The sequence below is a fragment of the Pantherophis guttatus genome, chromosome 8 (assembly GCF_059756535.1).
Source record: "Pantherophis guttatus breed Tessera chromosome 8, ASM5975653v1, whole genome shotgun sequence".
Lineage (NCBI taxonomy): Eukaryota > Metazoa > Chordata > Lepidosauria > Squamata > Colubridae > Pantherophis > Pantherophis guttatus.
Window position 1 is genome coordinate 54,004,182 of NC_142070.1, and position 144,179 is coordinate 54,148,360.

Genomic DNA, 144,179 nt, shown 5'->3' on the forward strand with positions numbered 1-144,179 from the left:
CATCCTTTCAAATTTCATCCCAAATTTCAAACATTTTAATTGCATTATAATATATTTCCAATTTAAATTGTCAAATGCTTTTTGGGCATCAAGGAAAACCACTGTGGCTTGTTTTACGGAATGTGCTTCATAGAATTCCAGAGTATTCATTATAATCTTCATTTTGTTTTTTATTTGTTGTCCTGTTACAAATCTGTTTTGTTCTGGATGTATATAATTATTCAGCATTTTTTTGATTCTCTCAGCTATTATCAATGCAAAGATTTTATAATCTGTATTTAATAATGAAATTGGTCTGTAGTTTTGAATTTGTTGCTGATCAGTATCCTCCTTTGGAATAAGAATAATGATTGCTTCTGTCCACGTTACTGGTACCTTAGCCTTCTCAAGAGTCTCGTTAAATGTCTCCAGCATTATCCATTCTAATATCTCTTGCACGTTTTTATATAGCTCAACGGGGAGTCCATCTGGGCCTGGTGATTTATTGTTTTTTTGTTTTTTCAATGCATTTGTTCAAATGCATCTGTTGCATTTATTGGTCTGTTTGGCATCTCCCTTTGTTCTTCGATAATTTTACTCATATTTTTTGTCTCTATATATTGTTTAATTTTATCATCTGCTATCTCCTCTTGAAAATATAGCTTTGAAAAGAATTTTTGTATTATTTTCTTTTTTTCTTCCCTTCTATATTGTACTGTCCCACTGTCATCTTGTAGTTGGTGTATTATTCTTTTTCCTTTTTTAGTTTAAATGCTAACCATTGGCCGGTTTTATTCGCATGTTCGAAATAATTTTGTTTCACCATCTTAATTTTCTGTACTATTTCTTCTTGTGTTGTCAAATTAATTTTATGTTTTATAATGTCCCATTTTTCTTTTATCTTACTATTTTGGGGGTCCTTCTGTAATTCATATTCTGCTCTTTTAAGTTCCTCTTGAAATCTTTCTTGTTGAAATTTCCTTTCCTTATTTTTCCTCGCTTTATATGCTATTGTTAATCCATGTATATAAGCTTCTGTAGTGTCCCATAAGTTTTGTGTCAAAGTGTCTTCCTTTTTATTTACCTTAAAAAATAATGTCAATTCCTTTTCTAACATCTGTCTGTATGCTTTATCTTTACACAGGCTTTAATTCATTGTCCATCTCTTTTTCTGTTTCTGGCCTTTCCATTTTATTTTTATTGGGTTATGATCTACTCACTCATTAATTCCTATTTCTATTTCATCTATCCCATTTCGTAATTCTGATGTCATCCAGGCCTATTTTTGCATTGTCTAACAATTTACTGTATTCTTTTTTAATATGCACTTCCTGTATGCATATCACATCTGCTTCCAACTTCCGTAATTTAGCAAATGTTTGTGTTCTTTTTCTTGGTATATTTAATCCATTTATATTTACAGAAAAGAGTTTAATTGCCTCTCCCATTTCTTACTTAAGCTGCTTTTTTGTGTTACTTGTCTCTCTTAATATCTTCCTTTTGTGCCTTCTCTTTCTACTCATTCTCTTTCTTGTGTCTTTTTTGCTTCTCTTTCTCGCTCTACTTCCTCTATTTGATCTTCTTTCTGACTTCTACTCACCAACTCTTCCCTGCTTTCTTGGTCTTCTTCTTGTGCAAAATGATGTTCATAAAACTCCTGAGCTTTTCCCGGTGAGTCTACCTTAAAAAAAATTTCTTGCCAAGTTATAAGTATGCCTTCCAGCACCAGCCATTTGAACATAACCTTATATCTTGCTAATTGGGTTGTTAAAAATTGGTACTGTCTTCTCTGGTTTCGTATCCTACGTGGTATTTGTTTCAATGTTATGATTTCTTTGCCCTTGTATATTATCGGTTCTTCTCTTGTTTTTTTATATATTTCATCCATTATTGTTCATTTAGTGAACCTTACGTAAACTTCTATCACCAATCTGTGTCTTTGTGCATAATTCGTATGCACTCGGTAAATTTCATCTATATCTCTTATTTCCTGTTTATCCTTTTGCAACGTCTCAGTAAGTATCTCTGCCACTTTCTCAACCCAAATCCTCTTCTTTTTCTTCCATAATATTTTGAAATCATAAATAATAAGATGCTTTTCCATCTCAAGGAAGGCTATTGACTTGGCCAATTCTCTGTTCACTTGCTTAGACTTCTGTTCCATCATTTCCATTTTACAGTCAACCTGGTCCATTTTTGTCTCCACTTTTTTATTCTCTGCTTGTTTTCTATCATAGCTTGCTGGATAATCCCTATTTTGTCATTCATGTTTTAAATATCACCTTTCATTTCTCTGATTTCATTCTTGATTTCTTTATGATATATTTTCATTTCTTCATGGTTGTCTGCTATTGCCTCTTGCTTCCTCATCATTGTTTCTTGAATCATTTGCAGGGTGACCTGCATACTCTGAACATTCAATGCCGACTCTGGTTTTTCTTTTCCCAGCATGGTCTCTATTGTTCTTTGACTTGAAGGCAACGCTGTTATAGGTATGGGGTTTATAATTGTTTTTTTTTATATTTGTTTTCTGAGGTTTTCGCGGGTGTTTGTATGTAGGTCTTTGGTTATTCGGGTTTTCTCCTGCGTAAAATTGGAGGTTTCTTGGCAATGTTTCGACGAAGTCTCATTCGTCATCTTCAGGCTAGTGTCTTCGGCTTCCTGCTTCTAGAAGCAATGTGTGTGATCGCAGCTGTTTCTTCCTTTTAACTGCCAGTGGGGGTATGAACTGATTGGGTGGGAGCTTGGCTGTGTTCTGATTGGGTGGAGGTGTGTTCTGATTGGTTGGGGGTTTGGCTGTGCTGATTGGATGGGGGGTTGGCTGTGCTCTGACTGGATGGGTGTGTGTTCTGTTTAGGTGGGGGCTTGGTTGTGCTCAGGTTAGTCTGAGTAGCAGGGGGATTTGAGCTGGTGAGCTGCGTTGCTGTTGTTTGGCTTCATGTTCATGGTCATGCCACATCTTCATGGTGGGTGTCAGTTTGCTTCGTGTATGGATTGGAGGGGTTTAAAGTGGCTAATGATGCAGCTGTGGTCTGGCTTCTGGTTTATGGTCATGCCTCATCGGTGTGGGTTTGCTTTTTGCGTGGATGTGTGGTGGTGACATCCTGTGTGGTTTTCGTGAGTGTGGGTCTGGTGTCATTCTTTGTGTTAGGGACTCGTTTGTCAATAAGGGCGGGTTTCCAAATGGCTGGTAGGCAGGAGGTATCATCTCATTTATTCATGCTGTGTGGACGTTTTTCTATCTCGATGGCTTCTCTGATTATTCTGTTGTTAAAGTGTTCAGTTTTGGTGATAGTTCTGGTCTTTTTAAAGTCAATATCATGTCCTGTGGCTTTGAAGTGTTGGACCAGGGAAGAAGTTGGTTCCTCTTTTCTGACTGAGTTCTTGTGTTCTTCAATGCGTGCACTTATTCTTCTGTTGGTTTGTCCAATGTATGTGGTGGGGCAGGCGGTGCATGGGATTTCATATACTCCTTGATTTTCTAACTCAATTTTGTCTTTGGGGTTTCTTAGGATGGTGGATATTTTTCGGTTTGTGCAGAATGCTGTCTTGACGTTGTGTTTGTGGAGGATCTTGCTGATTCTGTCTGTGGTGCCTTTTATGTATGGGAGGAGGGCTTTGCCTTTTACTTGTTCTCTGTCTTGGATTTTAGTGGGGTTTCATTTAGTGCAAATGAAGCTGCATGCACTTGTGAGTGCACCTACCACTCACACAGGACCATGTCCTCTCCCTACCCCCCCCCCAGACTGCCAAGCTGGAAAGGTTGGGGACCACTGCTTTACGACATTTCTGTATCCAAACAGAGACAATGAGGTACTGCATTCAGGTACAACTCATTTAAAACTGCATAAAAATAGCATATATACTGATTTGCTCTCAAAATCAAATAAACAGAACAAATGAAAACAAATCTGAGTTGCAGAGGGTCCTCTAGAAGTTTGGAAGCATATTTTCCTAGATAAAATTGGCATTGGTTTGGTATAAACCCTGTTGTAATGAGCAAAACAAAGAAAGCAAGGAATAGAGGATAGCCTGCATTAGTCCCACTTATAAACCAAGAAGAATCCATAATTTCTTTTCCAACCCTCCCCCACCCCCGGCCCCATTGTTCCACTTAGCACTTTACTCCTAAGCTGGAAGAAACGGTTGTAATCGTTATTACATTACATTACATTACATTACAAGTCATTTTTTGAAGGGCCTGCAAGCATGTTGAGGGAGCAGATGTCAATCAAGCCAGCTCCATCTGCCAAGTTAGAAGGACAAATATAAACAGATCTTTGGAAGCTGCTGAAAAATGAAATATTTTAGGAAATATTAAAAAGGCAGAATATTATATTTTCCTGGATGAGAAAAGGCAAAATATACTTTTGGAAAGCACCCCCAAACCTTTGGATTTTTTTCCAAAATATTTTTTTTTCCAACATAAAACATAAAATATATCTCTTTCAAGAGCGAAGTCTCAATCCGGTCATAGATAGGTACAATCGCTTAAAAATTTTTTTTTAAAAAAAGCTCCATTCACAATTTTCCATTACATCTTTTAAATTTAAAAATCAAAACATAAGAATTTTTAAACATAAATTCTAGTATCTTGATCAGAACCATTCTATTATATCACCACCAATTTAATTTCCAAGTACAAGCTTAATTCATTGTTATGCCCATTTATAAATTCAATTATTTCTGGTTCTTTTCCAAGCTCCCTTCATTACGCCTTTTAACATCAATATCAAAACATAGACAAAAAATATTCTAACCTCTTGCTCTGATTATTTACCTTACAATTTTCACCACACATCTTAATTTCAGATTAAGTACAGCTCTGTTTTTTATTTCAATTTATAAATCAAAATTCTATCCATATTTCTTAATCTCTAGACCCCTTCATCAAATCTTTAAATGTTAAACTTTATCAGTTTACCTTTAGTTTTACATATTTCATATTACACAAATTTATCTCAAAATCTATATCCTCCTCCATATCTCCTCCTGTTGTTTGGCTGATTTCCAGCATATTATTGTTTTGGCTGATTTCCAGCATATTCTCCATACCTCCAGCTTTTGTTTGGCTGATTTCCAGCATGCTTTATTTGGGCTGATTTCCAGCATAATCACCTCCATACCTCCACCGGTTGTTGGCTGATTTCCAGCATATTGTGTTTTGGCTGATTTCCAGCATGTGTTTTTTTTTTTGGCTGATTTCCAGCATCTTCTCCTCCAAATCTCCTTCTCTTATTTGGCTGGTATTACCAGCATGCTTTCCTCCATGCCTACATCTATTATTTTGGCTGTTTTATTTTAACTAATTCACAACATATTATGTAAATTGCTTTTTCAACACATTATCGCACAATTTTTAACTCAATCTAAATTTTAACAGATATCTTCTCACATAGTTTCTCCTGGATTATAAATTTCCTTTAAAATCATCTCTCTTCATATTTATTTTAAAACTCAAAAATTCATTTAAGCATTCAAACATTTAAAAAATCATATTCTCATTCAATCATTTGTAATCTTATTTCATGATCAAATATGTGTATTTGTAAAGTCAAATTTAAAGGGAATGGAAGTAAAAAGGAGGAAAGGAAGAAAGGAAACAAAAAGGGAGAAAAGAGAGAAAATAAAAATAAAGAGCAAAGAAAATAGCAAAAGAAAGAAAAGAAAAAAGAAAAAAAAACAAAGGGAAAAAAATACCTCATATCAATCCAACTATTAAATCTATGGATAACCCTTGTTGAAATTCAAAATTTCATTTAAGCATTAAGACATTTAAGAAATCAAATTTTCATTCAATCATTTGTAGTCTTATTTCATAACCAAATTAATTTATGTGTATTTATATAGTCAAATTTAAAAGGAATGAAAATAAAAAGACTCCTATCAGTATTCAAATTTCAAATAGGTATTAAACATTGCATTTCCATTTTAATCAGAGTGTATTATTTTTATTATCTTGCTACCCATTATATTCCATTTCTTCTTTTTCCAATCTGTCCAAAGAAAAGCTCCTTTTCAATTTCCCTATTATCAGAGTTAAAAATTCTATAAAGTTTATTTCTTTTGTAGTATCAGTTCCTTGTATAATATCATCATCTCTTCTTTTGTTACCATGCCCTTCTTTTGTTGCTGCGCCTATTAATTCAGTTTTAAATTGTTCCATTTTATTTCTTTTTCTTTTCATCAATAAAGTCTCCAATAGACAGATTGGATATTATTATTATTATTATTATTATTATTATTATTATTATTATTATTATTATTATTATTAATTGAATTTGTATACTGCCCTACTCCCGAAGGACTCAAGGCGGTGAACAGCCAAATAAAATACGTATCATACAAATGTTAAAAAACCATTAAAATACAATTAAATAATTGGCCCAGAAAACAAAATTTAAAACACCCCAATTCATAAGACAAATTTTAAATTTTAAATTTTAAAAATTTAAAAAAACAGTTTTAAAAGAGAGGTTAGGCCAGGCTGGCCTGCTGGAAATGAAATGTTTTGATGGCATGGCGGAAAGTGCGCAGGCCCAAGAGAGGGTATAAATATATCTCTCTCTCCACCAGGACCATGTGCTTAATGGTTCTGCTCCATTAAACCATTCTTCCAAGCAGCCTCCATGTTTCCAGTGTCTTTCTCCCCACTTGGAACTGAACCCAGATGGACATTTCTTCCAATACTGCTAACACCGCCCTGAGTCCTTTGGGAGAAGGGCGGTATAGAAATAAAATTATTATTATTATTATTATTATTATTATTATTATTATTATTATTATTATTATTATTATTAATATTATTATTATTATTATTATTATTTATTAATTAATTAAGAGATTCTATGTATTAAATCTGACTGTGAGGCAATAACAGCGGAGGCTTGACTGCGAGAACGAACAACTTTATTGAATAACAGAGGAACTTGCACTACTCGAACGTCAGACAACAAGCAAAAAACAATTCCATCTGACAGCTCCTTAAATAGGAGCCTGTCATGCAGGACGAGCCAATACGCGAGCAGGAATCTCCCGCGAATTCCCTGCTCGCGTGTTAGCCAATCTGCGCTGGCTAGTAACAATTCTGCAAGGGCGGAACCGCGACTACGCGGACTCAACACCCCTCTCCATCTGGATAGCGCATGCGTAATCTGCCAGATACGCCGGACGTCGTCGGCTCCGCCCTGATCGTCTCAGAATGGGAAAGGACTGCGTCGAAGGAGGAGCTGGAACGGCGGTGGGTGGAACTGTTGGAGATCGGGCAGGATCTGCGTTGGTTGGACTCGGCAGCATCACAGCAACAGGGAACTCAGGTAAATCTGCCGACGAGAACGCATCGGTTGGAGCTTGGTCTTGGTCTGGTGGGTCAGGTGCAACAGTAGGACTATTTGTAGGAACACTGGCAGTCGCATTAGGCTGGCTCTGGTCTAACAGACGGTCGATCCTCCACCTAAGTTGGTTTATATGTCGTCGCCATGTGCGCCCGTCGGCAAGCTGGACTCTATAAGAATAGGGTCCTGTTAGTTGAATGACATGCCCGGGGACCCACCTTTCATTGGATCCGAAATTCAGGGCATAGATGGAATCCCCGACCCGGAACGCCCTGGTGGGTTGTTGTGTCTCGTGGAAGGGGTCTGAGACGTAGTCTGGATGTAACCAGTCGAGGGTGGTCCGGAGGCGCCGGCCCATTAGTAATTCCGCCAGGCTGTGTTTGGTAGTGGCACAAGGAGTGGTATGCTGGGCCAATAGGTACCAGCAGATGTCATGGTGCCAATTTGTGGGACCCAAACGGCGCAGGGTGTCCTTGGCGGATCTGACGGTCCTTTCCGCCAAACCATTAGCGGCCGGATTAAAAGGAGCGGTTTGGGCATGGCGAATACCCAATCTAGCTAGAAACGTCTGAAAGGGTGCCGAGGTGAATAGTGGCCCATTGTCGGTCACTAAGACGTCTGGCAGCCTGTGGGATGCGAACCACCCTTCGAGTACCCTGACTACGGAATCCGTGGTAGTGGATGACAAAAGTGCCAACTCGACCCACTTCGAGAAGGCATCGACTGCAATAATAAAGGTCTTGCCACAGAACGGGCTGGCGAGGTCCACATGGACTCGAGCCCACGGAGTTCTGGGGGATTCCCACTCCCTTACGGGAGTGGCAGGTGCAATAGGCCTATTTAATTGGCAATGCTGACAATTAGTCACCCAATCCTCTATTTCCCTGTCCATCTGTGGCCACCAGACATAACTACGCCCAAGGGCCTTCATCCTTACGATGCCCGGATGGGCATCGTGAAGGTGTGCCAGGACTTGGGGCCTGAGTATGGGGGGTACGACCACCCTGTTTCCCCAAAGCAGGCACCCCCTAAGGATAGACAGCTCATGCTGTCTGCGGTGGAATGGTAAAAACTCTCCGGTAGCCGGTTGCTGCGGCCACCCCCTGCGGACCTAGTCCAAGACTTTAGAGAGAGTGGGGTCAGCAGCAGAAAGGGCCTGAATGTCCGTAGCGGTAATAGGCGAGTGAAGCTCGTCAATTAGGAGAACAGGAACCGCTGGGGCAGGTCTTGGACGGTCTTTGGGAGAGGGCAACGGCTTAAAGCGTCAGCATGGGCGATCGATTTGCCCGGCCTATACAGAAGCTGATAGGAATAAGCTGCCAGAAACTCTGCCCATGCGCGGAGAGAGGATTTGAGGCATTTGGCGGTTGCCAGCCAGTAAGCCTAGTAAAGGCTTATGGTCGGTGACGAGGTGGAAAAAACGACCATAGATGTAGTCATGGAATCATTTGATTCCAGCTACTGCCGCCAATGCCTCCCTATAGAGTTGACTATAATTCCTCTCTGCGGCTGATAGGGTCCTAGAGTAATACGCGATGGGGGCCTCCGAGCCGTTGGGCAGGACATGGCTAAGGACGGCCCCCACCCCGTACGGAGAGGCGTCGCACGTCAGGGAGAGCGGAAGGCTGGCATCATATTGGATTAAAACAGCATCCGAGGTGAGGGCGTCTTTGACAGCCCTGAACGCTGCTGCCTCCTTGTGGCCCCAATGCCATGGCGTTTTAGCGTCTAAGAGCCGATGCAACGGCTCTGCCAGAGACACTTTATGTGGCAAGAACACTGCGTAGAAATTAAGAAGACCAAGGAAAGCCTGCAACTCGGCCTTTGTGGACGGGGTGGGGGCGTTCTTTATGGCCTCCACCTTCGCAGGAGCCGGATGGATACCCTGTGAGTCTATTAAAAACCCCAAGAATTCAACCTGTGGCACACCCACCCAGCATTTGTCCCTTTTGAGCCGAAGCCCCGCCTGCCTGAAACGCGAAAGGACAGCCCTTAATTTGACGATGAGGTCATCCTGATTGGCGGCCACGATCAGGATGTCGTCAAAATAAGGCACCACCCCATTAAGTCCATGGAGCAGCCGCTCCATGAGACACTGAAAGATTCCCGGGGCCACGCTCACCCCAAATTGTAGTCGGTTACATTTGAAAGCTCCATGGTGGGTGACTATCGTTTGGGCTAATGCAGTGGCCTCGTCCACCAGGAGCTGCTGGTAGGCTTGCGCCAAATCCAGCTTCGCGAACACGCGCCCCTGGCCTAAGGAATGAAGTAGGTGTTGCACTACAGGCACGGGATAGGGGTTTGCCTGCAACGCCCGGTTTAATGTGCACTTAAAATCACCGCAAATTCTAATTGAGCCGTCTTTTTTAAGGGGAATAACAATTGGTGTCTCCCACTTTGAGTGGTCCACCAGCTCAAGCACTCCCTGTTCAATAAGTTTATCTATTTCTTGGTCGACTTTGGGCCGGAGGGCGAGGGGCACCCTTCGAGGTTTCAGCCGGATGGGCACTACCTGGGGGTCCAGATTAAAGGAAATGGGGCTGCCGGTGTATTTACCCAGGCTGGTATCAAAAACATCAGCGAATTCGTGGAATAGAAGGGATGGCACATCAGGGCTGGTAGCGTGGACGCCGGACACGCCGAGGCGCAGGGCAGCAAACCAATCAGGGCCTATTAGACTGGGAAGCTTGTCACGAACAACAATCAGAGGCAGGCGGCCGGAGAAATCGCCATGGGAAATGAGAAATGTTCCGCACCCCACGGTAGGAATGGGAGTCCCTTGGTAATCTTTCAGCCTGACGGAACAAGGTTGCAGCTGCTGTAACGTGAGCTTAGGCAATAACCCCTTGAGGGTATTCCAGGCCATCAAGGATTTTGGGGACCCTGTATCGATCTCCATTCTACATGGTTTGCCCTCCAACTGAACAGTGAGGTAGATCTTGTTCGCCGGGGTCCAGATGGAGGCATGGTTTATGGCCACAAGTGGAGAATTAAGATCGTGTTCAATTGCGAAACAACCATCTCGGCAGCCAGATGACTTTCGCCGCTTATTTTCAGGCTCAGCGGTTCCAGCGGCGGCTGGGCACGCAGCTCTGCAAACTCTGGAGAGATGGCCCCGTTTACCGCAGCGGCGGCAAATAGCAGATTTAAAATGGCAGTCGGCTCTATTGTGGGATCCGCTGCAACCCAAACAGCTGTTTGTAGCTTTAGTGGATGGCGGAGGCCGTTTTTTCTTCTTCACAGCCTTGAGACGGCTCACCTCCTCGTCCTCCTCAGACGAGTCAGTCAGCTCCATTCCCTCATGATGGACAGAAAGGGGCTTGCTGAGAGGGGCCATCGCCGGCAAACCGCGCCGAATGTCGGCGGATGACTTATCCGACATTTCGGATGCCCTGGCTTCGTCCATGGCCACTGCCAGAGTCAGTTCAGAGCGAGCTAGTAATCGTCTCTGGAGCTTCAAATCTCTGACTCCACACACGAGTTGGTCAAGCAGCACATCATCTAGCGTGGGGAACTCACAATGGCGCGCCGCCGTGCGCAGGGAAGCCATATATTTGTTAATATTTTCTCCCTCAGCCTGCGATCTTTGGTAGAAAGCGTGTCGCCTCGCGATTCGGGAGGGAGCTGGAGCGTAGTGGTTGTTGAGCTTCTGAATCAGAACCTCCCATGGCACCGTAAAGACAGGCTGAGGGGCTGCGAGAGCCCTCGCAGTGGCAAAAACCTCCCTTCCGCATGAGCTGAGGAAATATCCCCGCTTCCTGGCGCTAGGCAAATCTGAGAGATAGTTTGCTTGCAGAAAACATTCGAATCTCTCAAGATAATCGTCCCACATCTCGGTGGCTGGATCATACGATGTGAAATTTGGAAGCGGGGTGGCCATTGTTACTATGAATGTATCCGCAATCTAACAGGGTGTCTCAGCAGCCATCACCTAGGCGCATCCCATCCTTGTCGCCAGTATTAAATCTGACTGTGAGGCAATAACAGCGGATGCTTGACTGCGAGAATGAACAACTTTATTGAATAACAGAGGAACTTGCACTACTCGAACGTCAGACAACAAGCAAAAAACAATTCCATCTGACAGCTCCTTAAATAGGAGCCTGTCATGCAGGACGAGCCAATACGTGAGCAGGAATCTCCCGCGAATTCCCTGCTCGCGTGTTAGCCAATCTGCGCTGGCTAGTAACAATTCTGCAAGGGCGGAACCGCGACTGCGCGGACTCAACACTAAGTACTCTGGGTACCAGCTCCTGACTGACTATTTATCTTCTCTGTAAATAAAGGCGAGGTCAGAAGACAGAAGTCTGGGCATGTGGCACTCAAGTGCTAGGTTCTGTTGCTTTACAAGCCTGTGATCAGTGAATGGGGGAAATGATCAAAGCCCAATGGGCAGAGGTTGAATAGTGATTAAGCAACTCGAGCAAAGTAAAAAAATATCCAGAATATAAATGTGAAATAAGGAAATTCTCAGGCAGCTGCATTTGAGCAGTTTCATGAATAGAATAAATAGCAATAGCAATAGCACTTAGACTTAGACCTTAGCAAAGTTTTGGACTGCTTGGTGCATCCAAAAATTAAGTCCTAACTTGAGGTGGTTGAAAAAAATAACAGTTTGCTGCTTCCCCCCATGTCATTAATGGTAAAGCTGCCAGGTAAGAACTATTTCCTTTAGAAACAGCATTTGCTGCTATCTTATAGCAGCATTTGCTGCTATCAGCAGGGGTGGGCGAATCGTAGCAGTGGTGGCGGGAGGCTCTGCCCACCTGCCCAGATGTCATCAAAAACACTCTGCGCATGCTTTAAAGCTGACAAGAGTGGAGAAATGTTGGAAATGTGTTGTGATTTGATTGAAGATTGGGTTCTAATAATAAAATTGTGTTTTATCGAACTACTTTTTCAGTTCTACCGGGTCTCAGTTAAGGTGGGTATGTCAGGATATGAAAAGGTGGGGTAAGCAGAGTTTTGGTCACATAGATACAGGTAGTCCTCAACTTATGATCACAATTGAGCCCAAAATTTCTGTTGTTAAGTGAGACATACATTTGTTAAGTGAATTTTGCCCCATTTTATTACTTTTCTTCCCTCAGTTGTTAAGCGAAACACTGCAGTTGATAAGTTAATAACCCTGTTGTTCAGTGAATCTGGCTTCCCCATTGACTTTGCTTGTCAGAAGGTCACAAAAGGTGGTCACATGATATCTTGGGACACTGCAACCGTCATAAATATGAACCAGTTTCCACGCGTCTGAATTTTAATCACATGAACATGTGGATGCTGCAAAGGTCATAACTGTGAAAAATGGTTATAAGTCACTTATTGTTATGCTGTTGTAACTTTGAACGGTCACTAAATGAACTGTTATAAGTCGAGGACTACCTGTATTGAGATTCCTTTGCCTTTATCAAATTAGAGGTCAAATGCTGGATAACATTTTTACATCCAAATTTGACTCTATCACAACCACAGTGTTTTATCATTCAATAGGGCCACAGATTTATAGAGGGATGATTTATAAGTTTACAGGTTTACAGGTTTGGGGGAAGATGGAGAATGAAGGTGGGCAGAAGAGGTAAGTTTCTGTGCTTTGGTAGTTTATACTAAAGAAAGGGCATTTTGTTAGAAAGTTGTTGGTGGCAAAAAATGAATGTTTGTTGATAAACATCATGGCTGTGTATGAGAAAGAACTTCTGCCCATTTTGCTATAGGCAAGTGAGAATTGGGAGGCATATCAGCAGAAAAATAAATACCTACTTGGGATAGGTGTGATTGAGTTTATAAGCATTTTTGAGACTCCTCTGCTAGGGGCCTCCTACATGGAAAAGCCATTCTAATCTAGGTTTTTATAACTATTTGGAATATGAGACCAACTGTTTCTTACATGGATTATATTAATCAAAATAATTGTAATAAACAGAGCAGTAATTCTTGGATGTATCAGCCATCAGTAGATATTCATAGTAATCATGGCTTGATGGTTCTTGGCAAGAAACTCACATGGAAAAAACGCTTAAATTAATTCCTTACTTTTTTGTGCCTATTCCAAAGGAAGTCCCACTCTGACATTAATGCTCAATAAAGTGGGTGTAGAACTGAACCTACTTTTTCTGAATCTGAAACTGGCATCATTTTGCAACCATTTCACACTTTCTGATGCAGCTGATTCACAGAGGTTCTCTAGCAGGAGAGACCAAGACGTCTCGGTTCATTTTTTAAAATTGTGTACATATTGTTGAATATGTAAATAGGGAGTGAAGCCAGGAAGGTAGGCTTCACTCAGGTCCGGGTTTAGCCGGACATTAGCATACCTGCCGCTGATTGGTGGATTCAAGCGGTGGGAAAAGTAAAGCGATGTCAGTGGCTGAACAGGCGAACAGCTCCCTTTAAAAGGGGAGAGCTGCTGGCTTTAGATTGCAGAAGTCAACTAACTTGAAATAAAGAGCTGAAGTTACTTGCTATCGTCCTGCAATTCCCACACTTAACACATATTTTTGTACAGACATCAACACAAGAATGCTCTAAAATAGTTACTAAGGTAACAAGAAACTATGGTAACTATGTAAGACAGAAAACATTTTTTTCCTTATTCCAGAGATGGCAAGAAAATATTACTTTGAACTGAATAGCCTTTAAGTAGGCTTTAATTACGTAGCCTTTAATTTAAATAGCCTTTAACCTATTTAACTGATCATTTATTCATTAGATTTTTATCCCACCTTTATTTTTTATCAACTCAAGGTAGGGTACCATATTTTTTGAATTATAAGACGCACCTGACTATAAGACGCATCTAAATTTAGAAGAGGAAGTCAACAAAAAAAAAGTTTTGGCCTCCACATGCCCCATTTTTGGGCTTTTTTCCAGGCCTTTTCCAGCCTTTTTTTTGGCCCGTTTTGGAGGCTTTTTTCAGCCCATTTTTGAACCTTTTTTGGCCCATTTTCAAGGTTTTTTTCAGCCCATTTTCAAGGGTTTTTTTGACCTATTTTGGAGGATTTTTTTGGCCCATTTTGGAGGATTTTTGCAGGCCATTTTTTCTGAAAAAAGTGGCCAAAGAAGCCTAGAAAAGCCCCCAAAGCCTTGAAAACGGGCCAAAAAAAGTCTCAAAAAGGGACAAAAAGCCTCAAAAAGGGGCTGGAAAAACCCTGAAAAAAAGGCCCAAAAATGGAGTGTGCAGAGGCAAAAAAACAGCCAGCGGGTGGGTGGGGCTTTGGCAATTTTCGGTCTATAAGACGCACAGACATTTTCACCCACTTTTGGGAGACAAAAAAGTGTGTCTTATAGTCCGAAAAATACAGTAAATACCTAATGCTCCTACCTTCTATTTTTCTCACAACAAACACCCCATGAAGCCGCAAGTGTAAGCCAGCGAGCTTCTAGCCTAGTGACCTTACATTACCCAAACTATCTCTCATTTTCAGCTAATCTGGGCTGCCAAGCTCTATCTCACTATTAGATGGCAGCAAAGAGTCAGCTTTCTGCCTGTCTTTGTTTCTCCTCTAAGTGGTGTCTGGAGTTTTGTGGAACAAATCTGGCAGTACTACTACAGAAGGCTGAATATAGGACCTGTTACTGAAAAAAAGTTCCATCAAGAAGTTGCATGTTCAGCATTGTTCAAGGCCATGCTTGACTTTTGCTTTGCTGTGTGCTGCGGTTCCTATGTGCCCAGGTGGTCATCTCACTGCCATGGTAGAGTTTCAGACCAAGCAGTTAACTCTTCTTTCCTTCTCTACATTATAACTTGTTCTAAGGTTACCATTTCTTTAGAGTGTGGTGTGGAGAAATCTGCTGTTGGTATGTGGGTTATGTTCATCTTGAGAAAAGAGGACCCTGTCATCACTCATATATCCCTCCACATGATCAACATCTATCTGTGCCTAATATCCTCCTTAATTCACAGAACCCTAATGTTAAGACAGCAAGTGGTCGAAGGTGAGGGCCTTGTTGTCATCACCATCTTTGCCTGAGAAAGTTCTGGAGTCCTCACAGAAATCACTGAGAGGAAAAGCTCTCTGCAGACACACACACAGAGAGAGACAGCATTATCAGAAGCTGTGAAAAGGCACTGAAATAGAGATGATCCAGTTCTCATTGTATATCTGGACTTTCCTAAAGCTATTGACAGAGTTCTTTATCAAAGTCTCATGGCAAAAATTCCAGAGCCTGGCTGGACAGCTGATGCACTGGCCCCAGGAGATGCTGATCAAGTATTTCTAAGACGGATTGAACCACGAAATGCTCTACACGGGGGTCACCAAAGATCCTCTGCAGTGGTATGTACTGGCAGGTGAGGTGAAAATTGACCTGGTGGCATTCCACAAATCCACCAGCTGGGAATCATGACCCCCTGCAGCCCAGAGAAGAGAGAGCCTCAAAGATTGGCAAGGAGGGGCTCCAGTTCCGGGCAATACTTGATGGGAGGCTACCATTGTGGCAAGGATGGCCACTGTTCAGCTGACTGTCCCCCCCCCTCGCAATCAGTGCCAGTTATACCATGGGGACTCCCAAAGAGGGGCAAAGCAGACCCCAAGCCTAAGGAAGGATTATGCAAGGGGATTGAGGCTGTAGAGTTCGCCCCATCATTCAGCAATGGTGAGAAACTTTGATCAAAACCCTGGTGCCAACCCTGGAAGGTGACAGTGGAGGAGATGACAACCTGCAGGAAAGTGGCCCTGTAATACTGATGGTAGCCCAGGTAGAATTGTTGGTGGGTTCCTCAGGGCACAAGGGCACAATGACAACTCTGTTGGACTCTGGATGTACCAGATGCCTAGTTAGTCCCAGCATAGTGGAGAAACTTGGGATGTGCCTCAGGACCCCAATAGCATTCTTCCAACTAGATGGCACCCAAGTGGGGGCAGCCTCCACAACTTTTGTAACAGAACCAATAACAGAACAGTAACAGAACAGAACCAGAGCAGATGAAAATAGGGCCTCATGAGGAGACCATCATGCTGGGTGTTGCTTGGCTATAAAAGTGTAATCCTTCTATTAACTGGAAGAAATATTTTTTTGAGAATCTGCCAGAAAAGCCCAGAGGACAGAGCCGCAGTGAAAGCAGAACTGGGCTACCACCCACTGCTTGTTAACAATGTGAAAGGAGAGGATGCGGCATCAGCCAGGGAACATGAGGAAGTAGCTAACATTAAACCAAATGAATACTGGGGCTAGAAGTGGCAGACATATTCCTCCCACCCCCAACTGTTTTACAGATTGTGCTATCGAAATATTGCCTGGAGCCAAATTGCCAAAAACTAGACTTTACTCCACGACACCAAGAAAGCTAAAGGAACTCAGAGCCTTCATTGATGAAAATCCAGCCCGGGGTTTCATCCAACTGGCAAAATTCCGCATGGCAGCCCCCATGTTATTCTAAGAGAAGAAGGATGGTTCTCTAAGATTGTGTGTGAATTACCATGGGTTAAACATCATTTGTGTAGAAAACATGTACCCCTTGCCACTGATAAAAGACATGTTGAGCCATTGGGCAAAAAGAAAAATCTTCACTAAGTTCGATTTAAGCTTATTAGCAGGTACAAATCAGTGAGGGAGATGAATGGAAAACTGCTTTCAACTGTCCACTGGGCTGCTTCCAGTTCCAGTTCCAAGTCCTCCTGTTTGGCTTACAAAGAGCACTGTCTATGTTTATGCAGTTAATAAATGAAGTGCTGTATGAATACTTGTATAAAGGTGTTCTGATTTACCTGCTTGACATTCTAATCTACACCAAGACATGGAAGAGCATGTAAAACTTGTGAGAACAGTCCTTGAAAAACTCTAAGCAGTGCAGTTGTATGTGAAGCTCTCAAAATTGAATTTCACAAAACTAAATTGGACTACTTAGGATACTTCATGTAAGGACTTGCCTCTCCTCTCGCCTCAAGAAAGCAGAACTCTTGAAACAAGTAACATTTCATAAGGAAACTTTTATTGGGAAATAGCGATAGCAAGAAGAGGAAGGCAGGATCTGAAATTCCTGCAGAATCAGTAGATTAAATGTTGCAGAAACCCCTCCCCTATGTCCAGTCTGAGGTGAGCCAATCTACAGGTGCAAAGTTGTTGTGAGAACTCAAGCTGAGAAGGTGATAAGAAGTTATTCTCAGGCACTGCTTTGCCTGTGCCTTTGGAGCTGAGACAAAACAGATGGCCCCAGGCCTATCCCACCCCCTCCCTATCCCAAGAAGGTACATTAGAGTGGCAGAAAGACCAGAAACAGGAAAAGGTTGTAAAGGAGCAGAATGGCATCATCCCAATAGGGATCTATGGGGACCTGACACGGCATTTCTCACAAAGGGGTGGAGAAAAAGTTTGGACTATGCACGAGAAAACAGATATAAAGTTTCCTTGGCCTTGCAAACTTTTACCGGCAGTTTATTCTGGCATTCATGCAAATTACTCCATCTATCACCAAGTTGCTTAAGACCAAAGGGGTGGTGGGGGGACAACCCTGACCAGACCAACTGCTTAAATGGTCCATGGAGTGTCAGGCAGCCTTTGAAAAGCTCAAACGACTGTTCGCTGCTAAAACAATCCTTAAGCACCCTGATCTGGATGAGACTTTTTTCATCCAAGCAGATGCCAACAACATTGCAGTAGGCACCATTATCCTTCAAAAGAATTTGTAAGGTTTCCTACACCCATGTGCCTACACCTCCAGAAAACTCCCAAAAGCCAAGTGCAGGTGAACAGTGTGGGAAAAGGAAGCCTACACAGTGCTCCTCAACCAGAGACATTTCCTGGAAGGCAATAAAACTCCTTTTGAGGTGTGGACAGACCATAAAAATTCGGAGGCACAAAAGCTATCACCCAAGCAGGTGAGATGAGCATGGTAATTCAATTACTTCAATTTCACCCTCCGATATCTGCCTGGGTGAAAGAACTTCCTAGTAGATGTACTCTCCAGGCTACCTCAGTATAATACCAACTGGAAGGAGATTGTCAACGCCATCATCTTATTCATACAGATAGCAATTCTCGTCATCACCAGGGCACAGAGCAGGGGTGGGTTCTACTTACCTTTACTACGAGTTCGCAACAGGATCATGCATGCGCAAAGCTTCTGCACATGCGCAAAGCTTCTGCGCACGTGCAAAGCTTCTGCGCATGTGCAGATTGCCTATGACAACATCCGGGGCAGTGGGCAGAGCCTCCCACCAGTTTTACTACCAGTTCTTGTGAACCGGTCCGAACTGGGGGTAACCCACCACTGGCACAGAGTAAAGCAGATCCCAAGGTGGGTGATGACCTCACACAAGTGCTTTGAGCGGCTCTGGTAGAGGATGACTGGTTTGTCTACCACAAGTCCAACCTCACACTACATGACAGCCTCGCTTGGGTTTGGACTAAACTATATTACCAGCAAGTCAAGGGGAATTGATTCTGCAATACAGTCATGACTCCAAAATGGCAAGGCACTTTGGATTTCTCAAAAGTGTCAGGATAATGATTTAAGAGCTGACCACCTGCTACAATGAGGTAATGCTTGGGATGAGTCAGTAAGGTTTTTGGGCTGATATCACTTTAAGAGCCTGTAATAAGAAGAGGCCGTTAGGGCGTATCTCTCTCTCCGTGTGTGCTTTCGTGTTGTAATTGCTGATTTCTGTTTGCTTGAGGTCTGACTAAAGTATGTGTATGTATATATTCTTTGTAGATAAAACCACTATTTACATACAAACCTCTGTTTACTGTATTAGATCCTGGGTTGTCTCACATAGTCATACTGTGTGCACTCTGACAAAAAGTTTACACCTGGTGAGATGCCAGTTCTGGTGGCCAAGTTTGAAGAAGGATATAGAGAGCTATGTAGTGAGCTGCCTCATATGTGTTTCAGGGAAGGGATGCCCAGGAAAGCCCCAGGCTTGCTACAGCTGGTGGCCAACCCCACTGCTCCTTGGGAGGAGATTTCAGTGGATTTTATTGTAGATCTACCTAACAGCTCGGGAAACACTGTGATTTGGTTCATCAGTGATCTCTTCTTCAAACAAGTTCATTTCGTGGCTTGTCCCAAGATTCTCTTAGCATGGACTCTAGAAAATCTCTTTGTGCAACAGATTTATCGGCTCCATGGAATTCCAACCAGAATCATCTCAGACAGAGGAGTGCAGTTCACTTCTCACTTTTGGCAAAAAAATTTAAAGCTCCTGGGGACCTCACAAGGACTCAGCTCCTCTCACTACCCCGAGACAGATAGAGCTTGTGAACATATGAATGGTGTACTCAAACAATACTTTCATTGCTACATCAATTATCAGCAGGATAATTGGTCCGAGCTTTTTCCCTTTGTAGAGGTGACATACAATGCCATACACAGAAGTACTGGATTCATGCCATTCCAAGTGGCTACCAGTCAAGATTTCATTACCATGCCAGAACTACCCCAAACAACACCCTAATGCACAACCCTGGCTGAATGGATTAAGTCACTACAACACACTTGGCCAATTGTTCACAAAGCATTGGAAGATGCAAGAGAATTTCATAAGAAATACATCAACAAAAAGAGATTGCCCTAAAGGGAATTCAAATTTGGAGAGGAGGTGTTCCTCCCCACCAAGTACCTGCAGTCCAGACAACCTTCAAAGAAATTGGGATCAAAATATGTCAGCCCTTTCCCCATCACCAAGGTCATCAATCCAGTAACACTTAAATTAAAGTTGCCCCAAAACGTCAGGTGCATTCATCCTGTTTTCCATTGTAGCCTTTTAAAGCCCACAGTTGTGTCATGCTTGCACCCTGCAATAATGCCACGACTGGCCCTTTGAAAGGAACAACACTTTGGTCCACTGGCACTGACTCCAGTACCTGATCCTCTGGAAAGATTTTCCGCCCTTTGAGTCTGAGTGGGTCAATGCCCAACAGGTGCGATCCCCATGCCTACTTCACAAATTCCACAACCAATACTCTGATAAACCTCACTGAATCTCTAATACTCTCTTCTGTTTTTCCTTAGGACTAGCCCTTTTTCAAGTGGGGGGGGGCAAATGTCAGAACTGCCATCCCTCACACCAACCCTACTTCACTAGTAGATGCCCTACTAGATGGCCATCTGCCATAAACTATGGGGTGGGGCGAGGGAGCAGGGGAATGGGGAATGGGGAAATCAAAATTAAGTTTAATGCTGTCCCAAGATTATTCTGAGATGCTGGCACTATATTGACTCCCACTCCTGAACTTTTTTTAACCAACTGGGCCTCTTATTCTTTTCCCGTACCCATTATTTATTGGTTCTGAAAGAGAAGCCTACTCCAAAATGGAAGGTGTCACATCAAAGCTGTTTATTTCTGTTTGCAGCTGAATCATAGCGTTCCAGATGCATCTTTGAAAGGACATTACAAAGATTCATTTCCTAAGCTAAAATTCATTGAGACTAAATGTTTGTATACCTGATATGGGCTACTGTGTGCTGTTTTTTTATGTAAGAAAAAATCTAAATCTTCTCCCTTTTAAGTGCAAATTTTAAATTTTAGTGTGTTTTAAAATATGGGTATTTTAAATTAAGGGTATTTTAAATTCAGCCAAATTTATTTAATTCATTTAATTCGATTTTAAATTTTTTGTATGTATGTGTTTTATTTCGTGGCTGTTCACCGCCCTGAGTCCTTCGGGAGTAGGGCGGTATAGAAATTTAATAAATAAATAAATAAATAAAAATAAGAAGTAAGAACTTAGGCTGGTGAATTGACAATGGATGACTAATGAAAACCAACCTTAGCAAGGAAAAGTTGTTTTAGCAAAATGTGGTATGGGATCTTGGTGATATTTATTTTGGGCCACTGTTCCTTGTGGTTTAACAAATATATCTATAAAAACTGAGGTTAAGAAACTCTAGAGCAGGGGTGTCAAATTGGATTTCTTCATGGGCCAGGTCAGCATTGTAGTTCTCCGTGGGCCAGCAGGGGGGAGTGGGGGGGGGAGATGGGACAGATGCCCCTATGTGTCTTGTTTTCAGCCTCCATGGTCTCCAGCAGCATTCTGCCAGGCAAAAACAGGCTGCACAGAGGCCACGTGAGCCCTTCGCGCAGCCAATTTTTGGCTGCTCGAGGCCAAGGCCAAAAATGGGCCACGGGGGCTGCACGCAGTCCCCCATGGCCCATTTTGACTGGCGGAGGCACATGGACCAGTCCTTTGATATTTCCAGGCTGGCCCTATGGGCCAGATTTAGGGTTGCCAGATGTCCACTATTTGAGCGGACAGTCCACTTTTTTCATATTATGTTCACTATTTTTTTTCACAAAATAGTGGACATTTTTTTTATTCAAAAGCTTTATGATGAAATGGTACGTAATCTAAAACTGTACAGTCTAAGAGAATAAGGATAGGAGAATCGTGTTTTGTCTTTTTTTTCATAAGTTAGAATGAGACAAAGATCGAATGCTCATTGCAATAATCACATTTTACACAACAGCGCAAAAAATGCATTAAAGCAGTTATCTTTTGATATCGAAAATGTAGTGCTGAAGGTTTTTGCTGAATTTTTGAATTCTGCGAAGAAACGAGAAGAGTTGAAATCATTTTTTGAGTTTTGCGAGTCAGAATTCCATGAAGTTTTGCGCCATGTTCCAACACGTTGGTTAAGTTTGTTTAAAATGGTCGAAAGACTTCTTTTAAACTGGATACCTCTAAAATCGTATTTTATTTCTCTTGGATCTGATGAGTGCCATAAGGTTATCTGGAACCTTATTTCGGATCAGGAAAATGAACTCGCAAAGGACGGTGAACCAACAATTTCAGAATTGTATTTATATTTCATGCACTTCTTCATGTCAATAATGCAAGACACCCTACTGAAGCTGGAAAGCAAGAAAATTCTTGCATATGATCTTCACATTATCATGTGTAAGCTGCGTGATTCTTTCCAAAAAAATTCGATGAGCAGTTTTTTGGAATGAAAGTTTTATTTGCCTTACGTAAAAAACATTTGCCTGAGAATGCCGTGCAAAAGTTCAAGAAAGAAGCCATCAACGTGTATCAAAGAGCCATTGCGTACCTAGAAAAGTGGTATAATTTCACCGATTCAGTATATGAGACGCTAAGTTGTTTCAATCTAATTGATCGCAATAATCCTCCAACTTTAAAAGAAATGACGAACATCTGGTTATTATCACCATGGCGAGAAGAACTTCCACCCAACACTCTCTTAGATGAAATTTCTGCCTTAGAAGAAGTTTATGTTCATCTGCAGGGTGATTCATCCCTTGATAAGTGGACATACTTTTTCAAGAAAGAGCCAGCTCCGAGTTTACTGAAACTGTTCCAGTATTGTGCATCAATTCCGGTATCAAATGCAAACGAATTTTCAGCGTCATGGGAAATTTGTGGACTGACGAATGTAACCGACTGCTTGTATCAGTTTGAAGTGAACTTTGTATATTTTTTAATATTTCTCAACATTGTACTGAAATTAAAGAATTATTCCTTAAACACAAAGAATTGATCAAAGCTGCGCAGTCAAATAAAAAATACACATGACAGCAAAGTAAAATGTAATTTAATATTTTACATATTATTATAATATATTTAATGTTTTGAATTTTAAGTAAAGTTTTGAAGTGATTATTTTAATACATGTTAAAATGTTTGTAAGAAAATATATAATTTAATTGTAAATTTTTTTTTATTTTTTTACTACTTAAACACACACACACACCCCGCTTGTCCGCTATTTTTTGGAAGCAGACCTGGCAACCCTAGCAGATTTAAACACCTTGTAGGCTGGATCCTGCCCACAGGCCTTGAGTTTTACATCCCTGCCCTAGAGCAGTTGGAAGGGAAGGCTAGTTCTATGCTTACTCTTCTTTCAGGACATATCTGGCTGGGGACTGTAGTGACCTGGGACTGTTCGGGATTAAATCTAACCTCTTTAACTAAGTTTACCAATGCTTAGCCCTCTTCTTCTCTACTTAATCCATATTTTTACCTGTAAATCACAGAAGTGTCACTCCAATAGTGAGATGGGCAGTATATAAATTTGATTAATAAAGTGTTGTTAGATGAACATTACAGTTTGTCATCTATAGAAAAAAGCCTATGTCATCTATACCTGATTCTCTGTGTGTCCATTCCTTTTACTTTTCTCCCACCACAACAACCACTATGTCAAATACACATTTTAAAGACAGTAATCTGATGAAGTGAGCTACACTCTAGGAAAGAACATAACATGGCTACTTTTCTGGAAATTAATATAGATTGATAGTGATTCCAGGATGATAACTTTCAACTACTTGGAGTTTGAAGAAACCTTGATTGTACATATAACAATTTTGAGCCATTGTAATCTTTAGGATTTGCAGTAGCATTCGAGCAGTGGAATATAATCAATATACATGAGCAGAGAAAGAATTTACTCTGATGGATTCATGATAATATCTACTGCTCAGTGCACTGTAAATACAGTTATGATCTCTCTCTCTCTTTCTTTCTCTCCCTCTCCCTCTTTCCCTCTCCCTCCCTTTCTCTCAAGCTAAATTGCATTTTGCCATTTTTGCACAACATGCATCCATTTTACATCCCACAAAAATATAATTAGAGGCCAATTTGGGCAATGGGTTGATAAAGAGCATCTTTTTGAACTAGTTGTGTTTAGTCTAAATATAAAATATAAAAATAGACTGCTAGTATTTTTACACTTTCTGGTCCATTTTAGGAGCAAAAACAGATCAGTTGTTTAATCTGTGCTTTCTGTAAATTAAGCATCCTTTTATTCATACATGTTCTATTAAGAATGTGGCATTTCAATGCAAATTTAATACTAATGGTGGTTATCAAATTTCACCTGTATCACAGCACCATAAACCCTATGCAGGGTATACACAACTGTTTTACATGGCTTTTTCTCAGAATAAATTGCTGTCTCAAGCTCAGTGAGGATTTCCAATCAATTTATTAAAGCTGAAACTGATTTGATCCCAACTGATTGCAACATCATTCATAGCTTTTAATTATTGGACTAAAGTGATGTCATTTCTAATTTCCTAAGTCCTAATATTTGTGTAATAAAGCAAATGGAAGCCTTTTCTCCCAATTTTCTTTTTGTTACAAATTTACATTTCTTATGGGCTTTCAATAGAATATTCCCAGTTGCTAACATGTTTGGCAATGAAAAATTCAGCCAGAGCAAGCAAGATGCCATTTATCTATCTATCTATCTATCTATCTATCTATCTATCTATCTATCTATCTATCTATCTATCTATCTATCTATCTATCTAATTATTTAATTATTTAATGTATTTATATGCCGCCTTTCTCCCAAAGGACTCAGGGCGGCGAACACAAGTTAAAAAGCATGTAACAATAAAATCCTCTTAAAACCAAATAAGTAATACATAATAAAATATTAAAACCCAGAATCATAGTCAGCCCATTTGTTTGAACAGCCAAGTCTTCAGGTCATGATGGAAGGAGCGGAGATCAGGAGCCATAAGGAGCTCGGTAGGTAACTTTTACGTTGTTCCTTGTTTTTTTGTAGCACATTCAGATTTTTTGAGATCACTTTTTGAGATCAAAACTTCATTGCTGTTGTAAAATGGCATTTTAATGGCCATATTACAGTATTGCACAAATACTCATTATTGATGAATAGTGTGAATTTTGTATGAGATGCAGCTGAAAAACAAGTCAATTTTCATAAGAAATAGTGTGCATTTTTAACAGTTTGGGTTAATTAGGTAAGTGTTAGGTAAGTGTTTAATACATGATTTTATAATTCAGTTCTTGAAATTCATGTTAAACAAGGTATTTATCAAAATATAATTATTTTTGCTATGTATTGTTCATGATCAATGTTGAAACAAAGTATGCAGATGGGTGTGTTGTGCTTTTAAATATTTCTTGAGAGAGGCAAGAAATTGAACTTTTCTTATAGACACTATCTAAAATTAATAAATTTATAAATTAGTAATAGGATTGAGCATGCAAAAGAAGCTCTGGGAAAAAAATGCAGAAAAGAAATTTGGAGGAAGAAAAATAAAAATTTCTCTGTTTTCCTTGGGTGTGGCAAGATTCTGCTTAACCCATGTGTTCTTCTACAGTACCTCTTTGACTATAAATGAAATGGTTCTCTAGAGCCTCCCATGGCATTAGAGTCCTTAGGACAGATTTGATGAACAGACCCCCACTTATTCTTCTACATAAGATGTACCTCAGTGTACTGTGGAGTATTGATACAGTCTACTGATTCCAGTTTCATTTTTTTGCCCTGTTATTGATATCACACAATCAGACGTTGGGGGGGCCTCATCACACAACAACAACTAGACTAGCAATGGCATCTTTATTTCTTGAAGAACCTCAGAAAATTTCAGTTTCTCTGATTCTGGGCAGATTGAGTCCTTTGTAGACAAAACTGCCTGCATTTCTTCTAGATAGGATGGATTCTCAATTGTGAGTCAGATGATTTATCAATTCATTGATCATGCAATAGACTGCATCAAAGTTTAATATGCTGAAATTACCCTGTTTTCACAACAGTTTCTCTAATTAATAGAGCAGACATCTGTGTGGGACAAGATTAGGCCTCTTCCAAAGAAAAATTTAACATTTTAAGTTTAACAAAAAAAAGAATAATGGGCTTCCGGTGATGTCATCGCAATGGATGGCTGGACAGAGTGAAAGCTCTGTACCCAGCTTTCAGTTTTCTACAAATGGCGGCTTTATTTAGCCATTGCAAGTTGCAGAGAGGTGTTTTTTTTAAAAAAAAATTTGATTTATATGCCGCCCTTCTCCGGAGACTCAGGGCGGCTTACAATGCATTAAGCAATAGCCTTCATACTTTTGTATATTTATACAAAGTCAGCTTATTGCCCCCACAAACTGGGTCCTCATTTAACCTACCTTAGAAAGGATGGAAGGCTGAGTCAACCTTGAGCCTAGCAAGATCTGAACCTGCAGTAATTGCAGGCAGCTGTGTTAATAACAGGGTGCTTTAAACCACTGTACTACCAAGGCTCTGGTAGGTTTGCGAAGGAGAGGGGATACCGAGGCATGTGTGGAGGTGGCATCTTCCACATGCTGAAGAACCCCCCCCCCAAGGGTGCCTTTGTAGGAAGAGGGCAGCAAATGGTCACTCCAAAGCAGTGACTGTTCTTTTTGGAAAGAGAAGCCAATCTGTCACGGTGTAAACTATTGGACTGAGATTGCTGTGCTGAGTGAGTGGGAGTGAAGAGAACGATATTAGCCTCTTTGAACTGTTTTGGCCAAGTGAAAGTGAGTGGCTGGAGTGGAGACTGGCCATTTCTGACTTTTGTGGTGTGGAGCCAGCTGTTTTTTTTTTTCTTTTCTTTTGGAACAGCGGCGGTGGAGTGATTGGAGTTAGCCGTGGATATTTCCTTTTGGTTTTTATTTGGGTTTCTGGAAACATTCTCTTTGTGTGTTAAAGATTGGAGACGTTTGGTGATCATTTGGCTGCTTCCTATCTGAGACTCACTTGAGATTTCTCTGTTTAGAACTCCTGGTGCGAGCCAGACTGAGGGATACTGTATATAGTGACTTGACATTTTTCCCTTTCGCTTTCTGACCATTATTGTTGGAGCTGTCTACAACTGGAAGTGCTCTTTCTCCACCTTGTGACTGAAGCTGGTACAGCAGGGAAGAGAAAAAATTGAATCTGAAATTCTGAATCACTGAGAAAGTGAATTAACTGGCTTGTGAAATCTGAATATTGCTGTCCTTGTTATCAATTAGGAATTGGGTATTATAGTGTTATACTGTAATTGTGTATTATTAATACTATTGTATTAGTGTTATCAATTACTTAAGATTAGGAATTACTGAATGAATGATCAATTACTTATTTCCCATTAGATAATTAATAATTAATTTTGCTGTCGTTGATAATAGGTGATTATTGAGGTAAAGGAGAAATAGTTTTTAAGGGTTATAGCCTATGCTGATTTGGAAGAAATTCTGGTGTGACTCAGAAATGTCCACAACGTCCACAGTTACTAAAGTGAATAAGGAGATCCTATCCTTCTCTGCATCTGCATCTCCAAGCTTATCTCCATTAGCTTCAACAAGATTTGTTGAAGAAATGTCATTGGTTGGAAAGTCTCCCTCTATGCAGGCTCTTCAGGCTATGCTCCAGACCATCCAAGATTCCATGACCAAGAATCAGGAAATGATGTTTAGGAATTTTGAAGACTTGAGAACGGATGTTAAGTGTGAGATGGGAGGAGTCAGAGAAGAGGTTAAACAAATGGGTGAGAAGCTTGGAGAACTGCAACAGGCAATAATTAAACAGGAGGAAAGGATGCAGGAGGTGGAGACAAGGACAGAACAATGGATAGATGGATGGGAAAAAAACAAGTGATGGCATCTTTCTAGAGATGGAAAGATCCTCCTTTTTCCTTAGGCTCCAGAATGTCGCAGAAGATAAGGGAGAGAGACTGGATGAGATCGTGGGGGAGATGGTAGCAGGAGCCCTGGAAGTAGACAGAGCCTCAGTACAATGTGATATTGATGAAGTATTCAGGGTTTTCACTAGTTACGCGAAGAGGCACAATCTCCCCCATGAAGTTCATGTGCATTTTAATAAGAAGGCCTTATGCGAGGAACTTTTCCGACGCACGAGATACCAGACTATTACTTACAGGGGCCATCATGTGACAATCCTAAAGCAAATTCCGAGACAAGTTAGAGAGCAGAGAAAGAGGTACCAATTTCTCACTTTATATCTGAGGAAGAATGCAATCCCCTACCGTTGGCTCCTACCGGAAGGACTGCTGGTGATTTGGCGAGATAGACGAATTAGAATAAGGAACCTGAAGGATGCGAAAGAGTTTTTTGAACAACAACTTAATATGGCGGATTTGGATATGGAGGAGGAGGAAGAAAGTAGAAGTTTGGAGGAGTCTCAGGAAGAGGATAATATGAGAACGGGTGAAGGCAAAAGCGACAGAAAGAACGGAAAGGAGGACCGAGGAAGAGGAGGAACAGGATAATGGAAAAGAAAAAGGATAATGGCACTCAAAATAAAGGCTTCTAAGCAAAATTTCTTTGAAAATGCAAACAAGCCAGGAAGATGGTTGGCATATAAAATGAAAAAGGAGAGAGAAAAAAAGTTAATTAAACAACTAACCGATGAGGAGGGAACTGTATGTTATCGAAATAAAGAAAGAAGAAAACAATAGTACAGAACTATTATGAGAAATTCTATTAACAAGAGACAATATCAGAAGAAAAGATAAAACAATACTTTGAAACTACCTAAAATACCGGGAGATTATAAAAAGGCATTAGAGGAAAGAATAATGATGATGGAACTAACAGAGGGGATTAAAAAACAAAAGAATGGTAAAACGCCAGGCCCAGATGGATTGCCAGCAGAGTAATATAAAACATTACAAGATGGAGGCGTGTCCAGTGCCACTGCGGTACGACGGGTCCTTTGAGGTCTCTTAAAGACCCGTCAATGTCTTTGCTTTCCGGGAGTCCCAAGTGACCTAAGTCCTCCTGTAGGGATGACAAACAAGAGGAGCACGGGCTGATCAGCACAGGGGAATCGCAAACTCCCTGGCTGAACCAGAAGCTCCTCAAACCAGATAGCAGTGAAAGCGACCATAGAAGTCGCTAGGAAGCTGGGGCGGCCACAATGAAAGAGGAAGAAAGGAGACAATGTGTGACATTGAGATGAGAGAGACTTTGATTTTTTACAAAAAAAGTTTTCCCTTCAAATCCACCTGGAAAATAAATAAGGAGAAAAAGACTGGCTGAGAGCGAGGAGTGAGAATGGGTGTGATTCGCTCTCATATCCGGTAACTTGGCGGCGAGAGAAAGTAAAAGCCTTTTCTTTACTTTTTTTTTAATTGAGAAAAGAAAAGTTGGGGAATCCTTTAAAAAATAAGAAATTGGGACTAACAAATTAATGAAACTATGAAGATCAAATCTCATTCTGTTGAAATGTTGAAATGGTGGTAATTGACAAGAGGAAACTTTGAATATTTTACTAAAGAGTTCAAAGGATTGAAAGTCCTGTGCTTTATTGAAAGCTAGTCTGCAGTGCCATCTAATGGCAGAAGAAAAAAAGATTTTGACTTGGAAGAAATTTTGACTATAGCTGACCTTGACATTCTGGCTGAGTGATAAATAAAACAGATGTGCAAGAGAAAAGACTGGATTTTGAACTCTTTTTTGGGGGCTTTTAATCTTTTATTATTATTATCCTTTTTGGGGGGTGATTAGCCTTTTTATTTACCTACTTGTGAATGCTTTGAAGTACTTTGTTTTGAGCTTTCCCTATTCGGCAGGAACATTGCCAGTACCTGAGGTTTTGTTACGCGGGAAGGCACTACCAGTATCTCGCCCTGCCGTTCGGGTTGGCTTCGGCTCCCCGAACGTTTACCAAAATCGTCTCTGTCCTGCCGGCATACCTCAGGTCCCTACCCATCAGGATTCAGTGTTACCTGGACGACCTGCTCATTCAGGCGTCTTCTCAACGGCTAGCGGAATGGGACTTGGCTACTACAATAGGTGCACTGAGGGATCAGGGATTTTCTGTAAATTTAGAGAAGTGTCACCTTCTTCCCTCAACGAGGCTAGTGCATCTAGGGGCCCTGATAGACACCCGGGTGGGTCAGGTGTTCTTGTCCTGTGAATGACAGGAGAGCATAAGGGCATTGGTACAGCTGATTCATCTAGAACGGAGGGTGCCTGTGGCCCAGTTGTCCCAACTGTTAGGGAAAATGATCTCCTGTCTGTCCATAGTCCCGTGGGCACGGTATCATGCAAGACCACTACAGTGGTTCTTGCTCCCATTCCAGCGGGCGGGCACCAGCTCATCAGGACCCGGGTGCGGGTGCCTCCGCGGGTACTTCGCTCCTTAGCTTGGTGGACATCAGAGGCCATCCACAAGGGTTGCTACTTCAGGGAGCCTCAAAGGGTGTTAGTGACTTCAGATGCCAGCCTGTTTGGCTGGGGGAGTCATTGCGGGTCTCAGGTAGCCCAGGGACGCTGGTCTCAGCTGGAACTTTCTCAGCAGATCAATTGGCTAGAACTGCGGGCTGCCCGTCTGACCCTTCAGACATTTCTACCACTGGTGAGGGGGCAGCATGTGCTCCTCCTCACAGACAACACAACTACAAAAGCCCATATAAACAGGCAAGGGGGGACTCGTTCACGGTCTCTGATGCTAGGGGCGGAGACCCTTTGCCAATGGGCAGAGACTCACCTTTTGTCCCTGACAGCAGACCACATCACTGGGACAGCTAATGTCCAGGCCGACTGGCTGAGTCGGGCCACTGTGGATCCATCAGGGTGGAGGCTACATCCCAGCCTGTTTGCGGACATAGTCGACCGGTTCAGTCACCCGGTTATGGACCTCTTTGCCTCCCCAACGAACACCCACCTTCCCCGTTTCCTGTCCTGGTTTCCTGTCCTGGGAGCAAAGGGGGTGGACGCTCTGAGGACGCCATGGCCCAGGAGCCTCTTATATGCCTTTCCTCCCCTACCCCTCATCCCAGCTGTCATCCGGAAGGTGTTGTTGGAGGGAGCAGAGATTGTGTTGGTGGCCCCTCACTGGCCCAGGAGGCCATGGTTCACCGACCTGGTCGATCTGTCAGTTGCCAAGCCCTGGCAGATTCCCCCGGACAGAGTCTCCCTCAGCCAGGGGCCGGTACTACACCCCGACCCACAAAGACTACAGTTAGCCATTTGGAGGTTGAGCAGGGGTTCTTGAGGTGGGAGAACTTCCCGGCCAGGATCATCTGGATGATGCAGATGGCCAGGCAGCCTTCCACCACGCACATATACATGGCCACGTGGAACAAGTTTGCCGGTTGGTGTATTACAAGACAATTGGACCCTACTTCAGCATCTGTGGTGGAGGTGCTGGAGTTTTTACAGGAGGGCTTGGATATGGGGCTTTCCCCTAATACTCTAAGACAACAGATGGCTGTGCTGGGCTCCATATTGGCATGTAAAGAGTGGGGCTCCCTTGCTAACCATCCAAGGGTGAGAACATTTCTACATGGAGCGACTAATTTAAAACCACCTACGCTTCATCGTTATCCCACTTGGGACCTAACCAAGATTTTACGGGCTTTGAACAAGGCACCTTTTGAACCATTGAGGGAGGCTAGCCTTCGTCTACTCTCGTGTAAGGTTGCTTTCCTTGTGGCCATCACGTCTGCCCGACGGATCTCAGAGTTGTCGGCCTTATCGGTGCGGAACAACCTGTGCATTTTTCACTCCAACAGGGTGGTCCTGCGGCTGGACCCTACCTTCCTTCCAAAGGTCAACTCCTTGTTTCACCGAGCGCAGGAGTTGGTCCTGCCAGACTTCTGCCCAAGGCCTCGGCACGCCTTGGAGCAGACCTGGCATACATTGGACATTAGGAGAGCCCTCCGTATTTATATATCTCGGACCGCTTCTTTCCGGAAGATGGAGGCACTCTTTGTCTCCTTCCAGCCGTCAACTCTTGGTCACAGGGTGACTCCTTCCATGGTGGGGCGTTGGCTTCGGACATGTATAGCATCTGCGTACGAGCTTCAGGCTCTCCCAGTGCCTCAGGGGATAACGGCCCATTCTACCCGCAGCGCAGCCACAATGACAGCCTGGGCTACTTAGGCTTCCGTCTAAGACATCTGTAAGGTGGCTGCTTGGACTTCTCCCTCTCCCTTTATACGCCACTACAAACTTGATTCCTATGCATCAGCGGAGGCGGCATTTGGGAGAAGAGTGTTGCAGCGGGTCCACGAGGAGCCAGGGTCATCGGCCCTCGACAGTTCCCACCCGTAGTGCTGGACGAACTTTGGTATATCCCAGCCTGGCACCTCCCATTTCTACACTATGGAGAAGGGACCTTGGTCTTACCGTGATACGTTCCTTCTCGTAGTGTAAAATGGGAGGTGCCAGCCCCACCCTGGCTCTGTCTGTCGGGGCCGACTCTCTTGGTGGGGCGTGTCTGTTTCTGTCTTTCAGAGGGCTTTCCATTTGTTTCGGCTTTGTTGTCAAAACTGAAGGAATGTCACCAGGGAGGCGGATCTTCAGAAGTTTTCAACTCAGAGCATAGAGCTAGAGCAGTGATGGCTAACCTTTTTGCCATCGTGTGCCAAAAGCGGGGTGAGCACGGTGGGGTCACATGCACGCGAGCCCACATCCAAAATTCTATGTGCCCCGCCCCACTTTTGGCATGTGATGGTACGGTGGGCCCGGTAGGCCCGTTTTTTGCTCTCCCCAGGCTCCAGAGCCTTTCTAGGAGCTTGGGGAGGGCAAAAACGGCCTTCCCCACCCTCCCAGAGGCCCTCCGGAGGCCAGAAACAGTGTGTTTCCTGACTTCTGGTGAGCCCAGAAGGCCCGAAAATCAGCTGGCTGGCACACACATGCGTGCCGGAGCTGAGCTCACGTGCCCACCGATATGACTCCGTGTGCCACCTGTGGCACCCGTGCCATAGGTTCGCCATCATGGAGCTAGAGCATAGAACAACCCAGCCTGGCACCTCCCATTTTACACTACGAGAAGGAACGTATCACCGTAAGACCAATGTCCCTTCACTGTCTATTATAACTTTAATCTATGGAGGGTTTGACACAGGGGTGAAATCTAAAATTTTTTGCTACCGGTTCTGTGCTACCGGTTCTGTGTGGGCATGGCTTAATTAGTGGGCGGCGCTTGGTGGTAAGGTGACTGGGAGGGCATGGCTTGTTGGTCAGGTGGGCGTGGCCAAGTCAATGTCACTTCTTTGCCCTTTTTTAACCTACAAAACACAACATAACACAACTGGCTCACCCACAATATAAAAGCAGCTGTGCTAGACCCAAAATGGCCCCTGCAAGAAGCAGGAACCTTACACAGCCACAAAAAGCCCCAAAAAACAAGTTTCACACTTTACACACACACAACACAACTGGCTCACCCACAATATAAAAGCAGCTGTGCTAGACCCAAAATGGCCCCTGCAACAAGCAGGAACCTCACACAGCCACAAAAACCCCCCAAAAACAACTTTCACACTTTACACACACACACAACACAACTGGCTCACACACAATGTAAAAGCAGCTGTGTTAGACCCAAAATGGCCCCTGCAACAAGCAGGAACCTCACACAGCCACAAAAAGCCCAAAAAACCAACTTTCACACTTTACACACACAAAATTCCACATACAGCTTTGTGAGATTTTGTGTGTTTGTGTAGTTAGAGTGAAACACTACAGAAACACACTAAATCTCAGAAAGCTGCACAAATATTATTTTATTTTATTTTTATTTTTATATAAAAGCAGCTAAATTTAAAACTTCCTAAGGGGGCGGGGCTGGCATCGCAATGAGACGGTAGGAAGTTTTCGGGGCTCCGGAACTACCGCCGATATCTCCACCATGGGATGATCCAAATTGGATCCTGTTGAGCGAGTGATAGAGGAGGGCACATTCTGTTGATCCCAGGGACATCGCAAAGTCCCTGGTTGATCCAGGAGAACCTCTTTTTTCCGGCACTGAAGAGGCAGCCATTAAGCTGCTGAAGTTGGGACAGCCCCGAACGGAAGAGAATGAGTGAAAGTGTTACGATCTGGTGAGAGTTTTTTCTAATTTGATTTTAAAAACACCCTGAAGAGCAAATGCAATTAGGATTCAATATAGAAGTAACTCAGCGGCGGAATTGAGCCTGAATTTAAGTTAATTTTCCTAAAATATAAACTATTCCTATGTGTGGATATCAGTGGAAAGTTTTACCTTAAACTTGACTGGACTGGACTGGAAAGGAGACTTACTTTTTTATCTGCTTAAATATTAAATTTTTGATGTTGACTGAGATTATTAATTTTGGAATTAGATTTGTTATTTTTGTTTTTGGCAGACTTTTATTTTTTAACATTCTTTCTGCTATATTGCTAATTGAAAGGAGAAGTGAAAGTGGAAGAAATAAGAGATATTGCCATCTAGTGGATTGAAACATTGTATTTTCCTTTTGTTGTTTTTTAACTGAGGGGAAAGGGGAAAAAAGTAGCAACTGTGTTATTTTCCAAGGTCAATTGGCTAACTTACAGATAAAATTTAAAAAGGACATCAAAGAGTGTCTACAAGTCTGTTTATACAGGTGTCTTGCTGAGAAAAGCATTGTTGAAAGGCGATTAAAACTGGAAAGAAGAAAATAACAGCGGCTTTGGAAAAGAGAGCTGTTAGATTAAGTGTGCACAAGAAAGAGATTCTGAATGTTACACAGTTGTGGACTTTTATATTAGATGGAAATTCTTTCCCTTTCTAGTTTTTTTTTTTTTTTTTAATTTGATTTATATGCCACCCTTCTCCGGAGACTCAGGGCGGCTTACAATGCGTTAAACAATAGTCTTCATACTTTTGTATATTTGTATAAATATACAAATATAAAAGTCAGTTTATTGCCCCCACAAACTGGGTCCTCAATTCACCTACCTTAGAAAGGATGGAAGGCTGAGTCAACCTTGAGCCTTGGAGAGATTCGAACCAGCAGTAATTGCAGGCAGTTGTGTTAATAACAGGGTGCTTAGACCACTGTACTATCAAGTTCTATCTTTCCACTTCACTAATATTTTAATTTTTAAAACATTGGAACAGATATATACATATTTTTTCCCCTTTTTTTCTTTTTCTTTTATTCTTTTATTCCTTCACAATAAGTGTTTACTTAATTGGATTAAGGCACATAAGATCTTTTTAATTTACTGATTGGAGATTGTTATTTGAATTTGTTTTTGGCTACTTTACACAATTGGATTAAGACATACAAGAGTCTGAAGAAACTTTTCGTTTTTCTCTTTTGGCCCTTTTTCTTTTCTTTTTCTTTTCTTTTTTTACTTGCTGATTGGAGATTCTTACCTGAATTTGTTTTTGGCTATCCCAGATGATTGGATTAGGGCACACAAGAGCCTGAAGAGTGTTGGGGTTTGGGGGGTATTTCTTTTTCTTTTCTTTGCTTCTTTTTCCTTTCTTCCCTTTTTTGGTCTCTTTTCTGTTTTTTCTTTTTATCCTTTTGTAATCTCCTGTCATCTACAAAACAGATTAGGGTTGAGAAGAACCTGAAGATATATTATCTTACTGTGTCGAGTTGGATTACTTATGGAAATGAGCAAAAAAGCAGCAGTTATTAGCTCTGCTAGATCGACCCCCTCTTCATCATCAGTGGGAGGACAACGATCAATACAGACAATGATTCAGCAGGAAAAAGAGAAAGAACGTGGGAAAGAAAAGGATGTGACAATGCAGATGATTTTGCAAGGAATACATGATATAAAATCAAAAATAGAGAAAACAGATTGAAAAAGTGGAGAATATACAACAGACGATGAAGAAATATATTTTATTTTATATTTTTTATATTTATTTAAATTTCTATACCACCCTACTCCCGAAGGACTCAGGGCGGTGAACAGCCACAGGATAAAACACATAAATACAAAAATTTAAAATAGAATAAAAACGAATTAAATAATTTGGCTGAATTTAAAATACCCCATAATTTAAAAACAAATTAAAATTTACATTTAAAAAGGGGAGAAGTTTTAGGCCAGGCCAGCTTGATGAAATAAAAAAGTCTTAAGCGCGCGACGGAAGGTGCGCAGATCCGGGATCCTCCGGATCTCTGGGGGGAGCTAGTTCCAGATCGTAGGTGCCTCCACAAAGAAGGCTCTCCCCTGAGGGGCCGCAGGTCGACATTGTTTGGCCAACGGCATCCGGAGGAGCCCCTCTCTATGGGAGCGTACTGGCCGGTGGGAGGCTATTGGTGGTAGCAGGCAGTCACGTAGATAACCAGGTCCTAAGCCATGGAGCGCTTTAAAGGTGATAACCAGAACCTTGAAGCACACTCAGAAGACCACCAGGAGCCAGTGCAGCTCGCGCAGGAAAGGTGATGAAGAAGAGGTGATATGAAGACAGACTTGAAAAAATTGAAGAAAAAGAGGAACAAAGAGATAAAAAAATCAGAGATATGGATAATAGATTAGAAGAAGTTGAACGTGATAGAAGCGGCTTAGGATGGGAGATGGATAAATCAGAATTTTACTTAAGATTCCAAAATGTGGAGGAAGAAAAGGGAGAAAATTTGGCGGAAAAAATGATAGAAATTCTTGCAGGAGCTCTAGAAATTTCTAAAGAAAAAATGTTTGATGGTGTTGACGAAATATACCGAGTATATACTAGATATGCAATGAGAAATAATCTACCAAAACAAGTCCACATAAGATTTACCAAAAAATCAATTAAAACACAAATATTGCAGATAGCAAAAGAGAAGGCGTTGCAATACAAGGGCAAGGAAATTATGGTGCTGAAGCAAATACCGAGAAGAGTAAGAGAGCTGAGAAGAGAGTATCAATTTTTGACAAAAATACTGCTCCAGAAAGGAGTGAACTACAGATGGCTGATACCAGAAGGATTGGTGTTTACATGGCAAATGCAAAGATTTAAAATAGATTCAATTGACAAAGCTAAAGCATTCCTTGTGGAATATATAAGAGAAAAAGATGCTGAGCCAAGAAGGGAAGAGACACTGCTCCAACTATAAGAAGAGGATTTCCTGATGATGGGAAAGTAGGAGAGTGCATTAGAAGGCGTAGTAGGAGGTGCTATAGAATACAAAGAACAACGTGAATTGAGACCTAATAGATCAACAAAACCAACACACAAAGTATAAACACAGAGGAGAAAAAGTTAATTACAATAAATATAAATGGACTTAATATAGCAACTAAAAGAAGAAAAATATTTCACAAATTGGAGAAATTGAAAATGGATATAATCTGTTTACAAGAAGTGCATATTAAAAAGCAGCATGAATTACTTTTGGTACAGCCTAAACTAGGGAAATTATTTGCTTCACTGCCACAATGTAAGAAAAGATGAGTGGTTTTGTATATCAAAGATACAATATTAGCGGAAAAAATTTATGAAGATGGAGAAGGATGAATTTTGATGGTGGAAATGACAGACAACAACAGGAAAATATTGCTAACAGCGATATATGTTCCTAGTGACAATCAAGAAAACTTTTATAGAAAATTACATTTGAAATTAATAGAGCTGGACTATGACAACATCTGTATGATGGGAGATTTCAATGGAATAGTAGATGAGAAAATAGACTCTAATACACAAAAGACAACAAAACAAATAGGAAAACTTTGCCGAAATCTTTTTTTAAGATGATAGAGGAAATAAATTTAAAAGATATATGGAGAGAAAGAAATGCAAAAAATAGACAATATACTTTTTATTCCAATAGACATTTATCATGGTCCAGAATAGATATGATATGGTTGACAATGGACTTGACCTCGAACACAGAAGAAATAGCCATAGAGGCTAATACTTGGGCAGATCATAATCCAATGATGATGAGATGGAAAGGACAAAGGAGAAGGTCTAGATGGACTTTAAACACTACAATATTAAAAGAAAAGGATTTCCTACAGAACATGGAGAAAGAATTAGCTTTTTTTTTCAAAGAAAATAGAAAAGAGGATACATCACTGCTGTCGAGAGCCCCTCGACACCTTACCGAGTAGCAACAATCCTGGCCTCAACTTCCTGGAATACGCAGCCGGGGCTCGCTAAATGTCAGCGGCAAAGAACGGGGGGGCTGGGCGGCGATGCAAATGCACACTGGTGAAGGGGGGTGTTGACGACCAGCACTAGGTGGCCGGTCACGCTGCAGCCGGGATAGGGACTGAACTCTGACGCCCTCCGCCCCTGCGGAGCCATGGCGCATGCGCTGTGGCCGCCCTACCCGGAAGGGCGTGTGATTCAGCGGCATGAGTATTTAAAAGGCGTTGGGAGGCAGCCGCTCCCAACGCTGACTTTGTGAATAGCGCACTAATCGCACTAATGTCACTTACCGATACCATTGTGGTCTGGATGGATTAAACACTTAAACACTTCATGCACCCAGGAGCTGGCATTCGAGTTATTCTTCCATCTCGGGCGTTGCAACATACGGGGGTTTGACAGGAAAGTCGGCATTCTCTCATTAATCCGGTACGAGCGGCTGGGGCGTGCTGAGCATGGCGGAAGGCATGACAGTCGGTTCACCGGAAGTGCAACAGAAGATGCTACGGCAGGGCCTGTGACAGACACCCAGGAGGACGAGGTAGAGCTGCCGGCGGTTCGTCCTAAGGAAAAACCACAACAGATACATCACGCAAGTTCTCCGTTACTGAAAGACGCTGGGTGATCTGGGAGAAGGAGGCATTTGTGGTACGGTGGGCCTTACTTACGTGGCGACACTTGTTAGAAGGCAGTGGTATCACGTTTGAGGTATGGACGGACCATAAGAATTTAGAGGCTTTACAAAATCCCAGACGGTTGTCCCCGAAACAGGTTCGGTGGGCACAATACTTCCAACGCTTTGACTTCCAGTTGCGGTATGTTCTGGGAGGACGGAACTTTCTAGCAGACGCACTGTCCCGTTTACCGCAATTTGACAGTAAAAGGGAAGAAGTGGTACAGGCGATGGTGCCAGGGAAGCAACGGGCATGCCAGACGTTCCATACTGGGCTAGACTCTACGTGGAAAGAGGAGCTACAGTGGCAACTAGCCGCTGATGCCTGGCTTACGGAACACAAACAATCGATAACCCAATGAGATGGTTTTGCCTGGGTGGGGGATAAGCTATATATTCCCGAGGCCTTGCGACAATCTGTTTTACACAGGTGTCATGATACTAAAGCGGCTGGGCACTTTGGCTTTCAAAAAACTTTGCATCTAGTGCGCCAATTCTGGTGGCCACGCCTAAGAAAAGACGTTGAGCAATATGTGAAGGGTTGTAGGATATGTGCTGTGGCAAAACCCTGGACGGGAAAACCCCTCGGCCTTTTGCAACCCGTAGCAGAACCCACACGACCCTGGGATGAGATCGCCATGGACTTCATCGTAGATCTCCCGGAGAGTAGTGGTAACACAGTGATATGGACTGTGGTGGACCTCTTTTCGAAACAGGCCCATTTTATCCCATGCCCTGGACTACCGTCAGCTCGCAAATTAGCCAAGTTGTTTATATGGCACATCTACCGGTTACATGGAGCTCCTCAGCGTATTATATCGGATAGAGGCGTTCAATTCACCTCGAGGTTTTGGCGTATGTTCATAAAATTGATAGGGTCATCGCAGGGGTTGAGTTCAGGGTTCCATCCATGCACCAATGGAGCAGCCGAAAGAGCGAATGCACTGGTAGAGCGATACCTACGCTGTTACGTGTCGTATCAGCAGTCTGATTGGTCTGAATTACTCCCATTTGCTGAAGAGCCTTGGTACTACAGTGGTTTAAAGCACCCTGTTATTAACACAGCTGCCTGCAATTTACTGCTGGTTCGAATCTCTCCAAGGCTCAAGGTTGACTCAGCCTTCCATCCTTTCCAAGGTAGGTTAAATGAGGACCCAGTTTGTGGGGGCAATAAGCTGACTTTGTATAAATATACAAAAGTATGAAGGCTATTGCTTAACGCACTGTAAGCCGCCCTGAGTCTCCGGAGAAGGGCGGCATATAAATCAAAATTAAAAAAAAAAATAGCTTACAATAATGCTGTCCACGGTAGTACTGGATATACCCCTTTCCAGATCGTGTCGGGTAAAGAGCTTCCCGCGATACCCGAATTAGACCTACAGAAACAGAAGCAGCTATCACCTGATAAATGGGCTACTCACATATGGGAACAGTGGCCACACATAAGAACAGCGTTAGACAAAGCAACAGAGACATACAAGCACCAGGCGGATAAAAAAAGAGCTGACTACAAGCCGTTCGTAGTGGGAGATCAGGTTTATTTATCTACAAAGTATCTAAGGATGCGTACCCCTAGTTAAAAGTTGGGACCAAAGTACCTGGGCCCCTTTCCCATAGTACGAGTTATTAACCCAGTGACCGTGGAACTAAAACTACCACCTTTATTGGGTAAGGTTCACCCTGTGTTCCATAGCAGCCTCCTGAAACCACTTGAAGCTATCTGAGACACCTTAACCAGGCCTGGGCCAGTGGAGGGGGATCATTATGAAATAGAAGAACTCTTAGATTCACGACATAGGAGAGGCAAGACACAATACCTGGTTAAGTGGAAAGGGTACCCATTCGAGGATGCCTCGTGGGTTAGTGCTGATAATGTGAGTGTCAGGGCATTTATTAATCCCATGTTTGGGACTAATTACCCTGGTTTAGAGGAGATGGATCGTGGCTTATTCCAAGTTGCAATATTCTGAAAAGAAACGCGAGGAAAAGTTTCTAATAAAACTCATTTATTTGTTATAAAGAAAATAAAACACCTCACTAACTAAGAAAAGTTAATTGCTACATTTTTTAAAGTAATTCGGGCCGGCTATCTTAGCCGGACCTTGCTGGAAAGAGAACAAAGGAAAGAGGTGTGTGAAGCAAGTGAAGGAATGGAATGTGGGTGGATACGGAAACACGTAGCTTACTGATAAAAAGTTGGCAAGCTACGGAGAGTCTGACAGTCCAGAAATGATGAGTTCAGCTGGCAAATAAAATAACGCAGTGACATTCCCCTTCTTTGCCAGTTGAGCGAATATCAGTACATCATCAAATAAGGCACATCTTCATACGCAGATACTCATGTTGAGCTGCTGGAAGTGGTTTGTTGAGCATATCAGCAATTTGATCATGTGTAGATACATATTGCATTTTGACAAAACCTTTTTTCACTAAATGTTTTATATTTTGATAACGAATGTCAATGTGTCTAGACCTAGAACCTGTGAAGTGAGATTCAGAAATATAAAGCACCGATTCATTGTCTTCCATCACGGTGATCGGTCGGATCGGGTGTGTCCAGATATCTGTGACTAAAGCATCAAACCAAGTTAGAGAATTACATGCATCTGAAACACAAGTATATTCAGCTTCAGTAGATGAACAAGAAACAAAATTCTGTTTACGTACTTGCCAATAAACAGGACATCCATTTAAGATCATCATATAACCTGAAGTACTTTTGCGTGATTTCTTATCACTTGCCCAATCAGAATCTGCATAACAACATAATTCTGCATAATCAGTATGTGTTGGTTCTAACAATAACTTCATGTGTTTAGTGTATTTTAGGTATCTCAATAATTTCTTAATACATGTCCAATGAAACTGTTTTGCCTTACCTACGTGTCGTGATAAGAGATTAACACTAAGTGCAATGTCGGGTCTGGTCCAACTAGTAATGTACAATAGCGACCCAATGACTGAACGATAAAGTGTTTGATCCTCGAACTCAGGACTTGCTTCTTGTGTCAAGTTGTGAAAATCTATTTGCATGGGTGTCTTTGTTGTGTTAGCATCTTTCATGTTGCAATGATGCAAAACTTGTTCAATTTTATCTTCTTGTGAAAGACTAAACCCCTTCTGTGTTTTTTCAATCTGAACACCTAAATAAGTGCTAATGTGACCTAATGATTTCAATGTGAAGAATCTCTGCAAAGCTTTGGCAAAAATTTCACTCATTTGCTTATTTGGACCAATATAAACAATATCATCAACATAAACAAGAACTATCTCATATGCATTGTTAGATCTTTTTGTGAACACGCACTCATCAGTTTCGGACTTAATAAAGCCCATTGAATTTAGTTTGTCAGTAAGACATAAGTACCACATTAAACCAGATTGTTTCAGACCATAAAGACTTTTATTTAGGAACCAGGTATCCCCTTCTTGCTGTCGGAATCCTGGAGGACTTCTCACGTAGATCTCTTCGTCTAGGTCTGCATGTAGATAAGCCGTGTCAACATCAAACTGGAAAACTTCTAAACCAAGGATAGTTGCAGTTGCTAAAGCAATTTTTACACTCTCAGTTCTGACTGTCGGTGAGTAGGTATTTGTGTAGTCCTCAGGATAACGTTGAGCGAAACCCTGAGCTACAAGTCTGGCCTTGTACAGTGACTCACCATTTGGTTTCTTTTTGATTCTGTAGACCCATCGAGTGCCAATGACCTTTTTGTTTGCTGGAGGTTTTGCAGGTGTAAATACTTTAAGTTTCTTTAGACTGTTCATTTCATCCTGCATTGCTTCATACCATTTGTCTTGCTCTGAATCAGGGAGCTGCTTGATTTGTGTGAAATTATCAGGTGGAAGTGTAACATTGCAAATCAAAGGCAAGGGTGCTTTTGTCAGTTGCCAAGAATATCGTTGTGGAGGGATCCCTTTTGTGACCCTCTTGGAACGTCTTGGAACAACTGTCCAGTCTTCTTCTTCTTCGTCCTCGTCCTCACTTTCGTCGCTAGCGTCAGCATCCGCGGCTTGCAAAGACAGAACATCGGGTTGAGAAGAACCAGTAGAATCTTGATCATCAATCTGCGTAGCATCAGCAGTATCATCTCTGGGAAAATAAACTCCAGGATCATTGGAATGAATCCTGGACCAGTCAATATCTTCTTCAAAATTAGCAGATTGGGAAATCACAATTGCATGTTTAGAGTCAATAAATTTGCTCCACTTTGAGTTATCATCAATACCCATAAATCTCAGTCTCTTTGCTGCTGGACTTCCTTTTCTTCTTTGAGCTAAGGGAATGTTCACCATAGCATATGAACCAAAAATATGGATGTTTTTAAGATCGGGCTTGTAGCCATACAACATGAAGAAAGGAGTCTGATTTGTTACACTGCTCCAAGTACGGTTGACAATGTAATTTGCATACTTGATAGCTTCACCCCAGTATATCTTACCAAGGTTGGCGTCTTCTAGGAGACAACGCATCATGGTTTGCAGTACCCCTTGTCTTCGTTCTGCGACTCCATTATGAGCCGGTGTGTAAGGGGCCGAAGTCTGATGAATAATTCCATTCTTACGCATCCAGTCCTGGAAACGCTGAGACATGAATTCGGCACCACGATCACTCTGGATTCTGGCGATGCGAACTTGGTGTTGGGTAGAAACAAGGGTTGCAAAGTCTTTAAAGATCTAAAAAGTCTCTGATTTTTCTTTCATAGGATACACATATCCATATCTAGAGTAATTATCAACAATTGTTAGAAAATATTTTCTACCACCAAATGATGGCGGGAAAGGACCAACTATGTCAATGTGAAGCAAATCAAAAATGCGTGTTGACAGGCGTGTAGCGTGTTTGGGAATGGCTGCTGCTTTGGATTTGGCCTTTTTGCATACAGCACAATCCAAAAACACCTTACACCCCTTTAGATCCAAACCTTTTGTGAACTCCGGCATCTTCCTAAGAACATGGAAACTGGCATGCCCCAATCTTCTATGCCATTTGTGGATACACCTGGAATGCAAAGGTTTACCAGTTAGTGAATTCTCAACATTAACATTTTTATGCGGAACCTCAGGCTTGCTCTGAGCAACCTGTTTACCAATTCTCTTTTTGTTGGCTTTAGGAGCCTTAGGAATAGCAACAGGATCTCTCTCTGGAGCATCTCTATCTGGGCCTGTGCCTTCCCTTTTTGGAGTTTGCATACTTGCCTGTGTTTGTGTTTTAGGCTTTGGCTTTAAGTAATAAACACCACCAATTAATATGGTTTCAGCAACAATATCTCCATCTTTAACTATGTAACTTGCTTTTTCAAGGTGGTGAACCTGGAACTTTAACATTCTAGACAAGTGACACTGACTAAGCAAATTACTGGTTGCTGTTGGTATGTAATAAACATCAGGAATGAATGTATCGAGCTCTTCAACATAAACAGTTCCTTTTCCTTTGACCTGACAAGGATGATTGGAAAAAGAATAAAGTTCACGTAGTTCTGGTTCAGGCTCGTGCATTTCAGTGAAAAGTTCCTTTCTGTAGGTAACATGCAATGCTGCACCACTGTCCAAAGTCCACAGGAGTCGTCTGTCGTACTCTGGTTGAGGTTGTGGATCATTGGTTAAAGCCAACGTGGCGAGTGGAGTTTGTGGATCACGCCTGGGACCACGACGACCTTGTCTTCTGCCTCTGCCTCTGGAGTCTGTTCCTCTGGGCTGGTATGTGACGGGAGCTGGAACTCGTTGGGGACAATCCCGGGTGGCATGTCCCACACGATTGCAGGTGTAGCATCTTGGCATCCTTGGAGTGTAGGTCCTTCCTCGGAAGGGGCACCTAGCTGGAGCTCTTGATGCGGGTGGTCCTCTCAAGTGTGGCGTGGCTAACATGAATGCCTCTTCTTCAATTAAAAGTCTACAGACATTGTCCACTGTGCGTTGAGCAATTGGGACTTGGTTAATTTTTGTAACAGCATCTTTCCATTCATAATTCAAAGAGTTAATAATGATGCTGATCATTTGAATATCTTCAATGTTATGGCCTCTTTCTCTCAATTCTGTTCTCAGTCCTTTCAATTTGGTCAAATGTCCTCTAATTTGTTCACCAGGTTTCAATCTCGAACCGTGGAGTTCAGACATTTTTAGTTTTGACTCACCAGTTAGTGGAGAGACAGAAAATGCCTGGTGAGGAGCCTGCATTTGGTATGCTGGCTGTGCTGGCAGAAATGCCTGTGGTATTTGCTGTGCCTGTTGTGGACCTAAAAATGGTCTTGGTTGTGCCATTGGAGGTGGGCCAGGAGGTGGCCCCATTTGCACTTGTGGCTGTGGCACATATGCAGGCATTTGTAGCTGCTGTGGCTGATGCACTGGAATTTGCTGTATTCCAGTTGCCATTTGTGCTTGATCTGCAATATTGGCATGACCTGCTGGAGATGCAGTCATTTGCCTTTGCTGCATAAAGCATGGCTGTGTTCCATCTAAAAGGACACCAACACCGCCAGGGGGTGTTTGAGTTTGGGCCTGTGGAAACACTTGTGGCATTTCAGCTTCCTGTAGTAAATTACTTTTGCCAGCAGATGGTGCTGCACCTTTAACTTCGGACAGCAATGATTGTGTGGCAGGTTTATGTGTAACTTGATCAGGGAGACTTTCATGTGACGTATGCAGTGCCCTCTGTCTTAATTGGCCTGACACAGAATCCACAGGGGGAGTGTCTTTGGCTCCGAGGAAGAAGACAATATGGCGCTTTTTGAAAAATTTAAGTCACGGGATTCTTCCTTATCATGCTCAAGCATAAACAAATCTCTCTTAAATCGAGACAGTTCATTTTCATAATATTTTACATGCTCACGATAGGATTTGATGGCCATCTCACGCTGGGTGAGCTCAGGGCTTTGAGAAGAATAATGAATTACTTCTCTCTCTGCGTGGGGGTGAAAAAGCTTTGCCGTTTGTGGAAACTTTCTTGGCCTGGCACCAAGCACATCGTAATCTGTGGGCTCTGGTAGAATAGATTCATAGCATGCAAATTGAGAAGAAAAAGCTACCGACCTCAGTCGCAGTTCATTATCTTCAAAAGCAGCTGTTCTGATATCTGTCCTTTGATGTGTTTCCGAAAGCATTTTCAGATCTTCTTCACCCATGGCACCTTCTTGTTCCAATTGCGTAACCGTAGCAAGAGGCTGGAATCTTGAGGGCGTTACTATCTCCTGTTCTTCTTCCAAAGAGGATAAAGCTCTGTGCTTCATTTTTCCTTTTTTCTTCTGTTTCGGCATCTTAGCAAAATAATTAGCGTACCTCAGTAGCTAAAAACTAATTGCCTAGGCGCTCTTATCAGAAGTAACAAAACAAGGAAAAAGCCATAAATCAAACCGTCCGGGTGCTACCAGATGTCAGGGCATTTATTAATCCCATGTTTGGCTCTGGGACTAATTACCCTGGTTTAGAGGAGATGGATCGTGGCTTATTCCAAGTTGCAATATTCTGAAAAGAAACGCGAGGAAAAGTTTCTAATAAAACTCATTTATTTGTTATAAAGAAAATAAAACACCTCACTAACTAAGAAAAGTTAACTGCTACATTTTTGAAAGTAATTTGGGCCGGCTATCTTAGCCGGACCTTGCTGGAAAGAGAACAAAGGAAAGAGGTGTGTGAAGCAAGTGAAGGAATGGAATGTGGGTGGATACGGAAACACGTAGCTTACTGATAAAAAGTTGGCAGGCTACGGAGAGTCTGACAGTCCAGAAATGATGAGTTCAGCTGGCAAATAAAATAACACAGTGACAGTGAGAGCCAACCAGTTGATTAGGCACTTCCATACTCACCATCCACATAAACCCGGACCGCAAGGGGGGGTGTCTATTACTTAAAACTGCTGTTGACACTTCCGTTTCTGTCTTCCAGGAGCAGCCCTGATAGGGGGAGCCGCCTGTCGAGAGCCCCTCGACACCTTACCGAGTAGCAACAATCCTGGCCTCAACTTCCTGGAATATGCAGCCGGGGCTCGCTAAATGTCAGCGGCAAAGAACGGGGGGGGGGCTGGGCGGCGATGCAAATGCACACTGGTGAAGGCGGGTGTTGACGACCAGCACTAGGCGGCCGGTCACGCTGCGGCCGGGATAGGGACTGAACTCTGACGCCCTCCGCCCCTGCGGAGCCATGGCGCATGCGCTGTGGCCGCCCTACCCGGAAGGGCGTGTGATTCAGCGGTGTGAGTATTTAAAAGGCGTTGGGAGGCAGCCGCTCCCAACGCCGACTTTGTGTATATCACACTAATGTCACTTACCGATACCGTTGTGGTCTGGATGGATTAAACACTTCATGCACCCAGGAGCTGGCATTCAAGTTATTCTTCCATCTCGGGCGTTGCAACATACGGGGGTTTGACAACTGCAGAATTGATGGAATACCATGAAAGCTTATGCCAGAGGCCTGATTATTGACTATACAAGGAAAAGAAATATTAAGAAAAGGCAAGCATATAAAATTCTAGATGATGATTATAAGACATTGGAAAAAGAACTGCAGAAGTTCCCACAAAAAAAAGACATTAAAATGAAAATGGACACGATTAAACATAAAATGGGATTATTAGAGAAAGAAGAGCTAGCACAAAAAATCAGGAACGCTAAACAGAAATATTTTGAAGATGCTAATAAACCAGGCAGATGGCTAGCATATAAACTGAAATAAGAAAGGAACTCAAGGAAAATAGCACAGTTAATAGATGATCAAGGACAAATTAGATTTGGAAATGAGGAGAAGAAGAACATTGTACAAGACTATTATAAAAAGCTATATGAAAAAGAAAAGATAGAAGAGGAAAATATTAAACAATATTTACATAAGGCGAATTTACCTCAGATTCCAAAAGATGTTGAGATGATGTTAGAAGGGAATATAACAATGATGGAGTTGACAGAAGCAATTAAAAAACAAAAAAGTGGGAAAGCATCAGGTCCAGATGGATTACCGGCAGAATATTATAAGACTTTGCAGGAAACACTGAGTCTCCCATTACTAGAAATTATGAATGAAGTAATGTTACAGAAGGAAATACCCAACTCATGGTTAGAAGCATATATTACACTTATTCCAAAAGAAGATACCGACCTACAACAAGTCAAAAACTATAGGCCAATATCCTTGCTAAACTCAGACTATAAAATCTTCGCTACAATACTAGCAGAAAGACTTAAAAGATATTTAAATAATTTTATACACCCGGACCAAAATGGATTTCTGCCAAAAAGGCAGATTAGAGACAATTTGAGGATAATTTTGGATACATTGGAATATTATGATGCGCACCCAGAAAAGCAAATGGCTTTGATGTTTTAGATGCACAGAAAGCCTTTGACAATGTGAACTGGCGATTTATGATACTACAATTGAAACAGATGGGCTTTGGAGAGAAATTTGTCCAAGCTATAGAAGCTATATATTATAAACAAACAGCAAAAATAATGATGAATGGAGAGCTGACAGAATTTATTGAAATACAAAAAGGAACAAGACAAGGTTGTCCACTGTCACCATTGTTGTTTGTGTTAACATTAGAAGTACTAAACAGAAATATCAGAAAAGAAAAAGGAATAAAAGGAATGAAAATTCAAAATCAAGAATATAAATTGTAAGCATTTGCTGATGACCTGGTGTTTAACTTGGAAGAACCACTTCAATCTGTAAATAAATTGATAGACAAAATAGGAGATTTTGGGAAAGTGGCTGGTTTGAAAATAAATAAAGACAAAACGAAGATGTTGACAAAAAATATGTTAAAAAAACAGAAAGAAGAATTGGCGGAAGTATCAAAGAAGCAGGTCACGAATAAGGTTAAATATTTGGGAATACATTTGACAGCAAGATGTGGTACTCTTAAGGAGAATAATTATGATAAGCTTAAACAACAGATAGCGACAGATCTAACAAAATGGGAGAATTTGCAGCTATCATTGATAGGGAGAATATCAACTATTAAAATGAATATACTGCCCAGACTTTTATACTTATTTCAGACAATTCCAATTAAGTTGAGGAAAAAATATTTTGAAGATTTAAATAAAATGGTGTTAAAATATATATGGCAGGGCAAAAAGGCAAGGATAAAACTAAAATTGATGCAAGATGTTAGATCAAGAGGAGGTTTTGGTTTGCCGGATTGGGAATTGTATTATCAATCTTGTAACTTGATGTGGATTAAAGAATGGATAATGCTAAGGAATTATTAGATTGTTGACTTTAGAAGGACATGATTTACTGTTGGGTTGGCACGCTTTTATGTGGTATAAAAGTACAAAAGTACAGGGTTATTTCAGAAGACATATGATACGAGAGTCTTTGTTATTAAACTGGGAAAATATCAAACAATGTTACTATTTAAAAATTCCAGTCTGGTTATCACCTATTGAAGCAGTCTCACACGCAATAACATTTAGGAAGGAACAAATTGTTAGATATGGTGAATTATTAAATGAAAGGGGTGAACTTAAGTCGAAGCAAGAACTAGAAGAACAAGAGCTTGAAATGGATTGGTTTTCATATATATGCAAATACAGTCTAGATATGATGAAGATTCTAAAAAGGAGGGTTTTTATAGTAACTTGACAAACTTAGATAAAATCTTAACAGGTTCTGATGACCATGTAATTAAAAAATTGTACAGTCATTTATTAGAAGTAAAATTAGCAGAAGAACAAGTTAAAGAAACAATGATTGCATGGGGGAAAAATGTGGGTCATGGGATTGACTTAGAGAAATGGGAAAAATTATGGTTGCAGAATTATAAAATGACAATGTCAACAGCATATAACGAAAATTTGTATAAGGTTTTACAGGTGGCATTTACCCCCGGCGAGAATAGCTAGAATGTACAAGAATAAATCGGAGAAATGCTGGAAGTGTCATCAGACTCCGGGCTCATATTACCATATGTGGTGGACATGTGCAGAAGCTAAAAGATATTGGACTAAAATCCACAAATGGTTGGAAAAAATGACAAAGAAACACATTGACTTTAAACCAGAGATATTTTTATTGGGGATTTTACCAGAAATATACAATAGAGAAATGAGATATTTAATTGTGAATGTTTTAACTGCGGCTAGAATTGTATTTGCTAGAAACTGGAAAGGTGAGAAGATACCCACGGATGACGACATTATCAAGAAAATTTTGGAGTGTGCTGAAATGAGTAAATTGACATTTGAAATTAGGGAACAAGAAGATAAACAATATTATTTGATATGGGATTTATTTTATCAATGGTTAGACAAGAAAGAATGGAAATGAAATATGAAATGGATAAGATAATAAAACATATAAAGGGTTTTTTTTATTTTCCCTTATAGAGGACAATTTACTGTTAAATAATTGGTAAATGAGAATAATAATGTAATAAACTGTTAAATAAGAAAATGTTGGATAGAGGATTAAGCACAAAAGATTTGTAACCGATCAATACACTTTCTGTAATTGTAATGGATGATAATTGTTTTATGTTTTAAGTTTTGTTTAAAAATAAAAAAAAATTCCAAAAAAAAAAAAAAAACCTTCCTAAACTTTAAATGGCTAGGTCTAAAAAAAGAACAACTAAAAGAAACCCCAATTAACTATTTTTTTAAAGCTCCCAAAGGGGAAAAAACTTACCCAATAGAACAGGGGTATCCAACCTTGGCAACTTTAAGACTTGTAGACTTCAACTCCCAGAATTCCTCAGCCAGCTTTGCTTTGCTGGCTGAGGAATTCTGGGAGTTGAAGTCCACAACTTCCTGCCTGCTTGATTGCAGGCAGGGAGATTCAGTTGCTTGCTGATGCAATGGATTTGCAATGGGATTACAGCAAGGCATTGTGACCAGCAGCCAAGGTAAGCAAACTGAGGGTGGGAGGGGGAGGGATTTTTGCTCTGAGCCATTTAAAAGGAAAAAAGTTTTTTTCTTTTACATGGCTCTGTCGATCCAAGCTGGGATCCTCAGAGCTTGGCTGGTCAGAGCCATTTAAAAGAAAAAAAAAGGCTCTGATGATCGCATGGCTCAGCTGGGCATGGGGGGCGGGGGGAGGGATTTTTGCTACCGGTTCTCCGAACTGCCCGCACCATCACTACCTACTCGCCTGAGCCGGTCCGAATCGGGAGCATTTCACCCCTGGTTTGACATAATTTTATTTTTAGTAAAATAAAGAGTGTGTACACTGTCAGCAGAATTAGAGCGTCAGTGCAGTCAAAACTCAGTTTACCCAAAGCATACTCATGCCATTCTATGGAAACATGGTTCGCTAGAGAAATCTTTGCAACCCAACATTCACACCTCTCCAACTTGGAAAACATAATATATACCACTGTGCCCTTAAGGTGTATCTCAAGTTAAATTACATCTCAAAGTTAAGTTAAATAGTTTGTTGGCCAATATAACTCTCATTTTAGCTCTAAATCTCTGTTTTTCTAATGATATATGTACAGGGTAGTCCTCAACTTCCCTTTCATGGATCACTGCCTTGTCATGGCGAAGGGGCTTGTGCAGCACAATGAAGCTATGAGCTATGCCGTGCAGGGCCACCCAAGATGGACAGGTCATAGCAAAGAGCTCTGACAAAATGTGTTCCACTGGAAAAGGAAATGGCCATGAATCTTTGCCATGAAAACCCCATGGACAGTACCAAAAGGCAAAAAAAAAAAAATGATGCTGGAAGATGAACCCCTCAGGTTAGAAGGTGTCCAATATGCTACTCGGGAAGAGCAGAGGGCTAGTACTAGTAGTGCCAGAAAAAGTGAAGCAACTAGGTCAAAGCTGAAAGGATGCTCAGCTGTGGATGTATCTGGTGGTGAAAGGAAAGTCCGATGCTGTAAAGATCTATACTCTATAGGAACCTGGAGGCAAGCTGGACATGGTCAAACAAGAGATGACAAGACTGAACATCAACATTTTAAGAATAAGCGAACTAAAATAGACAGAAATGGGTGAATTTAATTCAGATGAACATTAGGTGTACTACTACAGGCAAGAATCTCTCAGAAGAAATGGAGTAGCCTTCATAGTCAATAAAAGGAGAGGAAAAGCAGTACTGGGATACAATCTCCAAAATGACAAATGATCTCAGTTTGAATGCAAGGCAAACTATTCAACATCACAGTAGTCCAAGTCTATGCCCCAACCACTAGTGCTGAAGAGGCTGAAGTTGACCCGGTTCTATGAAGACCTACAACATCTTTTATAATTAACACCAAAAAATGATGTCCTTATCATCATGGGGGATTGGAATGCTAAAGTAGGAATTCAAAGGTTAACGAGAATAACAGGCAAATTTGGTCTTGGAGTACAAATGAAGCAGGGCATAGGCTGGTAGAATTTTGTCAAGAGAATACAATGGTCATAGCAAACTTTTTTCCAAGAACCCAAGAGACGTCTCTACACATGGACATCATCAGACGGTCAACACAGAAATCAGATTGACTATGTGCTTTGCAGCCAAAGATGGAGTAGCTCTATACAGTCAGTAAAAACAAGACAAGGAGCTGACTGTGGCTCAGATCATGAGCTTCTTGTTGCAAAATTTAGGCTTAAATTGAAGAAAGTAGGGAAAAGCACTAGGCCCGTGATGGCGAACCTATGGCACGGGTGCCACAGGTGGCACGCGGAGCCATATCTGTGGGCACACGAGCGTTGGCCTACTCTGCTCCAGCATGCATATGCGTGCCAGCCAGCTTATTTTCGGGCCTTCTGGGCCGACCTGAAGTCGGGAAATGGGCTGTTTCCGGCCTCCGGAGGGCCTCCCGGGTGGGGGATGGAAGGCCGTTTTTGTCCTCCCCAGGCTCCAAGAAAGCCTCTGGAGCCTGGGGAGGGTGGAAAACGGACCTACCGTGTCCACCGTGCCATCATGTGCCAAAAGTGGGGATAGCGAGGGGGGGTCACACACACGTGTGGGGGGGTGGGGCACATTGAATTATGGGTATGGACACACGCATGCGTGACCCCCCCCCACATGATCCCCACTTTTGGCACGCGACAGCAAAAAGGTTAGCCATCACTGCACTAGGCCATTCAGGTATGAACTAAATCATATCCCTGATGAATATACAGTAGAGGTGACAAATAGATTTAAGGAATTGGATCTGACAGAGTGCCTGAAGAACTATGGGCGGAGGTTCGCAACATTGTACAAGAGATAGCAACTAAAACCATCCCAAAGAAAAAGAAAGGCAAGAAAGCAAAATGGCTGTCTGAGGAAGCCTTACAAATAGCTGAGGAAAGAAGGGAAGCAAAAGGCAAGGGAGAAAGAGAAAGATGCACCCAATTAAATGGAGAATTCCAGAGAATAGCTAGAAGAGATAAGAATGCCTTCTTAAATGAACAGTGCAAAGAAACAGAAGAAAACAATAGAATAGGAAGAACCAGAGATCTCTTCAACAAAATTGGAGTTATGAAGGGAAGATTTCATGCAAAGATGGGCATGATAAAGGGCCAAAATGGCAGGGACCTAACACAGGCAGAAGAAATTAAGAAGAGGTGGCAAAATTACACACAAAAACTATACAAGAACGAGCTTAACATCCCTGATAACCACAACCTCAAACCAGACATCCTGGAATGTGAAGTCAAATGGGCCTTAGGAACAAAGCTAGTGGAGGTGACAGTATTCCAGCTGAGCTATTCAAAATCTTAAAAGACGATGCAGTAAAAGTGCTACACTCAATATGCCAGCAAATTTGGAAAACTCAGCAGTGGCCACAGGATTGGAAAAGATCAGTTTACATTCCAATTCCAAAGAAGGGAAATGCCAAACTACTGCACCATTGCACTCATTTCACATGCTAGCAAAGTTATAATCAAAATCTTACAAGCTAGGTTCCAGCAGTATGTGGACTGAGAAGTACCAGACGTGCAGGCAGGATTTCGAAGAGCAGAGGAACTAGAGATCAAATTGCCAACATATGCTGGATCATGGAGAAAGCTAGGGAGTTCCAGAAAAACATCTACTTCTGCTTCATTGACTATGCTAAAGCCTTTGATTGTGTGGATCACAACAAATTATGGCAAGTTCTCAAAAAGATAGTAGTACCAGACCATCTAAGTAATAATTTTAATTAGCAATTTTATGATGTTTGTGTGTCTATATTTTTCTTGACTGTACACCGCCTTGAGTCCTACGGGAGAAAGGCGGTATAGAAATATAATAAATAAATAAATAAATAAATAAATAAATAAATAAATAAATAAATAAATAAAATCTTATTTGTCTCTTGAGAAATCTATATGCGGGTCAAGAAGCAACAGTGAGAACTGGACACGGAACCACTGATTGGTTCAAAATTGAGAAAGGAGTTAGGCAAGGCTGTATACTGTCTGTCGCCCTGACTATTTAACTTATATGCAGAGCACATCATGAGAAATGCAGGGTTAGATGAATCACAAGTTGGAATTAAGATTGCTGGGAGAAATATCAATAACCTCAGATATGCAGATGATACCACTCAGAAAGAGAACAGGAGCCTTCTGATGCGGGTGAAGGAGGAGAGTGCAAAAGTTAGCTTGAAACTCAACATTAAGAAAACTAAGATCATGATTCCCGGCCCCCTCAATTCCTGGCAAATAGATGGGGAAGAAATGGAGGTAGTGACAGATTTTATTTTCCTGGGCTCCAAGATCACAGCACATGGGGACTACAGCCAAGAAATTAAAAGATGCTTGCTCCTGCGGAGGAAAGCTATGGCAAATCTAGACAGCATACTAAAAAGCAGAGACATCACCCTACCAACAAAAGTGCGTATAGTCAAGGCTATGGTTTTCCCAGTTGCAATGTATGGCTATGAAAGTTGGACCATAAGGAAGGCTGAGCGTCAAAGAACTGAGGTCTTTGAACTATGGTGCTGGAGAAGGCTCCTTTGAATCCCTTGGATTGCAAGGTGATCAAACCAGTCAGTCCTAGAGGAGATCAACTCTTTAAAAGGCCAGATCCTGAAGATGAAACTGAAATACTTTGGCCACTTAATGAGAAGGAAGGACTCACTGAAGAAGAGCCTAATGCTGGGAACGATTGAGGGCAAAAGAAGAAGGGGACGGCAGCAAATGAGGTGCTGGATGGAGTCATTGAAGCACTTGGCATGCGCTTAAATGGTCTCCGGGCAGTGGTGGGTTGCCCCTGGTTCGCACCGGTTCTATAGAACCAGTAGTAAAACTGGTGGGAGGCCCCGCCCACCGACCCCGATGTCATCAAAATGCTTCTGCGCATGCGCAAGCAAAGTGAGCACGCACGCGGCCCTGTTGTGAACCAGTAGTAAAGGTAAGTAGAACGCACCCTTGTCTCCGGGGGATGGTAGAGGACAGGAAGGCCTGGAGAAAAGTTGTCCACGGGGTCGCAATGGGTCAGACACGACTTCGCAACTAATAAATCCTCAACCTACAGCAGTTCATTTAGTGACCATTTGAAGTTAAAGCATCACTGAAAAAGTTACTTATGACCGTTTTTCTCACCTACAACCGTTACAGCATTCCTTGTGGTCACATGATCAAAATTCAGATGCTTGGCAGCTGAGTCATTTATATGATGATTGCAGTGTCCCAGGGTCATGTGATCACCTTTTGCAACCTTCTGACAAGCAAAGTTAATGGGGATTTGCTTAACAATCATGTTACTAATTTAACAAGTGCAGTGATTCACTTAACAACTATGGCAAGAAAAATCGTAAAAGGTGTGTTGGTCCTACCTGAGATGCTCCTTCTTGTTGTGTGGAGACAGCAGCCAGTGTGGGTAGCACTCGCCCAATCAGCTGAAGGACTGAGTCAGCCAATAACATTAAAGCCCGCCCCTGTTGCTGGGCAGGTCCAGCTTTTGGCGATGGACTATAATGGCAGACTCGGCGTGTGGGTAGGCAAGAAGGAAAGGCTCAAGAGGAAACCAATAACAGGACCAGACAGGCAAAGGGAGGGTCTGGCTGCTGTCTCCACACAAAGAGAAGGAGCGTCTCAGGTAGGACCAACGCCCCTTCTCCATTGTTGGTGGAGACAGCAGCCAGTGTGGGACATACCCCAGTTCACTGTCCCAAGTTCTGGGAGGGGCCAGACTGGTCCGAAACAACTTCCCCGGCCACAACCCACTGTAACACCTGACGTCCAAAAGCAGCCTCAGCAGAAGCGAACTTGTCCAGTTTATAATGCTGGATAAACGGCGCTGGTGAGGTCCAGGTAGCCGCTCGGCAAATCTCCCACAAGGGAGCCTGAGTAGCCCAGGCTGCCGACGTGGCCGCGCTGCATGTGGAATGAGCCGTCACCCGGGAAGGGCGTGGCAGGGAACGAAAGTCATAAACTGAAGCGATGGTCTGTCGAATCCAGCGGCCTATTGTAGAAGACGACACTTTGAGACCCAAGGAAACAGGAAGGAATGAGACAAACAAAGCTTCCGACCTGCGGATGACTTCCGGTTTCCTTGTCTTCGGCGACGGCGGCGCTCTTTGAAGCTCCGCCAGCCCCGCCGCCTGTAGAGCCGCTTCGTGATCGAGAAGCGGCTCGAAAACTTCAAAATCCTGAGGATTGTTGGAGGAGAGATAGCAGGGCACAGGTCGAGCCCCTGTAACCCCCCAGGGAATCGTTTCTGGGGAGGAAACAGGCGCGGCTCCCTTCCAACCTGCTGAGACTCCGGGCGGCGTGGGACGATTCTGCTCCTGCAGAACAAGCCGGCTGCAGGAAACTTAAAGCGAAAGAACCAGCTTTAATAAACAGCGAAACTACCTGAATCCTGAAATTTGGAAACGCAAGTATTAGCACTTTGTTGACTTTTCAATCTGAGACAATGCGAATGAGTGAAAGTGCTTTGAAAAAACATGGCGCCTAGCTTCAGAGTTAACGAGCCAGCGAGTGTGGATTGGTGAAGTTATTTTGTTTTGCTACAAAGTTTCCAAGTTGCTACTAAGCTGCCTTGCTTGTTATAAGAGAAATAACTGGGAAATTTTTTTCCCTTTTCAATATTGGACTCTGCTTTATTTTAACCCTTGTTTGATCAAATCTGGGGGACTTTTTTAGAAGTCTTTGTGCAGGAGGGAAAGGAAAAGGAACTTCCCTCTTTAGAAAAACTAGATCACGAGCCAGGATGGCTTCAAAGAAGCAGGAAGGGAAGGCATTAGGGGGGGGATTCCCCACACACAAACAGCAAACGCAACTTCCCCCTGCTCAACAGCTACAAACTCAGAAAAAAGAATTTGATGTGGGAGATTTAAAAGAATTTATTTCTAAAACTCTGGATGACAAATTTCAAAAATGTCAACAGGAGATAGATGATAAATTTCAAAAATCACATCAGGAACTTATGCAGGAAATTAATGAAGTCAAAGACATGGTGAAACAGAATCAAAATAAGGTGACCAAAAAAATATCAGAAGTGGCGTCTGGCCTGGCAGAATTTATTGGGAAAGTTGATTATAAAGTTGAAGAATTCAAATCAGAAGTTAATGTCAAGATGAAAGACAATGATTATAAAATTGATGAAGTTGATAATAAAATGCAGAGAATTGATGATGAGATTGTTATGATACAATTCCGGGCGATGGAATTCGCCATACGGCTTCGGGGAATTCGAGAGGAGGAGAGACAGGATTTGAGACAAGTTTGTTCTGAAGCCTTGGCCAAGATTCTACAAGTTAATCCTGATGTGGTATTTCACAAAATAGATAAAACCTATAGAGTGAACTCTTGGGTGGCCAGACAAAGACAACTGCCTAGAGATGTGGTCATATACTTTACAGAAAGAGGAATTAGAAATGATATCCTGCAAAAATCTTTTTATACTTCTGTACAAGTGGGGGGTTCACGACTTCAAATCTTTAAAGAATTACCTCCTAAAATGCTGAAAGCCAGAAAAGAATTTGGTTTTCTTGTTAAGGAACTGAGAAATTTACAGATACCCTTCGGGTGGGACGCACCAGCTGGGTTAATTTTTAGATACAAGGGAGAAGGGTATCGGTTGAATACCGTGGAGAAGGCACAACACTTTTACACTACTATTCTTAAGGAAAGAACACCATCTCCACGTACATCCACAGTTTTGGAGATTAAAGAGAGTGAAGAGAGGCAATTGCAAGAACAGTCCAAGCAGGAATTAGAAGTAGTGCAAGGTGCAGAAGGAGGTTTTCTGAGTGAGCCCTTGTTGGATTCTTCTCCAATTTTGGATTTGATTCAGTTGACAGAAGTTAAAGATCAACGTATAACTAGAGCCCAATCCAAGCTACTTAAACAAAAGCAACAACAACAACAGGAAAGACAAGACAAGAAGGCAGTTAAGAGTATCGTACAAGAGAGTGGAGCTATGGGAGGAGTGAGATCGAAGCTCTCGGATGAACTTCAAATATTTTGCTCTGTGCTCCAGAAAGAGGCTGATGACCTTTAAGTGTCTATCTTGGAATGTCAATGGGTTGAATTCAGCACAGAAAAGGAAGAAATTATTTACATATTTGAAACAATTTAATAATGATATAATATGTTTACAAGAAACGCATATCACAACTCAAGATCAAAAATATTTGATAAATTCAAAACTAGGAGCACATTATATATCTTCAACTTCGCAGAAAAAGAATGGTGTGGTTATTTATGTAAATAAAAAATTAACAGCGAAAGTTATAGAAGCAGATCAAGATGGTAGGTTTGTAGCAATTGAATTGCTCACAGCAAATGGTCAAATTCTTTTGATTGGAATTTATGCTCCCAACCAACAACAGGATTATTTTTACAAGATGTTACATACTAAAATATTGCAATGGGACTATAGATCTATTTTAATTATGGGAGACTGGAATGGAGTAATTGATTCTAAACTAGATAAAAAGAGCTTGGCAAAGTCTAGAATTAGATTACCACAGACTTTTTTTGATATGAAAGAAGATATGGAATTAAAAGATGTTTGGAGAATACATAATCCAAATGAATTGGACTATACTTTTTTTTCGGATAGACATAGATCTTTTTCTAGGATTGATTTTATCCTGTTGTCAAATGATCTACTTGTTAAGACAAAAAGAACAAAGATTTTTCCAAGAACTCTGACTGACCATAGCCCTGTATGGATAGAAATTGAGATGGATAAGGTTGAGAGACGTTCTTGGAGATTAAATGAGAACTTGTTTAGATATGAAAAAAATACAATAGAACTTAAAAAGCACTTGAAAGAATTTTTTGAAATAAATTTGAATAAAGGTACCCCAATTGAAATTGTTTGGGATGCAAGTAAAGCTTATATGAGAGGGGTACTCATCTACATGAACTCTAAACATAGACTGCTCCGACAAAAGAAAAGATCTGAGTTGGAAATGGAAATAAAGAATAAAGAACAGTTACTTATTAAAAATCCAACAGATGAAAGAATACGAAGTGCTATAAAACTTTTGAAAGACCAATTTCAAATGCTTATGGCGGAACAAGTTGCAACAAGTTTACAATATGCGAAGCATAATACATTTTGCAACGCTAACAAACCGGGCAGATGGTTGGCTTACACATTGAGGAAAAAACAAAGTATACGGACTATTGATAGTATTGATATTGGAGGGAAAGAAATCTTTCAACAAAAACTAATTAAAGAAGCTTTTGTGGATTATTATACTAAACTATATGCCAAAGAAGAGGTGCAGAATGGACTTATAGAAAAATATTTAAAGGATAAGAGAGTTACAAAAATTACTGATCAACAAAAGGAAAGAATGAATTATCCTATAACAGAGGAGGAGATAACAGCAGCAATTAAACAGCTAAAAACAGCCAAAGCTCCTGGCACAGATGGTTTGACTGCAGTGTATTACAAAACTTTACAAGCTGAAATGGTGGGACAACTTAGAGATTTATTTTGCAATATTCAACAAGGGGGTAAAATACCCCCATCCTGGACAACTGCTTATATATCTTTGATACCAAAAGAACAAGTTGGTCCTAAAAAACCAGAGAACTACAGACCAATATCTCTTTTGAACACAGACTATAAAATTTATGCGAAGGTATTAGCCAACAGGTTGATGCCAGTAATCCAAAAGGTGATTCATGCGGACCAAGCGGGATTTATTGAGGGCAGATATATGAAGGACAATGTAAGGCAAGTAATAGACTTATTGGAATATCTTGATAAGAATAAACAGATTTCTGCAGTGCTGGTTTTTTGGGATGCGGAGAAGGCCTTTGATAGAGTGGATTGGAATTTTCTACTAAAGACTTTAAAAAAGATGGGCTTTGGGGACCAATTTATACAGGCGATCTCAGCAATTTATCAAGAGCAAAAAGCACAGATTATTATTAATGGAAGTTTGACGACAGAGTTTAAAATTGAAAAAGGAACAAGACAGGGATGTCCGTTGTCCCCACTTTTATTTATTTTAACATTGGAAGTCTTGCTAAATATAATACGGGACTCAAAAATTTTGAAAGGCATAATGATAAGGCAAGAGGATTATAGAATAAAGGCATTTGCAGATGATCTGGTGGTTACCCTATCACAACCAATGGAATCAATAATCTTGATGAACGACATTATACAAGACTATGGTAGAGTTTCAGGTTTTAGAGTGAACTCAAAAAAGACTAAAATGATAGTCAAAAATATGACACAAGATCGTAAACATGAGTTTGAAAGGAGGGCAGGTTTTGAAATTGTACCTAAGGTAAAATATCTTGGAGTTCAGGTTGCAGAATCAAACATGAAATTGTTTCAAAATAACTATGAGGTGTTGTGGCGAGAGGTTCAGAAAGACATGGAGACTTGGAAAAAGCTGCAACTGTTTTTACTTGGAAGAATAGCAGCAGTTAAGATGAACATTTTGCCAAGATTTCTGTTTTTGTTTCAAATGATTCCGGTGCTTAAAAGTGATAAACAACTGAAAGTTTGGCAAACTGGACTTAATAAGTTTGTCTGGAACGAGAAAAAGCCGAGAGTGAAATTGAAAATTATGCAAGATGTTCCAGAAAGAGGAGGCCTTAAACTTCCAAACCTACAGTTATATTATGATGCAGCAGCTTTAACTTTAACAAGTGATTGGTTTGGAAGTAAAAAGGCTGGAATATTGAATGCAGAAAGTTTTGATCTTGAATTTGGATGGCATGCTTATCTATTTTATGATGATAAAGTTGATAAAGTATTTAAAAGTCATATACTTAGAGACTCTTTGATGAGAGTTTGGAAGAAGCACCGACTCAAATGGGATTATAAAATACCGCTATGGCTGGGTCTTGGTCATACCTTGTGGAATACAAATATAATGTCACTCGGGGGGGTTTTATACAAAGAGGTTCTTTTTACAGATGCGGGCAGATGGCAGTTGAAGACATTGCAGACACTGTTGGACGAAGGGATTAATTTAACCTGGTTACAATATAATCAATTACAATTGAGATGGAAAGAGGACCAAAAAACTGGTATTATGTTGCATGAGGAAGAATTGGTTAGACATATAAGAGAGAAAGGTCCAATGCATATTAAAAGGCTTTACAATGTTTTGCTAGAAAGGGATTCAGAAACGGAATTAGTTAAAGATTGTATGATTAAGTGGGCACAAAATTTTGAAGAACCAGTGATGTTGGAAACATGGGAAAAAATTTGGGTTCAGAATGTTAAATTTACACAGTCGCAGAATTTGAGGGAAAATTTTTATAAAATGTTTTATAGATGGCATCTAGATCCTAAAAAGTTGTCATGTATGTACCCTAATGTTCAGCCAAAATGTTGGAGATGTGAATGTTTGGATGCTACGTATTATCATGTTTGGTGGACCTGTAGGAAAGTTAAGGCTTTTTGGATAAAAATATGGTGGGTCATGCAGAATGTTTTGAAGAAAAAAATTCAATTTTCTCCACAATTGTTTTTATTGGGTATAGTTAAGGGTTTTACACGGGGTGAAATAAAATTAATATTGTATATGATAACAGCAGCAAGATTGTTGATAGGTAAATATTGGAAGAATGAAGCTTTGCCTACTATCGAGGAATGGACTTTGAAGATGGCCAGTTTTGCAGAGATGGCGAAGATTTCAGCATATTTAAAAGATTGTTCACAAGAGACTTATGAATGGGAATGGAAAAGGTGGATAGAATATGTTCAGAACAAATACCAAACTAGAAAGTACCAAATAGCTTTTATTTGAAAACAATGTATTAGAAATATTTTAATGTAAAGAGATAAAGAGGGAAAATTATATAGGGGGAGGGATGGGTTCAGGTATATATATCAGTATTATTAGTTATGAGTATATAATAGGGAAGTCTGGGGGGGAGGGTTAGGGAGGGCTAGGGAGGACGGGAAGTTTGGGGAGGGAGGTGGGGGGGTGAAAAAAAAAGGGGTGAAAATGTAATTGTAAAACTTTTGCAATAAAAAAAAAAAAGCTTCCGACCTGCGAATGTTGGCAGTACGCTTGATGTAAATCCGCAACGCTCGCCTGACGTCTAAGGTGTGCCAACGGCGTTCACGGGGACGAGACGGTCGTGGGCAGAAGTTTGGTAGGATAAGTTCTTGTGAACGATGGAAGTTGACCTTCGGTACGAACGTAGGATCCAAGCATAGAACAACGCGGTCCGCGTGAAACACGCAGAGGTCGGTTCGGGTGGATAAGGCCGCCACCTCTGAAATACGATGAGCCGAGGTCACGGCCATCAGAAAGGCGACTTTACAAGAAAGCAACTGAAGAGACGTCGATCGCAGCGGTTCATAAGGAGGACCCATGAGGGATTCGAGAACCAACGGAAGGTCCCAGGTAGGGTATCGATGCAGGACCAGAGGCGACAGGTTCGTGGCACCCCGAAGAAAGCGTCTAATCAGAGGATGTTGAGCCAGCGATGACAGCGAACCGCAGGTAAGTGCCAAAGACATGGCAGCAACCTGTCGACTCAAGGTGTTTGGGGATAGACCGTTGGAGAGACCTCGCTGTAGAAACACAAGAATGTCCACAATAGACATTGGAGGACATTCACACTGGCTCGGTCACACCATGAACAAAAGGCCCGCCAGGTCGAAGAATAGATACGGTCCGTGGAGGGGTGCCTAGATGCCTGGATCGTCCGAATAACATCACCCGGAACCCGAGCATCTGTCAAAGAGAGCCGCTCAACCTCCAGGCGGTCAGACTGAGCCAAGGAAGGTCTGGATGGCTCAATGACCCTTGTGTCAGAGTGTCCGTCTTGAGAGGAATGCGCCAGGAGGGAGCGACAGAAAGGGAGACCAAGTCCGCAAACCATACTCTGCGTGGCCAGTGGGGAGCCAAGAGGATCACCTCCACTGTTCAACCAGAATCCTGCGGATGACCCTGGGAAGCAAGGAGGTCGGAGGGAAGGCGTACAAAAGTCCCTCTGGCCATGGGGCCCGAAGTGCGTCGATGGCCTCCGCCAGAGTTTCCGGAAACTGGGCAAAGAATCGGGGCAGCTGAGCATTGGAATGTGTCGCAAAAAGATCCACAATTGGAGCTCTGAACCGATTAACCAGGTCCTGAAATATCCTGGGATGAAGACACCATTCTGCATTGTCCACTGCTTGACGGCTCAGCCAATCTGTTTGAGCATTGGCGACCCCGGAAATGTGCTCCGCCCGGAGTGATTCGAGATGATGTTCTGCCCAGAGACCCAGTTTCATGGCCAGAGACAAGAGGGACTTGGACCTGGTGCCCCCTAACTTGTTCAAATGTGCCTTGGCTGTCACATTGTCTGTCAGCACAAGGACATGAGACCCAGAGACCAGATGGCGGAAGGCTCTGAGAGCTAGGAAGACAGCTTGCAACTCCAACCAGTTGATCGGACGACGGGCCTCCAAGTCGCTCCACGTCCCTTGGGCCAGTTGACCTTGGCAATGGGCACCCCATCCCCGGAGACTGGCATCAGAGTCACCACCACCCGTTGGGGTTCTAGGAAGAGACAGCCCACTGATATTGCTGGGGACCACCACCACCGGAGGGATTTGAGGACTGAGGAGGGAACAGGGACCAGCCTGGTTGAAGTGCTTCTGCCCGACTTCTGTAAAGGTAAGAGAAACCATTGAAGCTCCTGGGCGTGGAGCTGAGCCCAGGGAACAATGGCAATGGCCGAAATCATCTTCCCCAAGAGCTGAGAAAGAATATAAGGTGAACTGGACTGACATCTCTCAATCCGAGACACCAAGTCCCGCAGACTATTTTGGCGGTCAGGGGAGAGAAACACCCTACCCTGAACAGAATCAATTAGGGCTCCTAAATGAACTAGAGAGGTGGAGGGAACAAAGTTGCTCTTTTCCAGATTCACAGAAAACCCATGGGAAGCCAACGTCTCTAGAGTAAGTCTAACATCTAGGATAGCTTGGTGAGTGGAAGAGGACAACACCAGGATGTCGTCCAAGTAACAAAGGAGTCTAATCGACTGAACCCTGAGGGAAGCAGCCAAAGCCGCCAACACCTTAGTAAATGTACGAGGGGCAGACGAAAGCCCAAAGGGCAAGGCCCTGTACTGATAGTGAACTCCCCCGTAACAAAACCTCAGGTACCTTCTATGGGAAGGGAGGATAGGGATATGCAAGTAAGCCTCAGTTAGGTCGATAGAAGAAAGGAGATCGCCCCTCCTAACACTGTCAAGGATAGATTTCAATGACTGCATCTTAAATTTACGGTATACGACATACCGATTTAACCGTTTTAGGTCCAGAATGGGTCTCCACCCCCCCTCCGAGGATTTAGGGACTAGAAAAACCCGGGAATAGAAACCCGACCCGATTTGCTTGGGCGGAACAGGTTGGATAGCCCTGATGGAAAGGAGATGCTGTACCGCAGCGTCCATACGCGCCCTCTTTTCAGGATTGCGAGAAAGTGGACAGCAAACAAAGGTGCTCGGGGGAGGAGAAAGAAATTCTATGGCCAACCCTGATCTTAAGGTAGCCAGGACCCACTTATCGGAAGTAGAGTTCTCCCAAGCGGCGACAAAGAGAGCTAATCTGCCGCTGATGGGAGGATTCAAGATGCACTCAGCACCGGTGCCGGTAGGAATGACCTCCTCCCCCTCAAAAGAGTCGCCTAGACATAAAGGGCTTTCCCCGGGAGGTCCTATCTTGAGATCCCCGCTGCCTGTTAAAATTACTATAAGGTCTAGGGGAAGAGAAGGGAGCCAACCCCATGCCATCAGCACCTCGGAAACTAGAGCGAGGGGTATAAGGGGCAAATCTTGAATCTCCCCATCGAAATACCGGAGCCAAGACCCTCTTCTTATCCCTGGTTTCAGTGAGGAATGGTTCCAAGGCATCACCAAATAGGTGGGACCCCCCAAAGGGAACTGAGGCCAAACGCCACTTATGGCGGGCGTCGGCCTGCCAGTGGCGGAGCCAGACAAGGCGCCGGGCAGTGACTGAGGAGGCCAATGCTTTGGAAGCGAAGCGAGCAGCGTTTAGTGTGGAGTCTGCCAAAAACTGCAAGGCTGCTACAATCTTATTCAAGTCCTGCCTAACTCGAGCGTCCTCCAGAGGCAGTTTCTCCTGAAGCTGGCGCAGTCAAAGCAAGGTAGAACGGTTAAAAAACGATGCCATAGTGGCTACCCTAATAGTCCAGGTGGAATTCTGATGTGCACGCTGGAGAACCAAATCCGAGCGACGTTCATCCGGTTGAAGACCCTCATCAGGATCACCCGGAACGTTGGCGTTGGGTAAAAGGGCGGCAATAGGAGCGTCCACCGATGGCACCTGAAGAAGAGAATCTAGTTCGATAGCGACGTGAAAGTTCTTGCGATCATTGGACGAGGGCGAAGGAGCTGCACCTGGTGACGCCCACTGCCGTTTCACCACATCTACAAATAGAGGAGGTATTGGAATGGAAGTAATAGGCCTGGCAGGTTCTGTGAACATGGGATCCAATGCCTCAGAAGCCGGAACAGGGTCTGCCACGGGTGAAGACAAGCGAGCGGTGTTAACGGCCTTAAATAGTAAGGACTTAAATAAAGCCTGTGGAAAAAGTCCAGTAAAAGCCAGTTGTTCTTAAGGCAAGTTCTCATCATCTGACAGGGCGAAGTCATCATAGTCCACCTCTGTCAAGACTGACGGTTGACTGGAGTGAGAACAAGTAGGTGAATCAGGAGCCTGGGTCTGGGGTTCCTCGCTAGCCCGTCGCTCAGGAGAAATAGAAGAAACCGACCGTACCGATTCAGGGTGGCTATGTGATTGTTCTCACGCGGCTAAAGACTTCTGCACAGCCTGTTCTATAAGAAGTTGAAGTTGCTCAGGCAACAATTGACAAGGGACAGCTGCTGTAGGAGATGAAGTCGTAGGTGCAGAGGCGACCGGCTGTGTAATTTCCGGAACAGAAGCAGCCGGTGGAGGAGGATCAGAAGAGCCCCACAAGGCAGAAATTGAAATGGTCACAGGCAATCCAATAGGGATAACTGATCCGGGTTATCGGGCCTAGGTGCAGATCCAGGAGTCGGATTATCAGCAATAGGTGCGGTCACAGCACTCTTTGCAGCCATATCAGCGCTCACGTTTTCGCAGAGCTTTGTCAAGACCTTGTCCCTTTGCCTCTCAGATTTAGAAGATGCCCCATGCTTGTGGCCTTTTTGGTGAGGCCGTGCTGGGTCAGACGATGGTACCGACTCCCTGGATGACACAGAGTTATGAGGCCTGTCATGAGAGGCAGAAGTCGACTGGGCAAGTGCAACAGTACTGGCCGAACGGCCATGTTTAGATTTTGCCAGGGCTTTCGGCATAGCTGTAATCAAGGTCTTGATTGGGCACAATTGAGCTCCACCAGAAGTTACTGATGGTTATGCAAGTGAAACAATGGGGGCATAAAAGCTCCACAAACAACACGCTGGAATATAAGGTGGGAGCGCAAAAACTCCACTAATCAGTAACCAGCTGCACCAGCGTTCCGTTAATCAACCAAGGGGGCACCAAGCTCCACAAATCAGTACTGGATGACAAGTGAGGGAGCATAAAAAACTCCACAATCTAGCCCTTGATCAGTTTGGGGGAGCGTAGAAACTCCTAAGTCCTTCTCAGTCAATCAAAATGGCTGCTGCAAAGACAGACTGGGCACAAATGGAGGATAGCCGAAAAGTCAATGCACGAAGACTCCGGTCAGGCGAGGAGGGCAGATAAACCAGTACCAGCAGAAGGAACAATCTCAGCTGACAGGCGATGGGGGGGGAGCGCAAGGCTGCGCGTCATCAAGCAGAGTCTGCTGCCAATAAATGAGGCGGTCAGATGAAGCAGATAGGAGCCAAAAGGCAGAAACACACCCAGCTGTCAGGAGGGCAATCGCAAGGCTCCACGCCGATGAAATGAGAACCTCCCGGCAGTCAAAGGCCTTGCAGAGCGGCGAAAAAGTCACAGAGGCTAGAGCAGGCAGCTGCCGAAGCGAGGGTACAAAACGGCGCCAAAAAAACGGGGCGGTTTGACAGCCGAAACAAAATGGCTGCCGCAAACACTGAGGGAATTTGCCGTTGTTTGCAACTATAGCTGCCGAGGCAGGGAAGCGGCTCCAATCAGCCTCCCAATGGGACGACGAAACATCCCCCCCCCCCCGGAGGGGAGGAAGCTGGACAAACGAAGATCCCAGTACTCACAGGAGACAGTCAAAAGGCAGAAACAACTCACTACGTCGAAATGAACCAGTCCAGAGTCAGTCAAGTTACGAGGGAGGCAGAAAAAAACGTAGTCAAGCAGTCTAAAGTCCAAATAACCAGCACAGTAGAACGCAAACGAAGTCAAGCAATCCAAAGTCAAAGCCAGCAAAGAAAACACGATGTATAGCAATAGGAGAAGGGTATAGGAGACAGAGCCAAAGACCCACACACCCGTCCAACTGAAAGGACTGAGTCAAAAGCTGGACCTGCCCAGCAACAAGGGCGGGCTTTAATGTTATTGGCTGACTCAGTCCTTCAGCTGATTGGGCGAGTGCTACCCACACTGGCTGCTGTCTCCACCAACAATGGAGAATGGGGCAAAACTCACTTAACAAATGTGTAATAGAAATGTTGGGTTCAGAAGAACTTCTGGTTAACATCGCAGTGATACAGACACAGAGGAACCAGCTCTGCATTCCCAGTGCTTAATTCTTCATGTTTGTGGGTTTTGGAGGGACCCTAAACTGCCCTGTAGGGGAGGTGAAGCAAAGAGGGGCACACTGTGAGGTCAGGGAGAGTCACAGCTCTACTGTCCGGGGTCTTTTTTCCCTCTCAGCCATGGCAAGAAGAAGGAGCAGCCTAAAGATGGCCACTACAAAGCTGAGACAACCAAAGAATAACAGCTAAGACTGGTGCAGGAGAGAAGAAGGTGAGCCGTTGTGGAACTGGGGGAGAGGATTTTTCTTTTGTTTTAAATTTAACCCCAAGAAATAATTCAGGACCATTTCCCATAACTATTTGTTAAAGCGGCACCTAAGCATTTTGGGGTGCCCTAACTGGAAATAAAAGGTGCAGGAGAATAAATACCAGACTTTGAAATAAACAGAAAATTGACTCCAAAACTGGGAAGAAACGGTACCGCGAAGGCATTTTAAAATTATTATCTATATACAAAACTTATTCTGCTTTTACATAGGATGATGGACTAGTAAACTGAAATTTAAGTGGTGAGTGTCACCTGCTGACAAAAAGGGAAACTACAAGGAAGTAATTCGGCCAGAGACATTTGAATATTATATTAGAGGACTGAATTTGCAAAGAGGACATAAAGGGGCTTTTGATAACCTCTGGGACTACTCACATGGAACTGAGTGTTAACCTATGAGACATAAAGAACTGGGACTAATGTACTTCTTGAAGCGTAATTCAAAGACCAAATAAATAGTTCTTGGACTGTTGGATAAAAATCAACTTTCTTTAAAAAACAAAATAAGATACTTAAGGAGAAATGAGTGGAATTGTGCAGGAGATGGATTTACTCTTTCAAAATAAAAAAGACATTATGGATAAAGGATTTAAGGACATTATGGAAAAAAATGGAAAATACTATACAAGGGATGATGAGTACAGACCAAGACGCCCAGAAAAGGGAGGAGTCAAAAGAAGAGATGAAGAAGGAAGAAGACAAAGAGGAGATAACAATGTAAATAATAGTGATTGATGAATTAAACCAGGGGGAAAACATATTAAGAATGTTGGAAGATAATTATTATCTTAATTCTTATTATGATAATAATTGAATAACTTAAATCAATAAACATTTTGTTTACTTTTAAGGTATATTTTCTGTTAAAATGAATGTGTGCCCAGGAATATGTAGTTATAATTTCCATTTTCTTCTTGTAAGTGTCAGCCTCTCATGAGTTTTCTAAATAACAAGGATCCCTCTTAGTCAGTTGGCATTTTCTTGTGTTTTAATTGCCTGCTGTGATATAATTATTGTGACATTTGAGGATGTTTTTAACATCCTGAATTAAATATTCTGACATCCCGCAGAGCACTTCATGAAAACAGCCAAATTGTATTTCAGTCATTAGTAATCTACAGATGTCCTTTAGAAGTTTAACTATTTTTGACACAAAAGCACAGATGAAATGTGAAATGTTTACAAATTCTATTATAGGTCAAATTGTACCTCTAAAATACCTGGGTTTTTTGAAGTGGATTATCATTCTTCATTTTCATATTATTTGTTGTTACTGGTCTTTGACTGTAATAAATATTTATTTATTTATTTGATTATTTGTTGTTATTATTGAATCTATCTTAATGTATTTTGCAAAGTGAAAAGACAAATACTTAAGGAAGAATTAGAAAACTAAACAATAACAAATAAAAAGGAACTAAAATAAATTTTTAAAAGAAAAATCTCTCTGTGTGCATGTGTGTAGGAATTTAAAGGCAATTTTAAGAAGAAATGCAAATAAATAGCTATCTTAAATATTTGTGTCCAATATTATTTATTGTATAATTGTCAGAACAAGAATATCAGATACTTGTACAATTACCACAGGGTCCCCACAAGGCTGTGTGCTCTCTCCACTTCTCTTCTCTCTCTATACCAATGACTGCATCTCAAACAATCCATCTGTTAAACTACTATGACACAACAGTGATTGGTCTCATTTAAGACAATGATGAATCCGCATATAGATGGGAGGTTGAACAACTAGCCTTGTGGTGTGACCGGAACAATCTGGAACAGAACACACTCAAACCGTAGAAATGGTGATGGGCTTTAGGAGAAACCCTCCCATATTACCACCTCTTACAATACTAGACAACACACTATCAACAGTAGAGACCTTCAAATTTCTAGGTTCTACCATATCTCATGACCTAAAATGGACAGCCAACATCAAAAACGTTATCCAAAAAATACAACAAAAAATGTTCTTTCTGTGCCAACTCAGAAAGCTCAAACTGCTCAAGGAGCTGCTGATACAGTTCTACAGTGGAACTATTGAGTCTGTCATCTGCACCTCTGTAACGGTCTGGTTTGGTTCTGCAACCCAACAAGACAGACACAGACTTCAGAGGATAATTAGAACTGCAGAAAAAACAATTACTACCAACCTGCCTTCCATTGAGGACCTGTATACTGCACAAGTCAAAAAGAGGGCTGTGAAAATATTTACAGACACACACACACACCCCATCATGGTCATAAACTTTTTCAACTCCTACCCTCAAAACGACACTATAGAGTACTGCACACCAGAACAACTAGACACAAGAACAGTTTTTCCCTGAACACCATCACTCTGCTAAACAAATAATTCCCTCAACACTGTCAAACTAGTTATTAAGTCTGCATTACTATTAATCTTCTCATCATTCCTATCACCCATCTCCTACCACTTATGACTGTATGACTGTAACCTTGTTGCCGGTATCCTTATGATTTATATTGACTGTTTCCTAATATGATATATTTGCTTATTTGTTCCCTATGACTATCATTAAGTGCTGTACTTTATAATTCTTGACAAATGTATCTTTTCTTTTATGTACACTGAGAGCGTATTCACCAAGATAAATTCCTTGTGTGTCCAATCATACTTGGCCAATAAAGAATTATTCTATTCTATTCTATTCTGTTCTGTTCTGTTCTGTTCTGTTCTGTTCTGTTCTATTCTATTCTATTCTATTCTATTTGTTACTGTTGCCACACTTTCTTGAATAGTGGTATACTTTTCTTTTTTTCAAAAGAAGTGCCCTTGTTTTTTCATGGCTCCAAGTCTCCTTTACTTCTCAAACCATCTTCTTGTGGCTTAGAAGAAAGACTGGTTATCTCCATATTATGCAACGGATAAGAAGGATGGTGTTTATTCTTCGGTAGGTATGTTTCTTAAATAGTAATGTCTATTATAAGTTTTTCCTTGGCTTATCTACAAAAATTCTTCCTTTTTCTCCTCCTCCTCAACATCATCACCACTGCCACTCATTATAAGTCAGATCTCTCAAGCATTTCTCTTTCTCTGTTCTGGAGCTTTCTGCAAGTTTATTGTAAAAGAAAAGAAAAATCAAAAAGAAATCAACTTCACCATCAAGTCTTAATTTTGCAGAGAGGAATTTAATAATCCCAAAATGGAATGGAAACAGTTTAGAATGAGAGAAATCTAAATTAATTTGTTTCTCAGGCAAGGCAAGATGAGATTGACCCTTATGCAAAATGAAGTAGCCAGAAGAGGCAGTGAATTAAAATCAAGCTCCATCATGATTGTAATTAATATTTCTAAAGCACTGCCCAGCTTGGTAATTTCATTGCATTTATGCAATATTTTCTGGCTTGGCTACCTATCACACACATTCTTCATCATTCTGAAGCTCCAGGGCTCAAAGAACAAGAGTGCCGGCTATAGATTCGTGGGATAATAAATTCTGTTTCTACTGGATAAATGTTGTTGTGGCAGAAGAGCAAACAGAAACAAATAAGATTCAAACACGACCAAATTATTGGCAACAACATGAAACACAGCATTAAACTTATCATTTCTTCCTTATATTTACAAACCCTCTAGATCAGAGATGTCAAACTCAATTTCATTGAGGGCCACATCAGGGTTGTGTTTGACCTCAGAAGGCCGGGAGGAGGGTGGGCGTGGGCATGACTATGGTGGGCCTAACATGGGATTTGTGTCGGGGGCAACTGTGGTGGACAAGTGCTAAGGCAGGGCTTCCCTGAGACCCTCACTCAGTCTCATTATAATCTCCTTCCTTCCTTCCTTCCTTCCTTCCTTCCTTCCTTCCTTCCTTCCTTCCTTCCTTCCTTCCTTCTTCTTTTTCCTTCCCTCTTCATTCTTCTTCCCTCTTCATTCTCCTTTCTTCTTCCTTCCCCTTTCCTTATTTTTCCTTCCTTGCTCTCTTCCCATCTTCCCATTTTTTTCTTTGTCTTTTCTCTTTCCCTTTCTTCTTTCTGTCCCTTCTTGCATGCTCAAATGCAAAAGGGGAAATATTTTTCCTTTTGTTTTATTTTTAGTTTGTTTTGATAGTCCTCTGCCAGTGAAAATGGAGATCAGGGGGGCTGTGTGCAGCCCTCTGTGCCCTGTTTTTGGCCTGAATGGTCTCCTACAGCCCTTTGCCAGTGAAAAAAGAGCCCAGGGGGCTCATGCGCGGTCCCCTACACTCCATGTTTGGCTTGGTCGGCCTCCTGAAGCCTTCTGCCAGCAAAAACTGAGCCTGGGGGCCCACATATGCCCCCCCCCAAGCTCCATTATTGCTAGCAGAGGCACCGAGAGCCAGTCCTTTGCTGTTTCCAGGCCAGCCCCACGGGCCAGATCCAAGCACCCCACAGGCCGGATGCAGCCCACTGGCCTTGAGTTTGACACCCATGCTCTAGATCTTTGGAAAAAGAGAGACAAACAATTCAGTTGGAAATGGTCCAGTGCATATTCTAACAAAGTCCAACTCCAAAATCCACTGGTATCATTTTAATATAATCACCAGCTTGGCTTATATGCAAAGAGTACCATAGCCTGGAACGTTGGATCCCCACATTTCTACTGCGCACACAAACCAAACTCTTTTTTTCAGCTCAACTAGCCAATATGTCAAATCAGAAAAGAAGCGAGCACAGATATCCACAGTGGGATGTATCAAAATTTGCAAGAGGGAGAGTATGGTGTTGAGATCAAAGTCTCACCATTTTTGTATGTACCATGTGTACAAAAGAGGTGGGGCTTGGCTGAAACACCATATCTATCATCTTGCAAACTCCACAGACACTACCTAAAGTTAAAGTTTTGGACAGTTTGGTGAGGACCCCCTAGATTGTTGGTGCTCCCTTTTCTCCACTCCTGACAACCTGCCTAAGCTTCCCCCCCTCCCCAGTTTCCTCATGGTTGAGAACTAAACTCAGCAGAAATAATATATATTTTATTTGATTGCCTCATTAAAAATGATACAGCGGGAACTTCAAGGCTAGGCTTTAGGATCAAGGAGACATCCGGGTGTGGAAAAGAGTGGTTGTGAAAAAGTACTCAAAACAAGCATTTATGGGGGAACAATCTACTTTTATAGGAATACTGTACTCTGAAAGGTTCAGAGTTTTCCACTGTGTCACAACTATTGTAACAACTGTTCTGTCCTGGGTCCTCAGGACTCTGGCCCAGCTAACTAGGGTTGGACATGACTTACCATCAAACCATGTTATTTTGGTTTCTTCTCTCCCCCCGCCCTTCTCTTTCTCCTGTTTTTGTTCCACCCAGATCTTCTGCCAACTGTTTCATCAGTTGTCCTCTTTTAATTCAGCTTCCCTTCTAAAAAGTAAATAGATGACAAAACTGGGTCTGCTGTTAACATAAACTGGTTCTTAGAACTGCTACATACTTAGCACACTATCTGCCCATAAGACCTAATGGTTACAACACATGCTTTATTTTTCTGGGATTGCCTCATAAAAGTTATTGGCGGAAAATGCTAAGATTTTTAAGAGGTCATTGTCAAATCCTTCTACAATTCTCCCAACTGATCAATGTTTGATTTTGTGTCCTTATGGCTAAAAAAACCCCAGAATATTTTGGCTAGGTGAATTGTTTTCAACTACATCCCTTGATGGGTAGTTTTGCAATAAACTCTGAGTTTGTTGCTTTATGCAAATACACTCTTTTTCTCTCTCTCTCTCTCTACTATTGAACAACCAGAAGTGCATTCAAATTTCTTCACACATTATCTCAGCTATTCCTACCTCTGCTTTGTAAGTTTGGAAAACATTAATTTGCCAATGGTTTACCTTGACATATTGGGTTGGTTTATGAGAATTTAAAATCTAAATTCAGGCCTCAGGTAAATTGTTTATGTTAAAGTTCTCCAGGGCAAAGTCACTTCTTCAGTGGGTAACATAAACTGCATCTTAAACTGCCGTATATGTATGTGTGAAAGTGTGCGCACGCATTTGCATATACACACACATGCAAGTCAGTGGTGGGTTGCTACCGGTTCGCCCCGGTTTGGGAGAACCGGTAGCAGTGGTAGGAGGCTCCGCCCACCAGCCCGGATGCTTCTGCACATGCACAAAAGTGTAGCATGCGCATGTGAGAGCACGAGCGAACCGGTAGCAAACTAAATTGAAACCCTCTACTGATGCAAGTGTGTTTTGATCATATGAGGCAACCCAACCAAAGTGTTTTGCTCCATTTTCTTGAATGATATGTTGAAGATTGACCTCTGCCTATTTAAGCCACCTTGGGGTCTCTGAGAAAAGCTGGGAGGAATATCAATGCAATACATAAATATATTAATATCTCTGCAAAAGAAATTAATGAGTCAGTAAAAAACACTGGAGCTCATTATTTGTACTTGTTGGATCAAACATGGTGTGAAAGCCACAAATATGTCCATATTACATAAAAATATTTTATTTAATTATTTTATTTTTATATTATTATTTTATTTAGGCAAGACTTTGAGAAAGTTGGATCAAAACCTTTTTAAACTATTGCTAACCAAAGCATATAGTAACACAGATAACAGATAGGGCAGGATTTTGGCAAGGGGGTGATTTAAAGGCATCAGCCATATCTGTGGTGCACATCCCAGAACCCCCAAATCAAATCATTTGGGAAAAAATATGTAAATTGTCAGATTCTTATGAGAATCTTATAAAGTTTTGACTCAAAAATTGGCAAGATTGTGCAGGTAACATTACCAAAATTTCACACAGTTTGGAGATCTCATAAGATTTCAGTTATTTAATTTTTTTTTCATTTTCTTCAACAGATGAGTTTTTATAATAACATGTCTGATTCTGCTGCACCTTCTCCTGCCTTTTATACTCCAGTGAATTAGGGTTTCTGCACATCTCCTTCAAGATCATCGTCTTAATGCACTACATATGTCAAGTGTCTAGGAAGATTTTGTGGACTTTGAGGTTCAGAGTCTGAGAATCTGGTTGGTTTGCTTTGCATTAGAGGCTTTGAAGTCCAGTAGCAAAGAAAAACATCTAGCAACCACAGAAAGGAGAGAGAACATATACTGTGCTATGCCCATGATGGAATTCAGCCGGTTCGCACCTATTTGGGAGAACCATTTGTTAACTTTCTGAGCACTTCGGAGAACTGGTTGTTGGAAGAAATCTCCTTCCAACAGCCTTTTGTTTTTTTTTTCTACTTTACATGGCTAATCCTGTCAGGAAAGCAGGAAAGAAACATTCTGGTATGCCTCTGTGTTGTTTCTAGCCTAATCCTTATCTTTATTGCCCTGCTTATAGAAACTGCCTCTCTGGTTAAGCTTTGTTACATTTTAACAGCTAATGGTTCTTGGCAGTATGCCCAGACTTTCTGTTTCTCTGGAGGGGCTTGACTTTCTTAAAGGGGAAGGGTTGTTTTAAGCTTTTTACATTGCTTTAGTGGTTCCTGGCACTGTCCTTTTGGGCTGTACTTCCAAGAGGCAGGATGCAAGCTTGGCACTGATTTTTTTTACGGTCTTTCTGGGGGCATGTGATCTTTCCTTAAATCTGGATTATTTCTGTAGGATATCTTGTGAGGTGAGTGAGACCATCTTTAAATGGTGCAAATGGATCTAAGGATTGCTTCTCCTGGGTGGAAAAGATGCGTTGTCAGTTCACTGAGCACAGGAGTCTCTTGTCTATGGGGATTCTTCAGTCATCCTGGTCATGGTTGTCCCAAAGATGCTTTTTTTCAAGAGGCAACTGGACTTTCTTGGTTTCCAGAAAGTCCAATTGCCTCTTGAAAAAGCACCTTTCGGACAGGAGTCTCTTGCATTGCTTGGAGTGGCCAAGGCACATGATTGCTCACTGATAGTAAGATTTAAAAAAAAAAAAGAGGTAGGGGTGTGGATCCTCCAATTTGCTTTAGTTTTCTCTCATGATAATAAGGCTTGAAGCCAGGCTTGAAGTTTATTTAGATGTCTGTGGCATGTACTAATTTTATTGTGATCCTGACTAGTTTGGGAGGCTTGAACCTGGGTCCCCTATATACTTTGTTAATTTGTCTCTTTAGCTTGGCATTTTGTAGCCCAAGTGTGCCCACCCACTTTCTGGAGAGTTTAAATAACCTCTCTGCTAAAGGGTTTCACTTTATGAGCAAGAGTTGGCTGCTGATAGTTATCATTGCATTTAAACTATTTTAATTCCTCAATGTGTTCTGGCACCCTACCTGATTTGTAACTCTGGGTTTCAGGTATTGCTGATGAAAAGGATGGTATTTGGACAGAATGCTTTAGGTTTCATGATGGCTGTGGCTATCATTGATCTTCAATGTGTATTCCCCCATTTCTAATCTAATGATTGGTATTTAGGGAAGCTTTTTGCAAGCAAAGCAGCTTTTTGTATTTTTTTACAGGTAATCCTTGATTTACAACAGTTCATTTAGTGACCATTCAAAGTTAAAATGGCACTGAAAGAAGTGACTTATGACCATTTTTCACACTTACGACCATTGCAGCATCCCTACGGTCATGAGAGGCCTAGCAAGGTAAAGCACCCCTCGATGTGAGTGGTGCCGAGTTGGCCACGCCCACCCAGTCACATGACCATCTAGTCACACCTACCCAGCTGGTCATTGGGGCAGAGAACTGGTTGTTAAATTATTTGAATCCCACCACTGGCTATGCCCCCTCTTCTTCTATAGTTGTTGACCCATGGAGGACCTCAATGTTCTATACAAAGCCCTTTAAAGCTGCCATGGAGAGTGTATATAAAGGCTTCTGGAGAGCGAGAGGAAAACATGGTCTTTCAATGGATAACCAACATTGGACCAACTTGTTTATATGCTGATAATTTGTAAAATCTTATAATTTCTCTAATTTTCCTCTGATAATTTCTACCTCAATTCAAAAGAGTCAAGAAGATGTTGACAATGGTTTGATCAAGCCTCCAGTTGTTTTTTATGTGTGTCACATCTTGACTATTTTGACTATACCCTTTAGATTGATTGGACAGAATTGCTAGAGGATTGCAAGAAATCAAAAAGGGACCTATCTATAATTCAGGGTCATGTGTTTGAAAGACAGAGAAACTGCATTAATAAGCAAACATATATATATACAAAAAATATGTAAAACATACATATGAATGGCCTATAAATTTTGGGTTTTTTTAAGAATAGCAAACCTCTCTCTCCCTCCCTCCCTCCCTCCCTCCCTCCCTCCCTCCCTCCCTCCCTCCCTCCCTCTCTCTCTCAAAAAACCCAAAAAAGGACAAAAAAAAAAAAGCAAAATAATCAAGACATTTTTTAAAAAGTGCATCAAAAAACCCCAACACATATACACATATTATCCCCCCTAATTGAATACATTACTGCGATACTGGTTCCCACTCTTTGCAAAATATGTTTCTCCCCTCCTCCAATTCTGCCACCCCCAATTTCTCATAGCTACTGGGTCCCTTTGTTGGATGTGTTGCTCCAGGCTCTTTGTCCTCCACCAGACGGGCTGCTGGGAAGGGCTGCCGAGATAGCAGGAGGTGAGGGGGGCTGCTGATCTCACTGGGGAGGGAATATTGATCAAGTCCTCCACCTGGGACAGGACACTGGAGAGGCTGACAGGATGGAAGTTCACAGGGGGAGGTCTGTGGTACTCAGGCTGCCTCAAATTTGCTAGGCCCCAGAGCCTGCGATGCCTGGCTTCTCCCTTGAGCCGGGCTGTCTAGATACATCTAGATTTGAGTATGAGTATAGGCAATTACTGAATATACTGTGACCTACTGGTTCGCTGCCTCTAACAGCCTCCCTTCTTATCCACTGTTCAGCCACTGGTTCACTGCTCTCAGTTGCCTCTTTTGCAGTGTTGGGCTGTAACACCCCAGAAGACAAGCTAAGGATCCAAAAAGATCTTGACGAACTTGAACAATGGACCCTATCCAACAAAATGAATTTTAATGTGGAGAAAAGCAAAATTTTACATTTAGGCAGGAAAAATCAAAGGTATAAGTACAGATTAAGCAAGACCAGGCTCAAAAACAGTAACTGTGAGAGGGACCTTTGAGTCCTAGTGGATGATCACTTGAATATGAGAGAATAGTGTTTGGCAGCAGCCAAAAGGCTAATACAATCCTGGATGGTATAAACAGAAGCATAGACTCAAGAACACATGAAATATTGGTTTCGCTTTATAAAACCCTAGTAAGACCACACCTGGAAAACTGCAATCAATTTTGGCCACCATACTACAAAAAAGATGTTGAGACTTTGGAAAAAGTTCAAAAGAAGAGCAACTAAGATGATCAAAGGACTGGAGACTAAACCATATGAAGAACGGCTGCAGGTTTTGTGTAAAGAAAAGAAAATTAGGGGTGACACAATAGCAGTATTCCAGTATTTGAGGGGCTGCCACAAAGAAGAGGGGGTCAAGTTATTCTCCAAAGCACTGGAGGGCAAGACAAGAAACAATGATTGGAAACAAATCAAAGAAAAAAGCAACCTGGAATTAAGGAGAAATTTACTAACAGTGAGGACAATTAACCGTGGAACAGCTTGCCTCCAGAAATCGTTGGTGCTCCATCATTGGAGGTCTCATAGAAGACGCTAGACTGTCACTTATCTGAAATGGTATAGTGAGGCGGCTGGACTAGAAGACCTCCAAGGTCCCTTCCAGCTCTGTTCTGTTCTGTTTTGTTTTGTTTTGTTTTGTTCTGTTCTATCTGTCTAACAAGATTAAAGTCAGCTTTTTAAAATATTGATATTGTTAAAGGGTTATAAAAATGCCTTCAAGAATCTACTAGACTTCATTATAGCCCAGAAAATTCATATATGTATGGTAATTATTACATCAAGATGGCTCCAATTAAAGAAACATAATTATGCCCATACCATATGAAAGATTAAAATTACCAACGTCAAGGCAACAGCTTTATTACTGGCAAAATAGCCACTGTAGACAATGTCTACAGCATATAAGGAGAATTTGTATAAGATGTTTTACAGGCATCTACCCCCGACAAGAATAGCCAGAATGTTCAAGAACAAATTGGAGAAATGTTGGAAATGTCATCAGACCCCAGGATCATATTACCATATGTGGTGGAGATGTGCAGAAGCTAAAAGATATTGGACTAAAATCCACATATGGTTGGAAAAAATGACAAAGAAACACATTGACTTTAAACCTGAGATATTTTTATTAGGGATTTTACCAGAAATGTATAATAGAGAACTGAGATATCTTATTGTGAATGTTTTAACAGCGGCTAGAATTGTATTTGCTAAAAATTGGAAAAAAGAGAAAATACCTAATGAAGATGAAGTCATTAAGAATGGAATGTGCTGAAATGAGTAAATTGACGTTTGAAATTAGAGAACAGGAAGACAAACAATATTATTTGATATGGGATTTGTTTTATCAATGACTAGATAATAAGGCATGGAAATGAAATATGAAATGTGAAATTAATGTAATGATAAAATATATGAAGTGGTTTTTTTTTATGGGAGTCAAACCTTTGTTAAATAATTGTTAAATGAGAATAATAACATAAAGAAATATATAAAATTGTTAAATAAGAGAAATTAAATAATTTGTAAATTGTGGATATGGGATTAAGCACAAAAGAATTTTAACCAATCAACACACTTTCTGTGATTGTTATGGATGATGTTTTATGTTTTGTTATGTTTAAAATAAAAAAAAATTAAAAAAAGGACTAGACTAATTCCAATTCTTTATATTTCATAGGTTAACACTCAGTTCCATTTGAGTATACCCAGAGGTTATCAAAAACCACTTATGTCCTCTTTGCAAATTCAATCCTCTGATATAATGTTCAAATGTCTCTTTAATTGAATCACTTCCTTGTAGTTTCCCTTTTTGTCAGCAGGTGTGGACATTGAATCCACAAATTTTAAAAGAGAAAGAATATATTCAAAAGATTCTGAAAGAATTGGAATTATTTTTCAGAGACAATAAAAAACACCACACCTCATTAAAAAATCTTTGGGACACTACAAAAGCTTATTTAAGGGGGATTACAATAGCATATAGTGCAAAAAGAAAAAAAGATAAGTGGAGAGAACATAACATGTTGTCAGGGGAAATTAAGAAATTAGAAGATCAACTATAAACAGATCCGGAGGATGAACAAATTAAAAGCAAAATGACCCTAGCTAAGCATAAATTGAATATCTTGGACCAAACAGAAATGGCAAGAAACTTAAAACTTGCAAAACAAAATTATTTTGAACATGCAAATAAACCAGGGAGGTAGCTGGTTTATCAATTAAAAAAGGAGAGAGAAAAAAGAATAATACACCAACTACAGGATGAAAATGGAATTGTGGAAAGTGATATGGAGAAGAAAAAAGAAATCACACAAGAATTCTTTGAGAGGCTCTATAGACAGGAAGAAATAGAACAGGAAAGAATAAGTGATTATTTGAAGGAAGGGACTGGGTTTTCACTGGAAGAAGAAAGGAAAAAAGCCTTGATAGTACAGTGGTCTACGCATCCTGTTATTAACACAGCTGCCTGCAATTTACTGCTGGTTCGAATCTCTCCAAGGCTCAAGGTTGACTCAGCCTTCCATCCTTTCTAAGGTAGGTGAAATGAGGACCCAGTTTGTGGGGGCAATAAGCTGACTTTGTATAAATATACAAAAGTATGAAGGCTATTGCTTAACGCATTGTAAGCCGCCCTGCGTCTCCGGAGAAGGGCGGCATATAAATCAAATTAAAAAAAAAAAATATTGAATAGGGGTGTTGGTCCTACCTGATACGTTCCTTCTTGTTGAGTGGAGACAGCAGCCAGTGTGGGTAATGCTAGTCCAATCAGCATGAAGGACTGAGTCTGCCAATCATTGTTAGTTCCGCCCTTGTTGCCGGGCAGGCCAGCTTTTGGCGAAGAATCAAAGACAGACTCGGCGTGTGGGATAAGAAGAAATACCAGAAGACAGAGAAGACAGCAAATACGCAAGGTCCAGCCAAGAAAGGGAGGGTTTGGCTGCTGTCTCCACTCAACGAGAAGGAACGTATCAGGTAGAACCAACACTCCTTCTCCATTGAGAGTGGAGACAGCAGCCAGTGTGGGACATACCCAAGTTCACTGTTCCGGAGCCAGGGGGGGATCCTGCTGGACCGCAGCACCCTCCCCGGCAACGACCCTTTGAAGGACCCAGCGGCCAAACGAGGCCTCTGCTGATGCAAACTTGTCCAATTTGTAGTGCCGTATGAAAGGACTAGGCAAAGTCCACATAGCCGCCCTACAAATCTCGAGTAAAGGAGCCTGGGTAGCCCACGCTGCTGTTGTAGCCGTGCTGCGGGTGGAATGAGCTGTCAATCTCGAGGGGCACGGAAGTGACCGAAGGTCGTAGGCCGAGGCAATAGTCTGTCTAATCCAGCGACCGATGGTAGACAAGGAGACTTTACATCCTTGGGAGGTAGGTAAGAAGGAGACAAAGAGAGATTCTGAACGGCAAAAGGGAGCCGTCATCTTCAGGTAGATTCGTAACGCCCGCCTGACATCCAGGGCGTGCCAGCGTCGCTCCTGTGGGTGAGCAGGACGGGGGCAGAAATTAGGCAGTATAAATTCCTGTGAACGGTGAAACACAGAGTTGACCTTTGGCACGAAGGTAGGGTCCAAGCGGAGGACAACACGGTCCGTGTGGAAAATACAAAGATCCGAACGCGTGGATAAAGCTGCAATTTGAGCCTTGATAGTACAGTGGTTTAGTGCACCCTGTTATTAACACAGCTGCCTGCAATTTCTGCTGGTTCGAATCTCTCCAAGGCTCAAGGTTGACTCAGCCTTCCATCCTTTCTAAGGTAGGTGAAATGAGGACCCAGTTTGTGGGGGCAATAAACTGACTTTGTATAAATATACAAAAGTATGAAGACTATTGCTTAACGCATTGTAAGCCGCCCTGAGTCTCCAGAGAAGGACGGCATATAAATCAAATTTAAAAAAAATAAAAAATTCTGAGATGCGGCGGGCCGAAGTTATGGCCACCAAGAAGGCAACCTTGCAGGAGAGAAGCCTGAGACTAGTAGTCTGTAGAGGCTCATATGGAGGACCCGTAAGTGACTCCAAGACCAGGGGAAGATCCCAAGTAGGGTATCGATGCAGCACGGGAGGGCACAAGTTCTTGGCACCACAGAGAAAACGGCGGATCAAAGGGTGCTGGGCCAAGGACGACAAGGAACCGCAGGTAAGCACAGAGGATAACGCGGCTACCTGCCGCCGTAGAGTGTTAGGAGACAGACACTGGGACAGGCCCTCCTGCAAAAACATCAGAATGTGTACAATGGATGGTTGTAGAGACGGAACGTCGTTTCGGTTACACCAGCTGCAGAAGGCCCGCCAGGTGGCAGAATAAATATGGTCTGTGGAGGGACATTGGGAGGTCTGTAATGTCCGAATAACATCCGCCGGAATGTCCGCCGCCCTCAACATGCTCCGCTCAACCTCCAAGCGGTCAGGTTGAGCCAGGCTAGGTCCGGGTGACTCAAAGCGCCCTGAGAGAGTGTGTCATTCTCGAGAGGAATGCGCCACGATGGGGTCACCGATAGGGACACGAGGTCGGCAAACCAGGGTCTCAGGGGCCAATGAGGAGCCACAAGGATCACTTCTGCCCTCTCGAATAAAATTTTGCGGATGACCCTGGGAAGGAGGGACGTCGGGGGGAAGGCATACAGGAGGCCCGATGGCCATGGAATCCGTAGAGCATTAACTCCGGCCGCACGAGGATCCGGATACCAGGAGAACTGCGGAAGCTGAGCATTCTCGTGAGTCGCGAAAAGATTGACTATTGGAGTGCTGAATCAAAGTGACAGGTCCCGGAAAATGCGAGGGTGGAGGCGCCACTCCGCACTGTCTATCCGACGGCGACTCAGCCAATCTGCTTGAATGTTCTGCACTCCGGAAATGTGTTCCACCCGGAGGGAACAGAGGTGGCGCTCTGACCAGAGTCCCAATTTCATTGCCACCGCGAGGAGAGAATTCGACCTGGTGCCCCCAATCTGTTCAGGTGCGCCTTGGTGGCGACGTTGTCCGTCAGGATGAGGACGTGAGCTCCGGAAACCAGATGACGGAATGCCTTCAGGGCAAGGAAGACCGCTTGTAGTTCCAGCCAATTGATTGGGCGACGTGATTCTGAGGAAGTTCATGTCCCCTGAGCCAGGTGGCCCTGACAGTGGGCTCCCTAGCCCAGGAGGCTGGCATCTGTTGTCACTACCACCCTTGGCGGTTCAGGGAAGAAGCAACCCGCAGCGAGAGCAGGGGAACGCCACCACCGGAGAGACCGGCGCACCCCAGGAGGGACCGGAATCGGCCTCGACGATGTGCCTCTGCCCGCCTTCTGCAACGGCAAGAGAAACCATTGGAGTTCCCTGGCGTGCAGCTGTGCCCAGGGAACTATGGCTATAGCAGATATCATTTTCCCTAAGAGTTGCGACAAGACGTAAGGAGAAACAACCCGACACCCTTCAACCTGGGAGACTAACTTCCACAGGCTGTTCTGCCTATCGGGAGAGAGAAACACCTTGCCCTGAAGAGTGTCAATCAAGGCGCCCAAATGTACTAGACTAGTGGAGGGTGAGAGGTGAAAGGGCCATTTAGAAACAAAGAGCTTGCCCCTGAAGGATCTATCCTGATAAACCTGTTGCCTGTTAACTTGATGGAATGGCCTAGGGGAAGAAAGGGAGGAACACCCTCTGGAGTCAGAACCTTGGAATTGTGATCGAGACGGATACGGAGCGAAATGTGAGTCCCCTCTATGGTACACCACAGCAAGCACTTTCTTTTTGTCCTTGGTCTCAGAAAGGAAGGGCTCTAACGCATCACTGAAGAGGCGGGACCCTCCAAAGGGAACCGATGCGAGATGCCATTTATGACGGGCGTCAGCCTGCCAGTGGCGGAGCCAGACCAAACAACAAGCTGCGATGGAAGAAGCCAGAGCCTTGGAAGCGAAGCGAGCGGCATTTAAGGTAGAGTCCGCCGAAAACTGTAATGCGGCCATGATCTTGTTTAAGTCCTGTCTGGCATGGGAGTCCCCAGGAGGTAACTTGTCCTGCAGTTGGCACAACCACAAAAGAGTTGTATGATTGAAGAAGGACACCGTGGTGGCCGCCTGAATAGCCCAAGCCGAACTCTGGTGAGCTCTCTGGAGAACCAGATCTGATCGTCGTTCTTCCGGTCGAAGACCTTCCTCCGGATCCCCTGGAACACCGGCGTTAGGCAGCAGAGTGGTGACAGGGGGGTCCACAGAGGGGAGCCGCAGAAGAGAGTCCAACTCCTTGGCCACCTGAAAGTTCTTACGGTCATTGGAAGACAGCAGCGGAGCAGATCCCGGAGAAGACCACTGTCGTCTCACCACGTCCAGAAAGAGAGGAGGAGTAGGAATCGAAGTCACTGGCCTCGAGGGCTCCGCAAACATGGGGTCCAAGGATGCAGAAGCCGATGTGGAAGAGGTAGGCGCTGGATCAGCATGAGGCGAAGACAAGCGGGCGGTATTAACGGCCTTGAAAAGCAAGGATTTAAACAAGGACTGTGGAAAGATCTGGAGGGATGATCCGGAGGGAGATTATCATCCTCCGAGAGACCAGAATCACTATAATTGTCCTCTGTCAGGACCGAGCGACGGCTCGAGTGAGAGCAAGAAGGAGAGTCAGGTGCTAGGTCCAACTGTGCTTGATCTGACTTTCCCGCTCCGGTGAAACAGAAACAACCGAGCGAGCGGAGCCAAGCCCGCCAGAAGGGTGATGCGCTGCCACCAAGGATCTTTGCACTGCTGCCTCAATAAGTTGTTGAATTTGCTCTGGGAGAAGTTGGCAAGTCACCGCCACAGGTTGAGGCGAGGCAATGGAAGCATGGGCTTCCGCTGAAAGCGACGGATCAGGCTGAGGCGCTGACTCAGGCGGATGATCAGGCTGAGAAGCAGGATACGGTGGAGGGGAACCTGAGCCCCACAGGTTGGTTGTTGAAATGGTCACGGGGCAATCCTGAAGTGACAGCTGGTCAGGAGTAACAGGGTGTGGAACAGCTACAGGGGCCTCAGTGGACACGGACACCGGAGCAGGAGACACCGCAGAAAGGTTAGCGCTAGCCTTGGTGCACAATTTTGTCAGGACCTTGTCACGTCGCTTCTCGGCCTTGGAAGAAGAAACACGGTGGTCGTGAGACTTGTGATGGGAACGAGCCAAGTGCAAGGCCGAGGATGGTTCCTTGGAGGCCTCCCGGGCAAGAGGGGGGATAGCAGACAAATTGTCTGATTTACCCTGGTCAGTAGCACTGGCCCTCCGGCCGTGCTTAGATTTCGCCACGGCTTTTGGCATCACGGCGGCTAACAGACCTCTTAACAGGCAAGTCCAGTGAGGGGAGGTCAGGCAAACGCTGGGGCATAGAAGAATGTAAACTAGGCCCGAAATGGGAGCGCTATCACTCCACAAAATGGCTGCCGATGCACAAAGTCCAGTCCACAAAATGGCGGCCGATAGCAAACACAGAAGGAAATATAGTTCAATGTGCTGCTAATTGAGAACAGGGGGGCGCAAAGCTCCACTATTGATAAGGGGCTGTTACAGGTAATAAGCTGAAAAAAGTCCAGAAAGGCCCCAATGGCCGCCACCAGTCACAAACGGGAGCGTTAAACTCCACTAGCAGGCGAAGCAGTAATTAAGAATACAGAGGCGTAGATCAGTTACAGGCAGCGAGGCAGAAGCGCAGAGGGAGAACTGTGAATGATTGTTCCAGGGATATCCAATGAGGCTGGGCAGCAAGCGAAGGCAGGATTGATAGGAAGGATCAGAGGAGACACCAATAGAACAAAGTCCAAAAGGCTTCCTGGCGAGTAAAGCTAGCAGAGATCTGCAGCGGTTTGAAAAAGGCGCCCAAAATGGCGGCTGCCACAGCCACGGTGCGAAAAAACGCCTCCGAAGCGATCCGGCAGTCAGATGAGCGAAACGAGGGCTCCTGGACTAGGGAAATGCTAACGAGCCCTCCAACAACAAAAAAACCAGGGGTCAGCAGCTAAAAGCTGCCCTCCACGAAGGAGGAAGGCAGGGAAAGCAGTTCAATTGCCAGAGGCAGCCAGGCAAAACAGCAGACAAATTTTAAAACGCAAAACTCACAACTAAGTCAGACAGTCCAAGGTCAGTCAATACACCATCGCAGAGAGAGAAGAGAGTAGTCAGGGAAAATCCAAGTTAAATACCAAATTTCCAACCGTAGAGAAGATAATATTAATTAAAAGAGACAGCTAAGACCCACACGCCTGTCCACTGAAGGACTGAGTCAAAAGCTGGCCTGCCCGGCAACAAGGGCGGAACTAACAATGATTGGCAGACACAGTCCTTCATGCTGATTGGACTAGCACTACCCACACTGGCTGCTGTCTCCACTCTCAATGGAGAAAGGAGATAACATTATTGGAAATTAAAGAAGCAATTCGAAAACAAAAAAATAATAAGACCCCAGGACCAGATGGGTTGCCAGGGGAAATTTATAAACACTTAGGAGATTCGGTAGAATTATTATTATTGGAAGTATGTAATGAAGCCCTAAGGGAAGCAAAGTCACCAGAATCATGGAAGGAGGCATATATTACTTTGATTTATTTTATTTATTTATATTTATATTTATTTATTTATTTATTTATTTATTTATTTATTTATTTATTTATTTGTTTATTTATTTATTTTTATTAGATTTATATGCCACCCTTCTCCGGAGACTCAGGGCGCTTACAATACGTTAAGCAATAGCCTTCATATTTTTGTATATTTTATACAAAGTCAGCTTATTGCCCCCACAACTGGGTCCTCAATTTACCTACCTTAGAAAGGATGGAAGGCTGAGACAACCTTGAGCCTGGGGAGATTCGAACATGCAATAATTGCAGACAGCTGAATGTTAATAACAGGCTTTTAGTCCGTTGAGCTATCCAGGCTCCTAAAGAAGGCACAGAATTATAGACCTATCTCACTCTTAAATTCAGATTACAAAATATTTATGAACATTATGGTGGAACGGTTAAAAAAAATACTAAATGATAAGATACACATAGATCAAAATGGATTTCTTCCTAAGAGACAAATTAGAAACAATACCAGAATAGTGATTAATATAATGGAATATTACGAAGCATATCCAGAGAGACAAGTTGCCCTTGTCTTTCTGGATGCACAAAAAGCCTTCAATAATGTAAATTGGGAATTTATGAATCAACAAATTAAAGCCATGAAATTCGGAGATAAATATGAAAAGCCTTGGTAGAGCATTGGTAGAATAGTGGTCTAAAACACCCTGTTATTAAGACCAGCTGCCTGCAATTACTGCAGGTTCGAATCTCCCCAGGCTCAAGGTTGACTCAGCCTTCCATCCTTTCTAACGTAAGTAAATTGAGGACCCAGTTGTGAGGGCAATAAGCTGACTTTGTATAAATATACAAAAGGATGAAGGCTATTGCTTAGCGCATTGTAAGCCGCCCTGAGTCTCCGGAGAAGGGCGGCATATAAATCAAATTAAAAAAAAAAAAGATGACTGAATTGATCTATTCCAAGCAAAAGGCAAGGGTAATAATAAACGGGGAGATTACAAATTCATTTAAGATAACAAAAGGAGTTAGACAGGATTGTCCTATGTCGCCTCTGCTTTTTATCCTGACCCTTGAGATATTATTACAGAGAATTAGACAGAAAACGGAAATAAAAGGAACCAAAATTAAACAGGAAGAATTTAAAGTCTGCAGGCATTTGCAGATGATATGGTATTTGTTATAGAAGACCCATTGGAATCTGGACCAATTCTATGCAAGAGATAGAGAAATATGGGGAGGTCGCAGGCCTTAAAATTAATAAAGGAAAAACTAAAATGGTAGTTAAGAATTTAACGGAAAAACAAAAAGAAGAACTTGAGGAAAGAATGGGATTTCAAATCATTAAAAAAGTGAAATATTTAGGTATTTGGTCAAGAGCAAGATGTTCAGCATTAAAAAAGAATAATTATATGAAATTAATACAACAAATAGGGAAAGACTTAGAAAGATGGGGGAAATTACAGTTATCACTATTAGGGAAAATCGCAACAATTAAAACGAATATTTTACCAAAACTACTCTATTTATTCCAAATGATTCCTATAAAATTAGATAAAAAGTTTTTTAAAGAGTTAAATAAAATGATTATGAAGTTTGTATGGGCAGGAAAAAAGGCGAGGATAAAAATAATCTCACTTCAGGATAGAAGAAGCAGAGGTGGCTTGGACTCCCTGCGTGGGAAACCTATTACAAAGCAGCGAATTTGGTCTGGGTTAGGGAATGGATTAATTTAAAGAATAGGAGAATTTTAAAATTGGAAGGACATGATCTTCAGACGGGGTGGCATGCCTCCATATGGAACATCGGCAGTGGTGGGTTCCTCCCAGTTCGGTCCGGTTTGGCTGAGCCGGTAGCGGTGACGATATGACATCACCGAACCGGTTCTCCCCCCCGCCCTCCTCCCCACCCACCCCCGTTATTCTTACCTTTTATTTGGTCCCACCCCCAATCTATTGCTGCCTCCTGAATCCCAGCTGATGACTAGAGGGAAAAAAACTGTTTAAACTCTTGCTGCGGGGCTTCAAAGGGCCGTCCTACAGCTGATCAGTGTTAAAAGCAGCTCACACAACAATCAACCAACAACTATTAAAATCAACAAATATACAACAAAAAAATAAAAGTTTTTAAAAAAAATTTAAAAATTTAAAATATACTACCCCATCAGTCCAGGCTGAGGGACATAAATAGCCAGGTTTTCAATTCACGGCGGAAGATGCGAAGGTCAGGAGCCAACCGGAGCCCCAAGGGAAGTTGATTCCAAAGGCTGGGGGCGCTCACAGAGAAAGCTCTACTCCTGGGAGTCGCCAGCTGACATTGTCTAGCCGATGGCACCCTGAGTAGGCCCTCTCTGTGAGAGTGCACTGGGCGATGGGAAGTTGACACTGGTTGCAGGTGGTCCGACAAATAGCCTGGGCCTAAGCCATATTACGGATGTATTTTTGTTATAGAGGTATTTTAACTTGTATTTTTGGATTTTAAGTGTTAATAAAGGTTTTCAAAAAAAAAAAAAGAATTTTAACCGATTGACACACTTTCTGTGATTGTAATGGATGATGGTTGTTTTATGTTTTGTTATGTTTAAAATAAAATAAAAATTCAAAAAAAAAGGACTAGACTAATTCCAATTCTTTATATTTCATAGGTTAACACTCAGTTCCATTTGAGTATACCCAGAGGTTATCAAAAATCACTTATGTCCTCTCTGCAAATTCAATCCTCTGATATAATGTTCAAATGTCTCTTTAATTGAATCACGTCGTTGTAGTTTCCCTTTTTGTCAGCAGGTGACACTCTCCACTTAAATTTCAGTTTACTAGTCCATCATCGTTTGTAAAAGCAGAATAAGTTTTGTATATAGATAATTGTATATAGATAATTCCAATATTTAAAAATGCCTTCCCAGTACCGCTTCTTTCCAGTTTAGGAGTCAATTTTCTGTTATTTCAAGTCTATTATTTATTCTCCTGCACCTTTCATTTCTGGTTAGGTATTTCTTTAGGGCACCCCAAAAAGCTTAGGCGCCTCTTTAACACATAGTTCTGGGCAAATAGTTCTGAATTATTTCTTGGGGTAATTTAAAACAAAGAAAAATTCTCTCCCCCAGTTCCACCACGGCTCACCTTCTTCTCTCCTGCACCAGTCTTAGCTGTTATTCTTCATTGTCCCAGCTTTGTAACGGCCATCCTTAGGCTTCTTCTTCTTGCCATGGCTGAGAGGGAAAAAAGACTCTGAGTCAGACAGGAGAGCTGCGACTCTCCCTGACCTCACAGGATGCCCCTCTTTTTTTCACTGCCTCTGCAGGGCGGCTTAGGCTCCCTCTTGGGCACACAAACATGAAGAATTCAGCACAGGGAACATGGAGACCCATTCTTCTGTGTTTGTATTGCTGCAACGTCAACTGGAAGTTCCTAAAATACATAACCTTGAGAGAATGTGAGATTGAAGATAAGATCTGACTATCAGAAAAACAATTCTTGTGCTTTAAGCTGTTTAGACTGAATAACTAAGATAGAGAGTGAAATACTGAAATTTGTTATTTTTAAACAGTGTAACTCTTGGAACTCAAATGGAAATATAAACAGTAAAATACTTCCCTTTCTTTTATTTATTTTTTCTGCTCTATGAACTCTCTATTTGTGGATACAAAACAATTGGTGATTGAATTTTAGGGCTTGGTGGGCCAATGTGGATTATAATTTATTAATTTATTATCCCTTGTTTTTGGATAACAAAGGATTAGGGTTTGAAGAACCTGAAGAAAATAACAAGAAGGATGGGGTTAAAATACTGATAACCTTTGGATTATAATCTATATTTTTCTTTGCTTTTTTTTTCTTTTTTCTTTACTCTTGGATTACAACTGATAACTTTACCCTTTACTTTTTGTGGAATACAAATACCAAAATATTTTTTTTAATAAAATTTGTAATTTTATTATAACACATATATGACATTCACATAACATACAACATATACATAGATTATCATTTTAAAGCATTGTTTCTTTGTGTCTTCTTTCTGTTATTTTATCTTTCTTCCCCTATGTCTTCATTTCTTTCTTCTTCTTTCCCCCCGCATTGTCCTCCCCCCCAAAAAAACCCGTTTTTTAGCTTTAACAAGCTTAATTTCTTCAGGCTGGTGTTCTCGGCTTCGTGCTTCCAGGAGCAATGTGAGATCGCAGCTGTCTCTTCCTTTTAACTGCTAGTGGGGGTGTGAGCTGATTGGATGGGAACTTGGCTGTGTTCTGATTGGGTGGAGGTGTGTTCTGATTGGTTAGGGGCTTGGCTGTGCTCTGATTGGATGGGGGGTTGGTTGTGCTCTGATTGGCTGGGGGTGTGTTCTGTTTGGGTGGGGGCTTGGTTGTGCTCAGCTTAGTCTGAGTTGCAGGGGGATTTGAGCTGGTGAGCTGCGTTGTTGTTGTTTGGCTTCGTGTTTGTGGCCATGCGAGCTCTTCATGGTGGGTGTCAGTCTGCTTCATGTATGGATTGGAGGGGTTTAAAGTGGCTAATGATGCAGCTGCGGTCTGGCTTCTGGTCCTTGGTCGTGGCTCATTATCAGTGTGGGTTTGAGTCTGCTTTCTGCGTGGATGTGTGGTGGTGACATCCTGTGTGGCTCTCGTGAGTGTGGGTCTGGTATCATTCGTCGTGTTAGGGATTCGTTTGTCAATAAGGGCGGGTTTCCAAATGGCTGGTAGGCGGGAGGTATCGTCTCGTTTGTTCATGCTGTGTGGGCGTTTTTCTATCTCAATGGCTTCTCTGATTATTCTGTTGTTAAAGTGTTCAGTTTTGGCGATAGTTCTGGTCTTTTTAAATTAAATCTTGTTTAAATATATTTAAACAAATATATATATTTGTTTTCTCAGGTTTTCGCGGGTGTTTGTATGTAGGTCTTTGGTTATTCGGGTCTTCTCCCACGTAAAATTGGAAGTGTCTTGGCGACGTTTCGACGAAGTCTCATTCGTCATCTTCAGGCTGGTGTTCTCGGCTTCGTGCTTCCAGGAGCAAAGAAGACAAGACTTCCCTAGATATTTTATTTTCTTAGTTGTTTGAATTTGTATAATGTTTTCCAACTCTTTTTCCTGTTCCTTTGTGAGATTTTTTGTTATTAATTTTGATTTATTTTATTAATCTTTAGTCCCGCCACTTCTCCGAATTCTTCCAATTTCTTAAACAGTTTTGGTGCTGACTCAAGTGGTCTTCTACTATAAACACGAGATCGTCAGCAAAGGCCTGAACCTTGTATTCTTCTTTCCTTATCCTTAACCCTTTAATTTCTTGGTCTTCCCTGACCTTTTTTAAAAGGATCTCCAACTTTAAAATATACAATAGTGGAGAGAGTGGACATCCCTGTCTAACCCCTTTTGTTATGCCAAATTGGTCTGTAGTGCCATTGTTCATAATTACTCTTGCCATTTGTTTTGTATAGATTTCTCCTATGATTTTTTCAAATTTTGTCCCGAATTGCATAAATTTTAGTTGCCCCATTAAAAATTTCCAATTTAGATTATCGAATGCTTTTTGGGCATCAAGGAAAACCAGTGAAGCTTGTTTTTCTGGGTGTGATTCATAAAATTCTAATGTATTTATTATTATTCTCATGTTATTCTTGATTTGTCGGCCTGGCAGAAATCCATTTTGGTCTGAGTGTATATGGTTATTTAATACTTTTTTAATTCTTTCAGCTATAATTACTACAAATACCTTGTAATCTGTATTTAGCAAGGAGATTGGTCTATAATTTTGTATTAACTGGTGGTCCATATCTTCTTTGGGTATAATAATAATTATTGCCTCTGTCCAGGTTGTCGGGATTTTTGCCTTTTCCAACGCCTCATTATATAATTCTAACATGGTTTCTCCCAATATTTCCTGTAGGCTTTTATATAGTTCAACCGGTAGCCCATCTGGCCCTTGTGTTTTGTTGTTTTGTTGTTTTTTCAGTGCCAATTCAAATTCAAGTTTAGTTATCGGTCCATTTAATATTTCTCTTTGTTCTTTTGTGATTCTTGCCACTTCTGATCTTTCTATATACTGTTTTACTTTTTCCTCCTCTATTTCTTCTTTTTGTATAAGTTTGAAAATAATGTCTGAATAATTTCCTTTTTAGCTTCTCTACTATATTGAATTACCCCTTTTTTGTCTCTGAGTTGGTATATCATTCTTTTATCTTTTTCTTTTTTCATATGCCAACCATCTGCCTGTTTTGTTCGCAAATTCAAAATAGTTTTGTTTTGCCATCTTTATTTTCTGGGCTATTTCTTTTTGATTTATCAGATTTATTTTAAGTTTGATTATATTCCATTCCTCTCTTACTTTTTTGTTTTGGGGATCTTTTTGTAATTTGTATTCAGAGTTTTTTAATTCTTCATATAGTTTATCTTGCTGTTGTCTCCTTTCTTTATTTTTCTTCCCTATATATTCAATCGTCAATCCTCGTATATATGCTTTTGTTGTATCCCAAGTGTTTTGTAAAGAAGTATCGTCTCTTTTGTTTATCTTAAAAAACGATTCTAATTTCTTTTCCAGCATTTGTTTAAACCCTTTTTCTTTACATATATTTTGGTTCATTGTCCATCTCTTAAATCTTTTTTCCCCCTTCCAATTTATAAGTATTGGGTTGTGATCTGCCCATTCATTTACTCCTATCTCTATTGTTTCTACACCTGTGCTGATATCCGCAGTCATCCAGGCCATATCAATTCTAGACCAGGATTGGTGTGGATGGGAGTAAAATATATTTTGATTCTCATCTTCATGCGTCTCCCTCCAAACATCTCTCAGGTTTATTTCCGCGGTCATATTAAAAAATTCTTTTAGTAGTATTTCTTTCTCTTTTTTATTTTTCTTACCACTTTTATAATCTTTTTTGGCATCTACTATAGTGTTATAATCTCCAACTAGACAGATATTTTCATATTCTAATTCTAATATTTTATTATGTATTCCTTTAAAAAATTCATGTTGATTTTGGTTAGGGGGATATATTACTATTAATAGTGATTTTTTTCCTTTCTATTTCTAATTCAACCATCACAGTTCTTCCTTCCTTGTCTGCATATATTAGTTTCAATTTTATCCTTTCTTTTACATAGACAGCTACTCCTCTTTTTTTTTTTTTTTTTGGTATCAAAGATGTATATAGTTTTCCTAATTTTGGGTTTTCTAATAGTTTTTGTTATCCTCTTTTGATATGTACCTCTTGAAGGTACATCACATCTGTTTCCAATTTTTCGTAATTTTGTGAATGTTTGCATTCTTTTCTTCGGTGCATTTAATCCATTTATGTTTACTGAGAGAAGTTTAATTGCCTCTTCCATTGCCTAGTGTAATTGTTTTTTGGTGTGTCTTGTCTCCACCCCCCTTTGTGCTTTCGCACCTTCTCTTTCCTCTCATTCTTTTTCTTGACTCTTTCTTACTTCTCTTTCTTGCTCCAATTCTTCTATTTGCTCTTCTTCCTGGCTTTTACGCTCTGTTTCTCCTTTGCTTTCCTGTTCCTCTTCCTGTGTACAATGTAAGCTATAGAATTATCTTGTTTTCTCTACTGTGTCTACTTTATACTTTTTGTCTTGCCATGTGATTAGAATCCCATCTATTTTATATCTAATCAATTGGGTTGTTAAGAACTGGTATTGTTGGCGTTGGTGTCTAATACTTTGTGGTATTTGTTTTAGAATTATAATTTCTTTACCCTTATATGTCAAAGTTTCTTCTCTTGATTTTTTATATACTTCATATCTAATCATTCGTTTTGAAAATCTGACATTTGAAGACCTCGCCAATCGATGTCTTCTTATGTAATTAGTGTGTACCCGGTAGATTTCGTCCATCTGTCTTTTATTTCTGACTTGTCTTTCTGTATTATTTCTGACACTATCTCTGCCATTTTTTCTCCCAGGTCTTCATCTTTTTCTTCTATTATATTTTGAAAGCGCAAGAAATACATTTTCCATTTCCAGCATCGCTATTGAGTCAGACAATTCCTTGTTTAGTTGGAAAGATTTTTGCTCCATTGTCTCCACTTTTATCTCTACTTGGTCCATTTTTGCTTCAATTTTTAAAATTCTTTGTTCATTTTCTGTTATTGATTGTTGGATATTCCCAATTTTATCATTCATATTTTTGATGTCCTCTTTTACTTCTCCTATTTCGTTTTTAATTTCTGCATGAAACATTTTCATTTCTTCATGATTATCCGCCATTTTTTCTTGTGTTTTTAATAGAGTTTCTTGAATCATCTGAAACATGTTTTGCAAAGCATTTCCGGCTTTTCTTTTTCTTTTCCTATCATATTGTCTATTGTTCTTTGCTGTAGTGGTGATGCCACTGTTATTGTAGGATTTGTAGTTGGTTTTTTTTCCTGTTTTCGCTATAGTGGTTATAGTTGACATTTTTAAAGCTCGTGTGAAGTTTTCCCACACTAACATATAAATATTGATCTTTAATTCTTGTTTTCTCTCTCCCCCTCTTTTTTTTTTTTTTTGGATATACTTATACTTATTTCTGTACCTTTTGTTTATTCAAAAACAGTTTTAGATACACACACCTTTACTTATATCTTATATACGTTTCAACTTACTCTAAATTTATCTATTATGTAAATATACACTATAATATAACACTATAATACTATAACAATATAATCAATTGTTACTTTGCAAATTATCAATTATTACTTTACAATATTTTTAATCAGTGTAGTTGTATTTAATTTACTTTTTTGTTTTTATATTCCGTAATTTATTTATTATTTATTATTTATTATTATTTATTTATTAATCAAATTTCTATACCGCCCTACTCCCGAAGGACTCAGGGCGGTGAACAGCCAAGATAAAATACAGATAATACAAATATTAAAAAATCCCTTAAAATTATTAAATATTTCGGCCAAAACACAGATTAAAACACCCAATTTGTAAAATCACGAATTAAAAAATTTAAAAATTTAAAAGATGGGAGTTAGGCCAGGCCAGCTTGCTGAAATTTAACCATACAATCATTAATTATAGAATTAATAGATATCATTTCTTACTTTACTGCTTAGTATATTACTGTATCTCACTTAATATCTTATTCGTTCATTAATTCCTTATAATCTATAACATTCCACTCTTTCAAACTCTATAAATTAACAATGCAATAATTAATTATAACTGTAATATGATCTTTTCCCCCTTACTTTACTGTTTGTATATATATATTTGTATATAAGAATATATATTTTCTTCTTCTTTTGTTGTTCTTTGTGGCTCCTTCCCTTCTCTAGTTTTGCTTCTGGTTGTAATTGTAATTGTTTTCTGTTGTGCTATTGCATCAGTCCTCTTTCAAGTCTTAGTCTTTCCCCTTAGCTCTGTCTATAAATTCTCGTCTTTCCTTTTTTTTAGTTTTTAGTTTTATATCTTCCTTTTACAATCACCAGTCACAATTTAAGTCCCACAAATTTTTCAAGATTAAGTTCCTTAATTTCTTCTTTACCTCTTAGAGTTGTTTAGTTTCTCTGATTTTTCGCCTTCTCCAGTTCTCTCCGTCTCCGGGTCTTAACTCTGTCGCTGTTCCTCCTCCGGTTCTGCTGTCTCCCTCTTTGGGATCCTCCTTCACTCACACTGGTCTCTTTTTCTGTCCCTGCTACACTTCCCTTTTAGTCCACCGCTGCTTGTTTGTCTGTCTCTTTTGCGCTCTCCTCACTCCATGCTTCTCCATGTTTTCCGATTTCCTTCTTCTGGGTCTATTTCGTCTGCCACTCGAAACTGCTTTCTTCACTCTGCTTCCTTCTATACAGCTGCCATCACTCCTATCTGCCTTGCAGGCCGACTTCCTCTCCACCAGTTTTAAAGGGGTTTGTCGATAGCGTGTCACCCAGGGGTTTCGGAACTTCCCCTTTTATTTCCCAATCTCTACGGGATCGAGAGTGCCCTAAAAGGGCTTCTGATACAGAGTTTCAGGACTTCCAGTGGTGATGTCATCGTGAAGAGAGGAGGAAATGGGGCGTCATTTCCGAAACCCAAAAAGTGAAAATATTTTAAAATGAGGAAAACACCATTTACACCATCTTCAGCATCATCATCAGCAACTTCTAGCCCATTGAGGCAGAGGACTTTGGATGTATGTTACAGCAAGAGAAGGTGAATGTGAAGCAGGTAGATTTAAAAGGGATGATACAAACCCTGCATGGTGACTTCAAGGAAAGAATAGGGAAAGTAGAATATAAATTAGAGAATGTTCAACAAATAATGGCAAATAGTGAACAACGCATGCAGAAAGTAGAAGAGAAAGTTGAACAAATGGAAAAAAGAGTGGATGAAGTTGATAACAGACTTATGTTAGGAGACAAAAATAAAGAAAAAACAATAATATCATTAGGGATGGATAGGGCTGATAGTTCCAGAATATTGAGGAAGAAAGGGGAGAAAATTTAGTGAGACACTGGCAGAGCTGCTGGCGGATGCCTTAGAGGTGACCAAAGAAAAAATTCTTGCAGAGATTGATGAAGTATTTAGAGTTAATACTAGATATGTGGCAAGAAACAGACTTCCCAGAGAGGTACATGTGAGATTTACAAAAAAAGCAATGAAAGCAGAGATTCTACAAAGAGCGAGATATGATCTTTTAAAATACAAAGGGAAAGAAATAGTAGTCTTAAAACAGATTCTGAGAAGAGTTAGAGAAATAAGGAAGGGATACCAATTACTGACAAAACAACTAATTAAAAATGGAGTGAATTTCAGACTTCTGGTCTGGTGCCGCGGCACTACAGTTGGGGAAATAGCGGGCTCTAATGAGCCCGCGAAAACCCCGACTGACAAACCACTGTCTGGTCGGTCTTTTGCAGGGATGTGTCGTTGGGTGATTTTATGAAGAAAGAAGGAACAGTTTGGACCTTTTACAATGGAAACTAACAAGCCTAGCAAAAAAAAAAAAGGTGTGGCATAGGAACAAAAGAGAGGAAGTTGATGCATTATAGGCATTATGAAAGCATTAAAATGACATACAGAATTTTTTAATTCAAACAGATGGATTTTAGTGGAACATTTATGGACAGATAGGAAAAGAAAGAAAGAAAGCAGATAAAATTAAATGTAATTAAATTAAAATGTAATGTAATGTTTAAAAGCCTAAAAGTATAAATGATTTTTGGATAAAAACAGGAGGGTTTTTGGAATAATAAAGATAGAAAATAAGAGATGGTAATTAAAATAGAGGATTGATGTATAGGTGGTTAAGAATAATAAAGAAGAGTATATACTAATGTGAGACAACTTTAAGAAAAATTATTGCTTGATGTAATATGTCTTAATTTTAATTTGTAAACAAATGTTAGATTGGTGAATATGATTGATTAACCATAATGAATGAAACCATAAGATACACAGACTTTAGCAACAAACTGTGATTTAATTTAATATATGCTGGAAATGATGATTATTATAAAATACATTGAGAATCAATTTGAAAGAGTATGTTGGGAAACTGACATGAAATAGATAATTATATTGCAAGGGAAAGTTAAAATAAGAGGTGATGGGCACCAACTAGATAAGAGTTTGAGACTTGGAGGAAATAAGTTGGAAACTAGTTAAAATGCTGGAAATTAGCCAAACAATTGCAGGAGAGTTGGCGGAGATTATGCTGGAAATCAGACAAACAAGAGTGGGAGCTTTGGAGGAGATTATCCTGGAAATCAGCCAAATATAAGAAGCTGGAAATCAGCCAAGTAATAGGAGGAAAGTTGGAGGAGATTATGCTGGAAATCAGCCTAACATAATATGCTGGAAATCAGCCAATAATGGTGGGAGGTTCGAAGGTGATTATGCTGTAAATCAGCCAAAAATAGTGTGTGCTCTGGAGGAGATTATGCTGGGAATCAGCCAAACATAATACGCTGGAAAACAGGCAAATTATAGAGGGAGGTATGGAGGAGATTATGCTGGAAATTAGTCTAAATAAAGCATGTTTTTGTGATAAACCTGTGTAACATGAAATGTGTAATAGATGATAAGCAGGACAAAATCAAAGACAAATTGATAAAGTTTAAGATATTAAGATTTGAGGAAAAGGGTCAAGAGACTAAGAAATATAGATAGAATTTTGCTTTATAAAGTGTAATAAAAATGGAGTTGTATTGAATTTGAAATTAAGATTTGTGGTGATAAAACTGTAAGGTAAATAATTAGAATAGGAGCTTAGAATATTGTTAAAAATCATTTTGACACTGATGGTAAAAGATATAATAAAGACAATGTGGAGAAGAACCAGATATAATCAGGATTGATACATAGATATAAAAATGAGCTAAATTTAAAACTAAAATTGTATTGATATAATGGACTTGTTTAGATGAAGATGCTAGAATCTATGTTAAAATTTGTTCTTTTTATGTTTTGAATTTTTACTTTTAAAAGATGTAATGGGAAATTGTGAATGGAGCTTGTTAAAGGAATGTAAGCATGGTAACCATCTATGACCCAATCGAGACTCTGTTCTTGAAAGTTATATTTTATGTTTATGTTTGAAAAAAATAAAAAAAAATATTTACAAAAAAAAATGGAGTGAATTTCAGATGGCTGATACTGGAGGGAATATTGGTGACTTGGATGGAGCAAAGACATAGATTGGATTCCATAGAAAAAGCAGAACAATTTTATGAGCACTACTTTGGACCACAAGAGGAAACAAGAATAAGAGGAAAAGAAGAGGACAAGCGACGAGAGGAAGCTACAGGAGAGAGGAATATGCAACAAAAAGAAGATGAAAGAGATTTGAAGAAAATAGCAAAAAGAGAAGAGGCAAAGTCAAAGAACCGAGAGAGATAAGAGCGACTAGAACGACAAAACCCATCGATAAATAAATTATGGAAGAAGAAATAAAATTAATGTCAATAAATAAATGGACTGAATTTGGCAATAAAAAGGAAATGATTTTCAATAAATTAGAAAAATTTAAATTAGACATAATCTGCTTGCAAGAAGTTCACATTAAAAAACAACATAATAAAATATTGGAATATCCCAAAATTGGGAAGTTATAAACTTCTCTATCACAACAAAAGAAGAGGGGAACGGATGTTGTCTTACCTGAACGTCCTTTCTTGGAGCGTTGCTGGAGAATCCAAATCTTGGGAGTTCCTCAGCTTGATTGCTAGATTGGGTGAATGTTTCTTTAAGAAACGTCTTTGGCCACTCCTCCCTTGCTTGGTTAAGCTCCAGTTCATTCACGAGGTCAAACAGAAGATGGTGCTGTCAACAACAAAACAATAAGAAAACACAACAGTCCTGGCCAGAAAAGCAGCCGAAGTGATGGGTTGGATTCTCCAGCAGCGCGCTGAGAAAGGATGTTCAGGTAAGACAACGTCCGTTCTCCAGCGCACTGCTTGGAGAATCCAAATCTTGGGATATACCCTGTCACTGTGTTTTTTTATTTACCAGCTGAGCTCTCATTTCTGGACAATCAGACTTTCCGTAGCTTGCCAAGAATCCTTATCAGTAAGCTAAACTGTGCATGTCCACCCCACATTTCTTCTTCACACTTTCTTTTTGTTCTCTTGCCAGAAAGGTCCGGCTGCTGAGAAGCAGCTGGCACGAACTTTATTTCAAAATGTAACCAATTAGATCAGTTAGTTGTTTTATTTTTTTTATAATAAATAAATGAGTTTTCTTAGAAAATATCTTCGGGTTTTGTTTTCTTAAAGTATACTTGCAAGGAAAAGTGTCGATCCACCCCTCGTAATCAAGGTACAATTATCCCAAAGGCAGAATGGGATTAATCAGCGCCCTGACATCTGGTAGCCAGAGGATGGTCGAAATTATGGCTTTTTTCCTTGCTCGTTACTTTGATAAGACCTCTAGGCTAATTAGACAGATATTTATTTTGCGACAGAGGAATGCTAACTAATTATCTGCTAAGATGCCGAAACAGAAGAAAAAAGAAAAAATGAAACTCAGAGCATTCCCTATTAATGATTTCAACCTCTCCTACGAAGAAGAGGCAGAAAGGAGGATTTCAAACTTCCAGCCCCTTGCTACAACCACATGCCTGGAACTAGAAGCCATGGAAGCCGTGGGAGAAGAAACAGACCAAATGCTCTTAAAAAGGCATCAGGAGAGAGATAAGAGAGAAACTGCTTTTGAAGATAACGTGCTACAACTGAGGTCAGTAGCGTCTCCTTCTGAATATGCATGCTCTCAAACAGTCCTCCCAGAGCCTTCTGATTTTGTAACGCTTGGTGCAAGGCCAAAGCATTCACAAACAGCCGAGCATTTTCACCCCCATGCAGAGAGAGAAATAATTCATTATTCTCCTCGAAGCTCTCAGCTCGCCCTGGATGAGCAAACTATAAAAGCCTATCATAACTATATAAAGTTTTATGAACATGAGCTATCCCAGGCAAAAATGGCTTTATCTATGCTTGAGCAAGATAAGGGAGAATCTCGTGACTTCAAAATCTCTAAAAGCTCCATTTTGGCTCCTTCTTCGGAGCCAAAGACACTCCCCCTGGTGGATTTTGTGTCAGGCCAATCAGAACAGACAGCAGTGCACACGTCACATGTCTTACATAATCACTCCTACTGTAAAGTTCCAAGTGCCACATATGCAGAGAGATTATCTGAGCTGCTCGAAACAAAAGGTACAGCACCATCTGCTGGTGAAAGTAATTTATTAGAGAAAGTTGAAAGGCATCGCAGCCTACATGAACATTTTGAATTATTACAGCAGACTCTGGCAAACCTGTCTCTAACTTACTCAGAGATTCAGGCTGCAATTCCACAAGTGTCTCCACAGGCTCAATCTCCAGCACTCCCTGGTGGCACTGGTGTCCTTTTAGATGGAACACAACAAAGCTTAATGCAGCAAAGGCAAATGACTGGGTCTCCAGCAGGCCATGTCAATATTGCAGCTCAAATGCCACAGCAGCCACAGATGCATGCACATGTGCCTCCAGCTGTACAACCAGGGCCAGCTCCTGGTCCACCTCCAGCGCAACAAGTGCCTTTACTTCCACAGCCAGCACCTCAAATGCACATTCCTCAACAGGCATTTTCTGTTGCTCCACTGGCTGGTGAGTCAAAATTAAAGATGTCAGGATAGAATTATAAGGCCTGGGTCAGTGAGATTGGATTGTTACTCCGCAGAGAAGGCACTCACTGTATGATTTTTAATCCGCCTGCTCAGCCATGGTCTCCTGCAATAAGAGATTTAGAAATTAAAGCTTGCACAACATTATTGATGTCCATGGATACTGAACTGCAGGTTACATTTTCGCCTGATGCAACAGCCCAACAAATTTAGGCCCAATTGGAAAATTGCTACAGGCCTGTTTCAATTGAGTCTTCATGTTTGCTCATGTCTCAATTCCATGGTTCAAGATTGAAACCAGGTGAACAAATTGGAGGACATTTGACCAAACTGAAAGGACTGAGAAGAGAATTGAGAGAAAGAGGCTATAACATTGATGATATTCAAATGATCAGCATTATCATTAATTCTTTGAATTATGAATGGAAAGATGCCATTACAAAGATTAACCAAGTCCCTATTGCTCAATGCACAGTGGACAATGTATGCAGACTTTTAATTGAAGAAGAAGCACTCATGTTAGCCATGCCACACTTGAGAGGACCACCCACATCAAGAGGTCCAGCTAGGCGCCCCTTCCAAGGAAGGACCTATGCTCCAAGGATGCCAAGATGCTACATCTGTGATCATGTGGGACATGCGACCCAAAATTGTCCCCAACGAGTTCCAGCTCCCGTCACGTACCAGCCCAGAGGAACAGACTCTAGAGGCAGAGGCGGAGGCAGAGGCGGAAGACAAGGTCGTCGTGGTCCCCGGCGTGATCCACAAGCTCCACTCACCACATTGGCTTTAACCAATGATCCACAACCTCAACCAGAGTACGACAGACGACTCCTGTGGACTTTGGACAGTGGTGCAGCTTTGCATGTTACCTACAGAAAGGAACTTTTTACAGAGATGCACGAGCCTGAACCTAAACTACGTGAACTTTATTCTTTTTCCAATCATCCTTGTCAGGTCAAAGGAAAAGGAACTGTTTATGTTGAAGAGCTCGATGCATTCATTCCTGATGTTTATTACATACCAACAGCAACCAGTAATTTGCTTAGCCAGAGTCACTTGTCTAGAATGTTAAAATTCCAGGTTCACCACCTTGAAAATGCAAGTTACATAGTTAAAGATGGAGATATTGTTGCTGGAACCATATTAATTGGTGGTGTTTATTACTTAAAGCCAAAGCCTAAAGCACAAACACAGGCAAGTATACAAACTCCAAAAAGGGAGAGCACAGGCCCAGAGAGAGATGCTCCAGTGAGAGATCCTGTTGCTACTCCAAAGGCTCCTAAAGCCAACAAAAAGAAAATTAGGAAACAGGTTGCTCAGAGCAAGCCTGAGGTTCCTCATAAAACTGTTAACGTTGAGAATTCACTAATTGGTAAACCTTTGCATTCTAGGTGTATCCATAAATGGCATAGAAGATTGGGGCATGCCAGTTTCTGTGTTCTTAGGAAGATGCCGGAGTTCGCAAAAGGTTTGGATCTAAAGGGGTGTAGGGTGTTTTTGAATTGTGCTGTCTGCAAAAAGGCCAAATCCAAAGCAGCAGCCATTCCCAAACGTGCTACACGCCTGTCAACATGCATTTTTTATTTGGTTCACACTGACATATTTGGTCCTTTTCCGCCATCATTTGGTGGTAGAAAATATTTTCTAACAATTGTTGATAATTACTCTAGATATGGATATGTGTATCCTATGAAAGAAAAATCAGAGACTTTGCAGATCTTTAAAGACTTTGCAGCCCTTGTTTCTACCCAACACCAAGTTCGCATCGCCAGAATCCAGAGTGATTGTGGTGCTGAATTCATGTCTCAGCGTTTCCAGGACTGGATGCGTAAGAATGGAATTCTTCATCAGATGTCGGCTCCTTACACACCGGCTCACAATGGTGGGATACTGCAAACCATGATGCGTTGTCTCCTAGAAGACACCAACCTTGATATGATATACTGGGGTGAAGCTATAAAATATGCGAATTACATTGTCAACCGTACTTGGAGCAGTGTAATAAATGAGACTCCTTTCTTCATGTTGTATGGCTACAAGCCCGATCTTAAAAACATCCATATTTTTGGTTCATACACTATGGTGAACATTCCCCTAGCTCAAAGAAGAAAAGGAGGTCCAGCAGCAAAGAGACTGAGATTTATGGGTATTGATGATAACTCAAAATGGAGCAAATTTATTGACTCTAAACATGTAATTGTGATTTCCCAATCTGCTAATTTTGAGGAAGATGTTGACTGGTCCAGGATTCATTCCAATGATCCTGGAGTTTATTTTCCTAGAGATGATACTGCTGATGTCACACAGATTGATGATCAAGATTCCACTAGTTCTTCTCAACCCGATGTTCCGTCTTCACAAGCCGTGGATGCTGACGCTAGCGACGAATGTGAGGACGAGGACGAAGAAGACCGGACAGTTGTTCCGAGACAGTCGAAGAGGGCCACAAAAGGAATCCCTCCACAACGATATTCTTGGCAACTGACAAAAGCACCCTTGCCTTTGATTTGCAATGTTACACTTCCACCTGATAATTTCACACAAATCAAGCAGCTTCCTGATTCAGAGCAAGACAAATGGTATGAAGCAATGCAGGTTGAAATGGACAGTCTAAAGAAACTTAAAGTGTTTACACCTGCAAAATCTCCAGCAAACAAAAAGGTCATTGGCACTCGACGGATCTACAGAATCAAAAAGAAGCCAAATGGTGAGTCATTGTACAAGGCCAGACTTGTAGCTCAGGGTTTCGCTCAACGTTATCCTGAGGACTACACAAATACTTATTCACCGACAGTTCGAACTGAGAGTGTAAAAATTGCTTTAGCAACTGCAACTATTCTTGGCTTAGAAGTTTTCCAGTTCGATGTTGACACGGCTTATCTACATGCAGACCTAGACGAAGAGATCTACGTGAGAAGTCCTCCAGGATTCCGACAGCAAGAAGGGGATACCTGGTTTCTAAAAAAAAAGTCTTTATGGTCTGAAACAGTCTGGTTTAATGTGGTATTTTTTGTCTTACTGACAAACTAAATTCAATGGGCTTTATTAAGTCCGAAACTGATGAGTGCGTGTTCAGAAAAAGATCTAACAATGCATATGAGATAGTTCTTGCTTATGTTGATGATATTGTTTATATTGGTCCAAATAAGCAAATGAGTGAAATTTTTGCCAAAGCTTTGCAGAGATACTTCACATTGAAATCATTAGGTCATATTAGCACTTATTTAGGTGTTCAGATTGAAAAAACACAGAAGGGGTTTAGTCTTTCACAAGAAGATAAAATTGAACGGGTAGAGTGAGGGAGGATCCTCCCCGGCAGAGGAGTCCATCTGGTGTGATACGCCGTCACGATGCAGGCCTTGATCCAATGACCAATCGTGGATGAGGAGACTTTCATGCCCAATGTAGATGGATTGAAGGACAGGAACAAAGCCTCAGACTTACGGAACGATGCTATCCGCTTGATATACCAACAGAGAGCCCTCTTAACGTCCAAGGTGTGCCATTGGTGTTCAAGATGATGACTCAGAGCCGGACAAAAGTCAGGTAGAATCAATTCTTGGGCTCCGTGGTACAGAGAGTTTACCTTGGGCAGAAAAGAAGGATCTGTACGGAGCACTACTTTATTGGGATGGAAAACACAAAGGTCGGGTCACACAGACAGAGCCACCAGTTCAGAAACCTGTCTTGCCGAGGTAATCGCCACTAGGAAGGCAACCTTGAGAGTCAGACATCGAAGAGATATAGATGCCAGGGGCTCAAAGGGAGGTGACATGAGAGCAGTAAGTACTAATGGCAAGTCCCAATTTGGGTATCGATGGACAGTAGGAGGACGGAGATTGGATGTCCCCCGTAAGAATGTCCGTATACAGGGATGCTGGGTCAAAGGCCGATCGTCGACAGAAGATAAAACCATGCTAAGGGCCGCTACTTGACGCCTCAGGGTATTAGGAGCGAGGCCATGGTCCAAACCCTCCTGCAGGAACACGAGAATATCAGAGGGAGACGTTGTTGTAGGGTCCCGATGGTTCTTGGAACACCAGGTGCAAAAGGAGCGCCAGGTGGCGTTGTAGATACGGTTTGTTGAAGCACCCCTGGTGGACTGCATAGTGTGACCATTGAAGAGGACGACTGTGAAGACGGGCCCACGGGACAATCGCGATGCACAAAATTAATTTGCCGAGCAGCTGGGACAAGGTGATCAAGTGAACGTATCTGACCGACAACACCTGAGTCACCAAGGATCGAATGCTCCGAATCCTGTTGGGAGACAGAAAAACATGACAGCTGACCGAATCTATGACAGCTCCAAGATGGAGAATGCGAGTGGTGGGCAGAAGCTGACTTTTGTCGAGGTTCAGCGAGAACCCGTGCTGTTGTAAAAGACGAGAGACTGTCCTGAGATCGGTCACAGCTTGATCCCGAGTGGCAGATAGAATAATGATGTCGTCCAGACAGCACATCACCCTGATCAGGACCTGTTGCAGAGAAGCAGCCAAGGTTGCCAGCAGCTTCGTGAAGGTACAAGGGGCGGACGAGAGGCCAAACAGCATGGCCCGATATTGGAAGTGTCGATTGGAGAAGGCAAACCGAAGGAAACGTCGATGTGAAGGATGGCTCGGGACATGCAGGTAAGCCTCCTTGAGGTCGATTGATGTCATAAAGTCACCTCATCGGATGCCCTGCAGAATCAACTTGAGCGACTGCATTTTGAAGTGGTGATATCTGACGAACTTGTTCAGTGCCTTCAGGTCTAAAATCCCTCTCCAGTCCCCGGAAGACTTTGGCACGAGAAAGAGGCGCGAGTAGAAAGCGGATCCCTGTTGTTCCACCGTCACAGTTTCGATGGCGTAGATGTCGATCAGATATTGTATCTCTGTGTCCATCAACGCTCTCTTCTCCGGGTTGCCAGGTACAGGGCATCGGAGGAAGCGGTTCGGAGGGCTGGAGAGGAAGTCCAATGTGAGGCCGAGCCTCACAGTCTGGAGAACCCAAGTGTCTGTCGTGGAGGAGACCCATTGGGCAAGAAATGGAGAAGGCGACCACCAATGGGAAGCTCTGTGGGATAGTCACTTGCCCCTCCTGAATGGCCGGGTAGTAGCCCCACGGAATTGTCATTTGGTGTTAGATTGACCTCTGCCCCGATCCCGGTAGGCAGATCGTTCAGTGGGCCGATTGACTCTCTGGGAATAATGTCTGGAGAAGTAGGACCCACTGGGCCCGGACTCAGTCCAAAAGGGCTGTCTCTGGTTATAAGGAGTAAATCTCCTATCATGGCGTCTGAAAGAGGAAGGCATAACTTTCCGTTTATCCTTATCCTCCACCAGTATAGGGTCTAAAGCTTCTCCAAAGAGAAGAGAACCCTTGTAGGGAGCAGATGCCAGCTTCCACTTTGACTTAAGATCTGCTCTCCAGTGGCGGAGCCAAAGGAGGCGCCGAGAAGTAACATTGGAGACAAGGGCCCGTGAGGAGAATTTAGCAGCATTCAAAGATGCATCTGCACAGTACTCCGTGGCTGCCACAATTTTATTTATGTCATGGTGGAGCCTGCTGTCATCTGGTGGTAACCGCTCCTGTAATTGGCGCAACCAAATAAGAGATGCGCGAGCAAAGAATGAAGTAGACGTAGCTGACCTGATGGCCCAGGCAGCCGATTGATGCATCTTACGGAGAGACAATTCAGCCTTCCTGTCCTCGGTCCTGAGACCGTCGAGTACATGGTTAGAAATAACAGCAGAGGATGTCAGCTGGGCCACAGGAGCGTCCACGGAAGGCAATTGGATCAGATCCTGTAATGAAGGATCTGAGCAATACAATCTCTTATCCAGTCCGGTAGGAGCAGAAATGTAGGCAGGTTGGGACCAAGACCTTTGGACCACGTCTGTGAATAACTCCGGACATGGAATAAGGTCCTGATCAGGCTTTTGCAAGTGGAACAAGTCGTCATGAGAATTAAGATCTGACTGTTGTGATGTCTGAGTGGTAGACAGACCCATATTTGTGGTAATTTTGGCCTTGTGGAGCAAGGACTTAAACATGGAAGGATGGAAGAGGCCCGTGAAAGAGGGCCGTTCAGGAGCGAGGTCCTCGTCTTCCGACAACTCCATCTCATCAGGCTCCTCCTCTTCCCAGAGTGAATCTTCAGCCAGAAGGGATTCAGAACGATGGGAATAGCCACGATGCGGGTTGTCGTACAGTTGAGTCAATGGTGGATGAGAAGGCGCCATGGAAAGGGCTTGAGGCCTCTGGGGAGGAGCTGAAGTCAGGATGTGAGAAATAGTCTGAGACACGAGATCCTGAATGTCCCAAGATAGAGCAGGTTGAAGGCCCTCTGAAGAACGGAGCCCAGCGGACGTAGGTGTAAAAGTTGCCTCAGGTACCGGCCGACCAGAAGGATGAGTAGCTGGAACACTGGGTCCGGGGACAACAGATGGAAAGGCAGCCTCCCTAAGGTGTTGAACATCAGAAACGCATTGAGCAGCCACAGAATGATCTTGTGTCACCTGAGTAGGCCTGTCAGGTGACATCTGGCGATTAGAAGATTGAGCCCTCTGCTGAGCAAGAAGGTATTGTTTCTCAAAGGCTTTGTGCTTCCTCTCCTCAGCCCTATCAGAAGCAGCAGAGCGAGTGGTTGGATGAGGGCTGGCAGATCTTGCCCGGACATCTCGTTGTTTAGAAGCCTTGGAAGGGGCCTTTGAACGTTTTCTGGCCTCTGTAGGACTATAGGCCTGCTCAAGTTCAGAGGAAACATCAGACTCCGCCATGTGAACAATTCAGTCAAGGTAAGTCAATGAAGAATAATGGCAAAATTTGATTGATTAAAGAATTAATTAATTAATTGTTTTCCTTCTTTTTTTTTTCTTTTTTTTTTAAAAAACAGGAATGAAGGTAAGTCAAACGGTGAAATAATAGCCAACAAATTATGAACACAAAGTCAGAGATGGCCAAGAAGGTGTCAGAACACCCCAACCGCCGCTTCGCATCCACTCACAACCGCAGTATAAAAGGCAGGCAAAGAATCTTCTCAAGCCACAATTCACAGTCCTTTATATCTCCTTTGTTTCTTTGAAGAAAATGGCGGGCGGCTTTGATCCAGTTCAAAATAGCGCACGGCTCGAATCTAGCCACCCAGCGCCGTTGCGGTGTGAGGAAACTGACAGAAGGCAAACAAAATGGCGTGCGGCTTGAGTTTTAGCTGCCCGGCGCCTCAGCCAAATGAAGAAACCGAAAAACAGCGTGTTGAACTAAGCTGTTTAATCGGCGCAGAGAAGCTTAGTAAAATAGGGGTTTGCCGGTGAAATGCAGGGACCCCTGGCTGCCAACTACAGATGGAGCGGTGTGGACGGCGGCTGTAGGACTTTCCGGAGGTCCGAACCCAACGCAACCGCCGGTGGCAAATCTTATGTCTCGGAGATGCCTCAAAAGGTATTGCTCCGAGGAAATTAAAGCAGAAGCGAGTAGGGGGGGAGCCCCTTGGTAGAGCCCCAGGGCTAACTCACCCACTGCGGCAATTCCAGAGCCAGGAAGCCCGATGAACAGCTGATGCGAAGATAAACAAATCCACACCTCTCAGAAATTGAAGAATTTTAGCTAAGTTTAACTTGGAAATTCCAAATATGAAGAGTTCTTCAGCCAAATTGCCAGAGCCAAGGGAAAAAAAACAGTCTCTTGCTTGACTGAGTGAATGAACTGGAGCTTAGCCAAGCAAGGGAGGAGTGGCCAAGGACGTTTCTTAAAGAAACATTCACCCAGTCTAGCAATCAAGCTGAGGAACTCCCAAGATTTGGATTCTCCAAGCAGCGCGCTGGAGAATAGTCCTTTACGTAAAAGAGACAATAAATGTTAAACACATTTTTATGGATGAGGAAGGGAGGATTTTGATGGTGGAGATAACAATGAACAATAAACAGATACTCTTAGTAGTAATATACGTACCAAATACTAATCAGGAAGACTTTTATGGTAAACTTCATAAGAAAATAATAGAATTGAAGTATGAAAACATATGTATACTCGGAGACTTTAATGCAATTGTGGATGTGGAATTGGATTACAAAACTAGAAAGGGAAATAAAAAAACCAAGAAGACACTTCCTAAGGCTTTCTTTAAAATGGCAGAAGATGCAGCCAAGATGCATGGTGAGAGATACATCCCAAGGAAAACTAATATTCATTTTACTCAAATAGGCATATATCTTGGTCAAGAATAGACATGATATAGATGCCAGCAGAGTTAAAATCTAATATACAAGAAATAAATATAGAAACAAGTAACTAGGTGGATCATAATCCGATAAAAGTTATATGGAAGGGACAAAAAAGGAAATTAAGATGGACATTGAATCAAGCAATGCTAAAAGGAATTTATTCAATTTATGGAAAGAGATCTAGACTTTTTCTTTAAAGAGAATAGAAAAGAAGAAACGTCATTACAAAACGTATTGGACACAGCTAAGGCATATATTAGAGGATTAACTATAACATATATGGGAAAGAAAAACAAAAAGAAGAGACAAAGTCAAAAGATACTAGAAGAAGAATACCAGAGACTAGAGGTAGAACTACAAAAGGATCCACAAAAAAAGAATGTAAAAAACCAAATGGAATTAACGAAACATAACCTGAACCTAATAGATAAAGAAGAACTAGCACAAAAAAATAGAAGTGCTAAACAAAATTTATTTGAAAACGCAAATAAACCAGGAAGATGGCTGGCATATAAATTGAAAAAGGAGAAAGAAAACAAATTGATACACCAACTAGTGGACAATGAAGAACTCTTCACCATCAAAATGACAATAAAAAGAAAGCGATTCAAAACTACTATGGTAAACTATATAATCAAGAGTTAATCCCAGAAGATAAAATAAAACAATATTTAGAAAAAGCGGAACTATCTAAAATACCTGAAACAGTGAAAGCAATACTAGATTACTGTATATCAATGATGGAATTAACAGACGAAATCAAGAGGCAAAAAGAATGGTAAAACACCAGGTCCGGATGGATTGCCAGCAGAATTATATAAAGACTTACAAGGTACTTTAAGTATCCCAATGTTGGAAGTATTCAACGAACTTTTGTTAGAAGCAAAAGTATCAAATTCATGGATGGAAGCATATATTATTCTCAACGGATAAAAAACTATAGACCAATATCTTTACTGAATGCTGGTTATAAAATATTTGCTTCAATAATTGCAGAAACACTAAAAAGATTTTTAAATCAATTTATACATCCAGATCAAAATGGTTTTTTACCTAAGAGACAAATTAAAGACAATATGAGAATAATTTTAAATACATTGGAGCATTATGAAGCGCATCCGAAGAAGCAGATGGCGTTGATCTTCCTAGATGCCCAGAAAGCGTTTGATAATGTGAACTGGCAATTCATGCTAGCACAACTAAAAGATATCGACTTGGGGAGAGACTTATTAATATGATTAAGGCAATATATTATAAGCAAACTGCAAAGGTGATGGTAAATGGAGACATGAATGAGAAGGTTAGCATTTTGAAAGGTACAAGACAAGGATGCCCCTTGTCTCCTCTATTATTTGTATTGACATTGGAAGTATTAAATAGAAATATTAGACAAGATACAGAAATAAAAGGCATGGAAATAAAAAAGGAAAAGTACAAACTACAGGCATTTGCAGACAATTTAGTTTTTATCTTGGAAGTTCCACAAGAAACAGGGGTTAAACTAATAAAAAAAAAAGAGAAGAATATGGTGAAGTGGCAGGTCTGAAAATAAATAAAGAGAAAATTAAGATTTTAATGAAAAATCTTACAGATAAACAGAAAAAAGAGTTAATGAAGAGAATAGATATTCAGATTACTAAGAAAGTAAAATACTTAGGGATTCAGCTGACACTAAGATGTGTAATGATTAAGGAAGATAATTATTATAAATTGTTGCAACAAATTAAACAGCTGGAAAAATGGAAAACTTTGCAATTGATAGGAAGAATAGCTACACTCAAAATGAATATATTGCCGAGATTATTGTACTTATTTCAAACAATTCCGATAAAGTTGGGGAAAAAATACTTTGAGGAACTTAACAATATTGAAATATATTTGGCAAGGGAAAAAAGCAGGAATTAGCTTTAAAATGTTGCAGGATTCATGAAGTAGAGGAGCTTTTGAATTACCAAATTGGGAATTGTATTACCAGGCTGCAGTATTAACATGGATGAAAGAATGGATTGTATTGAGGCATACAAGATTATTGACTTTGGAAGGACATAACTTGCAACTGGGTTGGCATGCTTTCTTGTGGTATGGGAAAAATAAGATACATGGTTACTTTCAAAGACATTATATAAGAAATTGCATTAATGTTAGTATGGGAGAAAACATGTGGCAAACTCTTAAAAATATCACCGGTTACGGCAAACCTCCTTCCCAGGCTGAAGGAAATCAACAACTGGCAGATGACCTGAACGTGTTTTACTGCAGGTTTGAAAGTGTGAAAAACAGGAAAACCCCATTACCGTTTTAAGGAGGATACAGAGACTAAAATAATCCTGGGTCAGAGGTTTTTATTCACTTTGCAAAGGGCCTTTCTCTTCTGGAGGAGAGGAAAGACGAAAATAAAACAAATTACACAGATTTTATAGTCTTCAGGATACATCAGAATACACGTCAATAAAGTCCCTTGGGAATCAGTTTCAGATCTTATATAACATATGTAGTACATGATCCACCCTGGAAATTCCCCAATTCCCAACAGAAATACTCCTCAAAAACATCAATTGCGTACTTCCCTTTTCCTAGAACAGACAAACCTCAAAACAATCTCATTTCAGTACTTTTCCCAGAACATCAGCTTCCGTCAAAACAACTGCATGATACATATTTCCTTCAAGGTAATCATTTCAGAAAATCCTTATTATGTACTTTTTGTCTAGTTATATAATCAGGTTATACAAGGTAAAATAAGGCACTTAAAATGGCGTAACTCAGGTTATGCTTTTACAGGAATAATTCTTATATTTCTCACAGAAAGGAAACTACAGCCACCTATCTCCACAACCCCCATCCCAGATATACCAACAACAGCCAAACCTCCTGCAACTGACCCCATCTCAGACACACCAACAACAGCCAAACCTCCTACAACTGACCCCCTCCCATTGGGTTCACAACCCCTGGTGATCACAGAAAAGGAAGTGCAAGATTTATTACACAGACAAAAGCCAGGAAAAGCACCAGGCCCAGACATGATAACTCCTTCTTGCTTAAAAGTCTGTGCTGACCAATTGGCCCCCATCTTCACCCGAATCTTCAATAAATCACTAGAGATGTGCCATGTTCCTTCTTGCTTCAAATGCTCTACTATCATCCCAGTGGTGAAGAAGCCCTCCATCAAGGAACTGAATGACTACAGACCAGTTGCTCTAACATCTGTAATTATGAAAACCTTTGAAAGGCTAGTGATGTCCCACCTGAAAACCATCACGGATCCACTGTTAGACTCCCTGCAATTTGCATACCGAGCAAATAGATCAACAGATGATGCTGTTAATATGGCTCTGCACTACATTTTACAACTCATGCTCTCGTTATCTCCCGTCTGGACTACTGCAAAGCATGGGACTGCCCTTGTGGTGCATTCGGAGGCTCCAGCTGGTCCAGAATGCGGCCACGCAGGTTGTTACGGGAGCCTCCCGTTACTCCCATGTTACACCTCTCCTGTGCGAGCTGCACTGGCTACCGGTGGTCCTTCGGATCTGCTTCAAGGTGCTGGTACTTACCTATAAAGCCCTTCATGGCATGGGCCCGGGGTACTTGCAGGACCACCTCCTACTGGCCTCCCACCACCCAGCGCACTCACATAGGACTGCCCTCCTCCAGGTGCCATCGGCCAGACAATGTCAGATGAGGGCGTTCTCTGTGGGCGCACTGACCCTCTGGAATGAATTAGCCACTGGACTCCAGACGGCCCCCGACCTCCGCTCTTTCCGGGGTGACCTGAAGACATGGCTTTTCCAACAAATCTCCTGATCTGCTGGGAGTTGTTAGTTTTAACCTGTTGGGATTTTAATTGGATTATTTTAGTGCTAATTTTTATTGTTCTGTTGTTTTATTGTTGTGAGCCACCCTGAGTCCTTCGGGAGAAGGGCGGCATATAAGTATGAATAAACTAAACTAAACTACAACATCTTGAATCTCCAAAGACCTACGCAAGGGTCCTCTTTGTAGACTTTAGTTCAGCATTCAATACCATCATACCGGACATTCTTCTAACTAAACTAAATCAGCTAGCGCAGGGGTGGGCAATTCTGGAATCCCAGGGGTGGGCAATTCTGGAATCCCAGAATTCCTGAGACAGCCAAGCTGTCTCAGGAATTCTGGGAGTTGAAGTCCACAGGTTGTAAAAGAGCCACAATTGCCCACCCCTGAGCTAGTGGTACCTGAACACACTTGTAAGTGGATCACAAGCTTTCTAACAGACAGGAAGCAGCAGATGAAGCTAAACAAAATTACATCAGATACCTGTACAATTAGCACAGCCCCCCCCAAAGGATGTGTGCTTTCTCCACTTCTCTCTATATACCAATGACTGCATCTCAAATGATCCATCTGTTAAACTATTGAAGTTTGCAGATGATACAACATTGATTGGTCTCATTCAAGACAACAATGAATCCGCATATAGACGGGAGGTTGAACAACTAGCCTCGTGGTGCAACTGGAACAATCTGAAATTGAACACACTCAAAACCGTAGAAATGGTGGTAGACTTTAGGAGAAACCCTCCCATACTACCACCTCTTACAATACTAGACAACACAGTTGTTGTGGTCCGCCAGCAGCCTGCAGAGCTGGCAGCAGAGTCGGACAGTGAGGAGGCTGGGGAGGAACATGGGCCAGTCCTGGAGTCTAGGGAAGGCTCGGACGAGGACTCTGCATTGGAGGCAGAGAAAGGTTCATCTAGGAGGTACGTGCTGCCTCCGGAGCCTCCAGAGTCGGACCTCAGCGAAGCAGAGGAACAGGGGGAGCTTGTTCCCAATGCGCACATGTGTAGAGCTGCCAGAAGGCAAGAACAGTTAAAACAAAAGAGACGACTTGGGAGTAGGGCTTGGAGATGATTGGCCCCTTCCATAAGACTTAAAAGAGGAGCAAAGGCATGTGGGCTTTTGCAGGAAGCAATGTTGTTAATTCTCTGCAGTTTAAAATCTGAAATTCTGTTTGATTCTGGACTCCATGTGGCTTTGCCAATTAGGTCTTTGGCAGAGTGTCAAGGGAGATGAAGGTGGGTGATTATCAGCCTTATCCCGAAGGACTCTTTACAACTATTTGGGACTCATCTGTGAATGAACAGAATTCACAGCTGTTAAAATAAAACAGATTTTTGGGACTACTCGTGTGTTTTACTGACTCAGGAAGCCTAGGTCAGAACAACAGTATCAACAGTAAAGATCTTCAAATTTCTAGGTTCTATCATATCTCAAGACCTAAAATGGACACCTAACATCAAAAACGTCATCAAAAAAGCACAACAAAGAATGTTCTTTCTGCGCCAACTCAGGAAGCTAAAACTGCCCAAGGAGCTGCTGATACAGTTCTACAGAGGAACTATTGAGTCTGTGAACTGCACCTCTATAACTATCTGGTTTGGTTCTGCAACCCAACAAGACAGACACAGACTTCAGAGGATAATTAGAACTGAAGAAAAAACAATTGCTACCAATCTGCCTTCCATTGAGGATCTGTATACTGCACAAGTCAAAAAGAGGGCTGTGAAAATATTTACAGACCCCTCGCATCCTGGACATAAATTGTTTCAACTCTTACCCTCAAAATGACGCTATAGAGCACTATACACCAAGACAACTAGATACAAGAACAGTTTTTTCCCGAACGCCATCACTCTGCTAAACAAATAATTCCCTCAAACTGTCAAACTATTCACTAAGGCTGCATTACTATTGCTATTGGTCTTCTCATAGTTCCTGTTGCCCATCTCCTCCCACCTGTGACTGCATGACTGCAACTTGTTGCTTATATCCTTGAGATTTATATTTATTGTTTCTTAGTATGATTTGATTGCTTATTGTACAATATGACTGTCTCTGGGTGTTGTGCCTTGTGATTCTTAACAAGTGTATCTTGTCTTTTTATGTACACTGAGAGCATATGCACCAAAGACAAATTCCTTGTATGTCCAATCACACTTGGCCAATAAAGAATTCTATTCTATTCTATTCTATTCTATTCTATTCTATTCTATTCTATTCTATTCTATTCTATTCTATTCTATTCTATTCTATGAAATGCATTAATGTTAGTATGGGAGAAAATTAAAGAGCAACATTATTTGAGGATACCAGTTTGGCTTTCAACAATGGAAGCACTGATTCACCCAAATGTTATTAACATGGGAAATATCGTTAGATATAAGATATTTTGAATGAAAAGGGGGAATTCAAAACTAAACAAGAACTGAGTGATCAAGGGTTTGATATGGCATGGTATTCACAAGTGCAGATACATTCTAAATATGAGAAAGATGCTAAATTATATGGTTTCTATAAAGAACTAACAGAATTAGATAAGATATTAACAGGAACAGGAGAAAGATTGATAAACAAATTGTACAGCTACTTATTGGGCATAAAATTGGAAGATGAACAAGTGAAGGAGACAATGATAGCATGGAAAAAAAAGTTTGGTCATACAATAAAATTAGATAAATGGCAGAAACTGTGGGACAGGAATTACAAATTAACTATGTCAACTGCATATAAAGAAAATCTGTATAAGATGTTTTATAGATTGCACTTTGCACCGGTGAGGTTGGCAAAGATGTTTAAAGATAAGTCAGCCAAATATTGGAAATGCCACCAGATACCTGGGTCTATCATATGTGGCGGACATGTGTAGAAGCAAAAAAAATACTGGATAAAATACATACATGGCTGGAAAGATGATAAAAGAGCACATTGATTTAAAACCAGAAATATTTTTGTTGGGGATTTTACCCAAAATTTATAGTAAAGAGAACACATATCTAATTATTCATATATTAACCACAGCTAGAATTGTATTTGCACAAAATTGGAAAAGTGAAGAGATTCCTACTGATGAGAATGTGATTAGGAAAATATTAGAATGTGCAGAAATGAATAGATTAATGCTTGCTATTAAGGAGAAGAACAAACTGAATATTATATGATATGGGAATTATTTTATTAATGGTTAGAGAATAAAAATGGAAGTTGGAAATAAAAGGAGATTGAAGAAGAGTAGAAAATATGTTAAGATAGAGATGTAAACAATATGATAATTATTATGATGATTATTATGCTTAATATTATTATTATACTTATTAGAAGATACGTTAAGAGGGAAAAATGAATACCATATTTTTTAGACTATAAGACACACTTTTTTGTCTCCCAAAAGGGGGTGAAAATGTCTGTGCATCTTATAGACTGAATATTGCCGAAGCCCTGCCCACCCGCTGGCCATTTTTTGGGCTCCGCACACTCGGGCCTTTTTTCAGCCCTTTTTTGAGGCTTTTTTAGCTTGTTTTTGAAGCTTTTTTTGGCCCATTTTTTTTCAGAAAATGGGGGGGAAGGATGGGGTGGGGGGTGGGCTGCTTGGATGAAAGTGAAATGGGGCCAGCATGCGAGGCCATGCTGGCAAGTGAGTCATATAGGTGGCAGAGGCACTGGTGGTGGGTAGTGTGCTGCTGCTTGCCCCGTACTAATCTACAACAACTTCGTGGCGGCCTCCCAGGCCGGAACATGGTTGGCCTTAGATCTCACTGCTCCCTGGGCTGGGATGCTCCAGGGCCAAGGCAGCGGGGCACAGCCCCTCATTGTCTCCAGGGCGGCCCTGTGGGCCAGATCTAACCACATCATAGACTGGGTCTGGCCTTGTGTTTGACATGTCTGGCCTAGGTGGTCCATAGGCATTGAAAAGAATGCTGACTGGGAATGGAGGACAAAGCGAGTCACCCCTACCTGAGGGAGTTGCCAGCAGAGATGGAAAGAGCTGGAGGTGCTGGTGGACAAGGAGGAAGGGGACAAGACTGACCATGTCGACCTCCTCATGAAACAAGCCATACGATAAATGATGGATGCTTTACAGAATCTGAAAATGTGAGCAGCTTTGGCTCAGATGTCAGGAGACAACATCCAAAGGGTCTGACCAGAGGATAGGGATGGGAAAGTCTCATCCATGGACACCACAGTGGTGGTAGCTGCAACTCTGGCAGGGGAGGTGGCGGCTCTGGGGACCTCTCAGAGGGCTGCATGGGAAGTGAATGTCCTGAGAATGGGGGATGGCACAGCTCCCCGAAAATGGAAGGCTCCCCACCTTGGCATTAAGTTTGATGAAGACCCTCAACAGCTGTGTTTTTTCCTGGCCCACATTCTCACCTACATGCAAGAGTATGGCCACAAAATCCCTACCAAAGGAGCCAAGGTTAGAGTTGTCATGCTGGCGCTAGCATGGGCTGCAGTCAGGTGGATGATGACCCTCCATAATGCAAGTGCCCCATAGCTGAGAAATTTCAACTGATTTATGACAGCAATTCGAAAACCCCCCAAGCTGATTGCAAAGCCTGAGACCATACAAAAACTGTGAGGCAGGGGCGCTGGCAGGTAGCAGAGTACACCAAGCAGTTTCAAGACTTAGCCTGCCACCTTGACTGGCTGAAAGACATCCTGGTGAGCTGTTTTAAAGATGGGGTAAACTATGACCTGTACATCACTTGCATAGTGAAAAGGGCCCCAATTTGTCTCCATGACTTGTGCATGCTGGCCGAAGAAGTAGAGATCAACCAAGCCCAAAACAAGTACTGCACCAGCAAAGCATGGAAAAGGTCACCTCTGGAGAGAGAGAGATCACTAAAGCCCAAGCCCAGCCAATGCGTTCCACCGCCTACTTCAAATGCGGCAAAGAGGGACACCAAGCAGCAGAGTGCTGACCTAACTGCCCAGCCAAGAAAGGGGACCAGACGCTGGGAGGAAAATCCATGAGACAGCAATCCCACGTGAAGGAGATGGCCCTGAAGAGCTTGGAGATCATAGAGTTCACCCCCTCATCTAAATGAGGGAGAGAGACCAAGGGTAAACCGATACCAACTTTGATGACAACTCTATGGTAAGTGGCCTGAACACCTGTTACCATGCCCATAGAGTTACACCTCTCGGGCACTCGATAGAGGGCATCCCTAAAAGCTCTCTTGGATTCGGGATGCACCAGATGCTTAGTGAGCCCAGCCCTGGGAGAGAAGTTGGGAATATATCTGAGAAGGGTAAAGAATTAGAGAGGGAGATGAATGGAAAACCACTTTTAACTGCACACAGCTGTTTCTAGTTTAAAGTCTTCCCCTTTGGGCTGCAAGAGGCATCACAGTATTCATACAGCTGATTAACGAGGTGCTGCATGAACACCTGTACAAAGGGGTGGTATATTTAGATGACATTTTGATCTACATGGAAACAAAAGCCAAGCATGTGAAACTGGTGAGAGTTGTTCTACAGAAGCTCTATACTGCTAAATTATATGTCAAGCTATCTAAGTGTGAATTCCACCAAGACAAGATTGATTATTTGGGCTATCAAATTTCCCATGAGGGGGTTGAAATGGACCCAGAAAAGGTGCAAGCAGTGCTAGAATGGGCACCCCATGTACTAGGAAGCAGCTGCAAAGCTTCTTAGGGTTTGTCAACTTTTACAGACAATTCATTCCCTCCTTCACTCAAATAGCCCTCTCCATCATACTGTAAATCTGCTGAAAATGAAGGGCGGGGACAAGCCAAAACCCAGCCAACCACTAAAATTGACTATGGAATGTCAGGTGGGATTCAAAAAGCTCAAGTGACTTTTCATTGCTGAATCAGTACTAAAGCAACCCAATCCCAAGAAACCTTTTGTCATCCAAGCTGATGCCAGAGATGTAGTGGTGGGGGCCATTCTGATGCAGGAAAATGAGCAAGGACAGTTGCATCCATGTGTTTGCACTAACTGAAACTGAACAACGATGGGCTGTGTAAGAGAAGGAAGCGTATCAGTGGTGAAATTCAAAATTTTTCGCTACCGGTTCTGTGGGCATGGCTGGCTGGGGTGGTGGTGGTGGTCATGTGACTGGGTGAGCATGGCTAACTTGACATCATTCACGTCAAGGGGCATCCCACCCAGCCACTCCCCTCCCAGCCACTCTTTGTTGTGAATGGCAGGAAAATGGGGAGGGAATTTTCCTGCCTACCATCCTTCCCTTAGTCTGTGCTGAGCTTCAGGAATGGATGACAGGCAGGAAAATCCCCTTCCCCATTTTCCTGCCTTTCATGAAAACAGCTCCATTCTGAGCCTTCAGCATTGCAATCCTGGGATATGCTGAATACTCAGAATGCCTCTGCTTCAGCGCAGAATGGCTTTGGCACCAGCAGAAAGTGGAGGCAGAGGCATGGGGGAGGCAAAGGCAATCCCAATGCACCAGCCCCTTCGTCCCACTGTCTCTTGGCTTGCCTGCAGCTGCACCGAAGAAGCACCAGCACGGGGCATCTGGATTGCCTGCCTGCCCCATGCTGGTGGCACTGCGCAAGCCTCCTGCGAGCCTCCCAAAAAGAGGGGAAAAGCAAAGCAGCTGGCCACCGAGCTGCTGGCTTTGGGGAAGTGGCCCAACAAGCAGAAGTGCTGCATCCAGAAAGAGAAGGGCAAAAGTGGTATTTGCGCTGCCCCAAGGGGCCAGTGGGCTGCAGAGGCAAAGGCAAGCTCTGGGGTGGCAGCGGTGGTGCTCCAGGAAGGAGGGTGGATGTCCCGGGGCTGCACATGCACATGTGCAGCCCTGGGACATTGACCTGCCCTTTCAGAGCGCCACTGCTGCCACCCCTCTCAGCCCCAGCGCAGCGGCTGCATCTCCCCCAAGGGCCAGCTACCCACCTGCTGCTCAGCCCAGCCTGGAACTGGTGTGTCTCCTGTCACAGGCTGGATGTGGGACCGGACCTCGGAAGGCAAGTGGGCATGGGGGACTGCTGGGAAGGCCGCATGGAAGGCAGGCAAGCATGACAGGGCCATGGGGAAGGGAGTAGGCTGCTAGCTCCCCTCCCCGCAGCCAGGTGGCCCCGACATGCTTTCTTGTCTGCCTTCCATGCAGCCTTCCCAGTGGTCCCCATGGCCAGCTTGTAAAGGCAGGCAAGTGCCCAGGTGAGCGGGCGGGGGCAAGGCCAACCAGGGGTGGTTTTTACTGGTTCAGCAAACCATTTAAAATCACTGCTACCGATACGCGCAATCCAGTCTGATCTGGTCGAATTCCACCCCTGAAGCGTATGCTGTTAGATAGGAACTCCTCTCCTGCAGGCATTTCTTAGAAGGGAGCAAAATCCCATTCCAGGTATGGACTGATCACAAAAACTTGGAAGCTTTAAAAACTCCTTGAAAGCTATCCCATAAGCAAGTGCGATGTGCCCAGTTTTACTCTACACTACTTACCAGGAGAAACAAACTTCCTGGCTGACATTTTGCCAAGGAGTAAGTGTAGCCCCCGGACTATTCCAGAGCTTAATGGAGCGGCTACAACAAGGGATAAAAGGAGTCGTCCCGTACTTTGACGATGTCCTAATCACTGCGAAAGACCTTACACAATTAAAAGAGCGAGTGAGAGCAGTGCTAACCTGTTTCGAAGAGGTGGGACTTAAAGTAAAAAAGGATAAGTGCTAATTAGCAGAAACGCAGATAGAATTCCTAGGCTACCTGATAGATGGCAACGGAATACGTCCCACCCCGGGCAAACTGAAGGCGATTAGGGAAGCACCCATCCCCACTAACAAGACGGAACTGCAAGCCTTTTTGGGACTCTTGAACATTTATAACATCTTCCTACCACAGAAGGCTTCAATTGCTGAACCGCTGCACCGGCTCCTGGACAGAGCGACGGAGTGGAAATGGGGACGACCGGAAGAAACCGCATTCAACAAAGTAAAGGACACGCTGACATCCGACAGAGTCTTAGTCCAATACAATGGGACTCTACCAGTCAGATTAACCTGCGATGCATCCCTGTTTGGAGTTGGGGCGGTTCTGAGCCATTGCATGCCGGACGGAAGGGAAGCCCCCATCGCCTTTTACTCACGAACTTTGTCCAAACTGGAAAGAAACTACAGCTAGTTAGACAAGGAAGCGCTGGCTGCAGTTGCGGGAATAAAACGCTTCCATGAATATCTGTACGGTCGCCGATTTCAGCTCATCACCGACCACAAACCACTATTAGGACTGATCGCGGGGGACAAATCCACACCCCCATCCTATCACCACGCATGCTCCAGGGGTTAAAATTTCTAGCTGCATACGATTACCAGTTAGTCTACAGTCCCGGGAAAACCATCTCCCACGCCGACGCCCTCAGCCGGTGCCCGTTGCCGGATGGCGTAGAAGACCCAGCACCCGCTACCTATACACTGCTAATCGAGACCATGGAAAATGCGCAGATATTGGCAAGAGACATCGCAAGGGCTACCGCGAAAGATGGAACACTGGCACGCGTTTTGAACTGGATTTGGAGGAGATGGCCGGATGGAAGTCCCAGCAAAGAATTTCAGCCATTTAAGATGAGGCAAACAGAACTTTCGGGGTTACGGGGATGCGTGCTGTGGGGAGACAGGGTAGTTATTCCCGAATCTCTAAGACGAGGCATTTTACACACATTACACGAGGGCCACCCAGGGATAGTAAGAATGAAAGCACTGGCCAGGAGCTACGTGTGGTGGCCAGGAATGGACAAAGAGATAGAGAACTGGGTGGGGACATGCGAACCATGCCAAGAAACCCGACCAGCACCACACTCCGCCCCCACATACGATTGGGAAAATCCGGGGATGCCGTGGTCCCGCATACACATAGATTTCGCGGGCCCGTGCCAAGGGAACATGTTCCTCATCATTGTAGATGCCTACTCGAAGTGGCTGGAGGTCAGCCTGATGCCATCAACCACGGCAGAGGCAGTCATCAGAGTCCTCAGGAGACTATTTGCAACCCATGGACTGCCCGACCTACTAGTCTCGGATAACGGACCCCAGTTCACGGTTAACGTCTTCGAGATGTTCCTCGCCAACCAGGGCATACAACATGCGCTGTCAGCACCGGGAAAACCATCGATCAACGGATTGGCTGAACGGATGGTGAGATCAACGAAGGAAGCGTTGACCAGACTGGGCCCAGGGGACGTACAAGCCAAAATCGATAAAATCCTGAGCATCCAGCACATTACACCCAGCGCGACCATGCACCGGAGCCCAGCCGAATTATTGATGGGGAGGAAACTGAGATCCACACTAGACAGGCTACACTCACAGTTTAGCACAGAAAAGCCCGTCGACTCTACAAGTAAAATTAGGCAATTCCAGGTGGGGGATAAGGTCTACACAAAAAACTTCAGCGGAAACCCCCTCTGGATTCCGGCAGAGATCACACAGATCACCGGGCCTCTATCATACAGGCTATCCACGACAGACGGCAGACAGTGGAAAAGGCATATAGACCAACTGAGGGGGTGGATCACAAGAACAGATGCCGAACCAACAGAAAGAACCATCGAACACAAGGAGAATCGACCCCCAGACGAACACAACCCCACACCAGAGCCAAGCATACGAGACCAGACAAACGGCCATAGACGCTTACCTGAGAATCGGAGAGAAGAACCGAGGGTCCAGGACAGCGGTCCAGCACAGGCCAACAGCCCAGTCCAGGCCGGGGAGGAAGGAGTCAACATCCAGGAAAAAGAAACTGTGGAAACGTCACCAGCGACTTCCGAGATCGAGGGAGTTCCAGAGGCAGGACCGGAGCAGCAACAGAACTCGACCTGACACTCGGAGAACCCTGGACAGATTGATCTGCGCAGGTCCAGCCGCGCCCAAAGACGACCCGTCTACTTGCGGGACTACGTACTTTAACAGCCGAGGATTGGTCACACCAACTAAAGGGGAAGGGTGTTGTATATTGAGTGACCAATTCAAATGGACCAATCAGGAGACGAGACTCAGGAGCGGGAAAGTTTAAGCAAGCGTCAGTGGCTGAAGCCGCGAACAATTCCGGGCTATAAAAGGGGCTGCCGCGGCTGAGATTGTATTGCAGTTACGGAGCTTGAATAGTTTATTCACACGTTGTGTCCAGTCCTTCTATTGCACCCATACTTAACAGATAATAAACTTGAAAAAAGGTGAACAACATTTTTACAGAACTATAGATACGTTGAGGCTGGGTGTGACAAGGAATGGCTGGGAGGGGAGGGGCCAGGCAAGGCAGCCCTTGATGTGAGTGACATTGAGTTGGCCATGCCCACCCAGTCATATGACCACCAAGCCATGCCCACAAAGCCACACCCACAGAACCGGTAGGGAAAATTTTTAGATTTCACCACTGCTCAGAATATATAAAATCCTACAATAGAAGAAATGAGTTCAGTGTCTGGAATTACAGTAGTTGTCACTTTAACTACTGCAAAGAACTAGTAAACCCTTTTTTGGCCATGCCCCACCTAAGCATCTCTAAAATCCTGATCTCCCCCCACATATAATTCTTGCTATTCAAAAAGTGAACTTCTACTCACATGGAGGAAGCCTAAAAGGCCATTAACTTGGTTAATGAAAGAGAAAAATAAAAGAATGAAAGACAGCAGAAGTATTGAGGAACTTAAAAAAGAATAGTATGAAGGGATATGAAAAAACAGTAAATAAAGTTTCAAATCATATAATAGAGAACTGAAATGCATAAATATAAAATAATTTTAATGAAAGATAAGAGCCCTGGTAGTGCAGCAGACTAAAGCACTGTTATTAACATCAGCTGCCTGCAATTACTGCAAGTTCAAATCTCACCAGGCTCAAGGTTGACTCAGCCTTCCATCCTTTCTAAGGTAGGTAAAATGAGGACCCAGATTGTGGGGGCAATAAGCTGACTTTGTATAAAATATACAAAAGTATGAAGGCTTAACGCATTGTAGGCCGCCCTGAGTCTCCGGAGAAGGGCAGCATATAAATCAAATTTTAAAAAAAAGCTTTTTATGTAATACTTTGATCATATTAATTACTATACATATTAAAATAAAGGTACCTAACAAATTCAAAATTTGAGCTCACCTCAAGATCATATTTACAATGCAATCCTATGAATGTCTACTCAGAAATAACTACCATTGTCTTCAATGGGGCTTACTCCCAGGAAAATGTTCTAGGATTGCAGCTTTAGTCTACTTAAATTAGAGATCCTTGTGCTTGATGCCTGTTGCAGAGAGATTTTATATTAGGCTCCAATTTAGTCAGCTTCATTCTCAAGTCTCCTCGTTCAGTGATATCCACTCAATTTTTTTTCTTCGGTAGCACATCATTTACAGCACTAAAGCCACATTCAGCTAAATATAAAGATGGGAACGGTAACAGCAGTTTTCTTGCAAAGTAGGTTGAATTTGGATATTTAGTTTCTGTCTCATCACAAAGCCATGCCATCACTCCTTTTATATTGAATAAAATTTTAAATGACTCATTATTTTGCATTTCTGAGAGTTCTTCTTGGTACTGCATTGAAACATCAGATAGATCCACCAGCACTGGCTGCACTACTCATGTTGGAAAATCAATTTGTTTTAATTCAGAAAACCTTTCTTTCAAATCAGAGGCCAATATTTTCAAATGATCCACAATGTCAAGTACAGCAGCATCAGCACCTCACATTTTTTTAGCCAATGAAACATGTCAAAATTTTTGTCAGAAATATATTATTGACATCTAAGTAATTTTTTATCTTATTATATATATCAGTAGCGGTTGTGGTGGTCTCTAATGATTTGCAGAATAAAATTTCTTCAGCAAATCCACCTTTATCAATATATCTTGCATAGGTTAGCAATACGGCCTCATTGACTCTCAGAGTTGATTCTTAGTGGGGAAATTCTTTGGTAGTTCAGTAAGTGGAGATGAATCACACAGCCCTGGCAAGGCCTATACATGCGTGGCCCAGCCCCAGATTGCTCTGAGAGGAAAACTCTTGTAAAACATAGCATGGGAAAACACAAACTAAAAACAACTGTAAATCTAACAATTTCTTACTTAAACTTGGGTCCTGGTTCTGTATCCTCATTGCTGGGCTTCCCCCAGCAGCCATCCACTCTGTCTCCCCACAGAGCCGGTCTTCCTGCAAACCACCTAGCAGCAAAGCACACAGGAGACTCTGCTGTCCCATGATCCTTAGTGGGAACACATCTGATTGGCTGACAGTTGCTCCCCCCCCCCCAGGTTGGGATATCCTTTTCAGGCCTTAGGAAATAGGTAACAATAGGTAAATGAAACACAGTTGTTTCATCACAAATATATAAAAACAATTAGCGGGCTTTCAAAAATTCAGTTAATAGCTCATTTTCTAATTGCCCCCATTAAAAATCAAATTGCCCCCCTATGGGGCATGGGCATTGGGAACCACTGGTCTAAACAAATGTCATTTGGGTTAGGAATACTGGATGTGAATATTTAATATTTGTATCTTTCTTTACCTATTCCCAAATGATTTCCCCCCTTTTGGTTTTTGTGTAGTATCTGATTACTGGGTTTATTTGTTATTAGTATTTGTTTTAAAAAAATCTCTGTTTTTTTTTATAATATACTTTATTGATTTTAAAATTATAAAAAACATCAAATCTCTGTTAATATCTGAGGTGTCGTGTATTTACATATTTACATTATATACATATCAAGTACATTCGAATCTACCATTATTGAAGATAAACATAACCTTACAATCTCATTCTATTATTCCACCATTTGTACCACCTTTCCCATACTGCATTGAATTTTGAATTCACATCATTATTAAGATCACTTGTTAATTTTGCCATTTCTGCACATTCTAAAATTTTGTTTATTAGTATTACCTCTGGGGGAGTTGATTTGTCCTTCCAATACTTTGCAAAAATTAACCTGGCCGCTGTTGTAACATGTATTATAAGATGTATCTTATCTTTAGAAAATCCATCTCCGATCATTCCTAATAAAAAGATTTCAGGGGATAATTCTATTTCTTCTTCCACTATTTCTCGTAACCAGTTTCGTATTTTTGTCCAAAACTTTTTTGTCTCGGGGCAGGACCACCACATATGATAGAAAGTGCCAACCTCCTTTCCACACTTCCAACATGTTGCTGAAGCACTGGGAAATATTTTTGCTAATCTAGCTGGCGCTAGATACCATCTATGGAAAATTTTGTAATGGTTCTCCCTATAGGTTACTGATTTAGTCAGATTGTAATTTCTGTTCCAGGCCTCCTCCCAGTCATTGAAATTTAACCTATAACCAATGTTTTTTTCCCCAAATATTTAATTGATTTCTGGCTATTCCTTCTGCCCTGTCCTCGCCTAGTAGAAAGTTGTAGAATTTCGCTAACATTTTCTTTTCAATCCCCAACATAATTTTATCCAAATTGTTGTGCTTCGCCTCTATACCAAATTGTTCCCTATCTTTTTGATATCTTGAGCTTATCTGTAAGTAGCTCCACCAGTCTAAATTAAAGCCTTAATGTTTCCCGAGATTTAAGGATTCCGTTATCATCTAATATGTCTTTATACGTGCCGAATTTTAGAATATCTCTTTTATTTGAGGCAGTCAGGGCCTCCATAATTGAAAGGCAATTTGGTACTTTCACATAAAATCGTTGCCTAATTTCTTCCCATGTTTGAATAAGGGTCTTAATTTGTGTTTATGAAAATATGATTTTTTTTTGTTCTTTAAATCCCATAGATAGGCGTGCCAGCCTTCCTGTAGATCATGGCCTTCTAACGTCAAGTCTTGTTTTGTAATGTGACCCATTCTTTAATCCATACTAGTTTAGCCGCCTTCTGATATACTTCCCAATCAGGTAATCCAAAGCCACCCATGTTTCTTTTCCCTTGCAGTGTCTTATATGCAATCCTCGCCTTCTTCCCTTCCCATAATTTTTTGTCGAGATTCACGGGTATAGTTTGGAATAAAAAAATAATTTTGGGGAGAATGTTCATCTTAATTGCTGCAATCTTACCTGTGAAGGATAATTTTAACTTCTTCCATCCATCTATAGGAGGATAACTAGATCCCATTACTACAAAAAATAAAACAGATTTTTTGTAGTAATGGGATCTAGTTATCCTCCTTTAAAGAGGAATATCTTGAGGTAATCCATGTTCCCAAATACTTTATTTTCTTCACTATCTGAAGATCTAAGGACTTTTCTAGCTCTTTCTTATTTGCCTCTGTCACATTTCTTACTAATATTTTAGTTTTTGTTTTATTAAGTTTAAAGCCAGCAACTTCTCCATACTGTTGTACTTCCTGAAGTAATTTAGGGCCAGATTGCAAGGGATCTTCTGTTATTAAGGCCACGTCATCTGCAAAGGCTTGTGTTTTAAATGTTTCTTTCTTGATTTGAAGTCCTTTAATTTCTTTATTGTCTCTGATCTTTCTAAGTAAAATTTCCATCGCCATTATAAAAAGTAGAGCGGACAAGGGGCATCCCTGTCTAACTCCCTTTTGTATCCAAAATGTCCGCATCTTGTCCCCATTTATTAGAATGCTCGCCCTCTGTTTATGATAGATATTTTCGATCATCTTTCTAAAATTTGTTCCAAATCCCATTAAGTTAATTTGATTGACCATAAAATTCCAGTTCAGGTTATCGAACGCCTTTTGGGCATCCAAAAACACTAACGCCAGCTGTTTTTCCGGGTGCTGCTCATAGTATTCTATGACATTTATTACGGTCCTCAGATTATCTCTCATTTGTCTCCCTGGGAGGAATCCCTTCTGATCATTATGAATCCAGCCATTTAGAATTTTTTTTAGTCTTTCGGCTATTATACTTGTAAATAATTTGTAATCTGAGTTTAGTAAAGAAATGGGCCTATAATTTGCTATTTGTTTCGGGTCAGCACCTTCTTTCAATATGAGTGTAATGTATGTTTCCTTCCAAGAGTCTGGGATTCTTGTGCCAACTAAAACCTCATTAAATATTTCTAACAATTCTAATTGTAATTCTTCATCAAATTTTGTATATATTTCCCCCGGAAGACCATCTGGGCCTGGTGTTGTTTTTTTTTAATTTTGGTAAGGGCCGATTTGAGTTCTTCTATTGTAATTTTATTGTTCAGCATTTCCTTCTCTTCTCCGGTTATATGTGGCAGGTTAGCTTCCATCAAGTATTGTTCAGTTTTGTCTGGGTTGATCCCTTCATCTTTGTATAGGGCTTCATAGAATTCTCTCGCTCTTTCTAATTTATCCTCTTCTTTTGTCAAAATATCACCTCTGAAATCTTCTAATGTAAGAATTTGGTTTTTTTAATCTATAAACCAGCCACCTTCCAGACTTATTAGCGTTCTCAAAATGATAGTGTTTTATTCTCTTAATTTTTTGCGCTAACTCCTCCTGATCCAGGATATTAAGATTATGCTTTGCCATCATCCATTTTTGTTTAGCCACCTCGTCTCCCGGGTTTTGTTGTAATTTACTATCCGCTTCTTCTAGCTTCCTATTATAAGCCTCCCTAGCTTTCCTTTTTTTCCTTATTTTTGAACGCCATATGCGATATCGCTACTCCTCTCAATACGCTTTCATGGTATCCCATACAATTTCCTTCGCCGTGCCTTGCTTGCCATTTTCAATAAAGAAACGCTTGACTTCTTCATTCAATTTTATTATAAATTCTTTTTCATTCAAAAGGTTAGTCCTTAGACTCCATCTCTGTTGCTTTCTCTTATTTGTATAATGCCAATTTATTTCAAGAAGTTTATGATCTGCCCAGGTATTTGTACATATATCCGCTTTCTTAATTTCTAAACCTAATTTTCTAGTGGTCCATACCATGTCAATTCTAGACCAAGAGTTCTGTGAAGTTGAATAAAAAGTATATTGGGAATCATACGGGTGTAGAGTACACCACATATCAATTAAATTTATTTCATCCACCAGATCGAAAAAACTTTTTGGCAGAGGTAACCTTTTATTTTTTTTCCTTTCCCCACTTTTATAATCTTTATCTGGATTGACAATACCATTAAAGTCACCTAACATACATATTTCAACGTGGGCCCAATTTCCTAATTGTTCATGTAATTTTTTGTAAAATTGTCCTTGTTTTTTATTCGGGGCATATACCCCCACCAACATCATTTTTGAGTTACCTCTCTTAATTTCTACCATTAGAATTCTCCCTTTGGTGTCTTTATATTTTAATTCTGCCTCAGTTCCTTTTTTCACATACATAGCCACTCCCCTTTTCTTTTTCTCTGCTAATGACATAAATACTTTGTCAAATTTAGTAAATTCTAGACAATTTGCCTCATCTTTTTTTATATGAACCTCCTGTATACAAATTATATCTGGGTTCTGTTTTACCAGTTTTGATAGAATTATCTTCCTTTTTTTGTGGTCATTTAGACCATTAACATTTAAGGATAAGATTTTTAAGCCATCCATTCCTACTGTTATGTCCGGTTTCTAGTTCTTGTTTGTCTTTAACGTTACTGCTCTTACTGGTCTAGTCTTCTTTCCTTTTTCTTCTGCTTCTTCTTTTTTCTTCTCCTCCTCTATTTCTTCCTTTGTACTTTGCTCTTGTGAGGTTTCTTCTTCTGTATTTACCATATCAATCTCTTCCTTGCTAATTTGCTCTTCTTCCCCTCCTCTTAGTTGGTCTAAAAAATCTTGTGCTACACTTAAGCTATCAATTTTGATTTTTCTTCCCTGCCATGAGACTAGCATCCCCTCCGGCAGGATCCATCTAAATATGATATTTCTTCTGTTCAGTTGGCTCGCCAGAAACCTGTAATTTTTCCTCACTTCCCTCACTCTTCTTGGTATTTGTTTCAGAATATTCACCTCCTTTCCTTTGAATACAATCTGATCTTCTCTCGCTATGTTATATAGGATATCCCTCACTTTCTTTCTGGCAAACCTCACGTGGACCTCCCTAGGGAGCCTGTTTCTTCTCACGTAATTTGTTTGAACCCTATAAACCTCATCAAGTTCTTTAATAATGTCTTGTTTATCTTGCTGAAGGACGTCCACTATCAGCTCAGCTATTTTGTCGCCTAAATCCTCTTCCTTTTCTTCGCAGATATTTTGGAAGCGAAGGTAGTATGAAGCCTTGTCCATTTCCAATTGTATCAGAGACTCTTCGATTCCTTTATTCTGTATCGCGAAGGTCTGGTCCACCATATCTAATTTTTTCTCGCTTTGTTCCATCCTTTGTTCTACATTTTGAATTCTTCTCTCATTGTTCGCAATAGAGGCTTGAATCTCAGTCATCTTTGAATCCAAAACATGAATGTCCATTTTTAATTTGGAATGACTGTTTAGCAATTTCTCCTGCATTGCTAGCATGGTCTCTTGGATTAACGACAAAGAAGATTGTACTGTTTGGAGAGTTGGGGTGTTGGTGGCTTGTCTAATTTCTGTATGCCTTCTAAGGACTTCTGAATCACAGGGGACATCGTTGTTAAAGTAGGGTTAGATGGAGCCTTTTTGCCAGATTTCAAGATTGTTGAAGTTATTGTTGCCATTTCTTTCAGAGTTAGCTTTTGTTCTCTTATAATATTCTCAATATTTTTCCAAATGATCATTCAATGGCTTTGCCCCTATTTCCTGTTAGTTCCACTTCTTAAGTTCCTATTTAAAAAATTTGCTATCTTAACTAGAAGGGATCAATTCATCAAAGTTTCTTTCTTAAATCAAATCCTTATAACACACCAAGATTCTCAAACTTCCTTAATACTTTAAAGCTTATAGGTTAAATCACGTTACCAGATTCCAAATTAATTCTCACATATAATTACAGAACCAGGATTTTTATACCTATATATTCCAATAAATATTATGATTCTTATATAGCTAAGTTCGAACCTTAATATGAAAAGTTGATATAAATAAGTTAATAAATACTACCTGTGATTCTTATATAGCTAAATTCAAACCTTAATATGAAAAGTTGATATAAATAAATAAGTTAATAAATACTACCCGTGAGAATAAATATTCTGAAATAAATAAATGTGACTAAATAAATATGACTAAATATGATAAAATAATTAATTGGTTAATTATAAATCTAAATCCTTATATGTAAATATGCCTGATGACAACAAGGTAGAATCAGCACTTAATTTATATATTTCTATATTCTATATTCCTTAACAATTAGCAGTTCTTATTAATAATAGTATTTAAGAAACCAAAATTCAAGTGTTAGAAACACAATTACTCAAAGGAAGGGGAGGAGGAATGAGTATCAGAGTATCAGAATTATATATACAGTAAGGGTATAGAGATCCTCTTCTTCTTCTCTTTTTTTTTCTTTTTTCCTTTGGTTATGAGTATATAAACGTAAAAGATAGTGTTCACGAAGTCGTGAGTCTTCTCCTCTCCGCTCCTAATGAGTTCCGACACTACTCTATGGTGGATCTCGCTGCTAGATCGTCTCCTTGTCAGTCCTCTGCTGTCTCACTTCTTCGATTCAATGATGGCCACACTTCCTGTTTCGCTGAAGCACTCAAAGATAGTTCAATAGTTCAATCTCCTGCTTGCTTTCCCCCTCGCTTATCAATCACAGCGCCAGCCACACCAATATTCGTTTTCTTTTCCCTCTCACCGCACCCTCCAGAGCTCTTTATGCAAACGATCTGCTCCCTCCGTATCTCACGTTGGCTTGTCGGGTCTTCGCCTTTACGATCTGCTCTACACTCTCCGTTGCCACCTCTCACCGCACCGAGCACTCCTCTCCCGACTCCACCGACCTCCTCTCTCGATGTTAAATCGCTCCAAGGTATGGGAAATGTGATTTCAGATCTGACACGGCACCTCCAATCTTCTTCTTAGCTCCCGTCCCGACTTCCAGTTGGTGACTTGCGGCGATATGGTGTCGAGTGAGTGATCGCTATTCCTCAACACCTTTTGTCACCGCGTTTTGGGGATCCCTTTGGGGGCGCGGGACCTGGAGAGCCCTGCGAACAAAAGAGAGAGCCAGGCGAGCGAGAAAGTGGGGCGCAACCAATTCTTGCAAGACCGGGTGGCTCTGTCGATCCAACGTGGTGAGCCGGTCATTTGATGGCGGGCCTGAAGCTGCAATAGCCAGCAAAAAGACGGGAATCTGTGTGTTTTTTATGCCTCTACTGGTTGGGATTAGTTCCCCTTCAAATTATGTAGGAATAGTTTTGAGAATATGATAGAAGTGGTCTGAACAGATACTATAGTTACTGTAATCCATGGACAAAAAATAAAATATAGGTCAAGAGATGATCTGGAATTCAAGGTAAGAGTTGTGCCTGATCTGGTTCTTTGTCACCTAAGGGAGCCTAACCAGACTCAGACATCTAGCTACGTGAGTGACTGAATGTGCACATGACTGATAGAGAGGGAACTTTTGTTATATCCATCTGTTGCAGGTATATATAGTTATTATTCAAAAAATGTCAAAATTGTTGAGCAGCTATTATGCATTGCCTATATACAATAAAGTCTTAGTAAACAGTAAAGGAGCAAGCAGGTTTCTGGTTTTCTTCTCTCAACAGAGTTACTCAGATATTCTTCTACACTGTAGAGGAATCCTCTTTGGTCTGATTAAACATTTGTATGTATTGGGGCCATGTAAAAGCCTATCTTGCCAATAGATATCATGCCAGTTGCATCCCTTTCTAGATCGGGACTCTCTACGCACAGTCACTCAGGCACTAGTCACTTCCCGCCTGGACTACTGCAACGCTCTCTACATGGGGCTCCCCCTGGGGTGCACCCAGAGGCTCCAGCTGGTCCAGAACGTGGCCGCGTGGGAGATTATGGGGGCGACGAGGCGCTCCCATGTGACACCTCTCCTGCGCGAGATGCACTGGCTTCCGGTGGTCTTCCGGGTGCGCTTCAAGGTGTTGGTGACCACCTTTAAAGCGCTCCATGGCTTAGGGCCGGGGTACTTACGAGACCGCCTTCTGCCACCAATAGCCTCCCACCGGCCAGTACGCTCGCACAGAGTGGGCCTCCTCAGGGTGCCGTCCGCCAGACAATGTCGGCTGGCGACCCCCAGGAGGAGAGCCTTCTTTGTGGCGGTGCCCACCCTCTGGAACAACCTCCCCCCAGACTTACGTACAATAACAGACCTCCGGATTTTTCGTCGGGCCCTGAAAACCTATTTATTTCAACTAGCTGGGCTGGCTTGAGTTAAATTTTAAATTGATTTTAAATTGGGTTGTTTTAATTTACGGCCAAAATATTTAATTATTTTAATACTGTTTTTAAATTTTGTATGCTCTATTTTTACCTTGGCTGTGCACCGCCCTGAGTCCTATTTGGAGAAGGGCGGTATAGAAATTTAATTAATTAATTAATTAATTAATTAATAATAATAACAATAATAATAATGTTACATTAAGAACACGTTCTATTTTAAAATGTATTAAGAGAGATCCAACCTAGAATTAAGGAGAAATTTCCTGACAGTGAGGACAATTAATCAGTGGAATGGCTTACCTCCAGAAGTTGTGGATGCTCCAATACCGGAGGTTTTCAAGAAGAGATTGGATAGCCATTTGTCTGGAATTGTATAGGGTCTTCTGCTTGAGTAGGAAGTTGGACTGGAAGACCTCACAAGTCCCTTCCAACTCTATTATTCTGTATTTAGCAAAGTCCCAGTGCACCAAGAAGCCACAATAAAGAGTTAACACAATCCACCTTGGACCTCCTTTTAGATCCTGTCAAGGTAAGGTTAATAATCCACCAGATACCTCACTTTGTGAAAAAGTAGCCTTTTCTCATAGGCAGGAGTCAGTTTTCAGGGATGCAACAGAGAGCTGCATCAGCACCATTCCATTTGACAGAACAGCACTGAAGCCACAAGCCAAGCTTAAACCAAAATAAAAGACCCTTCAAGACCCTTTACACCATGCAATAAACAGCATTCTCCGATAGTTTTAAAGTCAGAACGTTGGTTGTATGTGCCATTAACTTCCTTTTTCACTGGAGATCTGTTACTATTAGAGTGCCTTAACAGAGGCCCTAATGAAGCTCATTGTTTACAAAAAAGAAGAGGACAATTGGATTTCCCTGCTCCCAAACAGCATTTTCTAATTAATAAGCATTGTCTTCAAATCAACTCAATTTTATTTATAGCTCAAAGCCCCCAAAGTAATTATTGCCTTGATTTAAAGAGTTCCATACAGTATATGAAGAGGATACATATCAGTGGTTCCCAATGTGGGGTAAATATGATCTTGAGGTGAGCTCAAATCAGAGGTAGTATTCAGCAGATTCTGATCAGTTCTGGAGAACCAGTAGCGGAAATTTTGAGTAGTTCGGAGAACCAGTAAATACCACCTCTGACTGGCCCTGCCCCTATCTATTCTCTGCCTCCCGAGTCCCAGCTGATTGGAAGGAAATGGAGATTTTACAATATCCTTCCCCTGGAGTGGGGTGGGAATGGAGATTTTACAGTATCCTTCCCCTGCCATGCCCACCAAGCCATGCCAACCAAGCCATGCCCACATAACTGGTAGTAAAAAAATTTGAATCCCATCACTGGCTCAAATTGTATTTTGCATTTGTTAGGTACCTTTACTTTAATATGTATAGTAATTAATATGATCAAAGTATTACAGAAAAAGCTTTCATTAAAATTATTTTATATTTATGCATTTCAGTTCTCTATTATATGTTTTGAAACTTTATTTGCTGTTTTTTCATATCCCTTCATACTATTATTTTTTAAGTTCCTCAGTACTTCTACTGTCTTTTGTTCTTTTATTTTTCTCTTTCATGGATGCCATGTTCTTTTGAACTTTGTTTAAACCAAGTTAATGGCCTTTTAGGCTTCCTCCACATGAGTAGGAATTCACTTTTTGAATAGTAAGAATTATATGTGACAGAGGGGGCATCAGGGTTTTAGAGATGCTTAGGTGGGCATGGCCAAAAAAAGGTTGGGAACCAGTGATACATATACATACACTTATTTAAAGAGTTCCATAAATGAAGAGGACACACACACACATACTGTATATCAGTATATACTGGAATGTGTGGGAGTAGGAACACAGATGAGAAGCCAAACTTCCAGTAGCAATGTTTATTGCAGATAATGATTCAGTAAAACCAACATGCAATTTCCGGCTGATAGCCCCTTTTAAAGGAAAACTATCAGCCTTTAACCAATAACATTAAAATATGTCCTGCACCTGCGTGGCAGAAGAAAAGTCTCTGCTCATGCCTGCACGGACATAATACCCCTTTCCCCTTCCTCGGGGAAACTTCATATACCACAAACATAATAATCCAGATACATTGGTCTACAGCGGCTTCGCGTCGACTGGCGGCTCTCCTGTATTTCTGTCAGGCCGTCACACGTCGACTGCACTCTCGACGATTCTTTTTTTTTTTCCAAATCACTTTTTTTTTATTTTAAAACAAAAATAAAACATAAAAACTTCATCATTCCAAATAATTACAGTGTATCGATCGGTTAATATCCTATTGTGCTCCCTCTTCTCTTCAAAATATCACTATACATCCAAAGCTTATTTTCATAAAAAATATTCCACTTAATTTATCTCAATATCTACTTCCTATATATTTATCTCCATGTTTTATTGTCCATCCATTGATAAAATAAGTCCCAAATCAAGTAATATTGTTTATCTTCCTGTTCTCTTATTTCAAATGTCAGTTTACTCATTTCAGCACAATCCATCATTTTCTTAATGATTTCTTCATCAGTAAGTGTCTTTTCTCCTTTCCAATTTTTAGCAAATACAATTCTAGCTGCTAGAATTACTAACTAGCCGTTAGAAGGTTTACAATTAAACATTGCAATTCTTTATTATATGTCTCTGGTAAGATCCCTAAGAAAAATATCTCTGGTTTAAAGTCAGTATGTCTCTTTGTCATTTTTTCCAACCACATGTGTATCTTAGTCCAATATCTCTTTGCTTCTCCGCATGTCCACCACATATGGTAATAAGATCCTGGAGTCTGATGGCACTTCCAACATTTCTCCGATTTATTCTGGAACATCCTGGCTATCCTTGTTGGGGGTAGATGCCATCTGTAAAACATCTTATACATATTCTACTTATATGCTGTTGACATTGTCATTTTATAATTATGTGACCACAATTTTTGCCATTTCTCTAAATCAATACCATAGCCAAAATTTTCCCCCCATGCTATCAGTGCTTTTTTAACTTGTTCTTCTTCCAGTTTTACTTCTAACAAATCTTATCCAAATTAGTCAAAATATTATAAATACCTTCTTGTTTGAGATCCTCTCGATATCTAGAAAATATTTGCATGTATGAAAACCAGTCCATATTACATCTCTGATCTTCTAGATCCTGCTTTAATTTAAGTTCACCCTTTTCATCCAATAGTTCACTATTCCTAATAATTTGTTCCCTTTTAAATATTACTGGATATGAAAAAGCTTCAATTGTAGATACCCAGACTGGAATCTTCAAATAATGCTATTTTTTGACCTTCTCCCAGTTCAACCATAAAGCTTCCTGTATCTGATGTCTTCTAAAATACCCTTGTATTTTTGTTCCTTTGTACCATAAAAAGGCATGCCACCCCATCAAAAAATCATGTCCCTCCAAATTCAATAATTTGGTATTTCTCAAAGTTATCCATTCTTTAATCCACATTAAACTTGCAGTTTGGTAATTCAATTCAAAATTAAGCAAAGCAAAACCACCCCTAACTTTAGCATCTTGTAACAGCTTTAATTTTATTCTCGCTTTTTTCCCTTGCCAAATATATTTCAATATCATTTTATTTAAATCTACAAAAAATTCCTTACCCAACTTGATTGGAATTGTCTGAAATAAGTACAAAATTCTGGGCAAAATATTCATCTTAATAGTTTATTTATTTATTTAATTTATTTAATTTTTATACCACCCTTCTCCCAAAGGACTCAGGGTGGTGAACAGTCAGAATAACATACATCTAATGTGAAATAAAAATAATTTAATTTAAAATAATTAAACCAATTTGGCTCATCAATTAAGATCCTCAGCGTAGAATTTAGATAAACTGAAAATTTATGCCAGTCCGGCTTGGTGAAATAGAAAGGTCTTCAAGGCACGACTGAAAGTACGGAGATCTCGGATCATTCGTATCCCTGGGGGTATCCTGTTCCATAGGGCAGGTGCCCCCAGAGAAGGCTCTCCTCCTGGGAACCACCAGCCGACATTGCTTTACTGATGGCACCCTGAGGAGGCCCACTCTGTAGGAGCGTACTGGTTGGTGGGAGGTTATCGGTTGCAGAAGGTGGTCTCGTAGGTACCCAGGTCCTAAGCCATGGAGCACTTTAAAGGTAAGAACCAACACCTTGAAGCGCACTTGGAAGACCACCAGGAGCCAATGCAGCTCGCGTAGGAGAGGTGTTACATGTGAGCACCATGTGAGCGCCATGTCGCTCCCATAATCACCCGCACGGCTGCATTCTGGACCAGTTGGAGCCTCTGGGTGCACCTCAAGGGTAGTCCCATGTAGAGAGCATTACAGTAGTCCAGTCGGGAAGTGACGAGGGCATGAGTGACTGTGCGTAAGGAGTCCCGATCTAGAAAGGGGTGCAACTGGTGAATCAGGTGAACCTGATAGAAAGCTCCCCTGGCCACGGCCGTCATGTGCTCTTCTAAAGACAGCCGCGTATCCAAGTTGTGAGCCTTCTCTGTGGGGGCCAATGACTCGCCCTCAATAGTCAACGAGTATCAGCTGGCTATATTGAGACACCGGCAGCCACAGCCACTCGGTCTTGGAAGGATTGAGTCAGAGCCTATTTCTCCCCATCCAGATCTGCATGGCTTCGAGGCACCGGGACATCACTGCAAGGGCATCATTGAGGTGGTCTGGGGTGGAGATGTACAGCTGAGTATCATCAGCGTAAAGATGGCACTGTACCCCAAAACCACGGATGAGCTCACCCAGCGGCTTCACATAAATGTTGAACAGAAGAGGCGAAAGGACCGACCCTTGTGGCACCCCACAAATAAGGTGTCTTGAAGTCGACCTCACCCCTCCTGCCAACACAGACTGTGACCGGTCAGAGAGATAGGAGGAGAATCACCATAGATCAGTGCTCCCACTCCCAGCCCCTCCAGTCGGCGCAGCAAGTTATCATGGTCAATGGTGTCAAAAGCCGCTGAGAGATCTAATAGGACCAGGATAGAGGAGCAACCCCTATCCCGAGCTCTCCAGAGATCATCAACCAATGCGACCAATGCCGTTTCAGTGCTGTAACCAGGCCTGAAGCCGGACTGGAATGGATCTAGGTAGACAGTTTCATCCAGATACTGCGGGAGTTGCTGTGCTACCACACTCTCAACAACCTTTGCCAAAAAGCGAAAGTTGGAGACTGGACGGTAGTTTGCTAACACAGCCGGGTCCAGAGAGGGCTTCTTGAGGAGGGGCCTCACAACCGCCTCTTTCAGGGTGGAAGGCAAGAAACCCTCACTCAAAGAAGCATTTATAATTCTCTGGAGCCAGCCTCGTGTGACCTCTCAGGAAGCCAGTACTAACCAGGAAGGCCACGGGTCCAATAAACATGTGGTCGCATTCAACTTCCCCAGTAATCTGTCCATGTCTTCAGGGGTCACACGGTCAAACCCATCCCAAATAACATCTTCAAGACCTGCCTCCATCACCCTATCTGAACCCAGTTAGAGTCCAAACCTTCCCGAATTTGAGCTATTTTATTGTGCAGATATTGTGCAAAATCCTCAGCTCGACCTTGTAAGGGGTCTTCCCGAGCTCTCAGGTGGAGGAGGGAGCGGGTCACCCTAAACAAGGCGGCTGGGCAATTTTCTGCCGATGCAATAAGAGCAGAAAAATAATTATATTTTGCCGCTGCTATCACCACTAAGTAGGTCTTAATATGAGACCTCACCAGTGTTCGGTCAGATTCGGAACGACTGGCTCTCCAATTACCCTCCAGGCGTCTTTTCCGGCGCTTCATTTCCCTCAGCTCCTCGGAAAACCAAGGAGCCAGGCGATTTCGACACCGGGTCAGAGGCTGCAAAGGCACAACCCGATCCAAAGCACCAGTGGCCATCCTATCCCAGGCTGCCACCAGGTCTTCAGTCGAGTTGTGAGCTAGAGTCTCAGGAAATGGCCCAAGCTCCATCTGGAATCTGTCAGGCTCCATCAGGCACCTGGGGCGGAACCACTTAATCGATTCCACCTCAGTAGGTAGGTAGTTGAGTTTCTACCGATCAAAGATAACTGCAAGTTTCCCCATTTCATCAAATCTTGGCCTATCTGTTGTTTAAGCTTATTATAGTTATTTTCTTTAAGTGCGCTACATCTTGGTGTTAAATATATCCCCACATATTTTACTTTATTTGTAACCTGCATTTTTGAAGCCTCCATCAGTTCTTCTTTTTGCTTTTTCAACATATTTCTAGTCATTATCTTCGTTTTATCTTTATTAATTTTCAAGCCAGCTACTTTCCCAAATTCTCCAATAGTTTCTATCAATTTATTTATTGTTATTAATAGTTCTTCAATAATAAAAACCCAATGGTCTGCAAAGGCTTGTAGTTTATATTCTTCTTTTCGGATTTTCATGCCTTTTATCTCTTTTTCTTCTCTAATCTATTTAAGACTTCTAAAGTCAATATAAAGGGACTTCCGGTGGCACCATAGGCGTTGATGGTCGCTCCCTTCGGAGCGCTAGCCCCGCGATCGCGTTAAAGCTGCTAGAACAGTGAAAATCAGCTGTCTAGTGGCTTGGAAACTTTCCCCTCGGGAAAAGGGGGGAAAGAGAGCAGCTGGGCGTGGGTAGAACTCCCCCAGAGCCCCAGGAGTAATTCTGGGGCTTGAAGAGTGAGAGCTCCCTGGAAGCCCGACAGAGCTCCGGATCTGGGACGCTTCTGCTTTAAGCAGAACAAGATGCTGCGACCAGCCCTGCAACAATCTTTCAAAATACTGGATACAAAAGCAGGCAGAGCAAAGGCAGGAGTGATCATAATTGCAAGTACCAAACTTTAACTTTGAATGTGTATTATATACTTCCTTCTGGATTATTAAGGGAAGAAAGAGAAAGGAAATGGCGCCGGAGCCTTAATGGGGCGTGAAAGTTAAAAGCAAAGTATTGTCTAGCGCTGACAGCCCGTTTAAAATTATTGGATTTTACTTCAAAAGAATGAAGATTTAAAATTGACTTTAGACGAATCAAAAAATTACCGAGGACTGGAAATTAACTTGATTTAGTGGACTTATTGTTTTGGCTGTTGCAAAAGTTTAAAATTAAAATTGAAAATTAGAAAATGGCTTCAAGGCAAATAAAAACTGTTGCGGCTAAAAGTGCTGGGGGATCACCAGTCCAACTACCTAAATTGCAATCTTTGTCAGCTCCAACGGAACCATAAATATTAACACTGGAAGTTTTACAGGAAGCTTTAAAGACACAAGCCTCTGTTTTAGAGGAAAAAATTACTTCTGTCTTTGAAGAAAAAATGCAGGATTTGGCTGAAGAGATGGCAGAAATTAAAGAGGTGATTCAAATTTGAAATAAGGAAATCAGAGAAGATATTGTTTTGGCATTTCAGGGTCTGGCAAGCCATATTGAAGGGCTGGAGGAAAGAGTGGAAGAAATTAATCAATCCAATATGGATTTGGAAAATAAAATGGGCGAGGTCCAGACAAAGATGGAGAGGGCAGACTTAGAAGTGACAATGATACAATATAGGGTGATGGAGTTTGCCCTGAGAGTAAGAGGCCTGAGAGAAAATAATCAAGAGAATTTGTGAGAGATCTTTGCAGAAGCCCTTGCACAGATAATTGGAGAACAAAAGGCAGATCTTGAATGGCAAATTGACAAAATTTATCGTGTTAACTCATAGGTTGCCAGACAGAAACATTTACCAAGAGATATTGTAATCTACTTTACAACAAGAGGATACGAAATGAAATTTTACAAGCTTCCTACAAAAATAAACTTCAAGTGGCAGGGCAGGAGGTTTTAATATTGAAAGAAATTCCCCCCAAAATTCTGAGAACCAGAAAGGACTATGCTTTTTTGGTGGAAGAACTTAGAAATCGCCAGATACAGTACAGATGGGAGGTTCCAGTTGGATTAGTGGTGAATTACTTAGGAGAAAGATATCATCTCAATACAGTTTGGAAGGCAAGAGACTTTTACACAAATGTATTAAAGGTTGGATGCCCACCGCCCCCAGAAGTTAGAAGAAGAAAGGAAGCAGAGGAGGCAAGAAAGGGGGAGAAAGAAGAAATGCAGGCACAGGCCCAAGGAGGGGTTTTGATTACTCAAGAAGACTTAATACAACTCTCGGGCATTGTTCAAGCTCCGGTGTTATTGGAAAAAATAGAGGAACCAAAGGATCAGAGACAGACCTGAGCGGCAACTAAGCGTAGAGAAGAATTAAAGGTGTGGCAAATCCAGACGAAAACTCAAGAAATCACAAAAACAGAAGCAGTGGGAGGAGCAAGGCCGAAGAGGAAAATGCAGGAAGATTTTCAGCTGATGCTCCAAAAGCTTCAAGGAGCCAAGAATGGCAACTAGATTTTTAATTTGAAATGTCAATGGTTTAAATTCACCACAAAAGAGGAGGAAAATATTTCATTATCTGAAACAGTACAAAAATGAAGTAATTTGTTTGCAAGAGACACATATTAGAATGAAAGACCAAAAATATTTGATAAACGCAAGATTGGGAACACATTTTGTAGCATCTGCACCAGAAAAGAAAAATTGCATAGTTATATACTTAAAAAAAGACTTAATAGCTAGATTAATTGAAGCAGATGATCAAGGAAGATATATAGCAATTGAAATTTTAATAGAGGGGGAAAAATACTTTTAATTGGAGTATATGCACCTAACCAACAACAAGAAAAATTTTACAAGCTTTTACATACCAAATTAATACAATGGGATTACAAATCATGTATATTATTGGGTGATTGGAATGGAGTTTTGGATACTAAAAAAGACAAAAAAGGACCTTCGCAAAATATTCAAATGCACGCTAGATTGCCTAAATCTTTCTTTGATATGATGGAAGATATGGAGTTGAGAGATATCTGGCGAGAACGGAATGTCGAAGAAAAAGACTTTACTTTTTTTTCTGATAGACACCAATCCCTTTCTAGGATTGATTTTATATTAATTACTAATGACTTTCTTTCTAGGGTGAAGAAGACGAAGATATGTCCAAAAACATTAACAGATCATAGCCCGGTTTGGATGGAATTGGAACATGAAAAGGGACCCAGGAGGTCCTGGAGGTTAAATGAAAATTTGTTTATATATGAGGAAAATGTGAAAGAATGTAAAAAATTTTTGAAAGAATTTTTTGTTATGAATATGCATAAAGGTACATCTATGGAAGTGGTATGGGATGCAAGCAAAGCATATATGAGAAGTATTGTAATATATTTGAATAATAAACACAGACATAGACAGGAAAAAAAACGGATTGATTTAGAAGAGGAAATAAAAAAGAGAGAGCAAGTATTAACACTGAACCCAGCAGAAAGGAAAACAAAAGAAGCAATTCATTTATTGCGAGGGCAATTTAATATGTTGATGGCAGATCAGGCTGCAACTAGTCTGCAATATACTAAACATAATACTTTCTGTAATGCTAACAAACCAGGTAGATGGTTAGCATATTTGTTAAGGAAAAAACAAAAGCTACGTAGTATAGAGAAAATAGAATATAAAGGTAAAGAGGTGTATCAGCAAAACATGATTAAAAAAGCATTTTTAGAATTTTACACGAGGTTGTATGCTGATGATAAAATTCAAGGTATAGATAGATATCTACAGGAGGTGAATATTTCTATAGTTACAGAAGAGCAAGGGAAGGTTTGAATCAACCGATAACCTCGGAAGAAATTGTCTTAGCAATTAAATAGTTGAAAGTGGGTAAAGCTCCTGGGACAGATGGATTGACAGCTGTTTATTATAAAAATTTGCAGTTAGAAATGGTGGAACCACTTAAGGAATTATTTATTAAAATACAATCTGAAGGAGATGTACCCTCATCTTGGAGAACAGCATTTATTTCTTTGATTCCAAAAGAGGATCAAGACCATAGTCAGCCAAAGAACTATAGGCCTATATCACTTTTAAATGGGCAGCCTTATCTAGTACCTTTTTCTATTTCGATAGGATCGGTCAGTTCTCCATTTATCATTACTTTTGCCGTCTGTTTGAAGTATATGGCTTCAATCGTCATTCTTGACGATTCTTCAACTACATCAGATGGCTTACAAATACTCTCGGGGGGAGGGGCTGAACATATCCCTCAGTTGGAGATGGGGAAAAGCGAGACGAGCTCCATGGCAATGGACCCTCAATAACAGGTGTTTCATTCTGCACTGGCCTCAGCCCTTCAGATACCCTTTCACTGCATTGTTGTCCCTCTCACTCTTCCGGATTCCCACCCTGGTTTATTTCTTCCAGCTCCCTAATGGCTGTCCCCCTCAATCGTCTCCGAAGCTGAAGGATATGTCGGCGCCACAGGTGCCCATCCTTGAGCTCCACCCGGTATGAACGGGGACCCGTAACATCTGTAATCTGTGCCAGGACCCATATGGGTTGACCAGTATAATTCCGGGCATATACTAGATCGCCTTGCTCAAAGGTTCTGACCGTACTTTCCCAGTCTGTGAGGGTTTCTGTCAAATAATCGGGGTGTATTCTATCTAAATTTGTTCTCAGCCAGCGACCCATAAGTAATTTGGCTGGGCTCTTTCCGGTGGCTACACAGGGAGTGACGTGTTGGTTGAACAAATACTTGTTCAAGTTTCTGACCCAT

General features: G+C 41.7%; 1 long non-coding RNA gene across 1 annotated transcript; it reads right to left on the reverse strand.

Annotated features, from left to right (window-relative positions):
* Window positions 1-34,872: 34,872 nt before the first annotated feature.
* LOC148112647 (uncharacterized) lies at window positions 34,873-99,486 on the reverse strand. Its single transcript, XR_015729231.1, has 4 exons — window positions 99,384-99,486; window positions 46,761-46,864; window positions 38,115-38,387; window positions 34,873-35,271 (listed from the first exon to the last, which is right to left on the reverse strand). It is a non-coding gene; the product is annotated as an uncharacterized LOC148112647 (long non-coding RNA).
* Window positions 99,487-144,179: the final 44,693 nt, after the last annotated feature.